The 144,179-nt window shown below is 38.9% G+C and overlaps 1 protein-coding gene and 1 pseudogene across 1 annotated transcript; one reads left to right on the top strand and one right to left on the bottom strand.

Annotated features, from left to right (window-relative positions):
- Positions 1-59,821: 59,821 nt before the first annotated feature.
- On the bottom strand, positions 59,822-117,486 carry LOC149186074 (wall-associated receptor kinase-like 20 pseudogene; annotated as a pseudogene).
- A 15,511-nt stretch (positions 117,487-132,997) lies between these two features.
- On the top strand, positions 132,998-133,611 carry LOC149186073 (uncharacterized). Its single transcript, XM_089412552.1, has 2 exons — positions 132,998-133,226; positions 133,349-133,611. The coding sequence occupies exons 1-2, from the start codon at positions 133,163-133,165 to the stop codon at positions 133,576-133,578; spliced, it is 294 nt and encodes a 97-aa protein (XP_089268678.1). The 5' UTR covers positions 132,998-133,162; the 3' UTR covers positions 133,579-133,611.
- The last annotated feature ends 10,568 nt before the right edge of the window (positions 133,612-144,179 follow it).

The following is a 144,179-nucleotide window of genomic DNA, read 5'->3' as shown; positions in this document are numbered from 1 at the left end:
GACATGATTGATGCGCTGTGTATTGTCAGAGGTAAGAAATCTGCCTACTTATGATGGTCTGAATGAGGCAGATATCGTTTTGGATTCATTTGAAAGGGAGGTACCAGAAAATCAGCGCTCCCAATCGTTGGACTGGGCACTAAGCGCTATGCCCGCAAGATGGTGGGGTATACATAAATGAAGCTTTGATGATTGGCGCGAATGTAGGAGGATGATGAGAACATGATTTTGGAAGCCTAAGATGCGATTGATAGACAAGTATGATGGATAGGATGATCCATGTGCGCATTTAGCCAAATGGACCTAGGCTTATGGAGAAAAGCCCCAACCTGAGTGGGTGCACTTGTTTTGTCATACCCTGGATGTGGTCCCGATGAATTGGTATGTAGAAATAGAGCATCGCCATGGGATAGGAAAATGGGATATCCTGAGTGAATGATTCATGATGACATTCAGTTTTGAGGATGGGTTTGATAGTATTGAAGAAGCACTACAAGAGGTGAAAGCAACGATCTTTAGGATACCACATGATCCTTTAGACCCGATTAAGCCTGAATGGGCTAATTAGCCGAGTCACGCGCTAGAATGTTATAATGTAACTGCTGAAGAAGAGGACGAGAATCCATAGAAGATTAACATTCCGGAAATAGAGGGTCACTACGCGGTTCAAGGACCACAGATTGAGAACCTTGATATAACCGCGCCATTGAAAACAAAAGTAATCATTGGTACTGAGGCAGAACCCAAATTAATGAAGATTGGATATTATTGGGATGACGCGAGAGTGGATAAGGTCACTGAATTGCTCCACGAATACTAGATTTATTCCCTACCAAGTTTACGGAACTGAAAGGTATAATAGGGGACCTAAGTATGATGAAGATTACCTTGAAACCCGACGTGAAGCTGGTTAAGCAAAGGCCTTACTGTCTCAATTTGAAATATAAGGAAAAGGTTCACTTAGAGCTAGATAAGATGCTTGCGGCAGGCATCATTGAGCTTGTGGAAGAATATGATTGGGTAAGTCCAATCGTGTTATAGGAAAAGAAGCAGAAGGATGAAATAAGGATATGCATGGATCTCAGGAAGTTGAATGACGCTTGTGTACATGATCCTTTCCCGACTCGATTCACTGATGAAGTGTTGGAAAATGTAGGTGGCCAGGAAGCATATCCCTTCACTAACCGGTTCTCTGGGTACCACCAAATCAAAATCGTGCTGGAAGATAGGAGCAAGACAACCTTTGTGACTGAGTGGGGTTGTTTTCAGTACACTAAAATTCCATTTGGATTGAAGAATGCGCCTGCGATCTTCTCACACGTTGTTGTTGTTGCGTTCAAGGAATTTATCCATAAGTTCCTAGAGGTATATTTTAATGACTGGACTGTATTTGGGCTAGTTAAATGGCATGTAGCGATCTTGCGTCTGATGCTGAATACCTGTCAGAGATACCATATCACACTCAATCTCAAGAAGTGTCTATTTTGTGTTCCTTTTGAGAACTTGTTGGGGCATGTGGTTTGCAGATAGGGACTGATGGTATACCCCGTGAAGATCGCAATGATACTAAAATTGGAAGCACCGAGGAGTGTGAAGAAGTTGCACGCTACCCTAGGTCATAAGGGATATGACAGAAAGATTATTAAAGGTTATGCCCAAATTACTGCACCTATGGAGAAACTGCTAAGGAAGGATGCCACATTCTGTTGGAATGTTGACTACAAGAAGAGCTTAGATATATTGCAAGAAAAGATGGTCACCGTGCCAATTCTAGTCTTCGTAGACTAGAAAAAGGAGTTTCATGTGCATGTTGACGTGTCATGTATAGCATTGGGAGAAGTAATAACACAGGCTGGCGGAGAAGGCTTGGACCATCCTATCGTGTTCGCAAGTCGAAGATTATCCAAAGCGGAAAATAATTATTCCACCACTGAGCACGAAGGGCTAGCTATGGTGTATGCGCTCCAGAAGTATAGGCACTACTTACTGGGAGGCCATTTCAAGATGTATACGGATCACTCCGTGCTGAAGTACCTGGTCAATAAGCCTGTGTTGGGGGGGAGAATCTACAAGTGGCTCTTATTGTTCCAAGAGTATGATTTTGAAGTGGTTGTGAAGCTTGGACGCTTGAACGTGGGACCAGAACATTTGTCGCACATCGAAACAATGGAGGAACATACTAACTTAGAAGAAGGATTGCCTGACGCACAACTATTTCTAGTGCTTTTCACGGATGGTCATTTTGAGGATATAATACACTTCCTAACAATAGGAACTGCATCGAAAGGATACACTGTCCAACAAAAGAAGGAATTAGTGGTGCATGCGGCAAATTTCTCGGTCATTACTGGGCATCTGTACAAGATTGGGATTGATGAGATATTGCGACAGTATGTACCTAAGTTCAAAAGAAGCAGCATCCTCACAGATGCTCATGGGGGCTCCACAAGAGGCCATTATGCAGGGAGAGCAACTGCATAAAAGATTCTATGCGTCGAGTTGTGGTGGCTGTTATCACTGTAAAAGTTTTTAAAATTTTGGATAGCCCGCATAGTTCCAAAGTTTTTATGTTAAACATGGTCAAGTCATTTTTTATTGTTTTTTTTAGGAAGTCTAAAGCATAGAGTGGAGTCTTGTTCCCATCATCAAATAAGGTCAAAAATCTTGTCTTACCTATCATTGATCCCTCATTATTTCAAAAGTGTCATGTGTTAAGGCTGTTTTAAATTCGACATGCACTACGAAATCACCTAGGAGTTTTCTTAGTGCAAAACTCAGAAATACACTGTGTGTGCTACGAAATCAGGGATTTGTAGTTAAGAAATTTCATAGCGCAAAACCTAGAATTTGCACTGGCTGCACTACGAAGTCAGGGACTCATGACAGATACTTTCTAGTTGTCTAATCCATCAAAATCCATTCATGTTTCATCACCATGTGTCAGTCCCTGAACCTTTCTTATCACATGCAGCCATTCATTCTCATCATTAGATTCGTTAGGGATCTTGTTCGCCAACTTTTCAAATTTAAGAAAGGTTAAGGTAAGGTGAGTTGGTCCTAGTCTTTTCTATGTTCCTTCATGCATAAGCAGACAATTAGTAAGCTCAGGGATGGCATTCACTAGAATTCTTGAAAGCTCAAGCGAGGCAGCTCTTCAACTAAAAAGGGCAGTTTTTCCAAGTCTCCTTTACAGGGATTTCAAAGGAGAAATGCCAGAAGAAAGAAGAAATTGATGTCTGCCAATATTGAGATTGCTCAACTTAAGAAAAGGGCAAGTAAACATCCAGTTGAAAAATCCAATTTCAAAAGATTAAAATCCATTTGGGAAGATGGAAAAGTTCCAAGTTATGAAGTAGTTGGTAGTCATGCACAATATTTCACTTGGACTGTCCCTGTTATTGAAGGGGTAAGATACATCATATGGATTAATAATAGGCTCAGAACTAACATCAGAGTGATGAAAAGGTAGATTGAAGACCTGGAGATTCAGTTGAACAAGTATGGAGGTCAACATCAGCATAAATGAACCAGACAGTAAGTGAAGAAGTGTTGACACAATTTTGATTAGAACATTACTTTTTGAAGATGTTTGTGGATGAAAAATATCAAATATATATATGGCCTATTAATATAAGGTGAATCTATGAAGAAATCACAAGAAAGAAAAATTTTGAAGGAAAAAACTGTTGTAGGTAACATGCAATACACAGCAGTTTCGTAGCGCACTACGAAACTGCTGTAGGTGCAATTTTTCTCTTTTTGATCAATATTCAAAGGAAAGAAGGGGATATTTTTGAAAGAGGATGCTGCTGGAGAATATGAGGAGGGAATTTGAGAAGGTTTAAAGCCCAAGTAAAGGAAAAATTCACAAAATTAAAAATGTTTGCAAGAACAAAGTTTTGCGCTACGAAATCACTGAAGCAGCCTTTTTCAGTAGAAAAACTGTTTTAAGTAGTCAACTTCCAGGAAGTTTTTTGAACAACTGAAAACTCATTTCTGAAAAGTGAAAGCTTTTTTTATTCCTAACATACTGAAATACAAAAACCTCTTTCAGTTTCTTCAAATTCATTATGATCTGGGAGAAGTTGATGACTCAAATTGCACTATGAAACTGTTGTAGGAGCAGTTTTTCAGAAATCACAATTTTCCAGTTTACACCTGATATTCAAAGATAGTTTCTGGGTAGTAGGAAAGGTATTGCAAAAAACCAAAAGATTTTTTTTTTCAGCACAGAGTGTTCTACAAAATCCTCCTTCAGTTTTGAAAAATATATTTTTTATGAGGAGATAAAAGCTCTGTCCCAACACCTATATTTTAGACAGAACAGAGCAAGGGACAGTTTCCTAGTTTTCAAGGCAGATGAAGGAGAAGCTATTGAAGGCCAGCTGGGGGTTATGGACATCACCAAGGTCAAATTTAAGGAGGAGAAGCTGTCAATATCAAATTTATTTCACAGTCAAGGTTGTTTCCAGCATAATGAGGAGCTACACTCCTAGTTGTATTAGATCTCTAGTACTATTAGTTAACAACTAGTTGTAATTAATAGTTTGTTTATGTGTAAATAGGTGTTAGGTTAAGTGAAATTCGAATTACCCTCATGCTGGAGGAAGGAATCCAAATGGTAATGAACTCTATAAATAGGAAGTATTGTAATTCCTCAAGGGTTGGAAATTTTTTGGAAAAAAACACTCATATTGTGTGATTGTAGAAGACTGTGTTTTTTATGTAATATAGATGTTTGGCTTTACTACTTAGGATTCATAAGAGAGTTCAATGCTTGATTGTCTTATGGTTTTCCTCATTTCTTCATTTGTAGTGGTATGAAGGTATGATTACTTATAACTCATTGGCAATGCTCTAACATCCTTCATGCATTTGTAGATTGTGTTTCCTACATGTTCTTAGGTGTTACTAATATATTGAACTTTTGATGCCCTGACTTCCATGTTAAGCTAATATTACTGTGATACTAAAGCATATTCTGACTCCATAAGCCCAATGGATGTTTACTGATTGTGTTCAACCATTTATATCTTTCCACTTGTTTGTATATATAATTAGCCATCTAATCCTTAATTGAAATATTTAACCCAGTGAGAGAGCCCTCTCAGGTTGAGGAGGCTAAGCCTTAGCCAAAAGTTGGTTTGAAACAGTTACTCAAGGTCTTCTTGGTCAACAACCTAGTAGGAAAAGGTTTTTTGATAACATTTTGGTGCGTCTTCTAGGAGTCTGAAGATTATTCATTCCTGAAATCAAGAAGCTGAACTTCTAAAGGTAGCAGGAGCTCAGAAAGTGTTTGAGGCTGCAATCTACCTTGGCAACTCCACACATCAAATAAAAAATTGGAAGGTGACTCCACTGCTAGAAGATCAGTAGCTTGATGAAGTTTCAAGATGAGTTCCATTGCAAGAATGAATGCTAGGTATGCCCCTATGAATTGGTCTCATATCCCTGGTTTTCCAAATCGTATGCCAATGGTCGAATGGTTAGATGATCTTCCAATATTCAAAGATGAAAAGAAAGACAATGCTACTCTTCATTTGGTTAGGTTCCATATGCATGTACGCAGTCTTAAGGTGCAGCTCCCTAAAGATTGTCTCATGAAGATGTTTATGACCACTTTAGAAGGAAAAGCATGGTCTTGGTATAAAAGTTTGGAAAATGGTTCAATATATTTGCTTTCTAATTTCCATGATGTATTCTATGAGATGTATAAAGAATGTCATCCTTCCTTATTGCTATTCAAAGATTGATGTAAACATTCTGTGAGTCTTATTCGGTATTTGGAGGATTGTTATGATGATGATGAATTTATGGATGAAGAAATTTTAGAGGCTCTTCATAACAATACATTTCAACAACTAGAAGAAAGGATAACATCCCATGACATGCAACATAGAAATCAACAAGAGTATACCTATGAAAATCATATTACATCCTCCGAGATTGATGTAGAGATGTAGCAGACTTGCCGGTATTTTGATCATAAAGAGTATGAAAATGATTGCAAACACCAAGAAGAAGTACTGGAAGATAGCTTTTATAACCATCAGGCAGAGGAAAAGGTTGATTTTTTATGTAATACTTTGTAGCAGCTTACATCAATGAATGATCTTAATAATGAGGAAAATTACATTGTTTGTGGGAATCATTCAGAAAAGCAGTTGGATAGCATATCAAAGGAATCATGTGTGGCTGAAAATTAGTTGTCTGGAGATATAGAATGTTATGATGATCATCAAAATAACCATGTCCTCTTTTACCCTATAAATGAATACATGGCAAAGCTTTTCACACTAGTATTTCATTTTCATTTGCATTATGAAGATCAGATACATTATAAGTTGATTTGGTCATCTCACTATCATGGTTATTTTGAGGTCAAATGCAATCAAGAGCCTCAAATATCAGACAAGATAATTGATTGGCTTTATTGGAAATATCATGTTGCCTAACCTAAAGTGGAAATTTTAGTTGATAGGGTAGGTAGGAATGTGCAAATAAGCTCAGGGTAGGTTGAATGAGCATTTTTTAGTAGGTGCAGGTTGAGTCCATCTTGTAGAAATCATTAAAGTTTGGGGAGCGGATTGGGCAGCATTTCCGAATTTTATTCTAAAGGATAGATCGCAGCACTGGAACTGCAGGTTCTTAGTGTACCACAAGGGCACACTATCCCAAGTGGAGCTACTGTTATCACTATAAAAAATTTTAAAATTTTGGACAGCTTGCATGGTTCCAAAGTTTTTATGTTAAACATGGTCAAGTCATTTTTTATTGTTTTGTTTAGAAAGTCTAAAGCATAGAGTGGAGTCTTGTTCCCATCATCAAACAAGGTCAACAATCTTGTCTTACATATCATTGATCCCTCATTATTTCAAAAGTGTCATGTGTTAAGGCTATTTTAAATTCAACATGTGCTACGAAATCACCTAGGAGTTTTCGTAGTGCAAAACTCAGAAAATACATTGTGTGCGCTACAAAATTAGGGATTCATAGTTAGGAGATTTCGTAGCGCAAAACCCAGAATTTGCACTGGCTGCGCTACGAAATCAGGGATTCATGCCATATCTTGTCTAGTTGTCTAATCCATGAAAAATCGTTAATGTTTCATCACCATGTGTCAGTCCATGAACCTTTCTTATCACATGCAGCCATTCATTCTCATCATTATATTCGTTAGGTGTCTTGTTCGCACTCTTTTCAAATTTCAAAAAGGGTAAGGTAAGGTGAGTTGGTCTTCGTCTTTTCCATGTTCCTTCATGCATAAGAAGACAATTAGCAAGCTTAGGGACGAAATTCACTAGAATTATTTGAAAGCTCAAGCGAGGCAACGCTTCATCCAATTCAAGTGAGGTAGCTCTTCAACTACACAAGGCAGTTTTTCCAAGTCTCCTTTACAGGGATTTCAAAGGAGAAATGTCGGAAGAAAGAAGAAATTGATGTCTACCAATCTTGAGATTGCTCAACTTAAGAAAAGGGAAACTAAACATGCAGTTGAAAAAGCCAATTTCAAAAGAGTAAAAGCCATTTGGGAAGATGGAAAAGTTCCAAGATATGAAGTAGTTGGTAGTCATGCACAATATTTCACTTGGACTGTCCCTACTATTAAAGAGGTAAGGTACATCATATGGATTAATAACAAGATCAGAACTAACATCAGAGTGATGAAAAGGCAAATTGAAGACTTGGAGATTCAGTTGAACAAGTTTGGAGGTCAGCCTCAGCATAAATGAACTAGACAGTAAGTGAAGAATTTTTGACACAATTTTGATTAGAACATTACTTTTTGAAGATGTTTGTGGATGAACATTATCAAATATATATATATATATATGGCCTATTAATATAAGGTGAAGATGTGAAGAAAGAACAAGAAAGACAAATTTTGAAGGACAAAACTGTTGTAGGTAACATGCAATACACAACAGTTTCGTAGCATGCTACGAAACTGTTGTAGGTGTAGTTTTTCTCTTTTTGATCAATCTTCAAAGGAAAGAAGGGGATATTTTTGAAAGAGGATGCTGTTGGAGAATATGAGGAGGGAATTTGAGAAGTTTTAAAGCCCAAGTAAAGGAAAAATTCACAAAATGAAAATTGTTTGCAAGAACAAAGTTTTGCTCTACGAAATCACTGAAGCAGCCTTTTTCAGCAGAAAAACTATTTTAAGTAGTCAACTTCCAGGAGGTTTTCTGAGCAATTGAAAATTCATTTCTGAAAAGTGAAAGAATTTTTATTCCTAACATACTGAACTACAAAAACCTCTTTCATTTTCTTCAAATTCATTATGAGCTGGGAGAAGTTGATGACTCAAATTGCGCTACGAAACTGTTGTAGGAGCAGTTTTTTAAAAATCACAATTTTCCAGTTTACACCTGATATTCAAAGACAGTTTCTGGGTGGTAGGAAAGGTATTGAAAAATACCAAGACATGTTTTTGTTCATAACAAAGTGATCCCTCCTTCAGTTTTGCAAAATACATTTTTTATGAGGAGATAAAAGCTCTGTCCCAACACCTATTTTTTAGTCGAAACAGAGCAGGGGACATTTTCCTAGTTTTTAGGGTAGATGAAGGAGAAGCTATTGAAGGCTAGCTAGGGGTTATGGACATCACCAAGGTCGAAGTTAAGGAGGAGCAACTGTCAATATCAAATTTATTTCACAGTCAAGGTTGTTGCCAGCATAATGAGGAGTTACACTCCTAGTTGTATTAGGTATCTAGGACTGTTAGTTAACAACTAGTTGTAATTAATAGTTTGTTTAAGTGTCAATAGGTGTCAAGTTAAGTGAAATTCGAATTCCCCTCATGTTGGAGGAAGGAATCCAAGTGGTAATGAAATATATAAAGAGGAAGTATTGTAATTCTTCAAGGGTTGGAAATTTTTTGGAAAAAACACTCATATTGTGTGATTGTATAAGACTGTGTTTTTTATGTAATATAGATGTTTGTCTTTACTACTCATGATTCATAAGAGAGTTCAATGCTTGATTGTCTTATGGTTTTCCTCATTTATTCATTTGCAGTGGTATGAATGTATGATTACTTAGAACTCATTAGCAATGCTCTAACTTCCTTCATGCATTTGTAGACTATGTTTCCTACAGGTTCTTAGGTGTTACTGATATATTGAACTTTTGATGCCCTGACTTCCATGTTAAGCTAATCTTACTGTGATACTGAAGAATATTCTGATTCCACAAGCCCATTGGATGTTTACTGATTGTGTTCAACCATTTATATATTTCCACTTGTTTTTATATAGAGTTAGCCATCTAATCCTTAATTGAAATCTTTAACCTAGTGAGAGAGCCCTCTCAGGTTGAGGAGGCTAAGCCTCAGCCAAAAGTTGGTTTGAAACAGTTACTCAAGGTCTTCCTAGTCAGCAGCCTATCAGGAAAATGTTTTTTGATAACAGTGGCCAACCCTTCATCGGGACTCAAAAACATATTACAAGGCATGTGATGTGTGTCAAAGTACTAGTAGGCCATCGCGGAGGGATGAGATGCCTTTGAATCCACAAATGATGTTGCAACCCTTTGACAAGTGGGAGATAGATTTTGTGGGACCTATTTAGCCACAAGGAAAGGCAGGAGTAAGGTATATTATCACCGTGATAGATTATTTGACTCGTTGGACAAAGGCACAACTTGTGAAGGATTACACATGCATGACCACTACAAAGTTCCTCTTTGAGCATGTATTGACGTGATTTGGCTATCCAAAGATCTTGATGAGTGATCGCAATACGCACTTCTTGAATGAGATGATCAGCGCGCTGACGGAAGAATTTTAGGTATACCACCAGAAGAGTATGCCTTATCACTCGCAGGCTAATGGGACGGTGGAAGCGTTCAACAAAGTGCTCGAAAATGCACTGAGAAAGGTTTGTAATGCTCAGTGAAGTGATCGGGACCTGTTAGCCCCTGAGGTGCAGTGCTGCTATTTTTAGCAGAAATGTCCCCTGTTTCAGCTCTGATGGCCACATCTCCTCTTGCTCCACTTTGGCCATAAGACAGACTTCAAAATATTACTCTCACATCTCTAATTGCATCGGATCCTGATCCAATAGGTCCAAATATGTTCTCTAAGTCTTCAAAAGCTAGAAAGATCATCCCAAAGATCAAAACCAACGTAGGAGAAGAACCCTTAAAGTAGTCAGAAAGCACTATCGAGAGGAAAAAACACATAAAATCAGTGAAAAACCAAGTATCAAAGGCATAAACAGTGTAAAGCACAACAACCATCCGATCTGGCCAATCAATTCTCCAGATCTGATCGACAATCGCAATCGGCACATGCAGACGGTGGCAATCAACATAGACCATGTGGAACTTGTGATGGCGATCGGCGATTCAATGTGGACCGTCGAACAAGCGCACAGATCGACGGCCCATGTTACATCAGGGTTTTGCTATCGGAGATTACGAAGAGTGCTTATGGACTTGAAGCATGAGCATATGTGATTGCGACTAGTCGCATTAGAGTTTAATAGAGGTGTGATTAACCAGACCCGATGGTTATATAAATAGGATTTCATAGATTTTGAGATCCGCAGAAAGGCCATTTTTAATGTTTTTTTTGCATTTTTTCGTTATTTAATGAAATACAAAGGGAACCTTGGAACAGTGTCGATGCGATAAGACCCAAACCCAAAAGTGTCCATGAATGAAAATATATAAAATTTGAAGTCCACAGATGAGCCATTTTTAATGTATTTCTAGTGTTTTTAACATATTTCAAAATACAAAGGGAAGACTGGGAACAAGCCAGTTTCGACTTGCGATAGCGATAAGGATGGACTCGATAGAGGAATAGATAGTGTTTAAGGACTTTTGGAAGTTCAAAATAAATAGAGCTGGGTAGGATTTTACAGTGTTGCAGTGATTTTCTGTATTAAACAGAAAACAATCATCGTTAGTGTTTGAAAGGGTTTCAAAGGCCCGAAGACCCATTCCATCACAGAACAGAGGTCGGGAGATGGATTGCTGGGAGACAAAGTCCGGAAAGGGAAAAAAGGGGCCACATCATGATGCAGCCTAAACAGAAGCGATCATGGAGCATCAACAACGCAACATAGCCAAAACCAACAGAAGTGATTGAGGGGCATCTCTGGCACGAGAGAGCTCCCTGCCAGCTCAACAAATTACCAGAATGAGGTTACTCTGTTGTTAGAGAAGAAACCTCTAAGCCTATGCATGCCTATTCATGGCATCAAGTCATTAAAGACAAAGAGGATAGATTAAGACACTCCAAGCCTTTGAGAGCTCAGGAGCATTGTAAAAAAGCCTATAAATCGCTGAAAGTTAAATGTATGAAGGGTTCAAATTTTGGGGACTGTGGAGACTCTGCTCCTCTAGCTTCTCATCTTCATTCTAGCAATATAAGCTTCTTTTGTTGTTACATGTTCAATTTCCATTTTCTCCTCTGTTCAAAGCTTGCACTTGAATAGGTTATTCATGTTTTCTTCTGTGTCTAATGCCAGATAACTCTCATCTTATCTCTACGTTGATAAATTAGATTTGCAAGCTTCATTTACTTCTTGTAGCTATCCATTCATATTTGTTTATGTATGCATCTACTGGTATAGTCAGTATTCTCCATTATCCATTGAATCTTTAAACTATTGAGCATTAGTGGTCTAAAGCCTTGTAAAGCTAAGGGTGTTCATGCATGTCTTGAGTGAAAACAAAGTTGAAATGGTTATCTGACTTGATCCAAACCTTCCTCTATTCCAATAGTTCCGAGAACAATATTGAATATTATATGCTACTAGGAATTTCCAAGCTACAACCTAGGAGAGTTTCCTAGAGTGATAACAGGACCTACGCATACCTGCAGTATTGTGGGCTTATCGAACAACATGCAAGAAGTTGACTAGACAAACCCCTTTTCGGCTTGTCTATGGTGTTGAAGTGGTAATGCCTATGGAATTCATTGTACCTAGTCTGTGCATAGCAATGCTCATAGGTATGACGGATCGCAGAGCCCTAGAGGAGAGGCTCGCATAACTGGATGAACTAGAGGAAGAAAGATTTTGGACTGGATTCCACCAGTAGGTCCAAAAGTAGCATGATAAGGCATGGCATGATCGACACATCAACCTACACACATTTAAGGTAAATGAACTAGTTTTTCTATATGATAGTAAGTTTGATAAGTTTCCAGGGAAATTTAGGATGCACTGGCTAGGGCCTTATGTTATTAAGGAGATTACCGACAAAGGATCGGTACAGCTGGTCAAATTGAATGGTGAACCCTTCCTAGGAAAGGTGAATGGAAATCGCTTGAAGCCATAAACTAGTGGTCCAGCCATGTGACTAATTGAAGGTAGCATAGTCTTAATGCTCCAGGCAGCTAAAAGGAGGTGCGGGACTATAAACTACATTTCTTGGGTTTGGGACTTGCGCAATTGAAAGATAGTGCGAAGCAAGGACATATCACTGGGTCCGCGACAATGCGGAGGGAGTTGCGCTACATAGGAAGAAATCGCGCAGGTTGACTGAAAAGTGACCGTTAAAGTCACTGTTCATGAAAAGATGGCAGAAGTGAGGCCAAATGGAGTAGGCGGCAGACATTTAAGACGAAATTTATGGCTTAGAACCTTGAAAATCTTCCACCAATCTGACATTAATGAACTGATTTTGGGGGGAACGGTGGGATTTGAATTCGAAATTCCCTATAAATTACAAGTGGTTGTCTAGTGAAAAACACTTAGCATTTTGAGAATTGGGTTGTTGCACTCTCAGGTGCACATGAACTGTTAATTCTTTCAAGATCTGGTAGCGAGTCTTGCATTTGAACAATAGTTAAAAGAGACATAGGAACTAGTGAATAGCGTCATGTAGACACACGTAGAAGCTATGAACATCAAAGAAGTCGTAGCCGAGGAGAATGTGCAGGAAATCGATATGGAGGCCGAAGTCGTTGCTCTAGAAGTAGCTACTTTGGAAGTGGCCGAAGTATTGGTAGAAGCCCCTAAATCGCCGAGAACACCGAGATTGAAGCCAACCCCAATGAAGGAAACCACGAAGGAAAATAAGTGTAAGTAGCCTGCCATACTGGTGCATGCGTCACCAAGGAGAAACCCACCAAATCCCACTGCATAGGAGAAGGGCAAGGACATAAACCTAGAGGCAGAGGAAGAGGACATTGAAGACATCCCAATGGATGATGAGGATGTTGAAGTTGAAGTAGAGGAGGTTGAAACCTAGGGTGGGGACCCTATTACACGGTTGTCGAAGTATGTCCCTCCATGCAAGCCTAAGTCCAAGGTCCCAAAGGACATTCATGAGAGTAAAACTCCCCTACAAACCCCTCTGCTATTGAATGAAATTATTTTCGACAGTCCACACTTGGCCTGAGTGCTAATACTAAAGCTTCAAGAATAGGACTTAGCGGACCACGAGAAGTTCACACACCTAGCAACCGAGTAGCTGATGCCGCATCATAAACACAAATATGAGAATGATCGCGTTGGAGCTACGAGATGGCTCAAAAGGGTAGAGAAGGCAAGATTATTGACCCTGCTCTGAGTGGCGCACTATAACCGCACCTCAGTGACAATTTTGGTCATCAAGCAGCTTTTGTGCTTGGTGCATGACGGGTATCTGTGGCTGGAGGAGACGATACCCATCATAGATATGTTAATCCACTTAATAACACCCCTGCCATATATAGGCGAAAATCCAGCTGTGATATTTGGTGGCAAGGGTGACGAGTAGGCGCTCGCAAAATCAATGAAGGAGAATTCATGTTGGTAAAGAAGCCATGCAGGTACACTATCTCTAGCATCTGTGACCGCACTATGAAGGTAGTCATGCAGATCCCTGTAGGGAAGGTGATGAGAAAGTGTTGCGCCGACGAGATGTCGGCACCTATTGTCGCACTCACACAACAGTGCATAGAAGGAGTCTAGTTTAACTGGTTCAATTACCTTTGTGGAGAGCTCCTAGAGAACTGTCGCAAAGAACAAGAGCAAAGCAAAACCTTCCACTATGTGTGGCTCTTACTATCGATTGTGGTGGTAGCATGGGAGCTACCAGAGGAAAGCCAGTTCCCTTCGGTCGTGCCAGACCTTCCTTAAGCAGCAAAATACACTTCGCTAGGGGTGACTAAGGATGTAGAGCAAGTTTGGGACAGCAAGATCTTCTAGATCTTGATGGAAATGAATATCAGGATAGCCATCAATTGCAAGCCATGATTTTCACCCACAGTATACGCTAACCTGCAGAGCTATTTCGAGTCCAAAGCTGATTTCCATCGCATATCTATGAGGGCGCGAAAGGACCCTGTGAAGAAGCGGTACGACTTGCCGTACCTGGCCATAGATGATGCAGTCATTGCAGTGCTTGATAAGTGGCCGGTGGAGTGGCGCACCACCATGGACTTGGCGATGGGTGGAAGAAAGTCCATTGCATAAAAGAAGAAGGAGGAGGCCAAGCTGAATATGGCACAGCTGGTAGACAAGAGGAAAAAAGAGGCTGCTGAGAAGGCCCAGGCGGAACAGACAGGAAAGGAGGCAAGAAAATAGACAGGTGGCACGGAGCAAGGATCTGAAAAAGGCACACAGTCACCTTCCCTTGACTCTGAAGAGGAGGACATAGCGCAGCATGGCATGGACCCTCTGGAGACGTCCGCCCGCATTAAGCACCCAAGATAGATGGAGAAGGGAGGGTCCAAAAAGAAATCCAAAGCGACCAAGACACTGCTGGACCCTATCATAATGACGGAGGGCGACTTATATCACATCAGTGAAACATTCCGAGATGTCATTGTGGAGGCCCTGCATCAATTTGAAAAGCAGTAGCAGATCATACTAGGGGCTATCTAGACCGGGTTGTATGAATTGCAAACCCGTGCATCGCAAACTAGTACAGTGTCTACCAGCTTGGCTATTGGCACGTCAGAGGCTGCCAATATGCTATGCACGAAGGCTTCCAGTGCGATAGTGCTACCAGATGGAGCACTAACAAAAAAAAATGAGGCTGACAAGCCCACTGTCAGTGCCTTAAAGGGAGTTGGGTTGAACCTGGCAGTGCTTCCGTGCGAAGCACTCCACCTCTTGTAGAATGGAGTAATTGCAAAGCTGAGGACCTGTGAGCACCACGTCCTCTAGGTGATCACCGAATAGAGGATAAACAGTGAACATATGGCCCTACAGAGAAATGTTTCCATCATCACTAAGGTCAAGGCGACCAACTAGAGCAAGAAGATCATGCAGGTCATGGAGGAGGCATGTAGAATGGTCTGAGAGCTGGCCATTTCAGAGGAGGAGCCAGTCGAGGTCTGCATTCACAAATTGGCTACAGGGGTGCGCAACACTCAGACAAATATGGCGCGGCTTCATTTGGAGCTGAACCTACAAATTACCAAGCTCTAGTTGAGGGCCTAGCCTTTAACACCGCCAAAGGTAAAGGAACAGTGAACGGCCACTATCACAGAAGTAGTCGTGACGGTGGATAGTGCAGTAGCATACTAGTCATAATTATTCGAGCAATCGTTTGAGGTCTTGACGAGCTTGTAGGAGGAGCTAAACATCTAGAGGCTAGAGATGAAAGCATGCAAACTCCAACAGTGTTATGACGAATATAAGGGCACAGCGCGAATCGTCGCGCTGACACAGAGGTTAGCCAAGTTGCAAGAAGCCAAGCAGCTGAAGGAACAGGTGGATGCAACGTTGCACAAGGAAGCAGTGTTGAAGGCACGACTAAAGCCCTGGCTGGAGGAAGCTTACACAGTCACAGGAAACATTGAAGGAAAGCTTGTGACTCTGCAAGCGATGCAACAAAAGCTTCAGGCTGATAGCGCAGGAGCAGTAACCGAGAAGACAGTTGAAGATGCGAAGCAGGCAGCAGCTCAGTGCACGGCCGAAGTTGCGATCATCCGAGTCGAGCTGGACGGGCTTCACACAAAGATCTCCGCACCTACCAAGTGACTCAAGGGTGAGTCACGATGTTTTTTTTGGGGGCCTGTTGGGAGCGGGATCCCCTAAGGGCAGTTTTGGGGCTAAAAGCCCATGTTTAAGTCAATTTTTTTAATATAATTGTAAAGACTCCGCATTTTGTGGTCGTGGAGAACGAAGGTGTTACGTGTCAAAAAGGGTAGTTTTCCCTTAGTTTTGTAAAGTAAAGTCGGCTGTAAGAGACCTACCCATGGTCCGCGGACCATGGGATTATATAAAAATAGCTAAGCTCTAAGTAGTTTAGAAAGAACAGAGAATGGCAGATCATGTTATAAAGTAATAACTCTGAAGAAGAAGTTTAAGTATTAGGTCGTAGCATAGGTAGAGGCTCTGCAGCTGAGTATGTAGAGGCCTAGGGTAGAAGTCCATAGCTGAGTGAGCGGACCCTTGCAACTGTGTGCGAAGGGTGGGCAAAGTCTGTAAAGACTGGGAAGATATCAATAAAGAGAGATATTATGAAATTTCTGTGTCTTTGTTCTATTGATACATCTGGATATTTTATGTATGAATTTCCTTTAATGTGCCTATATGATGTGCAAAAGACCATAATTACATTAATTAATTGGACGCATTTACGAATATCAGGTTATGCGGTGTTAAATATAATTGTTTGATAAGATAAGAAAATCACTTAGATTAATTGGGAAATTTGTACGGCACGTTGCTCTAGCAGCACATAAGTACCTGAGTAATAGATTAGGGTTGCATGAAGGTCGATTGTACCCTTTCACGGAGGTATTGAAGGCTGGAATAGAAGGCTAGTCTTGCAAACCCTAGAGCGAAGCAACCTGCATGAAGGTAGGGATAGAAGGATTCAAACGACATCACAACCATCTCAGGGTGTGGAAACTTGGTTTCATCATCCCCCCATACTGCTTCGAGTGAGACTTTGGTCCGTGTTCCGTGGGCTGATGCCGAAAGGGCCAGTAGTTTAGGGATTTTTTTGGCTAATTAACGTTGAACCTAGGTCAAGCCCCCTCAAGCCAACAATGGCACTGACTCTAAGTATAATCCCACAATTGTTTCCATTTCTACCAAATTAGAGAGAACACCCTTCTATCCGATGAAGTGCCTTGAAGCAATACAATCAATAAGTTATATTCCCAAGGAATTTGGAGGAGAGTTCCAATATAAGATAATGCTTCTTTATATTATTAGAAACAACATTTGATTCTTCATACCTGGGGTTCCTTGCTTTCTTTGAAGGTTCGACTACTTCCTTGATGACCTGCATTACCTGTCATTCCTTCAATCATCGAAGATGTCCTTGGAATGATTGTTATCATCATCAAGTGATGTGTCCCTACCATTTGGACACTCTTCAGCATAATGGTTGAACTTATTACAAACAAGGCATATGCCTTTCCTTCCATCCTTAGATCCGAACTTCCCATTGAAGTTATCTTTAGGTAGGCCATCATAAGCTTCTGCTATTCCATTCTGATAATATTCTCTGCTTCAACTTCACCCTTGGTGAATTTGAAGAGGGATGAGGAATCCACTGATCCTATTGTCCTTTCCCAACTGTCTTAGGTGATTTATCTTTCACTCTTGCTTGGGATTTGTGTTTACCTCATCTCTGATACCATGTTAATTTTAGGTATGTTCTATGCTTAGAGCAATTTATTTCAATTTTCATAGTTAGCTCAATATCTTTTCTAGATTAGCAATCACATCAACATAATAGTAAATTGCAGATAGAACATAAACATAAATCGCAAAAGACAAGCCAAGACAAGAGGACACAAGATGTGGCACTAGCCAAGGACAAACCCCAATGTGGGGAAACCCTTGATCAATTCTTCTTATATGTTTTTCAACAGTTCAGTAGAGAGAGAGAGAGATAGTACATTTACAATAGAAGTCAACACTTTAACTTATCTAAATAAGAGCATATATCATCTCTAATTAGATGATACATGAGGTAGTTGAACTCAGATGAAGACATTCTACTTCAACTGGTTCTCTACGGTGACTCCATCACCATGCTGCACCTATCATTGTGTTGGACCTCATCATCATGTAGCTCCTCACTGTGCTACACCACGCTGCACCCGTCATCACTATGCTACATTTCATCATGCTTCATTAATCATGACTGTACCCATCATTGTACTGTTGTACTATGCTGAGCTATGCTATGCATTGTTGCTCCTACTATGCTGCACTGTACAACATATACTCGTTGCAGCTCCCATTGTTGTACCAATACTACACCATGTACCATTGCTCCATCATGAACCATTGTTGCACCATGTACTTGCTGCACCAAGTATCATTGTTGTCCCAAGTACCATTGTTGCACCTTGCTGCACTTTGTACTTGTTGTCCCATGTGCCATTGCTGCACCATGCTGCCACACTGCTGTCCCATGTGGCATTGATTCTCCTATGTGGCATTGCTGCAATGTCACATACTGGTTAGGGCATATTTTCCTGCTGTAATAACCCTTGATCAACCACCAACACAACCCTCCTTGACTGTGGCTTACCCTAGGAGAAGTGGTGGCTCCCATCACTGTTGTTCTGGGCATAGACAACCCCTAAACATCTCCACGCTATCCCTTGCTGTGGTGGTATGGTCTGCGGCCTACCACACAGCCTTGATGTAGCATACGGCCTCCTCCAAACTGAGTTTCTAGCAGACACATCAAACGCTAAATGGCTTGACACTAACCTCATTTGCCTTGGACCTCTAGGAAGGTACCTCGTCCCTCCTAACAACAACTCAGCCTTCATAATGACCTTGAAACAACCCAGGTTGTTCAATCCCTCTTTGCTAGTTAGGGAATCCTAAAGACTGTAGTTAGGGTCACTCTAGAACTGTGATAAGGTCTCTCCAAGGGCTGCATAGGAGAGCCTCCTTTAGGGCAATGTAGGTGTCTTTCTCTAATGATAATCATCCTTCATGACTGCATCCATAATTCTTGCATCTAGGTCTCTTTAGATAGTGTCTAGGGCTAGGGCATCTCCCTTAGTCTCCTTTCCTCCTACATCTAGGGTTACCTCCTCTTAGACTTCTCTTCCACTAAAATCCAAATAAGTGGAGAGAAATCAAGAGTGAAGTGTGTGTGAAATAACTCTCAGGTCATCTCTTTTTATACTAAAACGTTGATCACATGTGGGGGTTATTTGATTGCTGGCCGACCTTGACGAATTGTTCCATAACACAAATAAGTTCATATATTTATGAATACTTATCGTAATCGGATGATCTTCAGATCAATCCTACACCTCTTGATGAGAGGAATCCAAGAAAAATATCAATTGCCATAAATAATATGACCCACGTGGATTTTGGCCCTAGTTTCCAATTTTAACACATAGAGATGAATTTCCTGCTATTGTTGATAGGAGGCAGAGGGATATAATTGAACTTGTACATATTGATCTATGTGGGCAAATGCAGACAAGGTCGCTAGGAGGGGCCTACTATTTTCTTATTTTTGTTGATGAATGTACAAGGTTCACCTAGCTGTATTTCCTCACGCAAAAAAGCCATGCTTTTGAATACTTCAAGCAATTTAGAAGTATGATTGAGAAGCAAACATGAAAGTTCATCAAATTTATTCACGCAGACCAAGTTGGAGAATTCAAGAAGGGTGACTTCATCAAATACTGCAAAGAACACATAATACTTTAGCAGTTCACAACACCTTAGTAACACTCCTCAGCAAAACGAAGTTGCCGAAAGGAAAAACAGAACCCTCGTGGAGTGTGCCTGCAGTATGTTGAAAGGTAAGAATCTAACCAATGGTTTTTGGGCAGAAGTTGTAAACACTATAGTGTATCTTAAGAATAGGAGTCCTACTAAGTGTTTGGATTATAAAACTCCTTTCGAGGCATTGTTTGGCTTCAATCCTGCAGTAAGTCATCTTAGACTCTTTGGATGTAAGGCTTTTTCTCATATCCCGAAAGAAGATAGGAAGAAGTTAGATTCAAAAGCCATTAAGAGTACTTTTGTTGGATATTGCACTGAATTTAAAGCTTATAAGTTGTTTGATCCTTCTACTCACAAGATGGTTGCAAGAAAAGATGTGGTATTTCATGAACAGGTAGATGATGGGAACCCTATTCATAGTGATGAAGAATGGCATGTGCCTTTACTATTAGAAGAAGGTGATGAAACAGGGTACGGTGAGCAAAAACAGTAGCAAGAGAAAGAAGAAGTGGTTGATCAAATCAAGTTTGAAACTAGTCCGCAGAGGGGAGATCAGAACAGGTTTGAAGCCACTCCACCACTCAGGAGATCAGGTAGGAAAACTCAATTGCCAGCAAGATATAGGGAGAATGATTTTATAACTAGTATGTTAAGTGTTGTTGAACCCTCTAGTTATAAAGAAGCTAGTTAATATAGTGAATGGAGGGCAGTCAGGGAAGCAAAATATGAATCAATACTTAAAAACAAAACCTAGGATCTAGTTTAATTAACTGAAGGAAATCAACCCATAGGTTGTAAATGGTTATACAAGCCTAAATTTAAAGTAGATGGGAGTATAGACAAATATAAAGCTAGGCTAGTTGCAAAGGGGTATTCGCAGAAAGAAGGTATTGACTATGAGGAAAGCTTCACCCCTATAGTTAAATTAAACATAATCAAAATGTTAATTGCTTTAGCTACCAAACATCATTGGGTGATACACCATCTAGATGTGAAATATGCATTCTTAAATGGCGAATTAAAATAAGAATTGTCTTTAGTGCAACCTATGGGGTTTGCTAAACAGGGGGAAGAACATTAAGTCTGTAGATTGAATAAAGTATTGTACGGACTAAATCAGGCACCTAGGTCATGGTATGACAAAATTGATTCATTTTTCCTACATCATAGTTATGAAAGAAGTAAGAATGACCCTAATCTGTACACTGTGTTTGACAAAGAGGGGTGAATTGTTTTGATTTCTTTATATGTAGATGATCTTATCATTACATGAAATGAAAATGAACTCATTAAAGAGATAAAAGAGCAGATGTCACAGGTTTTCAAGATGAAAGACCTTGGAGAGCTACACTATTGTTTAGGTTTGGAAGCCTGGAGGGATTCTGGCCAGACTTTTCTGTCACAAGCTAAGTATGTCAGGAGCTTACTGGAAAAGTTTAGAATGGATCAGTGCAAAGTTGCACTAGTGCCTTTACATCAGAATACCAAACTTTAGAATGATGATGGTTCTAAGGAGGTAGATGCATCATTGTATAGACAACTAGTTGGGAGTCTAATCTACTTGACTATAACTAGGCCAGATTTGGCCTATGTAGTTAGTGTATTGAGCCAATTCATGTCAAAGCCTGTTGAGAGTCATTGGGTAGCAGTGAAAGGTGTCTTAAGGTATCTACAAGGAACCTTAGACTTTGCTATTATTTATACTGATTCATTTGATGTTAGATTCACAGGTTTTTCAGAATTCGATTGGGCTAGAAATGTAGATGACAAACAATCCATAACAGACTATGCATTCAGCATTAGGTCTGGGGTCATTGCATGGAGCAGCAAAAAGTAGGACACAATATCCTTGTCTTCAATAGAAGCTGAGTATCAAGGGATGTCTGCAGAAACTTGCAAAGCAGTTTGGTTGACGAGACTTCTCCATGATGCTAGAGAAGAATAGAAGGTTGCAACAATTATCAAATGTGACAAGCAAAGCTCTATCAAACTTGAAAATAATCCAGTATTTCATAAAAACATAAAGCATATTGATACACAGTTTCATTTTGTCTGGGAAAAGTTCAGTCGAAGGAAATCCATATTGAATATTGTAATACATGTGACAATGTTGTTGATATTTTCACTAAGCTTGTCGGTAGAATCAAGTTTGAATTGTTTAGGGAAATGTTAGGAATACTTGTGAACCCCTTTCTCCATTAACAGGGAGTATTGAAGATAGTGGAGAATATGAAAATCTAGAGAGATTCAGTTCACTAGAGCCTTAGATTAGGAATTAGTTCCTACTTATTAGGTAGTTGTTCTAACTTCCCTACATGTGTGAAAACTATATATTTTTTTATTGTAAGATGAATATGGTAGAGAATTATACTAGAGGCAGTCTCTAGGTAGAACTCAACACCTATGAGCTTCCTAGTTTATCAATAATGTTGATTCTTCAGTTTTTAACAAAACTCCCAAAAAAAAAAAAACAAGATGTCCTTCTCGTCAGATCTTAACTGCAGAGTTGATTTCCCAATGGATTACTTGTTTTTTTTATCTCGTAGTAGGAGATGCGATAGATCATATTATATAGTTTTTGATAAACATACTAGGAGGGCCAGCCGAGACATTAGGAGGAAAAACAAAAATAATTTTGAATTTTTAAAACTAAATAATTCTTCAAATTGGAGCCAAACGTAATTTAATTTTGACTTATAGTTTTTGTCCAAATGCCCTAGCTAAATTAGGGTTTTATGCAATGGATAGCATTGAAGATATTTCCATATCACACATGAACATTTCCATGTCATTAACCTTCAATCCTTCTATGCCACATCAACATACATTATTGCCATATTGACAACCCTTGGGGTTTCAGACCCTTAATTGGGTCTTCAATATTGGTTGAGCATATCTCACAAACCATGAGGACCCATGGAATGTTTCACATACCACTAGAATCAACATGACCAATAGAATGCATTTGAAAAGGTCTCCAAGGAAAACTTGATGGTTTGTTGTGTCAAAACCCTTCAATAAGTCTGGGGTATCGTCATCGAATAAGGAACCAAAACCTAGGACTAGAGTTTCAACCAATAACTAGGGTTTCAACTATATTACCAAGACCTAAACACATTGTTACATCAAACTACATCATCATTTTCACTAAGATATCCAAACCCTAGGGTTAGGGTTTTTTTGTAGCTATTGCAACAACACCTCCAAAAATCTTTGTAAACATAAAAATTTTGGACCCCCTACATCAAGCCTAAGCTTCAGCCCCATTAGGCCCTTCCCAAAGTTTCGTCAATGTCAGTAAATCTGAGGGAATTCCAAATTTTGGCTAAGTTAAGCCAAGTCACAAGTCCATGAGATAAGACCGGGTCGCATAATCGCAATGCGACTATAGCATATACCCGCGACCAAGACAACCCTTGCGACCTTGGCGACCCACCAGTCGCAAAGTTGCAAGGTCGCACTTCCAACCGCCTATATTCCACGTGACCTCGTGACCTTGCAACCCCACAACCTTCCAAGTCGCAAAGTCACAAAGTCGCCTTAGTTACAGCCAAGAACTTTTGCAACCATGCGACCATGCGACTCCGCGACTCGCAAGGTCGCCAGGTCACAAGGTCGCAAGGTAGAAATATCACATTTCCTATCCGCATCTTCCAATGCGACTTTGCAACCCATGTGACTTCGCGACCCCTGAGTCGCAAGTGACCCTTGAGTCGCAAGGTCACAATATACCCCCTCGCGACCCTCGTGACCTCCACACATGCGATGATTTTATAAATAGGAGGGCACCCTAGTCGCATTTGACAAAGCTCTGTTGGTCACACTAGAAGGCATAAATCCCTCCGACCTAACTTCACGCACACGTCTGACTCTGGTAAGTAATGGTCCTCCCTCCTGTAATGATTATTTTCTTCCAAATGGCATAAATTGCATCCCTGACCTCCGGCTTACCTCCTGCCCTAGGTTTTAGCTCTTTACTTAGCTCTCCTTCTCGGTTGTGCCCCATAAATCACCCTGGCCTTCCCCTACTCCTTCACTCAAGTTTTCAGTTCTCCTTACACTTGATCCTCCTTATTAGATCAAGAAACCAAGGTTTTATCCTTCTGAAAGTGACCTGGGTCTCCCTAAGTCATTTAGAGGCCTCCTCTGGGACAATCTGAACCTTAGTCGCATGCCCTGTGGCTGCAATGTCCTTCCATCCATGACTCTGTACCTCTACAACCTCATGACTCCCCTTCTCCATGACTCTGCGACCTCGTGACTCCCCTTTCCCATGACCTCCTACTGTTGCGACCTCGCGACTCCTCTTTCCCCGCAACCTCCTACCATTGCGACCTCGCGACTCCTCCATTCTCTGTGCGACCCACAATCTACCCCTTCGCATCTCGACCTCACGGTCACGCCCGACCTGTGACCTCAGTCACACTATCGCATCAGATACCTTGTGACTCGCTCATTCCCACAACCTCCCTCTCACTAGCTAAGTTTTCTTTTGGTATTTTCAATTTATGGTTATGCCCTCTCTCTCATTATGGGATTGCATTTTTGACATGCTAGGTGACGTTGAGCTTGAGTGCATATCTATTTCCTCTTTTGAAGATGAGATGGGTCACCCGACTACTAAAACAATGCAAGGTGAATCAAGAAGCGAGACATGGGAAATAGATCCAAATGAACCACCTATCTTTGCAGATACGGCGTGCAACATAAGTAAGACCACCAGGCTCTCCTAGTATGAGATCTACAAATAATTTTCTAAGAGGGATATCCCGGAGACACAAGAGGACTTTCACGTATATATCAATGTCAAAAGGTCAAGGTTACATAAAGTGGCAGCTCATCCACCAATATTCCCATGTGCTGAAATCATCGAATGGGTCTTACAGTGTACAAGCACAAAAGATTGGATGATTAGGGGTCATGATGGGGTGCCTATAGCTACCATTGCTTCCACGAATATCAGCGCCTACTATAAATTGCCTAAAAAGCAGCAGATTTTTAACACCAAGTGGCTTGCCAGATTCACTACCCCGACGAAAGACATCTTAAGGGATTGGTGGCAAGAACCTATGAAGTTCTGAGTCAGGACAGATCAGGCATACAAGACCGAAGGGCTATGTAGGGTATATCAGTTAATCATTGCAATGATGTGTCGACTATATGGCAAGGCAGACTGCGATGTGTTTTATGGAACGTGTGTCCCACTCATGTATGTCATTGCCACTCAAGGGATTATTTTCAATTGGGCAAGCATCTTGTCATCGTCTTTGAGAACCAACATATCGCCGCCCAAAGCCCAGCTAACCCCTGGAATTTTATATGTCTTCGTACCTCCTTGACGCTATCTGTTCGAGGTGCCACTTTGAATAGTGGAGCTGCAATTGGGACTCATCAGTAGCCCTGCCTATCCACTACCACTACAAGGTTTTCTGGGGCACGACTTACACATCCACATTGGATATAATATCTAAGACATTTATCATCCCATTATACCAATTTTTGTTCGGGGAAGATCCACCTTGCATGTCCAAAAGAGCCATGAGGACTGTGGTTAAAGTAGCTCACTGGTTCCCTATCGATGAGGGAATAGTAGTTAGGGTTTTTGGTACTCACAAAGCTCTGCATGCTCTACCCAAGTTTTTCATAGATAGGACTCTTCTACGAGAGGTCTGCTACCAGATGACACAGGGTTTCTCGAAATTGTTGCACAAAGGTAGGAATAATCCTTGGCCACCTTTTCGTCTTACTATTGGGGCATATGTAGTAGAAAAATTCAAGCAGATGGAAGCAGAAGCTGAAGAACTCAAGGGGAGCCATTTCGTGACCCTGAATTACAGAACGTACGACCTCGAAAATATTGTAGCTACCCACTATAAGAAGGCAAAATTCAGTTGGTCTTACACCCACACTAGGAAGGACCTCGAGGACAGAATTAGGAACTGGTATAACTCCACAAGGGAGATCAGCCCTAGTGAGCAACAAGCCATAGAAGATGAACTCCTTGATGATTTCCAGGATGATGAAAGCCTCAGAGAAAGAACACCAAAGAGAGTCGAAACATTAGGGAAACGAAAAGGAAAAGAAGCAGAAGATCCTCTAAGTGACAATGAGGAAGAGGAAGTTACACTCATACAAAGAAACACCAAACTAGCAAGAAAGAAGCGAGAACTGAAGAGACAAAGAGAACTGGAAAGCAAACAATCACAGGAACCCGACACTCAAAGCCAGGTCGAGATAGAGAGGAAAAGGCAGGAAGACGAGAAAAGGAGGTAGGAAGAGGAAAAGAGAGCACAAGATGAGGAAGAGAAAAGGAGGGAAGAAGAGGCTGAAAAGCAGAGACAAGCAAAAGAAGCTGCAAGGAAAAAACAAGATGAACAACAAAGGTTAGAACAGGAACTGAAGAACATGGAGGAAGAGCTAGAAAGGCAATGGGCACTAGCAGAAAGGGAAAGGAGGCAACATGAAGAGGAGATTAGGGCAAACAAGGAGAAGGAAACGATAGTGATTGAACAAGGAGAGACATGCAGGGTGGTCAATCCAAGCCCAGGACAGAGTGAGCTTCCTCCTTTGGATGTACCTCCCATTCCTCCCCTCACTGGCGGACACCTACCCCTCTGAAAGCTAGGAATCATAGAAGATCAAGAGGAAGAGGTTCTAGATCTGACTAAAATCACATTTGATGAAGTAAACCTCAAGATTATACAGGAGAGGAAGAGATCTTGCAGCAGAAACCCACTGACCCGTTGTTGGTAACTACGGAAATAGATATCGAGCCAAATGTCACGTAAAACCCGCTAATGATTGCCTCTACCGGTAAAATATTTGTAGCTGCCACAGAACAAAATGTAGCCCAGATGAGTAGACAACTTGTAGGTTTGCAAAACAAGCTATACACATCTCAGCAAAGGGCCAGTGTAGCAAAACAAGGGAAGAGGAGCTTGGAGGAGGAAATCACGACACTCCACTTGCTACATACAGGGTTAGCTGATTTCCAAACAGTAGTTGCATCAGAAACAAAGATCCTGGGAGAGACTATGGCTATAGTTTATGAGGAGATGGCAAAACCACACCACACTATAGCTCCCATAGTGGCTATTCAGACTCACTCAAAAGAAAGGGTTGCCATGCTCAAAGAGGCCATGACCACCCTAGATAAAATACATGAATGGTCTGAAAATTACTCCGAAGCCCCGACAGTAGTCCCCAACAAAGATTGGATTGCTATGAAGAATACCAGAGTCCAACTTCTTTTCAAAATGCAGTACAGAGAAAAATTGGTCAAAGATGCAAAAAGGGTGTTGGCTTCCTATAAGCAATTGTTCAGCAGTCTTGAGTCAGTGATCCAACTGCATGGGTCCCCTTCTATAGGAGAAATTGGATAGGTTAGAAATCAGGAGGAGATCAACAATGAGGTGCAAGCATTCGTAGAAACATATAGATGAGTTTCCCACATAGGAGATATGCCGGTCTCAGCGGAAAATATCAAGCGTTACATTGTGGAACCAGTGAGGCTCTACACCAAGTTGGGTACCCTGAACAATCATATACGTGCCAAGTGAAATACTCTCATCCCGGATGCATTGGAATGCTTACACCGACATGATGAAGGCCAGCCACCAATCTCTCCCATCATGGTAGAATACAACATATGGTGCACTTACCTAAATGAAAAGCTTAGGCTTAGCATTCTAGAACTTGCCTTCTACAGCTTAGTCAACTAGGATGATAGCCATTTACTTTTTCTTTTGTGTGTGTACTATGATAGCACATAATACTCTATGAACATGAAAGGTCACTAGGAAGTCCAAGAGTCAAGAGTAGACCAAAGGTCTCTCTCATCCTATAAATGTAACTTCACGTCTCATTTGACATGAATTTTTGAGCGAGGTACTTTTTCGATGGTAATAGACACAGTGCTTAAGAGAAGTGTGGTTCTTCTAGTCAATACAAGAGTTAATTGTACGTTTTTACTATTGAATGCTTCAAATATCTATGTGTTGGTACCGGGAGTATTTTTCTACACTTGACAGATCGAATGTTCCCAAGAGCTTCTTGATGTGCGGTCGCTCCACATGTTATTTCGTACCCCGAATCTAGTTTTACTACGTATGAATGGTATTTGGTTTATTTCACTCTATATGCATGCCAATGAACTATTTCTTTAGGTGTTAGTATAATCTTTCTTTTGATTGCACGGTTTTGTATGCTTGTAAATGGTTGATTATTGTGAATTGATTTTGCAATCGTTAAGTAGTATCTATTTAATTTGCACAAGTCTTATTTAAAGTCCTGCTAACAGTAACTTTACGTGAGACTGTGTGGCTTATCTCTTGCTATTCATGGTATATATGTATGACACTAGATACTTGTCAATTATTCTCTTGTGTTTCTTAAAACTCACACTTTCTACTAAGTTTATATCACACCTCTATTCGAAGCTAGCTCTGCAAAACTGAGTAGCAGTCGGGCCCACATACCGGAAGGGATCTCTGACACACTCGGTGCATGCTCTAGTTGGGAACCTACACCGGAGAGATCCCCTTGACTATTGGTGATAAATTCCAGCCCATCAACAGATTTGGTGCTAGAAGGAGGGCCATGGCAAGCACTAAAATCCCTCCTCACACAGAGACTTCCCATCAAGGAAGTAATCAATCACTGCCTCCCACACCCCCTGAGGTATGGTATAACCCTCCATTCAGGCCGCCCTTCACAAAACCCCTCCAGGAAGAAACTCCTATTCCCCCCCTTGAAGACACCCTTGGAGGGGAGGAACTTCCCATGTACGAAGTCACTAATGAACAGCTCAAGGCTTTGCACCCTATCACACACCAATTTTCTAGGGGTTTAAGATGTATCCCTGCGACTAACTCCCTATCCAACTCTCGCACCTCCAACCTTCAACATACGCGTCAGGGCATCCTAGTTAACTCCGTATCACAGTTAATTGGCTTAGCCCTAGATGATTATGCAGACGTTGTCGAAATACTATCTATCGAAGGGTTGGAAAGCTAGCTTGAAGATGAAGAGGGGGAGCCTAAGAATACCTTTACTAGCAAGAATAACCAAATGCATAGAAGGGAAGTGCATGGGAACAATCAAAGAATCACTGAGGAAACCCTTGTCAACGATCAACCTCTCACTAAGGGCACTCATGGGATCTTGGGACAAGAGGCCGGGGACTACCTTAGAGACCGAATAAACTTTTACAACAACCAATGTCTCCTTAGGAACCTAAGAGACAACTAGAATGTGAGAAAAATAAGAGATCTAGGACATCTCAGAGTGCCGAGAAGAGAAGCCAGACGCCCCCTCGCACCAGTGGTAGGTCAGGTACGGAAAGTGAATCAGAAGGAAATGATTGCCGCCCCCTTTTCAACCCTAGACCAAAATGCCATCCCCCACCACTAGCTTGGATGGCGCAATCCCCTTTAAACCTTAGAGGCCTCCTACATGATATGCCCCGACATTTTGAGAAACACCTCCCAAAATTTGACCTAGAGAAAGGGACCTCAGCTAATGACCACATTAACAATTTCTATTTAGCTCTACAAATGATGAAGGTCCAGTACGACGATGTAGCATGCCGCCTATTCCCGCATACCCTTGAAAATAAAGTGGCCACTTGGTATCGATCGCTACCCATCTCCTCCATCCAAATGTGGGATGAGTTCTGGAAATCCTTTCTAGACAAGTTTTCAGATGATAAGACACCTTCCATGCTTCTCACCGAGCTCAGCACGCTGAAATGAAATAAGAAGGAGAAGGTAAAGGATTTTAATCAACATGTCACCACTATTTTAAACAAGTTCCCCATGGATGTAGCCCTTGATGATTCCATCACGATTGATTACTACACAAGGGCCCTGCCATGGGACATTGCTATTTTCATTAAGCGCGAAGCAAAGCTCACTCTGGTAGAGAATTTTGCCATGGCACTCGAGGTCGAAAAGGATATTCTTTCAATTGGTGCCCTAGAACACGAGTTGCAAGAGGATCCAAAGTCCTCCAGTAAGAGGAACCAGGCTTCCTCAAGTAAAACAACCGATAAAGACAAAGATCCTTTTGATTTTGAAGGACTAACCAAATCACTAAAACAACTAACCAACTAATTTTCTGAGCTAAAGCAAAGAACCAATGATTCTTCTGGAGGGTCCAACCCACTAGGCCTTTTTTCTGGAAAACCAATAATTTTCCCCTTAAATTTTCGTAAAACCCTAGTCCTACCTTCAAAGTAGAAGAATTAGGCAAAGATAACTTCTGCACTTTCCATCAGGCTTCACACTCGAGAAAACTTGCCCGCAATGGTTACATAATATGACCGTCGTCGTCACCCAATTATTAGAAGACCAGACCGTTGGTGAAGCGGAGGATGAAACAGATGAATTAGGAGAAGATGATTCCCCCCTTGGTGAGGATTCCCCCTCCACTGTGCTAACTCTCGAGATCCTCCGGGGAGGATACTTGTGCACTACACAAGAAACCTGTGTCGGAGAGGCTCCCCAAAAACCACCCAAAAGTTACAATCTCAAGAGTAAAGGTGCAGTAACAAACTCTTCCTTAGAAGAAAAGAAGAAAGCTTTGTTGCGTAGGATCTTGCCCCCGACCGATACCAGTCAAACATCTGTCCCCTCACCCAGAGGAACAGATGATTTATACCTAACCAAATCACCCGCCAGTGTGAAAAGGAACCCCTCCACACCTAAGGATGCATCCAAAGGGTTTACTACTAAGACTATCGTAGCTATGCCATGTGTAACGCCAGAATCTTTGCCCGTCGAGTTAGATTACAATATCATCGAAGATTTAAAGAAGACGTGAGCTAACATCTCATTATTCGAGTTGTGAAAATTGACGACTCAGCAGGAACTCATAGCCAAAGCCCTCACTTTCTCCCTTGACCCTATTAAACCCACCACTTCAAGCAAGGGAAATCTCGTAGGCTGATCCCCAGCCATAGTTGACCTCCAAGCTATAGTTAACACCGCCAACACCAACTCGAGAGGCTCAACCCCCCCATTCCTCTTAACCTTTGAGATGTTTAATTTCAACGTCCACAACTGCCTCGTTGACTCTGGTGCGTCAACCAACGTTATGCCCTGGTCGGTATGCAAGAAACTGAATGTTCAACCAGAGAAAACTGATGCCAAAATTATCCAACTTGACAGATCTCAAGTCCCAGCCATTGGGGAATTAAATAATGTCATCATTCAGTTATCCTCTGATGCTTGAGTGCACCAATGCATTGACATAATTGTTGTAGACATCCCGGAAGCTTATGATCTTCTTCTCAGCAGAGATTGGTCTTGCAAGTTGCAGGGCTACTTTGCCACCAATTGGTCTCACTTATGGCTACCTTACAAAGGAAAAAATAACCAGATCAAGGTAAATAGTGAACCTTGTATGAAACATATTGTTTCCAACCTTGAAAGCTCTAATGAACCAATCAGTTACGCACAACAAGATCTACGAGTATGCCTCCTCGAATCTTCATTCAGGTGCTATCAACCTTAGACCTCAACCATTTCCTTGGATACCCAGATTGAAATCCCTGAGCAAACCCCAAGCTGCGATGACACAATTTTTTCTTTAAACTTGCATACGTCGGGTTTACCCTTTCCCAACATAGACATGTGGATGTTGTACTATGACGGTTCAAAAACACACGATGGAGCAGGGGCCGGATGCGTCCTGCTAAATCCCAAAGGAGAGAGATTTTTGATCTCTTTCAGGTTAGAATTCCAATGTACCAAAAACATTGCTGAATACGAGGCATTGGTGCTCGGACTAAAAAAGGCCATTGACTTAAAAGTAGACTACCTAAAAGTCATTATAGATTCAGAAATCATTGCAAGATAGGTATGCAATAGCATCCATTGTTTGTCTCCACATATAAAGAACTACCAGCAAGAGGTATGGCGTCTCATAAATTCTTTTAAAGCTTTCAATATCATGTATGTTCCTAGGTTTAACAACATTGTTGTTGATACTCTAGCTAATGCCGTAGCTAGGTTCACACCCCTTAGAGATGGTCATTCTATTGAAATTTTGTATAAACCAGCAGTACCAGATAACGTAACTAACTTGCGTGTGTTTAATGATGACCAACAGATTCTGGTATTCATGGAAAATGCGAAATTATTCAAGGACGCGACTATCAATGAAGGGAACATGAAAAAACATTACAAGATGAGGTGGATTCCCGGAAAGGAAATACCTTACCGAAAGGGGTGGTGTCATTGGAAAAACTCTTCGACCTTCAGAATCACTTCAAAGGTCCACCAAATGCCAAGACGCATAGTTCTTACATGAGAAAATCAATCTTGGGACTGAGTATGACCCCAAATATGTTAATCTGGGAACAGAATGCACCCTAGCAGAAAAACAAGCTTTCATCAGTTTGTTTCGAAAGTACCGAGATGTCTTTGCTTGGACTTACAATGACCTGAAAGCGTATGATACTCGGATTATTCAACATGTTATTCCTACCAGGGAGGGGGTCAAACCATTTCAGTGGAAACTGAGGAAGGTGCATCCCGCCTTAGAACCCCTCATACAAAATGAGTTAAAGAAATTGTTGGACGCCCGCATTATTTTTAAGGTCAGACACTCGACATGGGTATCTAATCTGGTACCAGTAAGAAAAAATTTGGAGAAACACGCCTTTGTGTTGATTTTCGAAACCTTAATCGGGCACTAGATAAAGATAACTACCCTATTCCATCCATGGAGCAGATCCTTCAAACTATCTTAGGTTCTGAGCTCTTTTCTCTACTGGATGGGTTCTCCAGTTACAATCAGGTCCTGGTCTCAGAACTTGACAGGATTAAGACAATGTTTCGAACGAGGTGGGAACATTGCTTTTCATCACATGTCGTTCGTTCTAATAAATGTTGGGGCAACTTTCCAAAGGGCTATGGATATCACTTTTTAGGGGTTAATGGGGCAGAGTGTAGTGGTCTACTTGGATGATGTCACTATTTTTTCAAAAAAAGAAGTGATCATCTCCAACATTTGAAACAGATTTTTGAAAGATGTCGGAAATATGGGATCTCTCTCAACCCTAAGAAGAGCATATTTGTAGTTTCGGAAGGAAATTTTCTGGGCCACATCATCACCAAGAAAGGGATCACCGTCGACCCTGACCACATAAAAGCCATAGCACAAATCCCTTAGCCAAGCACCAAGAAAGGTATGCAATCTTTCCTTGGTAAAATTAATTTCTTGTGCAAGTTTATTTCAGATTTTGCACAAATTGCCAAACCTCTACAAAACATGATAAAGAAAGATACAGTTTTCAAATGGGACCAGGAAGAAAAGGAATCCTTTGATCGGATTAAGGTAGCAATCGCGGAGGCACCTTCACTCTCAAGCCCCGATTTCCACAAAGATTTTATCTTATACACTTTCACTTCAGATTCGTCACTGGCCGCGGTCCTCACTCAAAAGGACTGCGATCATGATGAACGTCCTATATCTTTCATGAGTACAAGACTCCAAGGGGCAGAGCTAAATTACCCAGACATTGATAAGCAGGCTTATGCTGTCTACAAAGCAGTGAAACACTTCAAGCCTTACATCCTAAAAAATCAAGCTTGTTACAGATCCATTTGGGCACATCAACCCCAACTTATAGATCGGTACTATTAGGGCCCATCAACCCCTAATGCACTTGTTACATGCCCTAAAATAAGTTAAACATCAGAATGCCTCACTTCCCAAGAATTTCCATCACTAAAAACATCCAAAAATTGCCTCTAAGAAGATCAATGCAGGTAGGCCTTCATTAGGGTGCGCTGCAATACAAACCATACACTGTCAGGGTGATATGCAGTGCACTTGGTCCCTCTTTGGCCTACGTTGGGTGAATTTTAGCAAATTTCCTTGAGGGTTTGAAATATTCCTTATCCATTGGATGCCTCTAGAAGTTTCTCAAAACTACCCACTCCTTTGAGTTCACATTTGGATGATGAAGGGAGTTAAGGAACATCAATCCCCTTATCCCTTCTTCCATGGAACTGATTTCTAAATATAGGAGGGCATTCATTATCACCATTGATGGCATAACTTCCTTCATTCACCTATAAAAAGATCACTCATCTAAGAGATCAGGGGCTGGAAATTATTGAATTGTAGGGAGATGTTGTTGATATGATATTAGTGTTGATTGCAAGTATTGTAATGATGTCAAAGTGTATTGTTTTTTATGAGGAGAGGATGGGATTGAACTAGAGGAATGATGCTAAATCAGGCAATTTGGGTTGTAATTCTTACTTTTACTAATAGAGTGTTCAAAGCTTTTTCCATATGCGTGTATTATCTTTTGATGCTTTCATATGCTTATCATGTACTTGATTCCATGCTATGTTTAATCAATAGATCATTATCATATGCTTTGATGGGTTCTTGTTTCTGTCTGTGTGCAAGTACTTCTCAAGTGGCTTAAGTATAGGAAGGAGCAACAGAATCGGTCAAGGGAGATAAGGAACAAGCAGAAGCTACAAGTAGGTTCTTTGTTCTCTTATTTTATCTATTGTTTATAGAAAAGGTAGAGAATGTTGTGTGTTGTTGTTTCTATATAAGCTACTATTCTAGAGGGATTAGGTGTTTATCCAAGAACACTAAAATTTCCCAAAACGAATTGGCCACTCCACTGGGGATCGAACCCAGAATATCTGGTTTCGCAGATAAATCCGGAGTCAACCGATCAAGGAATCACCCTAGTGGTAAAGATAAGTTTCCCTGTAGGTTATGTGAAGGGAATCACCCAATTCATCTTTGTCCCTATCTGGATGAAGCCAAAAAAGTGTTGGATAACCATCCTGCTTCACTGCAACGACTTCCATCTAGTTACAGGAGACTCTCCCTTTCATCATGCTCAGGGCATGTAAACCAATCTCAAGCATAGTTTTTCATTTTGACCTTGTGTAAAAATGAAACTGAATCCAAGCATAGTTTTTCGTTTCGATCTTGTATAAAAATGAAACTGAATCCAAGCATTTTTTATCATTTCAAGCTTGTGTATACATGAAACTGGACCTAAGCATAGTTCCCTATGGTTCAAGCTTGTGTAAAAATGAACCCATTTCCATTTTTAACCCTTTTTATTGCCATTGTATCAGCCTTTTCGTTAGATGAGCCTTGGTTGTTTTCATCCTGTCGCCACCATCCCTTTGGCCAATCATACACTTTCACTTGGTTGTTTTACCCTTTTTTTGAGGAACAGTTGCAATGAGTGGTCTTATTAGCCAGCCTCTTCACATAAATAAACATGTTTTGAGAAGTTCTAACATCATCGGAACCAGTTACTATCCTAGACACCACTCGTTCCTCAAAGTGGAGTCCTCTTTAAGCTCTTTTCAGACTCTCTAAATATGAAAAGATTGTGGAGAGCTTGTCCTTTCCAGCTCGTTAACGGATTGGAAAAGATATCTTTCTTGTATTATTTTACGCTTTTTCAGACTTGAGAGATTAATTTATGAAAAATAACTTGTGGAGTTTTCTTTTTGTCTCTTTTAAAACTCTTTAAACATGAAAAGGACCGAGTTATCTTTGTCATTAAACTCGTTAAAAACATCAAATAGCGACAAACATGTACATCTAGACAAGATCAAGTTTCACCTTCGCTAGACTTGTTAAAACATCAAATAGTGATGGATTCACCTGAAGGGTGGAATTATACAACAAGCATATGCTATCCTCCTCAAGATTGATAAAAATAAATAGGTACTGGTCAGCGATGACTGGGGAAAATTGGAAAAAGGGGAAAACACTTTATGGTAGCAAGTTGCTCTTGAACATGACACTTTCACCTCATCACTGTGACTATGTGGATTGGGTGATTCAGCTTGATGGTTATCACACCGTTGGTCTATCATACCATCCATTAATTTGTTGTGAGTCAATGCTACCAATTCATCTTAGTGTCGCCGACATGTTCAAGAGAAGTCATTCAGTTCAAAACTTCATCCTTTGCAATACCGTAAACCTTCATTTTCATGACCGCCATTCTTGAACCTTGTGTCGTCAGTCGATTCTCATCTCCAAAATCATTTACCTCATTTCATGTTGTAGATGTGGGATACATCAAGGCCCTCTAGTGACAAGTCACTTCTTGTCGACATCAGCACATCATCCAAGAAGTTGACTTAGAAACACCCCTTCAATACCTTGAAGTTTGCATACATCAATGGTAGGTTTCTTGCTTCCGGCGATAGGTTGACATCAATGGCCTTCGACCGAAAGACTTTGTATGGTGTTCAACATCAAATCAGTTATTCACACCATGCGAAATGTACTATAGTACCTTGAGGGTCATTATCATTATCGGTGATTCCTCTCACATCTGTTAACGACTTACATCATTGGCTGGTAATCAGATGATGTCTTTCCATGTTCGACTTCAAAACATCTATTCACATGGTTAAACTTGTACTTGAGTGAAATATTGAATGAGATTGAAGACCCCGGATCTAGTTTCATCCATCTGGGCTGTGATATTTTCAGGAGTACCAAATCAAATGTATAATGGCCTTACATTGATGGTCATCCATTCATGGGTCTATATGTATAGACAACTATATTTGTACATGTAAAGAAAGTTTATAATCTGAGCATGGGTATGCCTTCCCTCAACTAGTTCATGAGAAAAATCAAATTATCATGATATATGTATTGTAATTGGTGCAAGTCACCTTCCGTTTTGAAACCTCCTCTACTCGTGATAAAGCATTTCACTCAACATATATATTTACGACTTCATGCTTTAGGGGGCAATTGTTATAGATCCACTTGGGTACATCAACCCCAACTTATAGATCAATACTATTAGGTCCCATCAACCCCTAATGCAGTTGTTACATGCCCTAAAAGAAGTTAAACATCATAATGCCTCACTTCCCAAGAAGTTCCATCACTAAAAACAACCAGAAATTGCCTCTAAGACGATCAGCGCAGGTAGGCATTCATTAGGGTGTGTTGCAATGCAAACCATACACTATCAAGGTGCTATGTAGCACACTTGGTCCCTCTTTGGCCTGCGCTAGGTGAATTTGAGTGAATTTCCATGAGGGTTTGAAAGATTCCTTGTCCATTGGATGCCTCTAGAAGTTTCTCAAAACTACCCACTCCTTTGAGTTTGCATTTGGAGGAGGAAGGGAGTTAAGGAACATCAATCCCCTTATCCCTTCTTCCATGGAACTGATTTCTAAATATATTAGGGCATTCATTATTACCATTGATGTCATAAATTCCTTCATTCGCCTATAAAAAGATCACTCATCTAAGAGATCAGGGGCTAGAAATTATTGAATTGTAGGGAGATGCTGTTGATATGAGATTAGTGTTGATTTCAGGTATTGTAATGATGTCAAAGTGTCTTGCTTGTTATGAGGAGAGGATGGGATTGAACTGGAGGAATGACGATGAATCAGGCAAATTGGGTTGTAATTATTCCTTTTACTAATAAAGTGTTCAAAGCTTTTTCCATATACTTGTATTATCTTTTGATGCTTTCATATGCTTATCATGTACTTGATTCCATGCTATGTTTAATCAATATGTCATTATCATATGCTTTGATGGGTTCTTGTTTCTGTCTGTGTGTAGGTACTTCTCAATTGGCTTAAGTACAGGAAGGAGCAACAGAATCGGTCAAGGGAGATAAGGAATAAGCGGAAGCTACAAGTAGGTTCTCTGTTCTCTTATTTTATATATTGTTTATAGAAAAGGTAGAGAATGCTTTGTGATGTTGTTTCTAGATTAAGCTACTAGTCTAAAGGGATTAGGTGTTTATCCAAGAACACTAAAATTTCCCAAAACACCACTATTAGATCCCTCTTCGTACAACAAGAGTTTGGGGAGAGAAGAGCCAATTGGATGACATCCCTCCAGGAATACGACTTAGAATTTAAGCCCTCGCACACTGTAAAAGGGCATGGTCTTTGTAAGCTGGCCACCAAGGCCACAAATCTGCAGGACATGGAATTTGACCGATTGGCCCAAGAAATAGAAGGATGGGAGCATGAAATCAAAATGTACCACAACAAACTCCTCGGCTCACATGACTCCCCATCATGGTATGCTGATTTAAAGCAATACCTAACACAGGGGTCATTGCCTGAAACAATGTCTGCTAAACAGAGAAGAGCCATCAGACTGAAAGCAGCCTCATATCAGATGGTCCAGGGGAACCTCTTTAGGAAGCATCACCTTGGTGTGTTGCTAAGATGTCTAGAATATGATGAAGCACAATGGGTGCTCAAAGATCTACATGACGGATCGACAGGAGGTCATTACGTGGGTGACACCATAGTGCACAAGGTTATGCGGGCAGGTTTCTACTGGCCCACTCTATTCAAAGATGCTCATGACTATGTACGAAAGTGTTCGATCTGCCAAAAGCATGCTGGCAGGTAGGCAAGGTCATCCACCCCCTTACAACCCATAGCAGTCGAGGAACCTTTTCAACAATGGGGTCTGGACATCATAGGCAAGATCATTCCTCACTCGTCAAAGTAGCATAGGTACATACTCACAGCCACCGACTACTTCACTTGATGGGTAGAGGCAATCCCACTTCGAAAGGTTAACGACAATGAGGTAATATCTTTTATTAAGCAGCACATCATCACCAGGTTTGGCATTCCAACCTCCCTTGTTTTTTATAACACTACTTACTTTTCATCTTTGAAATTATATAATTTCGCTCTGGAAAATAACATAGTGTTAAAACATTCCGCTAATTACTACCCTCAAGGGAACGACTTGGCTGAATCAACCAACAAGAACCTCATTCATATCATCAAAAAAACCCTCCTTTCACATCAGAGGAATTTAAATAACACCCTCAGTAACGCTCTTTGGGCTGACTGGGTCACTCCCAAAACCTCAATAAGCACATTGCCATACTTCTTGGTCTACGGGAAAGAAGCCATCTTGCCCCCCAATCTGTATCTCCCTGCCCTTAAGCTAGCCCAAGAGTCACGAGGCACCCCTTGCCCATCTATACAAAGCTGGATCGATACCCAGGTGAAACTAGAGGAAGAAAGGTTCAAAACTAAGGAGAAGTTTTCCATTCACCAAGCCCGAACCAAAAGTTTGTTTGATGGGAAATCCACAGGGTCCCACAAATTTGAGGTAGGGGACCTAGTTCTCAAATGGGACTGAGCTCATGAAGACAAAGGCAAACACGCAAAATTTCAAGCCTTGTGGATAGCCCATTCCAGATTGTAGAAAAAATTGGTCATCACACTTTCAAATTACAAACCCTGGGAGGACGGGTGGAACCCCTTCCAGTGAACAGCCACGACCTTAAACATTACTTCACCTAGCAACCCCAGAGTTGCTAAGTCCCACCTTGTACTATAGTCTACCATTGCTTTCATAGATAGTTGTCATTTACCGCCATTTAGTTTCAATCACTAGTTTAATGGTTGTTTGTTGTTTTTCTGGAATAAAGTAGAGATGGCAGGTCAAAGTTAAAATAACCCTACACTTTAGGTCCCTCAGACGCTCTCCAGATCCGTTAACGGACCAAAGTTTAAGTACGACAAGAGTATAGTACGAAAGATTTGGTAACGACGGGGAACGCGATGGCATGCACAGGTCCTCATTCTCACCCACGTCGGTCTATCCATGCTGCTCGCATGATCTAAATTCTTGAAGCCGTTCTAGCTCACCTACAGTCTTAGGGACAAAAGAGGAGCCGAAGAAACTAGTAATGAGTATACACATATCTTGGGAAAACAATAAGGACTTTGTAAGCCAGAAACAACCTCTTTGCAAGTCAAATAAGTCAGGATCCCTCATCTACCCAGGTTTTAAGCCTCCATTAAAATAAGTGCATTATATGCATAGGCAAAATAAGTGCTCATGAGCACCTACACCTTTCATAATAAGGGCTAAAGGACTAAGAAAGGCTTCCTGTGCAAAGAGGTGAAGCAACGACTCTGTCGGGGTACTGACCAGGCTCGCTGGCAGCGGAGCAACATTCACGATTTCTAGGTAGTGACTCTACCAGGATACTATTCAGGCTCGCTGGCAGCAAAGAAACACCAAAGTACCATGACCACTATACCAGGAATACTCTAAAACTCATGTTGTAACTTTGGTTCTCCCTTTTAGGCCCAAGGTAGCAGAAGGTAGCACCCCCTTTTTTTGCATGTGTAAAGATCATGTTGAGACAAGCAGGACAACTGACCAAGTTCGAAAGGAGAACCTGGAATACCATCAGTGGGACCCGCAGCCCAATCAAGAAATATCTATTTCAAGTCCCCTTAAGTGAGGCCCATAAATGTCAGAGATCCTGGGATCTTCCAGGGAATCGCCAATTGTTGTAGCTGTTGCAAAAACACCTCCAAAAATCCCTATAAACATAAAAAATTTGGACCCCCTACATCAAGCCTAAGCTTCAGCCCCATTAGGCCCTTCCCAAAGTTTTGTTAGTGTCAGTAAATCCGAGGGAATTCAAAATTTTGGCTAAGTTAAGCCAAGTCACAAGTCCATGAGATAAGATTGGGTCGCATAATCGCAACACAACTTTAGCCATATACCCACAACCAAGACAACCCTTGTGACCTCGGCGACCCACCAATCGCAAAGTCACAAGGTCGCACTTCCAACTGCCTATATTCCATGTGACCTCGTGACTCCGCAACACCTCGACCTTCCGAGTTGCAAAGTCACAAAGTCACCTTAGTTACATCTAGGAACGTTTGTGACCATGCGACTCCGTGACTCGCAAGGTCGCCAAGTCGCAAGGTCGCAAGATCGCAATATCACATTTCCTATCCGCATATTCCAGTGCAACTTCACCACCCATGCGAATTTGCAACCCCTGAGTCGCAAGCGACCCTTGAGTCGCAAGGTTGCAATATACCCCCTCACGACCCTCGCGACCTCCACACATGTGATGATTTTATAAATAGGAGGGCACCCTGGTCACATTTGACAAAGCTCTATTGGTCGCACCAGAAGGCATAAATCCCTCCAACCTGACTTCGTGCACGCGTCTGACTCCAGTAAGTAATGGTCCTCCCTCTTGCAATGATTATTTTCTTCCAAATGGCATAAACTACATCCCCTGACCTCCGGCTTACCTCCTACCCTAGGTTTTAGCTCTTTACTTAGCTCTCTTTCCTGGTTGTGCCCCACAAATCACCGTGGATTTCCCCTACTCCTTCACTCAAGTTTTCAGTTCTCCTTACACCTGATCCTCCTTTTTAGATCATCAAACCGAGGTTTTATCCTTCTAAAATTGACCTGGGTCTCCCTAAGTCATTCAGAGGCCTCCTCTGGGACAATTTGAACCTTAGTCGCATGCCCCGCAGCTGTGATATCCTTCCCTCTGTGACTCTGCAACCTCACGACTCCCCTTCTCCGTGACTTAGTGACTCTGCGACTCGTGACTTCCCTTTCCCGCGACCTCCTACCGGTGTGACCTCGTGACTCCTCTTTCCCTGTGTCCTCCTACCATTACGACCTCGTGACTCCTCCATTCTCTGTGCGACCCGCAATCTGCCCCTTCGCATCTTGACCTCATGATCATGCCCAACTTGTGACCTTAGTTTCACTATCGCATCATATAACTTGTGACTCGCTCATTCTAACAACCTCCCTCTTGCTAGCTAGGTTTTATTTTGGTATTTTCAATTTATGGTTATGCCCTCTCTCTCATCGTGGGATTGCATTTTTGACATGCCAGGTGATGTTGAGCTCAAGTGCATATCCATTTCCTCTTTTGAAGATGAGATGGGTCACCCGACTACTAAAACAGCTCAAGGTGCATCAAGAAGTGGGACATGGGAAATAGATCCAGATGAACAGCCACCTATCTTCGTAGATACGGTGTGCAACATAAGTAAGACCACCAGGCTCTCCTGGTATGAGATCTACGAAGAATTTGCTAAGAGGGATATCCCGGAGACACAAGAGGACTTTCACGTATATATCAATGTCAAAAGGTCAAGGTTACATAAAGTGGCGGCTCATCCACCAATATTCCCATGTGCTGAAATCATTGAATGGGTCTTGCAGTGTACAAGCACAGAAGACTGGATGATTAGGGGTCATGATGGGGTGCCTATAGCTACCATTGCTTCCACAAATATCAGTGCCTACTATAAATTTCCTGAAAAGCAACATATTTTTAACACCAAGTGGCTCGCCAGATTCACTACCCTGACAAAAGACATCTTGAGGGATTGGTGGCAAGAACCTGCGAAGTTCCGGGTCAGGACAGATCAGGCATACAAGCCCGAAGGGCTACGTAGGTTATATCAGTTAATCGTTGTAATGATGTGTCGACTATATGGCAAGGCAGATTGTGATGTGTTTTATGGCACGTGGGTCCCACTCATGTATGCGATCACCACTCAGGGGATTATTTTCAATTGGGTAAGCATCTTGTCATCATCTTTGAGGACCAACATATCGCTTCCTAAAGCATAGCTCCCGAACAACCCCCAGAATTTTATATGTCTTCGTACCTAGAGCTACAATTGGGACTCATCAGTACCCCTACCTATCCACTACCACTACAAGGTCTTCTGGGACATGGCTTATAGAGCCACGTTGGATATAATATCTGAAACATTTATCATCCCATTATACCAATTTTTGTTCAGGGAAGATCCACCTTGCATGTCCAAAAGAGCCATGAGGACCGTGGTTAAAGTAGCTCACTAGTTCCCTATCGATGAGGGAATAGTAGTCAGGGTGTTTGGTACTCACAAAGCTCTGCACACTCTACCCAAGTTCATCACAGATAGGACTCTTCTACGAGAGGTCTGCTACCAGATGACACAGGGTTTCTCGAAAGTGTTGCACAAAGGTAAGAAGAAACCTTGGCCGCCTTTTCCTCTTACTATTGGGGCGTACGTAGTAGAAAAATTCAAGCAGGTGGAAGCAGAAGCTGAAGAACTTGAGGGGAGCCATTTTGTGACCCTAAATTACAGAACGTACGACCTTGAAAAGATCGTAGTTGCCCACTGTAAGAAGGAAAAATTCAGTTGGTCTTATGCCCACACTAGGAAGGACCTCAAGGATGGAATTAGGAACTGGTATAACTCCACAAGGGAGATCAGCCCCAGTGAGCAACAAGCCATAGAAGATGAAATCCTTGATGATTTCCAGGATGATGAAAGCCTCAGAGAAAGAACACTGAAGAGAGTCAAAACATCAGGGAAATGAAAAGGAAAAGAAGCGGAAGATCCTCTAAGCGACAACGAGGAAGAGGAAGTTACACTCATACAAAGAAATACCAAACTGGCAAGAAAGAAGTGAGAACTGAAGAGACAAAGAGAACTGGAAAGAAAACAATCGTAGGAACCCGACACCCAAAGCCAGGTCTGTTGGCATTATGACTTAGGTTTGGCGCTATGGCACAGGTGTTGTCCTTGATGGCAACTCACTCAAGTGGAAAATCTCTGTTCAGGCTCTCAAAATAATAGAAAATGTGATACCCATAGGTGAGCCTAACAAAAGCTGCGGACCCACAGGTTCCCTGATCAAGAAGTGTGGGCATACCCGCAGGTTCTCTGAACAAAAGGTGCGGATGTCAAATTCACTCACTTTCATGGAGAGAAGTGCGTGCACGTGGGAATTTTTTTATGATTGGTCCATGGTATCTAGTCTGACGTGTGTGATCCTATGGTTTTGGTCCGTGGTATTACATCTAAAATATTGAACCCCGTTTTTTGGGTCCCTTGTATTGGCTTTCTATGGTTTTGATCCATGGTTTGAGTAAGGGCTTGACTATAAAAAAGGAAAGGAGAGCAATTGGCTAAGTACTTGTGTGTTGAATATCTTAAGAGGAACAAGATCTGAAATAATTGTAATCGACTAGTGAGTTAGAGTTGAACCTCAGCATGAGAAGACAGATCAACTGAGGGGTCGTGATCTCTTTGGCGCATGATCAGATCTGTGGATCTAATAGTCTGTGGCACATTGGAGGACTGACAATTTGGCTCTATTCGGAGGTCCACAGGCAATCCACAGCACAGGTGCGGTTGTACGCAGCTGAGCAACAAGATCAGGTGCGGAGGTACGCAGTCCAGTAGAAGGTGCAAGTGTAGAGGTGTGCAGTCCAGCAGAAGCAGCAGGTGTGGAGGTACGCAGTCCAGTAGAAGGCGCAGGTGCCAAGGTGCATAGTCTAGCAGATGGATCAGGTGCAGAGATCTGCAGTTCAGTAAACGACATAGGTGCGCAAGTACGCAGTTTAGCAGATGGATCAGGTGCAGAGCTGCGCAGGCTGGACACAGCAAAAGTGCGGATATTCGCAGGTTTATATTGGTGAAGTTGCGGACTTTTCTTGAAATATTTGTTGGCTGCCTTCTGTCTATTGCTGCTAAATTCTGGGTTTAGGTTACTGGTATTGCTTGTCTAGTTACTGCATTAAGAGAGGCTCATTAGTTGATTGTAAAAGGAGATTGGTTGATTCACATATACTTGATGATCATTTGATGTTCATGGATCTAGTCTCAAAATTAATGAAACGTGGTCCTTGGAAGAAAAGAAATAGGTCAGCACCTACGTACTAGTAGCTCAGCTAGTACAAGAGCTAAGGGGGTTGTAGCTCCCTTCCAGGAGAGACTGGAAAATGAGAGAGGGTTGGAGCTCTCTGCAGGTTGCAGCCTGCGTACTGGTAAAGGACTGCACCAGTACAGAATCAATGTAAAAGAAGTTTCTAATTGAAAGAAGATAGAGACATATTGCAGCAGGTGGTTTTCACCCACATTGGGTTTCCACCTTATATCTGGTGTTCTTTGGTGTGACTATCTGTTTTTCTTGTTCTTGTTCATTATTATATGGTACTGACATACAAATTAATGATCAACATATGAAGAATAAATTAAAGTATAAATCTGGAAGATATATTGAAAAGAGTTTGATAATACTGATTCACGCCCCCTCTCGGTATTATTTCCAATAATTTGTATCAGAGCCAAGTCCTTTAGAAGAAGCTTGATCACTTGAAGGAAGAGCTATCATCATGAGCAACTACGAGAGAGAAGCATCGATCAGGCCACCGATTTTTGATGGGACAAACTTCGTATATTGGAAGGTAAGAGTCACTGCCTATCTTCAATCTCTTGGTACAAAAGTCTGGGATATCATAGATACAAGGTACACTTTTCCGGCAGCATCACCTATAGGTCCGACTGGTAAGAAGCAATATGAAACAAATGCAAAGGTTGTCAATACTCTATTAGGCTGTCTATCTCAATCAGAATTTGTCAAGGTTATGTAGTATAAATATGCAAAAGAAATATGGGACAATATTTTTTTGAGCTATGAAGGAGATGAACAGGTAAAACGAGCAAAACTTCAAACCCTCAGAATTCAATATGAAAATCTCAGAATGCACAATGATGAAAGTGTGGCTAACTATTTCCTTCGTGTAGATGAGATTGTTAATTGTATGAAAAACTTGGGTGAAGAAGTAAAAGAGGCTATTGTGGTTGAAAAGGTTCTAAGATCCTTGTCCCCTAAATTTGAATCTAAAGTTTCTGCAATAGAAGAAAAGGAGAATCTACGAAACCTCACTACGTCACAGCTGCATGGAATTTTGACCGCTTACGAAATGAGGAAAGGAGGACCATCAGACAGAAGAGAAGCTACATTCAAGGCTTCAGGCAAAGGAGTTTACTATGAGTCAGGACATCTATCAGAAGAAGACGAAGAATCAAATTTTGTCAAGAACCTTCAACGAGATGCTGGAAGATTCAGAGGTAAGTTACCTTTCAAATTCTTTGCTTGTGGAAGAGTCGATCACTATGTTGCAAAGTGTCCTCATAAAGATAAGCTTGATAAGGGAAAGGAACCTGTCAGATGGAACAAGAAACAGAATGTAAATAACAAAAGTTATTACACTCATGAAGACAGTGATGGACTTTCAAATAGTGACGAAGATGAACAAGGTAACAATTATAGACTCTTCATGGCTTTTGAAGATGATGATTTCATGGATGCTATAGATGAAGAAGGGATATATGAAGAGATTTCTAAACTGAAAATTTGTTTAGAAGAGAAAAATATGATTATTGATACTCTGCAATTCCAACTGGCCGAAAAAGAAAAACTTCATGAAAAGTTAGAATGTGAAATTGATGGTCTTAGAAAAGAGATTGAGAAAACAAAAGCTCTTAATCTTAAATTTTTTAAAGGATCTGAAACTCTGGATGAGATTATCAATGTGCAGCGTTCTCCAGTAATCAAGACAGGTCTGGGATATAATAAGGAAGCGTCTCAAGCATCCACCTCCAAAAGCTATCTTGATGCAGCAAGGAGGAGCGAGCAAAGGTCTAATCATCAGGTAAATCAGGGACAATTTACCTCAAGAATGAACAAAGACTATCAGGTAAATCGGGGGCATTCTACTTTAAGGACAAACAGAAGCTACAACCAGCCTCAGGTAAAACCTTCTCAATCTGCCTCAAGAATGGATGTCAATAGAAACTACAGTCATTTGGCTAATAGATTTGATAGTCATAGGAGTTTCTTCAATGGCCAATGTTTCTCTTGTCATAACTTTGGCCACAAAGTAGCTCAATGTGTTGCCTATAAGACAATCATGACTAAAGAAGCTCAAAAACAAAGAAGTATGATTGGGATCACGAAAAGAACCTACAATAACTTTTCTACCTTGAGAATGAAATTGAATGTTCTATTTATAACAGCTTCGATCATGGAGATTCTGAATGCAGGAGTAGGTTTTGGCAAACAAAGGAACAAGCCTCATATGCCAAAACATGGAGAATGAAGGAACCACAACCAGAGAGATGTGGTATAGCTTTGTATGCAGAAGGGCAAGAAAATCAATGGTACATTGACAGTGGCTGTTCGAAACAAATGACATGTGATAAAGAAAAACTCCAGTCATATAGTGCCTCAGAGAAGGAGAAGAAGGTCTCTTTTGGAAATGACACCCCCGTGCCCATAAAAGGTAAAGGTTCTGTTCAGTTGAAAGAAAAGGTCAAAGCTGGAAATGTTATGTATGTTGATGGGTTAAAGCATAATTTGTTGAGTGTCAGTCAGATGTGTGATCAAGGAACGGAGGTAATATTTCGATCAAATGGATGTAGTGTTCGTGATCTTGATACAGGAAAAATAGTGATTAAAGGCATAAGGACTCCAAATAATTTATACATATTCAAAGAAGGACAGCATCAATGCTATCTAAGCAAGAACGATGAACACTAGTTATGGCACAAAAGATTGGGGCATCTTAGCTTCTCACAGATAAGGAAAGCATGTAAATACCAAGCAGTTCGTGGTATTCCAGACATCAGAATTCCAAACAATACAATCTGCAAATCATTTCAATTTGGTAAGCAAACCAGAACTAACTTCCCTGAGAAGGAAGGATCAACTAGCAGACCACTTGAACTTGTCCATACTTATGTATGTGGCCCATCTAGGAAAAGGTCACCTCGAGGAGAAGAATATTTCATATTATTCGTTGACGACTTTTCCAGGATGTGTTGGATAGGACTTATGAAGCATAAAGATGAAGCCTTTGAAAAGTTCAAATCATTCAAATCCTTGGTAGAGAACGAATCAGATCACAAAATCAAATGCCTCAAGTTTGATAGAGGTGGGGAGTTTGCCTCGAATGAATTTTTCGACTTTTGTGAATAACGTAGAATAAGAAGGGAATTCTCTACATCTAGGACTCCTCAGCAAAATGGAGTGGTAGAAAGGATGAATAGAACGGTTCAACAAATGGCTCGTGCTATGCTTGATGAGTCTGGAACTCCCGCAACCTTCTGGGGTGAAGCCGCATTTGTTGGAGTTGTTATTCTCAACAAGACAAATATTCCGTGAACAACACTCAAACTCCTCATGAGCTCTGGTATGGTGAGACTCCTTCGGTAAAACATTTCAAAATTTTTGGAAGCAAATGCTATATTAAAAATAATGATGAAAATCTTGGCAAGTTTGAACCTAGAGCAGATGAAGGCATTCTCCTTGGTTATTCTCCTCACAATAAAGCATACAAATGTTACAATAAAAGGCTTGGAAGAATTGTCGACAGCATTGATTTAGTGGTGGATGAAAAAGAAAGCACTCCCAGGTAGGTAAGATCTGAAGACTTCGAAGATGATGAGGACTATCCATCAACATCAAATCATAGTCATGATGAAGAAGAAACCCATGAGGCACCAGAGGAACAGATAAGGATAGAAGAAAAGACTCCATCTAGGTATGTTCAAAAGAATCATCCAGAATCTCAAATTTTGGGGCAAAAGGAGGCAGGCATACAAGCAAGAACAATTGTAGAAGCTTCAAGCCATTTGGCATTACTCTCCTCCACTAAACCAAAAAATGTAAGAGAGGCATGCAAAGATGAATGCTGGGTCAAGGCAATGGATGAAGAACTTGATCAGATCGAAAAGAAAAACACTTGGGAGTTGGTTCCTAGACCAAAAGATAAGAATGTCATAGGGACAAAATGGATCTTCAAAAACAAGTTGAATGAAAATGGGGAAGTAATTAGAAACAAGGCTAGACTTGTTTATAAAGGGTATGCTCAACAAGAAGGAATAGACTTTGAAGAAACTTTTTCTCCCGTTGCAAGACTTGAGGCCATCAGAATGTTTCTTGCTCTCTCTATCTTTCAAAAGTTCAAAGTATTTCAAATGGATGTGAAATCAGCCTTTCTGAATGGAGATTTAGAAGAAGAAGTGTAAATTGAGCAACCAAATGGTTTCATCCTTGGGAATGATCCAAATATTGTATGCAGACTAAAAAAGCCTATCTATGGTCTCAAACAGGCTCTAAGGGCTTGGTACTATCGGTTGGACAAATACCTTCATCAACAAGGTTTTTCAAAAGGATCAGCAGATAGCAATCTTTATATAAAGATTGAAAATGACAAGTTGCTAATACTTGTTGTGTATGTAGATGATATTATCTTTGGTAGTAATGAAGAAGCTATGAGTCAAAACTTTGCCTTGGTAATGAAGAAAGAATTCGAAAAGTCTTTGCTTGGAGAGCTGACATATTTTCTTGGTCTACAAATCCAACAAAATGAAGGCAATATCTTTTTATCTCAAACCAAGTACCTCAAGCAGATCTTGAAGAAATATGGCATGGAAGATTCGAAACTAGTATGTACCCCTATGGTTACAGGATGCAGCCTCAGTGCAAATGATGAATCAGCAGCAGTGCATCAACCAACCTATAGATCCATGATTGGAAGTCTGCTTTATTTGACAGGTACCCGACCAGACATCATGCATGTAGTGGGAATAGTTGGAAGATTTTAGGCAAATCCAAAGGAAACTCATCTTCAGGCAGTTAAGAGAATCTTCAAGTACCTTCAAGGAACTCAAAATTATGGCTTATGGTATCCTAGAGATACAGATCTCACACTTCATGCTTATATAGATGCAGATTGGGCCGGAAGTGTGGATGACAGAAAAAGCACTAGTGGAGGTGCATTCTTCATGGGTTCTAGATTAGTATCTTGGTTCAACAAGAAATAAAGTTCAATTGCTTTATCTATAGCTGAAGCAGAGTATGTGGCTGCTGCATCTTGTTGCACACAACTTCTTTGGATGATGCAAACTTTTCAGAACTTTCAAATAACTTGTACTCCACCTATCTCCATCCTATGTGATAATACAAGTGCTATCAGCATTTCAAAGAACCCAGTCATGCATTCAAAGACCAAGCATATACCTATCAAATATCATTTTCTTCGGGAACAAGTGCTTGAACAAAAGGTCAAGTTGGAGTATGTTCTTTCTAAGGAACAAGTTGCTGATATACTCACCAAACCACTGCCCAGGGAGACCTTTGAATACCTCAGGCAAAAGCTGGGGGTAGTTGATGCATCATCTTGTTGTTGAATGTTATCTGTTTCAGAGATTGTTGGTTGTATGCGAGTTTCATATGCGGTATACGCGTACATTCGCTGGTTTATGGATTGGTCAAAGACCAACTGGCACAGGTTCAGGGGGACCATATATTCTTCTAATAATGCATTGTTGGCATTATTGTAGAAGATCTTGGAGGAGCATGTACAGAAGGAGTACATGGATGCTGATCTGAATATTGCTGCTAATGGTTTGTATCTATGTCTTATATTTCCTTTGTCAAGGTCATGTAACAGCGTATTTCTGGGATGAATGATGTAATGTACTTGGTTGTCATATGTAAATTTCTGATGTAACCCCACTTGGTTGGGAGGATGATCCCCACTTGGTTGGGTGATGAATGTATGTATAGAATCTTTTGGTGATAGGAAGGTCATTTGGTGTATGGTGGTTTATGGTTCTTCTTGAAGAAAATTTCTTTTGCATATCTGGTCTACAGTCAGGGGGAGCACTATCAACATAGCAGAACATAGTTTTTCAACATGTTCTCAGGGGGAGCATAACCCTTTTCCCTTGATGACAAAGGGGGAGAATGACTTTGAGGATCTTGGGGTTGCCATCAAGTCCAAAGGGGGAGATTGTTGGCATTATGACTCAGGTTTGGTGCTATGGCACAGGTGTTGTCCTTGATGGAAACTCACTCAAGTGGAAAATCTCTGTTCAGGCTCTCAAAATAATAGAAAATGTGATACCCACAGGTGAGCCTAACAAAAGCTGTGGACCTGTAGGTGCCCTGATCAAGAAGTGCAGGCATACCCACAAGTTCTCTGAACAAAAGGTGCAGACATCAAATTCACTCACTTTCATGCAGAGAAGCGCGCGCACGTGGGAATTTTTATGACTGGTCCATGGTATCTAGTCCGACGTGTGTGATCCTATGGTTTTGGTCCGTGGTATTGCATCTAAAATATTGAACCCCGGTTTTTGGGTCCCTTGTATTGCCTTTCTATGGTTTTGATCCATGGTTTGAGTAAGGGGTTGATTATAAAAAAGGAAAGGAGAGCAATTGGCTAAGTACTTGTGTGTTGAATATCTTAAGAGGAACAAGATCTGAAATAATTGTAATCGGTTGGTGAGTTAGAGTTGAACCTGAGCATGAGAAGACAGATCAATTGAGGGGTCGTGATCTCTTTGGGGCATGATCAGATCTGTGGATCTGACAGTCTATGGCACATTGGAGGACTGACAATTTGGCTCTATTTGGAGGTCTGCAGGCAATCCACAGTGCAGGTGTGATGGTACGTAGCTCAGCGACAAGATCAGGTGCAGAGGTACGCAGTCCAGTAGAAGGCGTAGGTGTGGAGGTGTGCAGTCCAGCAGAAGCTGCAGGTGTGGAGGTATGCAGTCCAGTAGAAGGCACAGGTGCAGAGGTGTGCAGTCCAGCAGAAGCCTGAGATGCAGAGGTGCGTAGTCCAGCACACGGATCAGGTGCGAAGATTCATAGTTCAGTAAATGACATAGGTAAGCAGGTACGCAGTTCAGCAAACGGATCAGGTGTGGAGCTGCGCAGGCTGGACACAGCAAAAATGCGGATATTCACAGGTTTATATTGGTGAAGTTACAGACTTTTCTTGAAATATTTGATGGCTGCCTTCTGTCTATTGCTGCTGAATTCTGGGTTTAGATTACTGGTATTGCTTGTTTGGTTACTGCATTCTGAGAGGCTCATTAGTTGATTGTAAAAGGAGATTGTTTGATTCACATGTGCTTGATGATCATTTGATGTTCATGGATCCAGTCTGAAAATTAATGAAACATGGTTCTTGGAAGAAAAGAAGTAGGTCAGCACCCACATACTAGTAGCTCAGCTAGTACAAGAGCTAAGGGGGTTGTAGCTCCCTTCCAGGAGAGACTGGAAAATGAGAGAGGGTTGGAGCTCTCTGCAGGTTGCAGCCTGCGTACTGGTAAAGGACTGCACTAGTACAGAATCATTGTAAAAGAAGTTTCTAATTGAATGAAGATAGAGACATATTGCAGCAGGTGGTTTTCACCCACATTGGGTTTCCACCTTATATCTGGTGTTCTTTGGTGTGACTATCTGTTTTTCTTGTTCTTGTTCATTATTATATGGTACTGACATACAAATTAATGATCAACATATGAAGAATAAATTAAAGTATAAATCTGGAAGATATATTGAAAAGAGTTTGATAATACTGATTCACCCCCCCTCTCAGTATTATTTCCAACAAGGTCGAGATAGAGAGGAAAAGGTAGGAAGACGAGAAAAGGAGGCAGGAAGAGGAAAAGAGAGCACAAGATGAGGAAGAGAAAAGGAGGGAAGAAGAGGCTGAAAAGCAAAGACAAGCAGAAGAAGTTGCGAGGAAAAAACAAGATGAACAACAAAGGTTAGAACAGGAACTGAAGAACATGGAGGAAGAGCTAGAAAGGAAACAGGCACTAGCAGAAAGGGAAAGGAGGCAACAGGAAGAGGAGATTAGGGCAAACAAGGAGAAGGAAATGGTAGTGATTGAACAAGGAGAGACAAGCAGGGTGGTCGATCCAAGCCTAGGATAGAGTGAGCTTCCTCCTTTGGACGTACCTCCCATTCCTCCCCTCACTGGCAGACACCTACCCCTCTGAGAGCTAGGCATCACAGAAGATCAAGAGGAAGAGGTTCTAGATCTGACTAAAATCACATTTGATGAAGTAAACCTCAAGATTATACAGGAGAGGAAGAGATCTTGCAGCAGAAACCCAGCTGACCCATTGTCGGTAACTATGGCAATAGATATCGTGCCAAATATCACGTCAAACCCGCTAATGATTGCCTCTGCTGGTACAACATTTGTAGCTGCCATAGAACACAACGTAGCCCGGATGAGTAGACAAATTGTAGATTTTCAAAACAGGTTATACGCATCTGAGCAAAGGGCCAGTGTAGCAGAACAAGGGAAGAGGAGCTTGGAGGAGGAAATCATGACACTCCGCTTGCTACATACAAGGTCAGCTAATTTCCAAATAGTAGTCGCATCAGAAACAGAGATCCTGGGAGAGACTATGGTTGTAGTTTATGAGGAGATGGCAAAAATGCACCACACTATAGCTCCCATAGTGGCTATTCAGACTCACTCAAAGGAAAGGGTTTCCATGCTCAAAGAGGCCATGACTGCCCTAGATAAAATACATGAATGGTCTGAAAAGTACCTCGAAGCCCCGGCAGTAGTCCCCAGGAAAGATTGGATTGCTATGCAGAATACCAGAGTCCAACTTCGTATCAAAATGCAGTCTAGAGAAAAATTGGTCAAAGATGTAGAAAGGGTGTTGGCTTCCTACAGGCAATTGTTCAGCAGTCTTGAGTCAGTGATCCAACTGCATGGGTCCCCTTCTATAGGAGAAATTGGACAGGTCAGAAAACAGGAGGAGATCAACAATGAGGTGCAGGAATTTGTAGAAACATATAGACAAGTTGCCCGCACAGGAGATATGTCGGTCTTAGCGGAAAATATCAAGTGTTACATCGTGGAACTAGTGAGGCTCTACACCAAGTTGGGTACCCTAAAAAATCATATATGTGCCAAGCAAAATACTCTCATCCCGGATGCATTGGAATGCTTACACCAACATGATGAAGGCCAGCCACCAATCTCTCCCATCATGGAAGAATACAACATATGGCGCACTTACCTGACCGAAAAGCTTGGGCTCAGCATTCCAGAACTCACCATCTATAGCTTAGTCAACTAGGATGATAGCCATTTCCTTTTGCTTTTGTGTGTGTACTATGATAGCACAAAATACTCTATGAACACAAAAGGTCACATAGAATGCTAAGAGTCATGTGGTTTCCAAAAGGTCACTAAGAAGTCCAAGAGTCAAGAGTAGACCAAAGGTCTCTCTCATCCTATAAATGTAACTTCACATCTCATTTGAAATGACTTTTTGAGCGAGGTACTTTTGGATAGTAATAGACACAATGCTTAAGAGAAGTGTGGTTCTTCTAGTCAATACAAGAGTTAATTGTACGTTTTCACTATTGAATGCTTCAAATATCTATGTGTTGGTACCATGAGTATTTTTCTACACTTGACAGATCAAACGTTCTCGAGAGCTTCTTGATGTGTGGTCGCTCCACATGCTATTTCGTACCCCGAATCCGGTTTTGCTACGTATGAATGGTATTTGGTTTATTTCACTCTATACACATGCCAATGAACTATTTATTTAGGTGTTAATATAATCTTTCTTTCGACTGCACAGTTTTGTATGTTGGTAAATGGTTGATTATTGTGAGCTGATTTTGCAATCGTTAAGCAGTATCTATTTAATTTTCATAAGTCTTATTTAAAGTCCTGCTAACAGTAACTTTACATGAGACTGTGTGGCTTATCTCTTGTTATTCATGGTGTATATGTGTGACACAAGATACTTGTCAATTATTCTCTTATGTTTCTTAAAACTCACACTTTCTACTAAGCTTATATCACACCTCTATTTGAAGCTAGCTCTGCAAAACTGAGCGGCAGTCGGGCCCACATACCAGAAGGGATCTCCAACACACTTGGTACAGGCTCTAGTTGGGAACCTACACTGGAGAGATCCCCTTGATTGTTGGTGATAAATTCCAGCCCATCAATAGGTTTCAATCAAGCAATTAGGGTTTCTTTTGCAACTAAGGTGTCACGGTCAAACGACATCATCATGTGAACCCATCACATCAATGACCTCCAGATGCTGACATCAATGATGATATATTCACTCACTTTATGTCCTGCACCAACTTGTACTCATTCCACCCGCTCCTGCTTTGACATCAATGAAAACATGTGCAACACTGCTTAGCTACAAGAATGGAGATAAACATGGTGAAATCATGCTTCCTATATAATTTTCCAGAAAATTATATTTTTCATTAGCCAAATATTTCACTAAGTTTTCCTAGGAAAAGCTCAAAAAAAGGAATGAAGTAACTTGGCTTCATGATGAAGCTTGATGCATACTCCTATGAGGATTGACTTTGGATATTAAAAAAAATGGAAGCTCAAATATCATTGTGGGTGAACTGATGGTTATCAAGAGGAGGTAATTTGGTCTTGTTAAAAGCAGATTTGTAAACTATCCTATTTTATTGGACCTCAATCACAAATGTGCCAAAATGTATTCTCACAAAAATTAGAAAAGAAAATTTTAATTTTCTTTAATTAGGGTACAAATAATCAAATGGGATTCCTTTGGTTAAGTGGTCGAAGATCACTCAACCCAAGAGCTTGGGTATCTAGGTCTCATATATATATATATATATATATATATATATATATATATATAGTGAGGTTCATGTTGCAAAAACCTTTGGATACTAAAAAAATTAGATCGTTTTTTAGTAGATTTATGTCCTTGAAATACCTTGGTACTCACTTAGTGAAGGATTGATTTCGTACTCTGAGGAATTCGATTTAGAATAACTTTATTTTTTGAAATATTTCATGGATTTATCTCCTTTTATTGGCCCAGAATTGTTTGACGTGTCAATAGTGGTAGAAAAGTACACCTAGATGAAGACCCATGGCTTAGAGTAGATGAAAATTATAAATTATCTAATGACTCATCTCAAGCTTACATGTTACGGAGGATTTTCTTCCTTTAGTGCAAAAAATCCCTAGGCCATAATGGTATAGAAAGAGGAAGTTGGCTTTTCATAGGGGAATTGGGCCTTGAATGGCCCTTTTTGAAGAGTGATAGGCTTATGTGGGTATTTTTTATTCTAGTTTCATCAAGTTGGATCAAAGCATTAAATATCCTTTTTGTTGGTCAAGGAATTATGCTATAGGAATTTTTCCTACAAAACTAGGATATATGACTCAACCAGACGAAGAATTCCAAGTAGAGGATTACTAGTGGTGGGATATTTTGTGGAAAATTCATGCTCCCTTTAAGGAAAAATTTCTATTATATCTTACTCTAAAAAATACACTGCTCACCTAGGATAATGGGATAAAAGGGGATGGATTATCTCAAGAAAGTGTACATTAGTAGGGCATAATTAATCTTCCACATTTTCATTCCTTGTCCTTTTATTGTTCATGTTTGGAATTCAGTTGTAAAAAAATGATCCCAAATTAGATTAGAATTCTCCCATTCTTAAAGAAATTTTAAGAATATGGTTGAGTGATGCCTTCATGGTTTTCTTCGGCTCTCTCCCCTTTTTCTTCGCTTACGCTATTTGGTTAGATAGAAATATTATGATCTTTTAGAAAAAATTGGTCTCGGTTAAAGCTATTTCATAATTGATGTCAAAATCAATGAGAGAACTCAAGTGCGTTCCAAAATAGTATAAAGATCGAAATATTCTCATGGTTCCTTTGGATTTCAAGATCCCTTAGAGATATGCTTATGAGTAAAGTGAAGGCCATACTCCTTGATGTGGGGCGCGAGTGATTCTTCACATCATTGATTCTCATTTTTTCCATCTTTGTTATGCTCTAGGTCCAAGTTCTAATAGGAAAGTTTAATTTTTATTTTTATGGGCTTTGACTACAACATGCCAAGTAAATTGGATTTTCAAAACTATATAACTTAAGGGTTTCTAAAGTGGTCATAGAATGGGAAAAAAATAATTTCAAAGACTAAGAATGCAATGTTCCAATCGCTACTTTCTCAAATCTAAGATTACATTCAAAGTCTTGAATGGACATCAATTTCTCATATCTATAAGGAATTGAATATCAAAGTTGATTAGCTCTTGGAAAAAAATATTCTTCTAGGAAGGATCTTTCAATGCTTATGAATTTTTCAAATTTTGTATAATCTAGGCTCTCTCTTCCTTTTTGTATTTTTTTTTAAAATATATGATAAGTCGAAGCATCTTAGCATCTTTGAACAATAGAAAATCTAGGACGTTAAAGTGATCAAAAAGGTTTTTTTTTACTATGTAAGACCAAAATAAGATCAATTTTTTACTCTTTATTTGTAAGATCATAATGGGTCATAATTGTGAAAGGTATAGTAAAATTGCAGAAAGGTCCTCTCACCCTTTTGGATACCACATGTATAATTCTCTATGAAATATCAATAATTTTTTTTAAATATATTCAAGAAATAATTAAAAATAAATGTAGTGAAAAAAATAAATTGATAAGGACAAATTTAATTTAATAATATCATACATAATAAAAAAGACAAAACAATAGTAACATTTTTATTTTTGCAATTTTGTTCATCTTTTTTTGTTTTTTTAAATGAAAAATGGTTGATGGGGAACTAGCAACCTCCTCAAATATATGCAACACCCTCTAGGCCACATATACGAGAAACTCATAGCTCATCCTAGGACTGAAGCGAACTAGAGTCAAGATCTCAAGCTCCAATAGGATGTGTGTCAAGATCCCAAACTCCAAATAGATGCCTATCCTTGCAGCCTTACTATGACGGGTCATGGTGTCAACCCATGGAATTTGAAATAGGGTGGAGAGGATAATCCAACGTCCCATGAAGAAGCAAGAGCCGAGATGTATGGAATATATGCAGTGAAAACTCCCTAGGGCCACCTACTCCTAGCATAATCAATACATGCTATAGTGTGCTTCCAAAGTCTTGAACCCAGGTGGATGGGGTGGCAAGCCACAATCATAACCACTCGAGCTAAGGAATCCACAACTAGGCAGGTCTCATATTTGCATGACATGGGGTAGATACCCACCATAAATCTAGCATGTGGGATACCCATGAGGTTTTGACCAAATGATCATTATGCAAAGAGTGCTTTAACAATATACCCATTCACCAACAATTCTATGCTTAGTGGAAAATGTGTAATTTTTTATCATTTAATTCAATGTAATGTATTAATTTTTTGTATTAAAATTGCTTACACATTAACAATTTTCAGGTAAAAGAGATATATATATATATATATATATATATATATATAAAAATTTTATTTATTTATTTAAAATTTTAATATAATATTATTGAGTCATAAGTCTGTTCGTCCGTTCTCTTTTAAAATAAAAAGAAAAGTGAAAAATTATATTCTAAATAGAAAATTAATGTTGGCTAGAATTAAAAAAGTGAAAATGTTGTAAATTAATTAAAAGTAAAAAAAGGTGTGAAAAAGATGTTTAAATCTTATACTTTGGTTATTGATAAAATATTTTTATACTAATTAATATTGACGTATACTTAAAAATATGTTAATAATAAAAAATCCATTTTAATTTGCATCAGAAAATGTATCAATGTACATGTTATGTAAAATATTTTAATTTCAATTGTATATATTATATATCCTGAAAATTAAGTTTTTAAGGTTAAAAAGTTTATTTGGTCCTATATATACTCTATTTACCATTCAAAAATACAATTTAACAATGAAAAATAACATATTGTATTTTACACTTTAAAGAAATTTGCACGAGAAGTAATTTGATCCCTCTGGGCTTATGCTAGATCTGTACTTAAATGGATCTATGCTAGTGTATGTAATAACTTCTTTATCATATTAACCTCTCCAAAGTTAACTCAATTGCTAGAGTTCTTATCCCTATCCCTAAAACACCTTGCTAATGAGATATACGGCTAATAAGAGGTCATGGAGTCAATTCTCCTAAACACCCTTGGGGTTAGGCTCTGCTAGAGATGCTTAAATATAAGTTATGAAATGTGTTAGTACCCGATAAAATGTCGATCTACCTGGAAATGCTCAGGAAAATGTGTTAATACCCCTACCTGGAAATGCTCGGGAGAATGTGCTAATAAGCTGATAGATCACAAAATGTGCTAATAACGTGATAGGGTGTTGATCTACCTGGAGATGCTTGGATATAAGCTATGAGAATGTGTTAATACCCTGATAGGATGTTGATCTACCTGTGATAGCGTGTTGATCTACCTGGAGATGCTTGGATATAAGGTATGAGAATGTGTTAATACCCTGATAGGATGTTGATCTACGTGGAAATGCTCGGGAGAACGTGTTAATAACCTGATAGATCACAGAATGTGCTAGTAACGTGATAGGGTGTTGATCTACCTGGAGATGCCTGGATATAAGCTAAGAGAATGTGCCCGGAACCTGATAGATCTGTGCTAATAACGTGATAGGGTGTTGATCGACCTGAAGATATCTGGATATAAGTTAAGGGAATGTGCTAATAACCTGATAGATTTATTTAGAGATTCCTGGATATTAAGAATTTCCATTTTAAATAAAACTATAATTGATTTTTTTAATTTTTAACTAACTTCATAAATATGATGAAACAAAAGCGTTGATTCTTATTACGAATCGATACCCATAAACATTTACTAACAATTTAATTTAAATCATTCAAATAATACATATTAAAAAAAAATAAAAAATTATAAAAAACCTCTTCACACTTTTAATACATACCATTGTCACAGGATCAATAAATTACTGTCCGGTCAAACTAATGAATATATTTAACTATTAATACATTATTAGCTGGTTCACTATTTGGTTTTCATCACTAAAGCAAAGATATATAACATCAGGCTAATGATGGTCCATAAGCAAATGAGTGAAGGCTATATATACCTATTATTAAATTTTAAGATTTATTAAATGAGTGAGGGCTATATATACTTATTATTAAATTTTAAGACATACCAAAATCCAACTGTGTCCTATTCATCACTTAATGCGCATTGGCAGTAGCATTGTTTCCGGGACATCAGATACCATGGCAGATACGGGACGGCAAGGGCTAACCAGCTTGTCATAGGGCATTAAATGCCCTGTTACCTGCATACTCTATAACAAAATAACACACGCATGTTGTGGCTAGATAAATAAGGAATATTCGATCCTATTCATGAGATTATCTCCTAAACTTGAAAGTTAGAAACTTTTTCCGAGGTATGTTATTTTGTTATTTTTGTTATAGAGTATACAAATAACCGGACATTTAATGCCCCATGGCAGGCTGGTTAGCCCTTGCCGACCGGGACATCCCATTCAACCAAAAGTGTGACAAATCATGGTGGTATGTAGTTGTACAATGTATATTCATATTTACAGCTAAACACAGCAACCGTTCATGTCAAATGGCAGTTGCCATCCATTTTACTTGCCCGAATTCCCAAGATGAGCTCTGCACTGTTTAAGCCATCAATATAAAAGAATATACCATAAATAAAAGTCTTACAAAATAAAAGCTACTAGACCGTTGTGAAGGACAGCAAACGAGAAACCGAATTCCCAAGATGAGCTCTGCACTGTTTAAGCCATCAATATAAAAGAATATACCATAAATAAAAGTCTTACAAAATAAAAGCTACTAGACCGTTGTGAAGGACAGCAAACGAGAAACCCAGATTGTCTCTTCTATTGGGTGGTGAGGTCAATATCCCCTTGTTAAGCTACAAGACAGAAGCTTCAATGTTGATGATATAATGCAATTCCTCTGCAACTTCCTTCATAGTTGGCCTCTCCTGGCTTTTCTCATGCAAACAACCCAACGCTAAAATAGCCACAGCTTTAATGTTGTCCAAAACATTCTGTGAAGCATTTTCCTTCAAGCGAGGATCGACAACATCCATGATCCTTCCTTTTTCCGACGTACTAACCACATATATTGCCAGATTCACATCGTCATGTTCCCTGGAGAAATCAATGGCCTTCTGCGATGTCACCAGTTCCAGCAAAACTACACCGAAACTATACACATCGCTCTTATCAGTGAATTGATAATTTCTGTAATACTCGGGATCCAAATACCCAATTGTACCCTGAGCGCATGTAGAGACGTGAGACAGGTCTATCTCTGCTAGGCGGGATAGCCCAAAATCCGAAACCTTGGCATTCAATTTATTGTCAAGTAAAATGTTTGTGGACTTCACATCTCTGTGATATATTGGAGTGAATGCAGAGGAATGGAGATAAGCCAGAGCTTCTGCAGTGTGGAGAGCAATATTCAAGCGCGTTCTCCAGTCGAGAAACATATCTCTGTCAGTCCCGTGCAGATGATCGTATAACGTCCCGTTGGGAATATACTCGTTCACCAGAAAGGGTTCCTCTGAGTCAACACAGCAGCCCAGCAATCGAACCAAATTTCTGTGGTTCACCTGACATAGAATCCGAACCTCGTTCAGAACCTGCTCGATTCCTTTGATATTACCCACTTTCGCAGTTTTAACTGCAACGAGGGTCCCGTCAGCGAGTATTCCTTTGTAAACCTCGCCAAATGCCCCGATGCCGAGCACTCTATCCTTTGAAAATCCATTGGTGGCCCTTTTTATCTCTCTTTTGGAGAATAGTTTCGCAGAAATTCCTGCGCCTATTCCGGACAGTATGTGTTCTCTCTCTTCCATTAATCGAGCCCGCGTCTTCTTATAGACCCTTCCTTTTCTGTAAAGGATAATGACAAGCACAGCTACTGCAATGGCTACACATGCTCCTGCTACCAGCCCTGCATGTGCGGTCCACGTTGTCAACTATACACTGAATTAACAAAAAGTTACCCTAAATAGCATTAATGCGTAAAATTAAACCTGCTATGGAAGAAGCATGCACAGAGCTTCAAATATATCTTTGTTCCAGTACATAAATCTATGCTATGTTACGAATCCACCGTATGGTTTGATTAAAACAGAGACAGTTTGTGCAACAAATATAAATAGATTCACTTGGTTTAGGAACTTAGATCTGGTTCACTTGGATTCATTAGTGTTGCATTCCATATTTCCTTGCTCTAAGAATAAGGAAGATTTCCATTTCTAATTTTATGGTTTTTCTTTCGTTAGGTAGTAGTTTTGATTCTAGTAGTATTAGAGTTTTTGTTAGCAAAATATTTAAAGTTGGAGAATGAAAAATATTTAAAGTTTGAGAAATGTACTTATATGTATGAAATTTTCACATATAAGTTTTCATAAATATTAGATTAATAATTGAATATGGCAACTGAAGTTAAAATTTAATGTTGTTAAAATCTTTTGGCTTATTACAGTTTTTGGTTTTATAATTAGGGAGATGCTTAAAAAATGTCTATGGTACGCATTTCATATTCGGTTAAAGAAAGAGAAACATTTAGTTTTAGATGGTATATATTTAAATATTTTTTTTTAGAGAATCCTTGAAATGTATATTTCCATCTAGAGATAAGTGTGTAAAACTATAATCAAAATTCTTACACATGTTCATCTAGTAATCAAGAATAATAGCAAGTTGATCTTGAGGAAACCATCCCAGATGAAACATAAATTTTTGTGAGCTTCTTAAAGGATGACATAATGTACCCTACCCTTTATGTCCATATTAAATCTGCGAAGTGTCTAGACCCAACCTCCAAGGTTAAATTATGGAGATAAGGCTAGAAAAAATTCTTCTCCTACAATCACCTTAAAACCTAATTCTAATATTGTCATTGTATTATGCTTGATAAGGGCTTTCCTACAATATAAATTTCATCTCAAAGTGAGCTCCAAGCACAAAGTTATGCCCAATTGTAGATCTTCATCTTAAGGGCCACACCAACATCCATATAGATCCATGTAGCAAATCCTTTCCACATGTCGCTACCACATGTACCACTTACATAACCATGTCGACCATCCTAGCTCACTGGTAGTCATATCAAGCCCTAGCCCCAAACCAAGACAACACCCTACACATGCCTTCCTCTTGTCCACTCGACCTAACATTGGGTCATTAACTAATGGGACTCATATTTCATCATGTGCTAGATCTTTTTATCAACTTCTAACCCTTGACTGCTAACTTATACCTTAGTGCAGCTACAAATAAGAGACCGAAGAATACCTGACACACCGTTAGACCAATAATAAATACTCCAATTTGTTGATAGACTCATAAGTTGATATCCATATCACTTGCCATCTTCACTACCACCTCAAATTCACTACACATTTTTATCCACACCATTTGGCCATGTCATTGCCACATAAGCATTGCATCCATGTGATGTTAGCACCATATTGACACCATGTTATCACCAACTGACATGGCATCCAACCTACCTACCTTCCTAACACATACTCCAATTTAGCGAGCATCAATAGTATTAGGCGGAAATGCTAGCATCTGGGTGTCGATCACCCAACCTTCGAAACCTTAACTTGCAACACACAGTTCTGTCAACTGATGGCTTTTGAACAATTAGGTTATGGGTAGCATTGTTCTATTTGCTTGAGTGTTTTCACCTAGTAACTCCTCCATGTTATCATGATCATTGAAGGGGGTTTTGAAATTTCGAGAAGAATTCGTATTCTTCTATGTAAATATTATATCGAGTTGATTTATTCTAGGAAATCTAAGCCAATGAGTCATTAGTCTAGAAGTTGTTTGGATAGGTAATATTTTTTTGATATGTTAAAAGAAAATATTACTTGTAAAACATGAGAGATTCTAGGGATAGATTGAGTGATTTTAGGATTGAGAAAAGTCTATGATGTTTCTAAATTCTATCTATAGTAAGCCTATGGGAAATAAAAAAGGGAGTAAGTGTGAGGAAAATAGATTATGGCCAAATGAATGTGAAATTAGGCCATATCGAGGAAGAAGAGGTTATGAGTCGATGTATTTCATGGGGGCTTCACTCAATGAACCTTTAACATATCACATGCGTTCATGGCATACCAAAAAATACCCTTGATTTGAGTATATATTGGAAAATATATCTAAATATCACATTATTTAACCCCCTACCAATACAAACTCAATACAAATTTCCAATTTAAAAAGCCCTTACTTTCACTAGATATTGTAGGTATCCATTTTTTCTTTAACACTTTTTACACCCCTTTATATTTTTTCATTAACTTTGAGCTCCATTTTTTATACATGCTAATATAAAAACCCTTTACCCCTCTATTATATGCTCAATATATTATGCCATTTTTTCCTCAATATATTTCCCCTAATATGAATGTATGTGGTATGGTATTGCTCCCCTATTGAATGCTTGTGATATATGTACAAATTATATTAATGAAATGATGTTTTCATTATATGATTTTCTTTGCATGACTAGGTAATTCCAATTTGAATGTATGAATTTTGAATGAATGGTAGATAGTGGAAATATATCATATGAAGGAAATGATTATTGTTATGGGATTTTATGAAATTGAGTAAGGGAATAATTTGATACATGCATAGATATTTTGTGTGTTTTTTTATCGCAATATTAAAGAACTAGATCAAGGAGTGGTTAAAGGTGTATGTGCACATTGATGTCAGTACTCCATTGACATCCAAAAAGTAGAGTATATGAAGATGTAGGAGAAGTTGCTTTTCCTTCATTAAGTGGTATCAGAGCATGTGTGCTCTTTGGGAAAGGAAATTAGAGCATATATATGCTCTTTGGAGGAGATTTAGAGCTTGCAACATCTCAGGTTTGGAGAATCCGATGAAGTAATATTTTTTTTCTTTACAATTTATATTGTTATAGAGGATTGATGATTGCATGGATTAAGCTCTAGAATGAAGGTTGATAAATAACATTGAATTTATTTGAGGATATGAAAGGAGTTTTCTAATTTGGGAGTGGAGGAAATTTTTTCTTTGTAGTTGAAGGACAATGAAATCTACAACAATAGATTTGCCGAAAGAGAAAACAATTCCAACAAGAGAATTTGGGTCAAACTGTGATGAAGTGAACCAGTGCTGATCAGATGCATTCTAATAATGAAGATATATGTGGTTTATTAAAATTATTAAAAGTTAATTTGCAAACAAAAACAATTGAGAGAAGAATATGAGTAGACGAAGTGAAGAGATGGAACTTGCAAAACTTGCATGAGTTCAAGTTTGGTAAAATTTGATTGGTGAAATTTTTTGTATGATTAATTTGATTTGAACAAGAAATTAATATTTTCAGATTAAGCTCTTAGAGAAAGCACACTGGATTTCTTAGAAAAGAAATCTACTTTGGGGGGAAAGTAGCATCATGTTCTTTGCATGAGGAAGAACAATGAAGGACTATAACAATAGAGCCAACAAAAAGATTAGGAGAATATTGTAGCAACAATACATGTTCAAATGAGGTTTGGATAGGAGGTAATTGGTATTTATGTTTTCAATTAATTTGTGATGTAAATAGTATATTACAAGTATCAAAGATAAAGATTATTATAGCAAGAGGATAGTAACCAATAACATAGGAAGTTCTTAATATTGTGGCAAAGAACTTGTTCCAGCTAAAAGTTAGAAGAGAGAGGACAATAAAGGTTCTCAAAGAGGTGAGCTAGATAAGTGCGGAAGATGGAAGATCAAGGAGCGCTCTATAGAAGGTTATGGAGGAGGTAATCAATAGAAATACCATAGAAAACTAGGCCATGGAAAAACTTAGTAAGGTATTTAGTCACATATTGATGGAGTCGGTTTATTATAAAAGCTTGATAGTAGCTCACAATGAGCAAGAGGAAGTTCGTACAGGAAAGAGGAGTATGGATACTAATGGTCATAAGAAAGGTTTTGAGGTAAGCTATAGGAAATCAAGTCATGAGAAACTTGATAGAGAAATAACTGCTATGAAAGTACAACACGAGGTGATGAGATAACTACTGCAAAAAGGAGAATTGACCATGGATATGGATGGAATCTATAGAGGAGAATGAAATGGAATTCCTTGGAGGTGAAATAGAGGCATAGGACAAATTCTTAGTTGAAGGATGAAAATTCAAAGGAGTTGAGCAAAAGCAGAGGGTAACTATTGAAGGAGACGTTCACTTTTGTGAGCCAAAGTAAGGGCCATTCATTGGAGATGATGATTATAGGAGACCTATTGAGAGTCTCATGAATTATGTGGAAATTTTAAAGCAACATCAGGAAGATTTGATGATAGAGGCATCAAATGAGGCTAGAAATCCTTGTGTTTTTAAAACTAACAATTTGTGTATCATTACAGGTTTAGTAGAAGAAAGACAATCATTTGAAGTTGTCACAGAGATGAAGGAGGATGAGACCACATTGTCTCATAAGGGTAAACAAATGGAGACCCATACATAGTTGTGTAATGCAATTATTGGAGGAAAATTGCAAGAACTTGTTTGTGAAGAGAACGAGACAAAGTTGGCTCATGGAGATAGCCAAAGGGAGAACAGAAATGAGGAGAAGCATTCTGATGAAATGCTCAAGAAGCATAATGAGGAGTTAGAGTTGTTAGAGTTTTTTTTTGAGAGGATATGAGTCTAAATAGGAAATTACAACCATAGAGGAGGAATTTTCATGAATGCCTAGCTATGAGGATGTGTTTACAACAATTGAGGAAGTTGAGGTAAATTTTAATTTATAAATTAATTATGAGGATGCAAGCATAGAAAACGAAGACAAACATGAAACTATAATTAAAGAAAGAGAAGCTATTATATTTCATAGATATGAGATAAAACCTCAAGTAGAACATTCATATTTAATGTTTGAAATTTTTAAAGAGGAAATGGGTTTTTTAGAGAATTGGTTAGAAAGAGATAGAGATGATGAAAACTAAAAAAGGTTTTCAGAGTCAGCTGATTTTGAGGAACAAATTAAAATGTCTTACAACAATGACACAAAGGAGGAGAAGATGTAGTAGTTGATGGATAACATCAACAACACAATTCAACAAGGAAATAACATGTACCATCAAGAGGATAGACTAGTACAAAAAGAAGAAATTGTCTTGAAAACAATAGTGAGAAGAAAGATGAAAAACATGATCAACAAATCATAAAGGAGATATTTAAATTATAATTTATTAAGAGTCTTGTAACTCTTATACCAAAGGAGGATATGCAACAGACAGAAATGGAAAGTACATTTCAACCAAGGACAAAGTTGGACAATGAAATTGACAGGTTATGCATATTGGTGAGGAGGTTGCCTAAGAGAAGGTGTACTGGTGTGAAAATGGTATTCAATAGCAGAAATAAAGTGATTGTAAAAGAGTGCATCAACAAGATAAGTGAAAAATTCTAGCACAAAATTTGGAGGTCTAGAGAATTAAGGACATCTATAGTAGGAGTAGGACAACAATGCAAAGAAATGGATGATCAACTACAACACAAGTTTGGGATCTAGGAGGGTTGTTACATCAAAGGCTTATGACTAGGAGGTCATAAAGTTTTCTACTATGGGAGTTTAATGTATAAGCATTATAACTTCTAAACCATCAAGCCCCTGGAGGAAAAAAGTCGAAAAGGAGGTCTTGACATTTCAAGAAGAATGCACATTCTTCTATGTAAATATTATATTAACTTGATTTATTTGAAGAAATATAAGTGAATGAGTCATGAGTCTAGAAGTTTTTTGGATGGGTAAGATTTTGTCGATATGTTAAAAGAAAATTCTCCTCATAAAGAATGAGGGATTTTAGGGATAGATTGAGTGATTTTAGGATTTAGAAAAATCTAATTTATGGGGTAATTTATGGAGTGATTTTAGGATCTAGAAAAATCTATGATGTTTCTAAATTATATCTATTGTAAACCTACTAGAAATATTAAAGAGAGTAATTGTGAGGAAAAGAGATGATGAGAGGAAGGAGAGTCTCTGAGTAGATGCATGTACAATTTATGTTTTAATGAAATGAAATTTTTGTTATATGCTTTTCTTTGCATGATTGTGTAATTCCAATTTGAATGTATGAATTTAGAATGAATTGTAGATAGTGGAAATATATCATATGAATGAATAAATTCTTTTTATGGGATTGGAGGCAAGTTAGCAAGGGGAGAATTCGATACATGCATAGATATTTTATGTGTTTTTTTATTGCGAGATTAGAGGACTAGATCAAGAAGTGGTTAAAGGTGTATGGGAACCTTGATGTCTATCGTGCATTGAAATACAAGAAGTAGAGAAGTTGAAGTCACAGGAAAAGTGGATTTTACTGCATTAGGTAGTTTGCAACATGACTTGTGTTACCCTTCTTATATTTCATTTTGAAGTGGAGTTATTGCAGGTATGTGGACCATTTTTTTATGGTAGCCATTCTATAACTTTATTTATATTTTCATTCATTGCAAATCCTCATGATTAATGTGAGTGGTTGTCTCCTTCACTTAGAATATAATGCTTCCATTGTTAGCATGCTTGTTGTTGGGTTGTGGAAAAGGTATGTTTTCTCCTCATAATAGCTTGATTAATCATTTTCCTTTACGTGTTTATCTTTGTTTAAGAATAAATATAGAAGAAACAATAGCAGAAGCTGGGTAAAATCAATTATTAACAAATTGGGTAAATCCGGGCATGAAAAACTAACTTTCTCTACCTTTATATGCAGGGATGCGGATTGAACGATTGTTGTTCCAATGATAGAACAACAATGGCCAGGAAAGGAAAAGGACATTGTCTTGATTATGGAGGGCAGCGAAAGACGAGGAGGACCAATTCTATTTTGTGATTAAATCAGATTGAGGGTTCGTAAGGATTCGCTTCTATCCATTTATCTTTCCAAAAGTTATATAAAGCCATCAGGGAAAATTGAACAACTAGTTAGGAATTTTAAGATTGTAACTATTCTTTTTGGACACATAATACTTTTATTACTGTGATGTTGTAACTCTATTATCAATTTTAATGAAGAAGACTGTGTTTCATCTATAATCGTATTCTGAATATCTTTTAGCGGGGACTTCTGGAGACTTTGGGCCCAGTTGATAGGAGATCTACTGCTTTAGTTGTGTTATATTTATTTCTGTTTATTCTTATAATCATTTATTACTATTAGTTTGTGAAGTTAGCACTATTCTGATTGTTGTGTGGATTGATGATTCTGATTTGCATTTGTTGTTCAGACAAGATTCTAGATCTGGCTGTGTGTTACATCTGCGTGATAATATTTACCGAATTGATTATGTTAATTTAAGAATTCGATTGTTGTTCATTTTAAACTAATATTACCATAGATCTCAAGATTATAGTTGATTTATTTCCATGAGATGTTTACATAGTTACTTCTTGTTCATTTGCTGTAGATTTCCTTCATGCTAAATGAATTAGTGTCAATACCAGTTAGCTTGCTAAGAGTGATCCTTTTTACTTTCATTCTGATTTAGTTTCTTGCAGAGTAGATTAAGTAGATTTGAAAGTGCTTTAAAGATTTCTTTTAGAATTGTTTGGATTGAACTTAGAGAAATAGATATTAGTCATTGCAACGATTCCAAATCATTTCATTATGAATTGACCTTTGAATTCACTTGCATATACAATGCTGACACTATTGAAATAAACAGACTTACCCTGGGTTGATAAATAATGTAGGTATTATTATTTCTTTTAATAGACATCTTAGTGCACCAACACTCGCAAAATGAAATACATCTCATTGCCGTAGGTAAGGTATCTCCATAAAATAATAGTGTTTCACTATGATAAGCCATCGAATGTCCTTGATGAGTGGGGAATACACCAACACTATATTCGGAAGAATTTGTCTCAAAATAAAATGGCTATTGTAGGATTGGAAGGGCGAGGACTAGTGTAAATAAAATGTAGTATTTTAGATCCTCAAATTCTTTTTTTTATGACTCAAACCAGGAAAACTTTTTTTTTTCTCACCCTTGGTCATTTGACTTAAGGGCTAAGTAATATGAGAGAGCAACAACATGAACATTTGGTATAAGTTAACAAGAGTCTATGGATATTTTTAGAGTAATTGGGGCTAGCCAATCTTGAATGTCTTGGATCTTCGCTAGGTCCACATGCACCCCTTATTCATCAACAATTTATCCCAAATATTGATTTATCTACGTTTAAAATGAAAAATTCTATAGATTTTCATACAACTTGTGTTGTCGTAGGGTGTGTTGTAGCTTATATTGTGATTTAAGCTATATTTATCAATTTTATCACAATGTGTGGCCTAAAATCATTAAGGGGGTTCAACCTCAATGAAGCCCTTTATATTCTCTACCCCACAAAGTCTAAATATAAAAGTATTTTTCTTGTAGTAATTACATATCGAAAGTATATGAAAACACATTTGAATATATATATATATATATATATATATATATATATATATATATATATATATATATATATATAGATATATATATATATATCGCAAAGCACATTACATATTGGAAACAATAAAGAGAAACAAGTGATAAGGGCAATGCTTGGGTTGCGATGCAATCAAATCGCAATGGCACTGATATTATATTACCCCTGACCGGACCCAAAAACATATATATATCGCGTTTATAATTCCGGCGGGTCCGCTGTATCGCAAATCGTTAAGGTTTGGGTATATGGGTTCCGTCGATTGCGATATGCGATGGCTGAACCCGATATATATATATATATATATATATCTATATATATGGTTCCACCGATTGCGATTACGATAAAGGTATGCCTCGATAGTTGTGCAGAGCCTGTGTTAAAAGTAGAAAAAGCATGTTTTATGGCATATTTCTATTATAAAAGGTATATAATAGAAATAGCGCAAATATGAAGGATTTATGCATAAGTCCAACATTATGTTGATATAACAATGAAAAGCGTTGATTGTGATATGCGATGGGATTCCAGATCCGATGGATTTATGAAGCAGAGTTAATTCTTTTTCAGTTCCGTAGTTACCAAAGGTTTGTGTTAATTTCGCTGGGTAAAGGGAAGAATCAGTGTTAGAGCGAAATCCGAGGAAAAGGTGATTGTTCAGGTTTATTTATGTTTTTTCCAATCAGATCATTCTCAACATATATATATGGATCCCTTTCAAAGCTTTTGGCACAGTTTACATATTTTTTGAGTTTTAATATTGTATATGTAATAAAGTTGAATAATTTCAAAGAGAAAATAGTTTTATAACTGTTATAAAGCAATTTATTAGTTGTTTCAAGAAATCAGTTCCAAAGCTGATCAGATAGAAGAGATAAAAGCCCGAAAAGGGAATTGTAAAGGGAGGGGGTTCGAATTTTGGAGACCCCAAAGACTAGGCCACTGTATTCCTGATATCATTGTTGATTAATGAAAGAATCAAAAGTTTCCATGAGTTTTTGGGTATAATTTTGTGACCTTCTCTGTCATGTGTCATGTTATGTTTTCTTCTTTCAAGTATAGTAATGAAGTTGTAGGTATTTATTTGCTTATGTAGATAAAGTTGAAATTCCTTAAAAGAGCACTCCTATACTTGAAGTTTCCACCTTCGTTTCTAAGTTATAGGTAATAGTTTCTGTGAAAGACCAGCATATTATCTTTACTTCTCCAAGGGTCACAAAAAGTAGTTTATGTGTTAAGCAGCATATTGTCTATGATTCAGTTCTCATTTTCATAATTATTCTAAGTGACAAATAATGGTTTCTGTGAAAGATCGACATATTATCTTTAACTTTTCCTTCAAGCTTTCTTCACTTATCCTTTATATCTAGCAACAAATGGCATTTTGAGATGTTCCGATCATACATGTATTAAGGGTTAAAAGACCAAGTTTGCCAGGTCCTTCATTTGAGAACACAACAAACAATAAGTGATAGTAAATAATATTTATTAATGTCTTAAGCACAATTTCTCTACAACCAGGAAATTGGTTTCTTAAGATACAACATTAATTGGTGCCGTTTGCGAGGAGAGAAGATAGGAATACTTTTCCCTGGGTTTTCAATATTTTCCTTAGGTTGTTCAGTGAGGAGGAAATATTTGGCTGTTTTGAATAAAAGCAATTGAATAAGAGAACTTTTCCTTGAGTTTATTAAGTTTGAAGTTGATTCTTGAGAATGACAAGTTTCAACAGTTGGTTGTACATTCACGCCTGTGATTTTCACTTACGACATTTATTGGCGAGTCCACTGTACTTTGAAGTTTTCTTTTCTAGGTTTTAATGGCTCTCCCTGCATTCTTATTCCATAAATTTGATCCATTTTATTTTACTAGGATCACTAGCTATCCTCATTATATGCCTGCATTTTATGCCTGGAATGAGTATCTTCCAAAATTCAGTAGAAAGGAATATGAAGATCTAGCTTAGCATCTCCAAGAGTTTCATGAATGCATGGAGCAGCAGGGCATCATTCATGAAGATGTGAAGATGAAGTTGTTTTTGTTTTTGTTTGGTTCAGGTCTCTGCCTCATTCAAGATTTTCATCTCTGAAAGATTTCCATTCAGTATTTAATTCTTATTGTAGAACTTATTATCCACACAAGTTTCTTTTTTAAGCTTGTTGTGAATATTATGATTTTAAAGAAACTTTAAAAGCTCAAGATAATCCTGTTGAGGAAACTAATGATCTTGTTGATAATATATCAAGCATTCAAAGAAGTTATAGCCAGATTAACTATGAGCAAGTCTCTGAAAGCGGGGAACTATCATTTACTCAAAATGGTGCAGAGAAGTTTATAAAGCATTTCTCTTCAATAATCTCCCAATTAGAGAATTGGGTGACTATGTTCCAAGCAGATTGAGCATTATTTTCTTAAAATGATGTGCAGAGGTTTATAAAGCATTTCTCTCCAATAATATCCCAAGCAGATAACTGGTTGACTTAGTTCCAAGAAAATCAAGAGAGTATTCAGATGGAGGAAAATTCAAACATGCATTAAGAATTTTTGCTCAGCAGTCGAGAAGAGGAAGAAATGATTAAGTTGCAAATAAATCCCCAGAGTGCCTATTTTGTTAAATTTGATGATCCTCCTATTTATAATGAAAATGGTTTAAATGGGGAACAGGATGAAGCTCTTCAAGTTCATCAGTTGGGTGTTGAAACTATAGGAAGAAACCAGCAAGTGGAATATGTTGGACAACAGTATATCGAGCCATCTATCATAGCAAAAGAGTCTATATTATGTAACAAGAAAGATGATAAAGAGATTGTATATCATTGCGTTGAAGAACATAAGGATGCCCATGGATCAGAGGTAAACAATCTATTTGAAGTTTATCATATGTCGTCTAGTAATGTGACAAAATTTCGTTTTCTTCTTGAGCTTAGAATTACAAATTATTTTCAATCAAAGCTTAGAGATGAAAAGTGGAGATATGAAAGTGACATAGAGCATTTTCTTAAAGATGTTCCTAATTTTTCTGCTAAACATATTATTCCAACAGAAGGTTCAATTGAGTAAGAACCTTCATACATAGAGAATTTCTTTTTTGGAGCTAATCAAGAACAAATTTTTTCTTATACTTTTGAAGATCCTGTGGAAGATTACATGGAAGAATTTATCAGTAGTCTACACATATAATTTTGTGGATATACTCCTAATCTTTGTTGTGAGTTGCTTTTATGCATAATTTTATTTTTTATTCAGGATGAATTGGTTTTTAAAGATTCACTGGCAGAATGGTTCTATATTAAGCACTCAAATGCTAACCTGGTACCATTGGAAGATTGACTTCACTTGATGGAGATCAATCATGTACATATGTATGAACTTGTACATAAATAAGCTCAGGTGTTGAGCATTTGGTTTCCAGTAGCAATTCTTCAGTTTAATCATTAGTTGATGTATAAGGGTGACTTTCCCAGTTGGAAACTAGTTTGCAGAGGCTTTAGACTTCAAGATTGTCAGGTTTCAGTTGTCAAATTTAAGGGTTTTCATAGTTTTGGACTCATGCCCAACTAAGGCTACTGATCTATGATTCTCAATATTTTGCTATCAAAGCGCAAGCATCTTATCACTGCAAATGTTGGTGTGGGTTCGTTGTACAAATTTTCACACAGTTAAAGCTTGGCGAAACAATATATGACTCCATGCCCGAGGAGAAGGCACTGATCTACGGTTCTTAGTTCTTCTGTGGCAAAAGAACTATCCCTAGGTGGAGCTAGATCTTGTAGCTTATATTGTGATTTAAGCTATATTTATCAATTTTATCACAATGTGTGGCCTAAAATCATTAAGGGAGTTCAACCTCAATGAAGCCCTTTATATTCTCTACCCCACAAAGTCTAAAAGGAAAAGTATTTTGCTTGTATATGAAAACACATTTGAATATATATCTATATATATATATATATATATATATATATATATATATATATATATATATATATATATATATATATATATATATATATATATATATATATATATATATATTATATATATATATATATATATATATATATATAGATATCACAAAGCACATTACGTATTGGAAACAATAAAGAGAAACAAGTGATAAGGGCGATGCTTTGGTTGTGATGCGATCAAATCGCAATCACAAATCGCAGCGGCACTTATATGATATTACCCCTGGCCGGACCTGAAAACACACACACACATATAGATATATATATATATATATATATATATATATATATATATATATATATATATATATATATATATTGCGTTTATAATTTCGGTGGGTCCATCGTATCACAAATCATTAAGGTTTGGGTATATTGGTTCCGTCAATTGTGATATGTGATGGCCAGACCCAATATTACATATATTATGTTTAATTCTCCCGTCGGGTTCGTGACCATTGCATAACGTTTATATACATATGGTTCCGCCGATTGCAAGATGCGATGGCTGGACCTGATATTATTTATGCCATGTTTTATACTATTGTCGGGTCCGTCATATCGCAGATTGTTAGGATTGGGTTAATACACCACTAAAAGTGCCAATTGCGATTGCGATAAAGGTATGCCTCGATAGTTGTTCAGAGTCTGTGTTAAAAGCAGAAAAAGCATGTTTTATGGTATATTTCTATTATAAAAGGTATATAACGCAAATAGTGCAAATATGAAGGATTTATGCATAAGTCCAACATTACATTGATATAACAATGAAAAGTGTTGATTGTGATATGCGATGGGATTCTAGATCCGATGGATTTATGAAGCAGATTTAATTCTTTTTCAGTTCCGCAATTACCGAAGGTTTGTGTTAATTTGGCTGGGTAAAGGGAAGAATCAGAGTTAGAGCGGAATCCGAGGAAAAGGTGATTGTTCAAGTTTATTTATGTTTTTGACAATCAGATCATTCCTGACATATATATATATATATATATATATATATATATATATATATATATATATATATATATATATATATATATATATATATATATATATATATATATGGATCCCTTTCAAAGCTTTTGGCATAGTTTACATATTTTCTGAGTTTTAATATTGTATATGTAATAAAGTTGAATAATTTCAAAGAGAAAATAGTTTTATAACTGTTATAAAGCAGTTTATTTGTTGTTTCAAGAAATCAATTCCAAAACTGATTTGATAGAAGAGATAAAAGCCCGAAAAGGGAATTGTAAAGGGAGGGTGGTTCAAATTTTGGAGAACTCGGAGACTAGGCCACTGTATTCTTGATATCACCATTGATTAATGAAAGAATCAGAAGTTTCCATGAGTTTTTGGGTATAATTTTGTAACCTTCTCTGTCATGTGTCATGTTATGTTTTCTTCTTTCAAGTATAGTAATGAAGCTATAGGACTTTATTTTCTTATGTAGATAAAGTTAAAATTCCTTAAAAGAGAGCTCCTATACTTGAAGTTTCCACCTTCCTTTCTAAGTTATAGATAATAGTTTCTGTGAAAGACCAACATATTATCTTTAACTTTTCCAAGGGTCACAGATAGTAGTTTCTGTGTTAAGCAGCATATTGTCTATGATTCAGTTCGCAGTTTCATAATTCTTCTAAGTGACGGATAATAGTGTTTGTGAAAGATCAACATATTATCTTTAACTTTTCCTTCAATCTTTCTTCATTTATCATATATATCTAGCAACAAATGGCATTCTGAGATGTTCTGGTCATACATGTATTAAGGGTTAAAAGACCAAGTTTGTCAGGTCCTTCACTTAAGAACACAACAAACAATAAGTGACAGTATATAATATTTATTAATGTCTTAAGCACAGTCTCTCTACAGCCAGGAAATTGGTTTCTTAAGGTACGATATTAATTGGCGTCATTGCCAAGGAGAGAAGGCAAGAACACTTTTCCCTGGGTTTTCAATATTTTCCTCTGGTTTGTTAAATTATGGTATGTTCTATGCTTATAACAGTTTACTTCTTTTTCTTATTATATTCCACCGATTAGCAATCACATGTACATAAAGTAAAGTGCAGATAGAACATTAAACGATCGACAGAAAACAATCCAAGACAAGAGACACACGATGTGGCGGCTAGCCAGGGACAAACCCCACAATGTGTGGGGAAACCCTTTGATTAAATCTTCTTTTATCTTCAATAATTCAGCAGAGAGAAATAGTACAATAAATCTGATTCATATCAGCAGTAGCAAACCCTATATCAGTAGCATCAGCATTAGCGGCTTCATTATCAAACTAGGGCAGACCATATCTCACAAACCGACAGTCGGATTGACTTCATTCCACCACCAAAAGTTTCGGCTTCCAGAGGAGGTTCAGATGAACCTACAGCGCAGTTCAGATGAACCTACAGCGCAGTTCAGATGAGGAGATATTCTAGGCCACGCAAGTCAATCTTTACTTCTGCAGTTGCAGCTTCAATTTCAGCAGTTTCCGGCTTCAAACTAGGGCAGTCGATATCTTACAAACCGTTCGTCGGATTGACTTCATTCCACCACCAAAAGTTTCAGCTTCCAGAGGAGGTTCAGATGAACCTACAACACAATTCACATGAGGAGATCTTCTAGGCCACGCAAGTCAATCTTTACTTCTGCAGTTGCAGCTTCAGTTTCAGCAGTTTCCGGCTTCAAACTAGGGCAGTCGATATCTTGCAAACCGTTCGTCAGATTGACTTCATTCCACCACCAAAAGTTTCGGCTTCCAGAGGAGGTTCAGATGAGCCTACAGCGCGGTTCAGATGAGGAGACCTTCTAGGCCACGCAAGTCAATCTTTACTTCTGCAGTTGCAGCTTCAGTTTCAGCAGTTTCCGACTTCAAACTAGGGCAGTTGATATCTTGCAAACCGTTCGTCGGATTGACTTCATTCCACCACCAAAAGTTGAGGCTTTCAAAGGAGGTTCAGATGAACCTACAACGCAGTTCCAAAGAGGATATCTTCTAGGCCACGCAAGTCAATCTTTACTTCTGCAGTTGCAGCTTCAAATTCAACAGCTTCCGGCTTCACATGTGTGAGAGAGAGAGACCCATTTCAGCGCAGTAGAGAAGAGACTCATATCTGTGCAATAGAGAGAGAGAGATGTGATGAGATGAGTGAGTCCAAATGAGGAAAAGTCCTCTTATATTTATACACAACGTTGGTGGGTGAATAGATGCGACTGTTGGGCTTCTGAGCCTACATGAGTTGTTGGTCGGCTTGATAATAATTCCATAATCAAAATAAATTCATATCTCCATGAATACTTATCGGAATTGGATGATCTTTATATCAATCCTACATCTCTCGACGAGAGGAATCTAATAAAAATATTATTAGCCATCAATAAGATGACCCACATGAAGTTTTGCCCTGGTTGCCAATTTTAACACTCCCTCTCAACCATGGAGAACTTCATTTGCAATCTGTCTATCGGTCGTTACTATTCATCCATCAAATGCACTGACTTGTACAACTTGACCCTTGCCCTGCTCTGCTCTATTTTGCCTGTTCTGCTTTGTCTTGTTCTGCCCTGCACTGATCTGTACTATTTTGTTCTGTTCTGCTCTGCTCTTGCATTGTTCTGTTCTACTCTGCTTTTGTCCGAATTATGAAGAAGAAGAAATGATCGAGGATGTATCATACTGATTCAAAGTCAGTCTCAGAGTATGTACCACTGGTCCCAGACCAGTCTCAACCAACCCAAAGTCAGCGTTATAGTGAGTACAACTCCAATGGTCCCAGACCAATATCATCCTCCACTGACTCAAAGTCAGTCTCAGAGCATATACCACTGATCCCAGACCAGTCTCAACCGACCCGAAGTCAGTGTCATAGTATGGTACAACTCCTACCACTGGTCCCAAACCAGTATCATTGATCCCAGATCAATGGAGGTCATCCTAGCATAGGGAGTATGGTAGTTACAACGATGCGTCCATCGGTACTACTATGGTCCCTAACTTCATTTCCCTGCTCATTGATCAGATGAGAGGTACTTCCCATGAGTCCCAGACTGCATGGGTAGGATGCCTCGACAGGAGAACTAATCAATCCTGTCCTCACAGGAAAACACGTCAATCCTGCTACAATTGCCATGGAGAACACATCAATCCAGGCCTCACAGGAGAACACATCAATCCTGCTACAATTGCCATGGAGAACACATCAATCCAGGGTACCATGGAGAACACATCAATCCAGGCCTCACAGGAGAACACATCAATCCAGGCCTCACAGGAGAACACATCAATCCTGCTACAATGTCGCCACGAGGTGTACATGTATACTACCAGGGGATAGTGAATAATCCTGTGGTCATATGTTGCTCCAAGAAGCACCCCGCACCCCCCTGGAGCTCTCAGAGCTCAATGCATCATACATGACCCTCATTGGAGGGTCTTTGAACAACTTCAAGTTGTTCACGGAAAGTCAAAAACTTTACTTTCCCAAGGGGTTTTGTCAGAATGTCGGCGACCTGTTCATCTGTACCGATATGATGGAGCCTTATAGCTCCCCGTTGCACCATATCTCGAATATAATGGTATCTGATATCAATATGCTTGGAGCGATCATGGAATACAGGATTCTCTGACAAACGAATCCCACTTTGGTTGTCACAAACGATCACAGTGGTATCCAATGTGAATCCAAACAACTCACTGAAGAGCTTTCGCAACCAAACTGCCTCACAAGAAGCCATGCTAGCAACAATATACTTTGCTTCGGCGGTGCTCAAAGCCACCGACTTTTGTTTCCAGCTCATCCAGGATATCGAAGCAGATCCCAAGGAGAAACAACACACGAAAGTGCTCTTACGGTCCTCAACATTGCCTTCCCAGTCAGCATCTGTGTATCCAAATAGTCTCACATCTCTGGCAATGTATCTTAACCCATAAGTGATAGTGCCACAAAGATATCTCAGAAGATTCTTGGCACCAATCCAGTGTATGTGGTGGGGTTCAACCATATGCTGGCTCAACGTGTTGACTGCAAAGCATATATCTAGATGGGAGTTCACTAAGAACATTAATGCTCCGACAAGTTGCCGATACTCGGTAGCATTTCGTAAAACAGGTCCAGCAACACTACCGCTTAACTTCTTGAAGTCAAGCTCCATCGGAGTAGTTATAGGCTTGCAGTCCACCATTCCGAATCTTTCGAATATCTTCACCACATATTTTCCTTGAGATAGGAAAATTTCTCCTGGCTTTTGCCACACTTCAAGTCCTAGGAAGTAGTGCATCATTCCTAGGTCTTTCATTTCATATTCAGAGGCCAGCTCCCTCTTACATTTGTGAATGAGAGGGTCTACACCTGTTAGAAAGAGGTCATCCACATACAACTCCAGTATGAGAGGCTTGTCATCTTCAACCTTAAAGTAAAGGTTAGGATCGGCTTCACTCCTAGTGAATCCCAGCTTCATCAAGTAGCTATCGATCCTCTCATACCATGCTCGGGGTGCTTGCTTCAGCCCATAGAGAGCTTTCTTCAACCTGCATACATGAGATTTTCAATCATAAATCTCAAATCCTTCGGGTTGCTCCACGTAGACCTCTTCTTTGATCGAGCCATGCAAGAACGCAGTCTTGACATCCATCTGATGTAGGTTCCATCCTTGTGAAGCGGCAAGGGCTATGATCGAGCGGATGGTCGTATATCTGGCAACAGGTGCAAATATCTCATCATAGTCTATACCTTCCTTTTGGGAGAAACCTCGAGCAACAAAACGAGCCTTATACTTTTCCGTGCTTCCATCTGCTGCATGCTTTATCTTGTAAAGCCATTTGGAAGTAACAATAGTCTTGTCCTGGGGTCTGGGAACTACTTCCCAAACATCATTCTTTATGATAGACTCATATTCTTCGCTCATAGCATCCTTCCATACTTGATGCTTGATGACATCTGAGAATGACGAAGGCTCATTTTGTATGATCGTGCTCATGATGGTCAGGTATCCTTGATACAGGTTTCTTACTTTCACGAAAGGTTCCTTGGGGTGCAGCATGTCCTTCAGCATCATAAAGTAACCCCTTAAGCCATGAAGGCCTCTTCCTAGAAGAGGAAGGCTCATATGGAGGAGGATCAATCGGATCCATGGGTTCTTCTACATCAGGCATTGATTCATCATCCTTTTCTTTCGGTTTCCTGGTGTCGGCTTCTTGAGAGCTCCTCAAAGTCGGAAGATTGATCACCTTACTGAGAGCCATATCTTCGTCAAAGGTGACATCATGACTGATTATGACTTCCCTTTGACCGGCTACATAGATTCTATAGCCTTTAGTATTTTCACCATAGCCCACGAAAATTCCCTTCTTTCCAGATGCTCCCAATTTATTTCTTTTCTCTTTCGGCACATGAAAGTATACAGGGCTTCCAAAAATTTTAAAATGAGAAACATCAGGTTTCTTACCGGTGAATTTTTCTTCAGGAGTCTTGGAACCCAATGCTTGATGAGGGCATCAATTTTGTACATATACGGCAGTGTTTGCAGCTTCAACCCATAGAAACTTAGGAAGATTTTGATCATGTAGCATGGCCCGGACAGCTTCCATAATTGTGCGGTTCTTCCTTTCTGCCACACCATTTTGTTTAGGAGTATATGGTGTAGTAGTCTCCCTCTTGATGCCAACCTCTTTACAAAAATCATGGAACTCATTAGATTCATATTCAGTCCCATTGTTAGTTCTTAAGATCTTGATCTTCTTTTCGGTTTGATTCTCAATTAGGGCTTTGAAGTGTCGGAACCAAGGGAACACTTCATCCTTCTTTTTCAAGAAGTATATCCAGGTCTTTCGAGAATGGTCATCTGTAAAAGTAAGATAATATGAGTATCCTCCCAAGGAGTTCACAGGCATCATACTTGATATGTCTGAGTGAACTAGTTGTAATATATCGGAGGTCTTGCTTTGACTTGAAGGGAATGGTCCCCTTTTGAGCTTTCCTTCGGCACATCCCGGACATACACCTTCTTTCTCTACTTGGAATTCAGGCATCCCTGTTACCATCTGTCTTACATCGGGTAGAGCTTTGTAATGAAGGTGGGCAAACCTCCGATGCCAAAGTTCGGACTGAAGCGTTGTGTCACAAGACATGACACCTAGCGGACTTCCACCGACTTGATATAAAGAATCAACTCGAAACCCAAGAGTGAAAGCATCTTTAACATTATTTTTCCATATGCGTACCTTACCATCGCTGAAGGTTACCTTATAGCCTTTGTCTTCCATTGCCGAGATGGATACCAGGTTCTTTTTGAGATCAAGTACATATAATACATCTTATAAGTGAATTGTATTACCTTGATTCAGTTTAAGAGAAACATTGCCTACACCTTTCACTGGGTATTTCATGTCATCTCCAAGGACAATTTCTAGGTTAGTTTCTTTCTCTACCAGATTATAGAGTACTTCTTTGTAACCAGTGAAGTGTCTTGAGGCACCACTATCAATGAGCCAAATTCCCATTGAGTCCGAAGGAGCGGAGGTAGATAGAGCAGCTGGTAGATAATATTCAACAGTGTTAGATTCATACCTGGAATTTCTAGCCTTCTTGGATGGTTGCCCTCTTCCTTGATTTCCCGCATTCCTTTTTCCTTTGTTGTTGAATTTTCCATTCCTTCGATTACCATGAGAGGGATTTTGATCATCATCATGGTGAGAGTCCTTTCTATCAGGGCATTCCCTTGCATAGTGACCTGCTTTATTGCAAATGAAACATCGTCACGGTGAGAGTCCTTTCTATCAGGGCATTCCCTTGCATAGTGACCTGCTTTATTGCAAATGAAACATCGTCCTTTTCTTCCACCCTTAAATCAAACCTTTATTTTTGATTTAGACCCAGAATTATTTCTTTTCTTAGCATGAGAAGAAAAAGCAGCAGGAGGACCTTTAGGCAAGGGCATTTCCTGCTCTTCTACCCTTGTTTGTTCTTGAATGCATCTAGCCATTAATTCCTCGAAACTAGGAATTACATTATTGTTAAGAAGAGTAGTCCTAAACACATACCATTCAAATGGTAATCCTCCGAGAGTTGTGAGTGCCATTTCTCTGTCAGTAATGGTTTCCCCAATAGATAGGAGATCGTTCTTGATCTCGGTGATTCTTAAGAAGTATGCTTGCATACTTTCATCTTTACCCTTCTTGATTTCCCTCAACTTATTTCTAAGAAACAAAACTTGATTTGCATCATTAACTTTAAGTAAACTCACCAGTCTGTCATAGATTTTCTTGGAGGTGTCTAGATTAGAGATGTAGGCCACCAAGCGCTTGTCGATAGAGTCCCGGATGATCTTCTTTGTTTTGACTTCTCCATTTTTCCATTTGTTCCAGGCAGCAGCAGATGCATTTGATGAAGGCTCAACAATATTGCCTCTTACATGGTCCAGCACTCCTTGATCTTCAAGGGTTAGATCGATAGACATCTTCCATCCGTGACAGTCAGCTTTCTCACGGAGCTTGTCTTTGGCAGGAAAGAGTGTTGAGGACCCCATAGTTCTTTTAGGATAGCCTTGCCAATATTCTCTTCAATGATTGCTCTTGCTCTTGCTGGGGCTTTGTCTTCACCTCAGCTCTAATACCATGTTAAATTATGGTATGTTCTATGCTTATAACAGTTTACATATTTTTCTTATTATATTCCACCGATTAGCAATCACATGTACATAAAGTAAAGTGCAGATCGAACATTAAACGATCGACAGAAAACAAGCCAAGACAAGAGACACAAGATGTGGCGGCTAGCGAGGGAAAAACCCCACAATGTGTGGGGAAACCCTTTGATCAAATCTTCTTTTATCTTCAATAATTCAGCAGAGAGAAATAGTACAATAAATCTGATTCATATCAGCAGTAGCAAACCCTAGATCAGTAGCATCGGCATTAGCGGCTTCATTATCAAACTAGGGCAGATCATATCTCACAAACCGACAGTCGAATTGACTTCATTCCACCACCAAAAGTTTTCGCTTCTAGAGGAGGTTCAGATGAACCTACAACGTAGTTCAGATGAGGAGATCTTCTAGGCCACGCAATATAAATCTTTACTTCTGCAGTTGCAGCTTCAGTTTCAGCAGTTTCCGGCTTCAAACTAGGGCAGTCGATATCTTGCAAACCGTTCGTCGGATTGACTTCATTCCACCACCAAAAGTTTCGGCTTCCAGAGGAGGTTCAGATGAACCTACAGCGCATTTCAGATGAGGAGATCTTCTAGGCCACGCAAGTCAATCTTTACTTCTGCAGTTGCAGCTTCAGTTTCAGTAGTTTCCGGCTTCAAACTAGGGCAGTCGATATCTTGCAAACCATTCGTCGGATTGACTTCATTCCACCACCAAAAGTTTCAGCTTCCAGAGGAGGTTCAGATGAACCTATAGCGTAGTTCATATGAGGAGATATTCTAGGCCATGCAATTCAATCTTTACTTCTGCAGTTGCAGCTTCAGTTTCAGTAGTTTCCGGCTTCAAACTAGGGTAGTCGATATCTTGCAAACCGTTCGTCGGATTGACTTCATTCCACCACCAAAAGTTGCGGCTTTCAAAGGAGGTTCAGATGAAACTACAGCGAGTTCCAAAGAGGAGATCTTCTAGGCCACGCAAGTCAATATTTACTTCTGCAGTTGCAGCTTCAAATTCAACAACTTCCGGCTTCACATGTGTGTGAGAGAGAGACCCATTTCAGCGCAGTAGAGAAGAGACTCATATCTGCACAGTAGAGAGAGAGATGTGATGAGGTGAGTGAGTCCAAATGAGGAAAAGTCCTCTTATATCTATACACAACGTTGGTGGGTGAATAGATGCGACTGTTGGGCTTCTGAGCCTACATGAGTTGTAGGTCGACTTGATAATAATTCCATAATAAAAATAAATTCATATCTCCATGAATACTTATCGTAATTGGATGATATTTATATCAATCCTACACCTCTCGACGAGAGGAATCTAATAAAAATATTATTAGCCATGAATAAGATGACCCACATGAAGTTTTGCCCTGGTTGCCAATTTTAACAGGATGAAATATTTGGCTGTTTTGAATAAAAGCAATTGAATAAGAGCACTTTTCCTTGAGTTTATTAAGTTTGAAGTTGATTCTTGAGAATTACAAGTTTCAGCAGTTGGTTGTACATTCACACCTGTGATTTTAACTTACAACATTGATTTGCGACTCGACTATACATTGAAGTTTTCTTTTATGGGTTTTAATGGCTCTCCTTGCATTATTAGTCCATAAATTTGATCCATTTGATTTCACTGGGATCACCGACTATCCTCAACATATGCCTGCATTTTATGCTTGGAATGAGTATCTTCCAAAATTCAGTAGAAAGGAATATGAAGATCCGGCTCAAAATCTCCAAGAGTATCATGAATGCATGGAGCAGCAGGGCATCATTCATGAAGATGTGAAGATGAAGTTGTTTTTGTTTTCTTTGGACCAAGAACCTTGGGTTTGGTTCGGGTCTCTGCCTCATTCAAGCATTTCATCTCTGAAATATTTCCCTTCAGTATTCAATTCTTATTGTAGAACTTATTATCCACACAAGTTTCTTTTTGAAGGTTGTTGTGAATATTATGATTTTAAAGAAACTTTAAAAGCTCAACATAATCATGTTGAGGAAACTAATGATCTTGTTGATAATATATCAAGCATTCAGAGAATTTATCGCCAGATTAACTATGAGCAACTCTCTAAAAGCGAGGAACTATCATTTTCTCAAAATGGTGCGAAGAGGTTTATAAAGCAATGCTCTTCAATAATCTCCGAAGCAGAGAATTGGGTGATTGTGTTCCAAGCAGTTCGAGCATTATTTTCTCAAAATGATGTGGAGAGGTTTATAAAGCATTTCTCTCCAATAATATCCCAAGCAGATAATTGGTTGACTTGGTTCCAAGAAAATCAAGCGAGTATTCAGATGGAGGAAAATTCAAACATGCATCCTAGGGTCTCTACATCACATTCATGATATATCCTTCCTAGGTAGATTTATTAGCTCACCTATATTGCATGCATATATTTCTTGCTAGTTTAACGAAAAAACAATCAATTTATTAAACACCTAATCATGTGGGATTGGGTGAGAAAAATGTAAATATGTAAATAAAGGAAAATGAAAAGGTATAATATGAAGTGACCTTGTAATATGAATCTGAAACATCACACATCCTGTTGGGATGGGGTCCCCTGGGTCAGTTTTGGGATTAAAATAACCCAGATTTTGATGTAACTTTTGTAAATGATGTAGAGTCTCCACGATTTGTGGATGAAGAGCACGTAGATGGTTAGTAGTCAAAGGGGTTTTAGCCACTTTTTTATGTAAATTTTGAGTCGGATTTGAGACCCACCCATGGTCCACGGACCATGGGATTGTATGTGAAAGGCTATAAGTAGGTGTGTCATAGAGAGTCTAAGAAATAATCTTGGATGTAATGGGTAAATAGAAGAGACGTCTTAGCGCAGAGAAGTGGGTCAAATAGGAGAGAAAGGCTCTGTAGATGAGTGCACAGAAGCCTAGGTAGAGTCCACAACTGAGTGCATGGACCCCTGCACCTGAGTGCGCAGGGTAGTTTTGAGTCTGTAATACCATATTGAAGATCAATAAAGAAGATTACTGAAGAAATACTGTGTATATCTACTTATTCTCGTTTACCTTTTGCTTACGATATATGCTATGGATGAATAATGTGTTTATGAAATATTGATCTAATGATGCGTGATTCACTTGAATAAGCCTTAATAGATGTACGCAATGCATGTTAAGTACTTTCATGAGGACTGTGATGAATTCTATTATGTTTTCTAATTAACCTAAGTAGATCTGCGTGAACGCTAATCTAGAATTGTTCTCTGATGTGCGTAAGTGGATAAATCAACTGATAAAGGTCCGTAAAAGCCAATCGTAGACCTTCGCGAAGGTCTGGAGGTTGTTTCAATAGGGTTGCAGTACCGAGCCCTAAGGGCTTATCGATCTGCACGAAGGAAGATATGAGGCATTAAAATACATCACACTCATCTCTGGATGCAAAAACTTGGTTCTTGCATCCCCCCATACTTCTTCAGGTGAGACTGCAGCCTGCGCTAGGTGATTTGTTGCCGAAAGGGCTAGTAGTGTAGGGATTTGTTGGTTGGTGCAACTAACTCTGAACCTGGGTCAGGACCCCCTAAGCCAACAAATGGTTCTATTGCTAGGACCGAGATCTTCTTGAAGGAGATGTGTGATGTCGCATCACTGGAACCCGATGAAGAAAGAAATTGAAAAGTGGCTGGATAGAAAAATTCACGAATTCGTGGCGTAGGAAAACAGGAATCTACGCCTGTCAAAGGAGTAGTGTTTGGATAGGTATTTGTATATGGAGATACATGAAATTTTCTTCTGCACCTTCCCGATCAAATTATATGAGTGGTTAGCCAAATTGGCAGATGGTCAAGGGAGGTGGAAGCTTGACGGTCCAATAGTGTGGACTCCAGAATTGGTACGACAATTAGAAGCCTCTGAAGACAAAATCATGTGGGATGTCGATCACTGACTTGATCAAATTATAGGAGGATTTGTTACAAAATTCGCGGTTGATACCTCAATCAGCTACAACAAAGCAAGGTGGCAATTTTTCAAAGGACCGCGAGGTAAGTATTTAATATCTTTGAATACCTAGATTAAGATGTTGTTATTTGAAAAATGGGTTATGCCATTACCTTGATGTTCGGAGCTACGTGAAGTGGAAAACTCTTTAGATATCGAGAAAGATTAGGTCTTGAATATAGCCCATTGATTGGACCTCCTTCGAGGGATGATGAGGGAGAGGTACAGGCTTCACCATGGAGAGTTGTTTAGCTGATAAGACAGGGTTTTTGGCGGACACATCATCCATTGACTCCACCTCCACCTCCACCTCCACTGCATGCACCTTTGCCCACACCTCCACCATCGCCACCACCATTGAACATGTTGAACACAATGAAGTTGCCAATTTTCGAGGGCATAGGAAGTGAAGACACATAGCAGTTCTGGTTTGTTGCAAATGCTGTGTGGACAACACAATAGATTACTGATGATAATATAAAGAAGGCACAATTGGTTACCACTCTGCAGGATCACACGTTGACTTGGTATATTAATCATTGCTCTAATAATCCTCTGTAAACGCTAGCAGAGACTAAGGCTGCTTTGAACAAAGAGTTTAGTAAACCTAAGTCTAACTCGTTGTCAGTAGTTGGATTTAAGGAGATCACAATGAGGGTTGATGAGACGCCTTGGGAGTTACATCAAAGGCTAAAATGCATAATTCGAGAAGCTAATATGCATCTCACAGATGGCTGCACCGCGAGTGGTTTACAGCTTCACTTCTGCCCCACCTAAGGATTACTCTGTCACAAAAAAAGATAGGAACTCAAGAAGAAGCCCTGGAAATCGTGATGAGGTTGCATGTGATGCCTATTCAGGATGCGACCTTGGGGGTACAACAAATTCACTCTTAGTTACAGAGCTTATGCTTAGAATTGTAGAGCTTGAGGAAAGACAAGGAGGCTAAGCCAGAGGTACGCGTGGAACTCTGGTGTCTGAAGTGTAAGTGTTAGGGGCACGATAAATACCATTGTCCCATATTTGCAAACTATATCATAGGAGGGGGACCCATTCCCTTGAGGCCAGAAGCTCCAGTAGGACCGAGCGTCGGGGTTGCGCTATGGTGTGCTATTTGCTAGGTTGTTGGACAACATGCGATGGATAAATGTCATCTGCTTCAAAATTTCATCCAGACACCGCAGTAGTTATTTTGTAACTTCTGAAAATCAGTGAGCCACAATGCACACCACTGTTGCAACTATGGGTTCATGATGGAAAGAACACCTACCTATCAAATGCAAGCAGAAACACGACCTCTAGAGTAGGGCGCCATTGGAGTGCGTGGAGGATATCAAGGATGAGGACGAGGCCGAGGAGGAGGAGGGCCTGGTAGAGGCCGAGGATAGGTTATTTGTTACGACTGTGGAACACCAAGGCACTATGTGTAGGAGTGTCAAAATCAGACACGCCCATCATGTCAATACTGCAGCCAATCTAACCACACTATATAAGAATGCCCGGTGCTGATAGCTAAGATGCAGGAGAAAAAGGTGCAGCCTCAGCAACCTACATAGAACTTACAAATTATGAGAGTTGAGCCTCATGAGGAAGATCACAACGTGAATATATTGTTGAGAAGTGGAATAAGAACTGGCGATGAAAAAGGAAAACAACCCGAAGAGGACAGATGGGTACGCAAGGCCCTAGAAAAAGAAGTTGGTTTTGATTTAGAGTGCATGAAGGAAACATTTATGGAAGCCAAGAAGAGCTTCATTGAAGCCTCCACCTTAGGAAGCCAAAACAAATTAGAAGAGCCTAACAATCCTACAGAGGTTGATCCCTTTGTGCTTACCACGTTCTTGGAGACCTACATGAAACTGCTACGTGAAAGTAAAGCTGTGAAGGGCCTGCAAGAGTTAATAAACAAATGCACTAGCAAAGAGAACATCCTTGGTGGACACTGTGTAGTTAGAAGAATTGGCAAACACAAGGACGAGATGAGGCTCACCGTGCAGATAGGAGGTTATTAGATGGACTAGGTCATCCTAGATCTAGGGTCTGATGCGAATGTTTTTCCAAAACAAAGATGAGAAATAATGGGGAGACCTATGTTGCAATGGTCTCTGATTCAGCTCAGAATGGAAAACCAGCAGAAGATCATTCCAATGGGATGACTATATGGAGCAATAGTTGATATAGAAGGTGCGAGAGCGATGGTTGACTTTGAAGTGATAGAGATCGTTGATGACAACAATCCATACCCCGTGCTACTCAGAATTGACTGGTCCATTGAAATGAATGGAGTCACCAACTTGAAGAAGAGGACAATGTCATTTGAAAATAAATATCTTCGAGTTGTAGTGTCGTTGCACCCTGCAGAAGGGGCGCTATACACTGAACCGGTCCGTGATTATGAAGAAAGTAAAGGTAAGCTGGATCAGATTTACAAAATAACAATGTGAGACTAGGACTAGATCAATACAACGAAAAATAGCAGGATCACATGGGATCGTGAGAGTTCTTGCACCTCTCATTCAGATGAAGAGTTAGAGCATTGGCATAATCAATTACATGATGCATTCACGATGCGATGCAATATGATGACTAAATCATTGCATTTTGTTTCGTTGTAGGTAGGGAACTTACCTTACTATGATGGTTTAACTGACGTGGATAAGTTTTTGGATGCATTTGAACATGAAGTCCGTGAGCATCACCACTTCCAAGCGTTAGATTTGGCACTGCGTGCTATGCCCGCATAATGGTGGGGTACGAACAAGGATAGCTTTGATGGATGGTGGGAGTACAGAAGGATGATGAGGTTGTGGCCTGTCTATCCTAACACTCAATTGAGTGAGAAATATGATGGGAGAGATGATCCATGTGATCATCTAGTGAAGTGGACTAAAGCTTATGGAATGGAGCCGCAACTAGAATGGGTACACTTATTTTGCCATACTTTGGATACAATCCCCATGAACTAGTATTTGGAAATAGAGCTCCGCCATGGCATTGCAGAGTGGGATATATTGAGGGAAGGATTCTTATTGACCTTCAGTTTTGAAGATGGCTTCGTGAGCATCGATGAAGCCTTACAGGAGATTAAGGCAGTGATCTTCATAACACTGCAAGAACCTTTGGAATGGGTCCAGCTAGATTGGAGCACCCAGCTGCGCCATGTGCTAGAATGTTATAATGTGATAGTTGAAGGGGAGGATGAAGATCCAAGAAATATTAACATTCCAGAGGTAGAAGGGCATCGCGAAGTTGAGGGCCCACAAATTGATAACCTAGACATCACCGCGTCATTGAAAACCAAGCAAGTGAATAATGGGACTAAAGCAAAACCGAAGTTTGTAAATATTGAGATTACTAGGATGATGCTATCGTGGATAAAGTTGTTGAGTTAATTCGCGAATACTAGGACCTATTTCATACCAAATTTTCGAATTTGAAGGGCATAGTAGGAGACTTAGGTGTTATGAAAATCACTCTGAATCCTGACGTGGAGCCTATTAAATAGAGGCCATATTGCCTTAGTCCTAAATACAAGGAAAAGGTTCACTTAGAGTTGAATAAGATGCTAGAAGCGGGCATCTTAGAACCAATCGAAGAATCTGATTGGGTAAGCCCAATGGTGGTTCAGGAGAAGAAACAAAATGGTAAAATAAAATAAGGATTTGTGTGGATCTACGAAAGCTTAATGATGTGTGTGTCCATGATCCATTTCCAACACTATTTACTGATGAGGTATTAGACAATGTTGGAGGGTAGGAGGCCTACTCGTTCACTGATGGGTTTTCAGGATATCACTAGATTAAGATCGCGCTTGAGGATAGGAGAAAAATGACCTTCACGAGGGAATGGGGATGTTTTCAATACACTGTGATGATGTTTGGACTCAAAAATGCGCCTGCAATATTTTCTTACTTAGTCATCATGATGTTCAAGGAGTTTATTCATAAGTTCTTGGAAATGTACTTTGATGACTGGACAATGTTCGGATTAGCAAAGCACCATGTAGAAAGTTTGCGCTTGATGTTCGTGCTAAATTTGAAGAAATGCATCTTCTGTGTTCCCTTTGGAATCTTGCTGGGTCATGTGGTGTGCAAGCAAGGGTTTATGGTGGACCCTGCAAAGATCGTAGTGATAGTGAATCTACAGGCCCCGAGGAACGTAAAGAAACTATGCACAACATTGGGACATACGATATATTACAGAAAATTTATCAAGGCATATGCTCAGAGTACTGCACCTATGGAGAAACTACTGAAGAAGGACGCGACATTCTGTTGGGACAAAGAATGTCAGAGTAGCTTAGATGTTTTGAAAGAAAATATGGTCACTGTGTTGATCTTGGTATTCCTGGATTGGAAGAAGGAATTTCATCTACACGTTGATGCCTCTTGCATTACATTAGGTGCAGTGTCAACAGAAGCTGGTGAAGGAGAGATGGACCATCCTATAGCCTTCGCGAGTAGGAAATTATTGAAGGCCGAGAAGAATTAATAAATGACTGAGAACGAAGGATTGCCCATGGTTTACGCGCCACAGAAGTTCAGACACTATTTTTTAGGGAGGAATTTCAAGATGTACATGGATCATTCTGCCTTGAAATACCTAGTCAATAAGCCTACGTTGGGGGGGAAGATGTGTTGATGTTTGCTGTTATTCTAGGAGTATGACTTTGAGGTCATTGTGAAGCCAAGGAGGTTGAACGCAAGTCCTGATCATCTATCGTAGATCGAAACTAGAGAGGAACCTAATAATTTGGAGGAAGGGATTCTAGATGCGCAACTCTTCACAGTGCACGTAGTGGACAATCATTTTGCAGATATTATTCACTTTTTGACTATGAGGATGGCACTGGAAGGGAATAAAAGTCAACAAAAGAAGGAGCTAGTAGTGCACGTGGCATAATTTTCAATAATTGTGGGACATCTGTATAAGAAGGGTGTAGATGAGTTATGTGCCATATTTGAGAGAAATAGCATTCTCGCTGAAGCTCATGGAGGGGATGCGGGAGGACATTATGTAGGAAAGACGACTGCGCAAAAGATTTTGCGCGCAGGTCTATGGTGGCTAACGCTACACAAGGATTATAAAGTGTATCGTAAGGCATGCGATGCATGTCAGAGAATGGGCAAACCATCACAAAGGGATGAATTGCCATTACAACCTCAAGTATCGTTGCAGTCATTTGAAAAATGGGCGATTGATTTTGTTGGGCCAATTCAGCCCCTAGGAAATAAGACAGGTGCGCACTACATTATCATCACGACAAAGTATCTAACCAGATGGGAAGAGGCACAACCGATTAAGGATTATACAGGGGCTACAGTAGCAAAAATTTTGTTTGAGTATGTCTTAACCAGATTTGGCTACCCGAAATTATTGATGAGAAATCGAGGTACGCACTTTCTGAATGAAACAATTATCTCATTAACAGAGGAATTCCAAGTCTACCACCAAAAGAGTACACTGTATCACCCGCGGGCTAATGGAATTTTTGAGGCCTTCAACAAGATTTTGGAGAACACGCTGACGAAGATTTGCAATGCGCAACGAAATGATTGGGATGCACACGTACCTATAGTACTATGGGCGTATAGGACTACTTGCAAGAAACTGACAGGACAAACACCATTCAAGAATGGTCTATAACGTAGAAGCTATGATTCCTATGGAATATATTGTGCCTAGTCTGTGTATAGAATCTCTCACAGGTATGGCAGATCGCGAAGCCCTGGAGAAACGTCTCATACAGCTAATGGAGCTTGAAGAGGAATGATTCTTAGTTGGATTCCATCAGCAAGTACAAAAGGAATGTGAAAAAGTGTGGCAGGATCGACACATCAAGCTTCGCACGTTCAAGGTAAATGATTTGGTATTGTTATATGATAGTAAGTTCTCTAAATTTCTGAGTAAATTTCAGATGCATTAGCCAGGGTCATATATTATCAAAGAAATTACAAATGGAGGCATAGTTTACCTTGCGAAGCTAAATGGAGAACCTTTTCCAGGAAGAGTGAACAGAAGCCGATTGAATCTATATTCAGGGGATCTTGTGTAATGACCATATGGTGGTAGGATAGTCTTAATGCTCTAGGCTGTTGCAAGGGACCGTGGGACTATAAAATACATTTTCGGGGCCGAAGGACTGTGTGGAAGATGATAAAGAGGGTGGTGCTACACAGCATAGCAGAAAAGTGACTGTTGGAGTCACTGTTCATGATTTGACAGCCAGAAGACGGTTAAGAGGAGCGGGTTGGTGGCATTTCAGGAAAAAATATTTGAATATTTGCTTCCAAATCAGCATTAATTATTAGAATTTAGGGGGAATGGTTGGATTCAAATTCAAAGCCCCCTATAAATTACACATGTTGGTCCAACAGAAAACACTTTGCACCCTTAGAGATTTTGTTGAGTTGTGTTGTGTGTCGTCTATGAACCAATCGTATTGGGAGGATTTAGTCACGAGCCCTGCATTTTCTAAGTTGTCAGAGTTGAATCAGAAGTTCATTCTTGAGAAAATTCTTGGAACAAGCCCTATAAAGACTGTGAGTACTAGTGGTGATGTTTCTTCTGAAGGAGCTGCCCTAGAAGTGGTGAGTATGGAAGCTCCGACTCCTGTGCCTACGACGCCAAGGTCGCCTAGGCCGAAGCCTACCCCTGCTAAATAAACACAGAAGTTGAAGAAGGATAAACAAAAAAAGCCACTACCGGTGCGCAAATCACCGAGAAAGCATTCTGCAATACAAAAACAAAAGAAAGACAAGCATCTCGAGAAGGTTGTTGATTAGGAGGTGGAGGAAGGACAGGGCACAAAAGACATAGATGCTGAGGGAGTGGAGGCCATCACAAAGATGCTCGACTATATCCCTCCACACAAGGGGAAGACAAAGATCACAAAAGATCCAGAATCAGACAGATTTTCCATTTCTACGCCCTTGTTGCCTGAGCAGGTTCCCTTTGAAGGTCCACGGCTTACGCGGATCCCACTGTTGAAGATGGAAGATTGGGAGCTTGCAAATCATGCTAGGTTTCCACACTTAGCCACAGATAATTATATGAAGTGCGTCTACTACACGGAGTCGTGTTGAAAAATGGCAACAAGAAATGCTAAAAATAGAAGTGCTAAAAATAGCAGTTTGGGTACCAGTGCTAGATTGGGAAACAAGGAATGAAAAATGGAAGTGCTAAAAAAAGCGTTATATTTTTAGCAGTTTAGGATGGATTCCTATTTTAGTCAGTCCCTGGACAAAAAATAGGAAGTAAAATTCTAATTTGATATTAATAGCAATTTGAAAATTAATTAATTAATTCATGTTGAGTTAATTAGTTAAGGAAAATCAAACTTGAAGCCTATGTGAGGACATGCAACAGTTTTTCTATTAATTGAGGAATTTATCCATCAGTTAAAGAGATAAGGATGAGTTTTAATATTGAATTTTAATTAGTTGGCTCAGTTAACTGAGTCAAGTCTAGTTAGATTAATTTAACAGTTTGTTAAATTAATGAGAGTTCGGTTAGTTAATGCTTGCATGCATGTAACTATTGTATTTCAGATAACGGAGTATTCACTCATGGATAACTCATTCATGTCAATTTAGACAGAGACCTAGTTGAGATCAGAGAAGGGACAATGTACTATCAGTTGGATGAATATTTTTCCTATAAAGGAAGCTCATCCATGATGAGGGTTTATCTCCTTCAAGACTGCGCAGATGGATCAGAGGTTGGTGAGTGTGTGAAGAGGCCAATTCACACAAGTGTTTGCATTGGACCCCAATTAGAATTGCACAAAGAAATAGGAGGCTTGGAGGGCAAACCAAAGGTTAGATAGAGGCCTTTGCCTGTCTATGAGCAGCAGAGGTATTGCAGAGAGAGCAAGATAGCTTCTGAGCTAATTTGTTTTGTAATACTGGCTATATTTCCACTTGTATGATAATACATAGTTGGGGTTTTAGGCTGAGGCTTTCCTGGGGTAAATTCTTTTGTGTTATGTGTGATTGATTTCTCCATATCAGTTATATGTGTTCTTATTGATGTTGCTCATGTTCGATTAAGCTTCCGCTAAATTATTTGTTGAAGTAGATCAAGTATTTTACTTTAGTCTATTGCATTACCAGGTGATCTACAGTGGGAATTTCTACATGGTATCAGAGCTAGCTCATTTGTAGAAAAAATCTACATGGTATCAGAGCTAGCTCATTTCTAGAAAAAATATACATGGTATCAAAGCACAGTTGATCAAGGAAGAACAGTATAGAAGAAGGGAGAAGTTGAAGTTTGTGATTCCTAAATATGGAAATTGAGTTCTTATCACATCTCTATTTCACCTATGGCGTTCTATGGTTTGAGACTCGAATATGCCCTTGATGGCAGTTTGAATTATATAGCCTGGAAGGATTGCATGGAAGTAGTACTAGAGAATAACGGTCTAAAGGACTTCATTGATCGAGAAGTCCACAAGTCAAATGGTGCTGCTAGGTTAGCTAAATGGAAGAAATGTGTGGCTAGAGCAAGGAGAATCCTTTTGGAGGGAGTTTGAGATCACATAGTCTCGAGTCTCCATGGGAAGGAGTCACCATTGTCAATGTGGAAAACATTGAAAGATCTATATTAGAATAGCAGTGATCAGAGGAAGATGGCGCTGAAGGACAAACTTCGAAAGATCAACTGTGAAAAGGGCGACACGATCTCTATGTATCTGAACAAGCTCACCACATGCAGGGATGAGCTTGGAAGTGTAGGGATCGTGACAGCTGATGATGACATGGTGAGTCTTGCACTCCTCGGTCTTCCTAAGAGCTAGCATAGCTACCACGAATTGGTTAATGGAAGAGAGAAATTGCCAGATTAGGAACGACTTTGGTCAGATTTGATGCAGGAGGAGATAAGAAGAAGCACCAGAGATGGTTCTTCATCCATGGAGGATGAAAAAAATTGTGCCTTAGTGAGTAAGGCGAAGAAGGGGAAGGAGAAGGTTTCTCTTTCTAAATCCAGTTCTTCTCATGGTGGGAAGAAGGTTGACAAATCGAAAGTGCAATGCTTTCGTTGTCATGAGGTGGGCCATTTTGCTACAAATTTTCCACTGAGGAAATCCAAGAAGGGATCCAGGGAAGGATCTAAAGGTGAGACACTTGCTTCACAGTTTGAGTTGGATTTCACACTCTTCGCATGCATGGTTTAATCCATGGTGGGAAGTGGTTGGTTTCTTCATAGTGGAGCTTCTTTCCACATGATTGGCGACAAGAGTTTGTTCAATACTTTGGAGGAGAAAGATCTCCAGATACTCATAGCGATGGGTAATGATGAAAAGTATAGTGTCTCAGGTGTAGGCATGGTTATTTTTTAGAGGGAGCATGGAGCTTGCCTTACCTTGACTGATGTAAAATATGTACTAGGATTGAAGAGAAACTTGGTGTCGATCGTGATGCTAGAATATAGAGGCTACGATGTAGTCTTCAGTAAGGGAAAGGTTTTCCTTAGACACATCATCACTAGATAGGTGAAGCAAATTGGTTCATGCGTCAAGAACCTATATTCTCTTGAGGTTCAAGATGCATTCAAAGCCTTGAGCAGCAAGGCAACTAATGGAGACTTGGTGGTTGAGAGGGAGAGTATATTAGCTCTCAAAATGTAGCACCAGAAGAAGTCTCAGATGATTGTGAAGGAGCCACGATTAGTGCAGCAGCTTCAAGAGGTTGTGGAGCAGCCACAATAGGGGAAGATGAGAGGAGATTAAGTAGAGACATCTACTCATGTAGAGGCCTCTAGTAGGGGGAAACTTCAAGCCAAGTGGGCAGAGGGATAACATGCAACCATACCTTTAGGTAGGAGGTGGGGCGATGTGGAGTGATCGTCCCAAGGAGGAGGGGCAGGATCCTTGAGGTACCCAAACTCTTTGATTCGACTTTGCTACAAGAGCCTTGACGAGGAGTAGCAGGACTGACTCACTGGGTAGAGATAGATGTGGATGGAGTGGCAAAGAGAGCCACAATGCAGGAATCCCAAGAAAGTGCAGAGCTAGCAGGCTGCAGCAATGCGAGAGGCACAACTGTGTTGCACCAGTGCAGGATGGCACAGAGAGGTGTGCCGCAGTGCGAGATGCATGGAGATGTTGCAGTAATGCAGAGGTCAGACCTATCACTTGTTAGCAACAGGTAAAGCTTCAGCATCAGAGTATGTTTCTAGCCCAACAAAGAGGTCAGTTGGGAGTTTTTTTTGTTCTGAGAGTTGTTGGAGCAACCACACTTGGTGGAAGTGTTGAATGCAGAACATTTCGAAGGTACAGGATTGGGATTGAGATGAAGCCTTTCTTGTTGAGAGGGAGTGTTAAAAAATGGCAACAAGAAATGCTAAAAATAGAAGTGCTAAAAATAGCACTACTAAAAATAGCAATTTGGGTACTAGTGTTGGATTGGGCAACAGGGAATGAAAAATGGAAGTGCTAAAAATAGCATTATATTTTTAGCAGTTCAGGATGGATTCCTATTTTAGTCAGTCCCTAGACTAAAAATAGGAAGTAAAATTCGAATTTGATATTAACAACAGTTTGAAAATTAATTAATTAATTCATCTTGAGTTAATTATTTAAGGAAAATCAAACTTGAAGTCTATGTGAGGACATGAAATAGTTTATCTATTAATTGAGGAATTTATCCATCAGTTAAAGAGATAAGGATGAGTTGTAATTAGTTGGCTCAGTTAACCGAGTCAAGTTCAATTAGATTAATTTAACAGTTTGTTAAATTAATGAGAGTTCAATTAGTTAATTTTTGCATGCATGTAACTACTGTATTTCAGATAACTGAGTATTCACTCATGGATAACTCATGCATGTTAGTTTAGACAGAGACCCAGTTGAGATCAGAGAAGGGGCAGTGTACTATCAGTTGTATGAATATTTTTCCTATAAGGGAAGCTCATCCATGATGAGGATTCATCTCCTTCAGCATTGCGTAGTTGGATCAGAGGTTGGTGAGTGTGTGAAGAGGCCAATTCACACAAGTGGTTGCACTGGACCCCAATCAGAATTGTGCAAAGAAATAAGAGGCTTGGAGGGTAGACCAAAGGTTAGATAGAGGCCTTTGACTGTCTATGAGTAGTAGAGGTATTGCAGAGAGAGTATGATAGCTTTTGAGCTAATTCTTTTTGTAATACTGGCCATATTTCCACTTGTATGATAATATAGAGTTGGGGTTTTAGGATGAGGCTTTCCCTGGGTAAATTCTTCTGTGTTATGTGTGATTGATTTCTCCATATCAGTTATATGTGTTCTTATTGATGTTGCTCATGTTCGATTAAGCTTTCGTTGAATTGGTTGTAGAAGTAGATCAAGTATTTTGCTTTAGTCTATTGCATTACCAGGTGATCTACAGTGGGAATTTTTACAAGTCGGGTGTTATAGCGCTAGAGATGGTGGAATGGATCCATAGTGTGGAGGATTCAGGACTACTGAATCTGTTGTGGGTGCCCCATTATCATCGCATCCCTATCAACACAACTTGTGTGCACCAACTTCTCGCTCTGGTGCACAATGGGTGCTTATGGATAAGAGGGCCCATCCCCATCACTGACATGCTTATCCATATAATCATGCACTTGCCATACAAGGGATTGAATCCATCCAAGGATTTTGGTGGAAAGACAGGAGAAAAGGATTTGGCAGAATGAATGAAGAAGGAATTTGACCTAGTGAAGAAGGTGCAAGGATATTCAATCTCCTCCATAAATGACCCCGTAGTGAAAATTGCCACACAGATCCTAGTAGGGAAAGTAATGAGCAAGTGTCGTGCGAACGATGTTTCAGCGCCCATGGTCTCCCTAGCTACAAAGTGCATGAAGGGCGTGTAGTTCAACTGGTCCAAGTACCTGTGCCAGGAATTCCTCACGAATTTCCTTGAGGCCTAAGATGAGACCAAGTCGTTCCATTATGCTTGGTTGCTACTCTCTATTATTTTGGTTGTGTGGGACTTTATGGAGGATAGCCAGTTTCCTCCGCTGGAAGAAGGATTACCAGAGGTAGCGTAGTTCGCCTCCTTGTGAGCTACAAAGGACCCGACATAGATCATAGAAACAAAAATCTTCTGAGTCCTGATGGAATCAAGCCTCCACATGGCCATTAACCAACGCCCAAGATTGTCCTCGACCTTGTACATGCAAATGTCAACCTATGCCACATCCAAGGCTGACTTCCACCTGTTAGCTCTGTTATCAACTTCACTACTTAAAGGGAAAATTCAGGTGCTGGAAGCGGTCTTTTCTTCCTTATTCCTCCATTTTTCCTTTTCCCCTTATAACTCCCACACCCTTGTTTCCTCACTCTCCTTTAAAACCCCTTACTCCCTGTATTTGTCTCAAAACCCCATCTAACCCCTTTTACACCAACTCTCGGGCATATTTTGTGTTTTAACACTAACTAAACCCCGCCAACCCTTTATTTACCCCATTACCCTTTATTAACAGCCTGAAAATCTTTTTAACCCCGAATAAACCTCTATTTGTTTATTCCCCGGGCGCTCAAGTCTTAGCACTTATAACTACGCATATATAAAATTATAACCCTCCCCTCGCCTGTCACATCAACCCTGAAGCACATGTTTGTTACCTCGACCATCCGGTCGTGCTTGCTCGATGATCCAACGATAGACGCTTCCCCCTGCTCCGCGAACCTGCGCATGCGATAACTCCTGGGGAAAGCGGTTTCGCGCTTGTCAAATCAGACATGCGGCACTCACTGACTCGTATCGCACCCTTCCTGTACGTTTACCACCCTTGTACATAAGTAGTGCGGGGAAACCCTTTTCCGCCTCCGTACCTGGCCCCCCGCTCGATAACGCGTGTTCGACTCCACCGCCCGTCAGCTGTCAGATCTCCCCGATCATGATCCGACGGTCCTCGATCCTCTATTCGCATTTCTTCCCGATGGCTTGCATAATTCAATCTCTGCCGTCGATCTCTTTGATCCGACGGTCAGCATTCATCCGTTCCTCTCTGCTTCCGATAGCCCTCATCTTGTGATCTCCGCCATTGGTTTGTATAATCCGATGGCTGAGATTCATTCCTCCGATTCAAGTCTGCTTCCACCATCCTGTTCTCACCCACAGCCTGTTCTGTGTTTTCAAAAGAAGAAGGCGGCCATTGTTTCAGCTACCCTGTACCTGCACAGTAATATCTCAGCGACTACATTTAAGGAGCAACATGGCCGAGGACAAACAGGACGACCACGAGCAGTGAAGAGCATTTATCAGGCATGAAATTTAATCCATAATTCACTTCAGCTGCTAGAGAAGGAAATCAGACTATTTAAAAAGGTTGATTTTGTTCATAAAAGCTCTTAGAATTGTAGCAGAAGGGCCATTTCAGATTGTAAATTTGGTTGGTGGTCCATTATGACCCCTCCACGCTTAGTAGCAGAGCAATTTTGTAAACAAATTCTATATATACCTAGAAACACAATGTAATAAGGTGATGAGTGTTGGATGAGTGTTATTTTACTGTAAGTTTCAACTTCTAAAGATTGTAACTGCTGTGATACCTGCAGCGTCTGGTCTTGATTTTCAGCTAATGCAAGCTTCTTTTGTTGTTAATTGCTCACTGTCCACTTCTTCTTCTTGTTCCAGGTTGTGCCTGTTTTGCATTTATTCATGTGCTGTTAATGTTTAGCATTAGAGGGGCTGTCATCCCACCTCTGTTTTAGGATTTAGCATGCATCATTGAATTTGTTTGCAGGTTTCTGTTGTTTTAATGCTAGAGAGCTATCATCCTATCTGTGCATTAGAAAACAGATTTACAGACCTTTTAACTGGTTGCAACTGGCCATCACAAGGTCCTGTGCATCTGCTGGTGTGGTCAGTCTTCTCCATCATCACATTTTCTTTAAAATGTGAGTAATTTGTGGTCTAAAGCCTTGTAGTTTGGGGGTGTTCACCCATGTCTAGGGTCAAGCACAATAGAAGTGGTTATCTGACTTGAATATGCAGCATTTCTTTCATTCATCCACCATTTTATCCAACTTTTTGTTGAGTTTGTAATGTTCCCAAGCATCTCTAATATACAACCTAGGAGAGTTTCTTGGGGCGATAACATTAATTGGCGCTATTGCCGAGGAGAGGAGAATTGAAGCTCTGCTTCCTTGGGAGAACGACATGGTTCCAGACTTTGATGATAGACAAGGTCTGGACACATATTTTGGTTGTAATCATCTGTCTGGCGAGTCCACTGGTGGAAGACCATCCTTTGGCGACTCCATATTGCAGTTCTGGTGCAGTTGGTGAGGCATGTTCAGAGATATCTTCAGAAACCATCAGCTGAACCAGTGCCTGATCCTAAGAAGATCATTTAGTAGAAGAAAATATCGCAGTAAGGAGCATCAGGACCAGGTAAGCCTTAAAAATTCCATGTATCTCTATTAATGAATATCACCTTCAAAGATTCATTCAGCTCCTTATCATTCATTTCCCCTTTTAGACCTCAGTTGAAAAAAGCATCCATGCTATCCATCGTATTCCTCTGTTTCTATCTTTATTTTCATTGATTCATTCCACTCAGTCCACCAGTATCCTTTTACCTTACCTCAGTCATGGCAGGCTAGCAAGTTCTCACAAAGAGAGAACAAATAGTTGCTGCTAGGTATGGACCCTTAGTCTTGCCTACTCCTTTGAATGCCATGCCTGCAGGCGATTATCAAGAGTTTATGCCCAAGTTTACTGGTGCAGAAGGAACATCAACTGAAGAGCATTTAGAGGCCTTTTATAGCTATGTTGATAATATGGATATCAATGAAGAGAATGTCTGGATGATGGTTTTTGTGCAAAGCCTAGATGGGGAGGCTAGAAAATGGTTTAGAAATTTACCCCCTAGGTCTATAGTAGACATTGAGGCCCTAGAAGATGTATTTTTAAAACACTGGGGAGATAATAAAGATCTTCTCTTTTATCATGATGAATTTGGGAACTTGCAGAGAGAAGATGGTAAGTTGCTGTCTGAATTTAACATTAGATTTGAGCATATGTATAGCAAAATGCCAGCTGAAGTAAGACCTACCCCTGCTTCTTCTCTGCTCACACATGCTAATGCCTTCGATTCTCAATTCTTCCTGCTGCTAAGAGAAAGGAGATGTGCTTCTCTAGCTGATATGCAAGATGCAGCTTTTGAAGTTGAATCGAACATTCTGGCTACAGAAAGAATTGAAGGAGATGCTGAAAGCAGAAGACAGGGAGGTGAATCCTCATCATTCTCAGAGCATGATAGCTAGGATGATTGAGCTTTTGGCCTCTGAGGTTTCTAAGTTAAACGCTGAGCAGTATTGTGAGGCAGCAACTCATTGTTCCATTTCTTTCTCAACTTCAAATTCATACAGAGGAGCAAATGAGCATGTGCAGATTTTGCAGAGAAACAGAGATACAAATGAAGGGGTGAGGCCCCTTTTACAGAATAGATTCATGGAAGAAGTGCAGCATAAGGAGGAGGTCCATGTTTTGTAAGGTGCTCCTTTCCTAACAAAGGTTGCTTATGAGAAAGCAATATCCGCAGGCACTGCTCAGCAATTTGTTGTAGCTGCAAAACAACAAGTTAACCAGCAGTGGCAGCCAGCAACAGATGCCTTCCTCCAATAATTCGAGCCTAAAGCCAGCACATCTTCACATGGCTATGCAGATCTGCCAATTTTCCAGCCTGCTTTTGTCCCCAACCCAGTGATCAAAGAGGGAGAAGAAAGCTCCCCATCATCTTTTGTTTCCCTATCTGCTCAAGTAAAATTGCCTCAAAGTTGCCCCTTGAACACTGAGGCAGAACAAAATCCAATGCTCAAGACTAAAACTGATCATCTCAGTCTTAACTTTTTGATCCCTGCCTAGGAGGCCTCCACATAGATTGAAATGGCAGCTTGAAAGGTGACAAAAGAAGAGGATGCACAGCGTTGGAATCCCTCCTTGGATGAGGACTGTTCTAACAAAGATTCAGTAGTTGAAAATGTCTTTGTATCCCTTGCACAAGAAGTTGATGGTTTATCATTCATATTAGTTGCGAAGACTGCAAAAGACACAGATAGGTACACAACAAACATGACTATGCAGCAGGTTTACAAAGGCTCCTGTAAAGAACATCCAAGGAGGAAAATACACAGAACGAAAATGAAATTTGATCCATATCTGCCTGTCAAGCTCAAATCTCCTAAACTGTTTGAGGTGGAGGATCAAATAAATCCTGTCTTGCTGATCTATGATGAACCAGATGACAGGCAGCAATTTTGGTGGCCCAACAAATGGGCAATTTTTGAAGTTTAAGTTTTTCAGGTTTTAATGATTGTAAGTAGTTTCTTGTTCAATTTTTAGTATATGCTTAGTTTGAATCCATGCCCAATGGATACTAGGAAATGTTTTCAAAGCTGAGTTTTGTATGAAGGCATTGGTCTGCAGGTTCTTGAGACCTCACAGGGAGGATCTCATCCCCAGAAGGAGCCAATGTTAGCTTTGTTATTAACTTCACTGCTTAAAGGGCAAATTCAGGTGCTGGCAGCGGTCTTTTCTTCCTTATTCCTCCATTTTTCCTTTTCCCCTTATAACTCCCACACCTCCATTTCCTCATTCTCCTTTAAAACCCCTTACTCCCTGTGTTTGTCTCAAAACCCCGTCTAACCCTTTTTACACCAATTCCTGGGCATATTTTGTGTTTTAACACTAACTAAACCCTGCCAACCCTTTATTTACCCCGTTACCCTTTATTAACAGCCCGAAAATCTTTTTAACCCCGCATAAACCTCTATCTGTTTATTCCCTGGGCGCTCAAGTCTTAGCACTTATAACCACGCATATATAAAATTATAACCCACCCCTCGCCTGTCACATCAACCCCGAAGCACATGTTTGTTACCTCGATTGTCCGATCGCGCCTGCTCGATGATCCAATGATAGACGCTTCCTCTCGCTCCGCAAACCTGCGCATGCGATAACTCCCAGGGAAAGCGGTTTCGCGCCTGTCAACTCGCTGACTCGTATCGCACCCTTCTTGTACGTTTACCACCCTTGCACATAAGTGGTGTGGGGAAACTGCTTTCCGCCTCCATACCCAGCCCCCCGCCCAATAACTCGTGTTCAACTTCACCGCTCGTCAGCCGTCGGATCTCCCCGATCATGATCCGATAGTCCTCGATCCTCTATTCGCATTTCTTCCTGATGGCTTTCATAATTCAATCTCTGCCGTCAATCTCTCCGATCCGATGATTAGCATTCATCTATTCCTCTCTGCTTCCGATAGCCCCCATCTCGTGATTTCCATCATTGGTTTGTATAATCCAATGGCTGAGATTCATTCCTCCGATTCAAGTCTGCTTCCACCATCCTATTCTCACCCGAAACCTATTCTGTGTTTTCAAAAGAAGAAGGTGGCCATTGTTTCAGCTACCCTGTACCTGCATAGTAATATCTCAGCGACTACATTTAAGGAGAAACATGGCCGAAGGACAATCAAGACGACCTCAAGCAGTGAAGAGCATTTATCAGGCATGAAATTTAATCCATAATTCACTTTAGTTGCCAAAGAAGAACATCAGACTATCTAAAAAGGCCGATTTTGTTCATAAAAGCTCTCATAATTGTAGCAGAAGGCCCATTTCAGATTGTAAATGTGGTTAGTGGTCCATTATGACCCTCCACGCTTAGTAGCAGAGCAATTTTGTAAACAGATTCTATATATACCTAGAAACACAATGTAATAAGGTGATGAGTGTTGGATGAGCGTTATTTTGCTGTAACGTTCAAATTCTGGAGATTGTAACTACTGTGATATCTGCAGCGTCTGGTCTTCATTTTCAGCTAATGCAAGCTTCTTTTGCTGTTAATTTCTCACTGTCCACTTCTTCTTCTTATTCCAGGTTGTGCTTGTTTTGCATTTATTCATGTGCTATTAATGTTTAGCATTAGAGGGGCTATCATCCCACCTCTGTGTTAGGATTTAGCATGCATCATTGAATTTGTTTGCAAGTTTCTTTTGTTTTAATGCCAAAGAGTTGTCATCTTGTCTGTGCATTAGAAAACAGATTTACAGACCTTTTAACTGGTTGCAGCCGGCCATCACAGGGTCCTGTGCATCTGCTGGTGTGGTCAGTCTTCTCCATCATCATATTTTCTTTAAACTGTGAGTAATTGGTGGTCTAAAGCCTTGTAGTTTGGGGTGTTCACCCATGTCTGGGGTCAAGCACAGTAGAAGTGGTTATCTGGCTTGAATATACAACATTTCTTTCATTCATCCACCATTTTATCCAACTTTTTGTTGAGTTTGTAATGTTCCCAAGCATCTTTGATATACAACGTAGGAGAGTTTCTTGGGGCGATAACACCACCAAGTATACATTCAGGCACAAAAGGATCCACAATAGAAATGGCATGACTTTTCATATTTGGTAATGGAGATAGATGTGTAGGAGGTGATCGCGTGATGGCTAGAAGAGTGGCATGCCCCCTCAGACTTAGATGCGGGAACCAGTAAGGGCGCACGAAGTTTGGCAACATAGAAAAGAAAGGAAGCAGTCAAGTAGGTTGTTCAAAGCCTGGACATGCAAAGGAAGAAAGAAGCCACAAAGAAGGCTCGGATGGAGAAAGAGCGCACTGCTGGAGCAGGCTGAACAGGAGCAGCGTGAACTAGAAAGAAGTGGCAAATCCCCTTTGCCAAAGACCAAGGAGGAAGAACAATCTGAAAAAGGTGACGAAGGAGATGAGGGGCAGAGCACCCTGTTTCATCTGAAGAAGTGCAGACAGGAGAAGCGAGAAGGTCCCCAGAAAAAGAAAAAAATTAGGCAATTCACAGGGTGATCCCATGGTATTGACATAGGGTGATCTCGATGAGATCGAAGATAAAATACGGGACACTACGACTAAAGTGTTGCAGCAGTTCGAGAAATAGTATATGCAGATGCTGGGGAATGTCCAAAAGAATCTACACAAGCTGCAGATCCAAAACAACAGGATACTGGTGGGTGCTGGTCAAGTGAGCACAACAAAGGTAAGCCTGGCCCCGGGGATGAGTCAAGCAGTGAAATTGGTAAGCACCCTACATCTTCTAACTATTGCATTAATAGAAGGATCCATACACGTGGAGTTAGCCAATGATCTCATCATCTTAAGCACACTTAAGAACATTGGGTTGAACATCATAGTGCTCCACAATGAGATTCTTCACGCTTTGCATGCAGGGGTGACAAAGGAATTGGGAGCTCTGAAGCAGCGCACTCTTAATATTATCAGCGAATATAGGGTGAACAATGAGCATATGTTCACTGAGAAGACACAGCTCTTGAAAGAAAAGGAGACACTGCAGGCATAGAGTTTCCAACTGGAGTTCATAGTTGCAGAGACATGCAGAACAGTTCCTGAGCTTCATATTCCCGAGGCCGCACAACCAGAAGTAAAGATCAGGAAGTTAGTTGTCTGTGTGCGTGAGGCAAAGGCAGAGGTTGGACGAGTTCAATTCGAACTCAATATGAAAATAACTGAGCTGCAGTTAAAATTGTAGCCCACAACTCCACCTGAGGTCAGGGAGCAATGCAGAGCCACCATAAGAGAAGGGATGGCCACCTTGGATGCCGCAATCGCTGACTGTTTGACATTATTTGAGTAGGAAATGGAGTTGGTTACAACTCTGTAGGAATACCTCAACCTACAGACACTGAATACAGAGGTCAGGGAGTTGCAGAAGCAGTATGACGAAATCAGGAAAACGACGCGCGCCATTGCACCAGCACAATACCTAGCCAAGTTGCGGGAGGGGAAGCAGCTCCTCGCGTAGGTAGAGGCGACGCAGAAGAAGGAGGCCTGGCTTAAGGCCAATTTGGAACCTTGGCTAGAATATTCTTACCAGGTTATGACCAACATTCAGGAGAAGCTAACGGGCTTGCAGTAGATGCAACAGACAATGAAGCTAGCCGCAAAAGGACCAGCTACAGAGAAGCTATTTGAGGAGGTCAAGGAGGCAGCCACTCAGAGTGTTGTCGAAGTTGTTGTAGTTCAAGTGTAGCTGGGAGATCTTTGCAGCAATATTACGGTGCCAGCCGAGTGACTCAAGGGCAAGTCGTGATATTTTTGTTGGGGGCCTGTTGGGATGGGGTCCCCTGGGTCAGTTTTGGGGTTAAAATAACCCAAGTTTTGATATGATTTTTGTAAATGATGTAGAGTCTCCGTGATTTGTGGATGCAGAGTGCGTAGATGGTTAGGATTCAAATGGATTCTAGCCCCTTGTTTATGTAAAGTTTGAGTCATCTTTGAGACCCACCAATGGTCCGCGGACCATGGGATTGTATGTGAAATGGTATAAGTAGGTGTGTCTTAGAGATTCTAAGGCATAATCTTATGGGTCAGAAGAAGAGAAGTCTTAGTGTAGAGAAGTGGGTCAGATAGGAGAGAAAGGCTCTGTAGCTGAGAACACAGAGGCCTAGGTAGATTTCGTTGTTGAGTGCGTGGATCCCTGCAGTTGAGTGCGCAGGGTAGTTTTGAGTCTATAATACCATATTGAATATAAATAAAGAAGGTTACCAAAGAAATAGTGTGTATATTTTCTTATTCTTATTTACCTTTTGCTTACGATATATGATGTGGATAAATAACGTGTTTATGAAATATTGATCTAATGATGTGCGATTCACTTGAATAAGCCTTAATAGATGTACGCAATGCATGTTAAGTACTTTTGCAAGGACTATGATGAATTCTGTTATGTTTTCTAATTAACCTAAGTAGATCTGTGCGAACACTAATCTAGAATTGTTCTCTTATGCACATAAGTGGATAAATAAACTGATAAAGGTTCGGAAAAGCTAATTGTAGACCTTCGCGAAGGTTTGGAGGTTGTCTCAATAGGGTTGCAGTATCGACCCTAAGGGCTTGTCGATATGCATGAAGGTAGATCTGAGGCATTAAAAGATATCACACTCGTCTCTGGATGCAGAAACTTGGTTCTTGTATCCCCCCCATACTCCTTCGGGTGAAACTGCAGGCTATGCTACATGGGTTGTTGCCGAAAGGGCCAATAGTGTAGGGATTTATTGGTTGGAGCAACTAACTCTTAACCTGGGTTAGGACCCCCTAAGCCAACACATCGTCATGTTATATAATGTTGTTTACATGAATGGAAAATTCGATTCGGGAGTTATCATCTTGTCCTGGCATGCTATTAAAACCTAGTGGTATGTCCCATTATAACACCTCTTCCATCTACTCATTGCTTAACTTGAAACTACTTTGTTTCTCTTCTATAATTTATACCTCAACCTGATGCCTCTCTTCTTCTCTTCCACAATGTATACCTCAGCCTGATGCTTCTCTACTGTAACATATGCCTTAGTCTGATGCTTCTCTATTTCTCTATTGTAATGTATACCTATCTTGACCATGCTAGAATAAGCATGCTTGAATAACTTATGGTGATAAAGACTCACCAAAGCCAACCTTGACCTTGAATACGAGTGGTATCCAAAGGAAAAAAAAATCGTGGTTCTACCTTGATCAACCATTTCCTTTTCTATCACGCAGTCTCCATTTTTTTGTAGATTTACCTGCAACCCTTACCTGAGGTGGCCCTCCCTACGTTTGCACTTATCTAAAAACCCTAGTTTGAGTGTACATGTATTCAATCTCATTGAGGCACAACTCTATAGTGTTATAACCCTATTTTCTAGTCAATTCTAGTAAGAGAAACCCAAGATCAACTTACCTCAATTTCTGGATAGAATGCATCCCATTTCACCTTTTCTTTTACTTATGTGAGATTTATCCCATGATAAAAGTGTGGAATTACATGATTGAGTTATTCATCATAATTAATTTTCCAAAATATTATAATTATGAGATAATAATTATTTCATAATTGTGAAAAAGGTTTCTAGAGTTTTCCATTCCCAAGGAGGTCAAATTGACCCACTTGTGTATGAGTTGTCTAGGGGTCCATTATTGTATAAGTTTCCTAACTCCTCAAGCCCCTAGGTTTCTATATACATTCTCCCAAAGGATAGAATGAATCTATATAATCTCACCAAGAAGAAAGGGGGTTAGATCTGGTATCCACACTATAGCATGATAGCTTTGCTATATTGGGAGAGCAGACCATGCTACAAGCTTGAGGAGAGGATCTTATTTCTTGAAGGTAAAACTGTACTATTTTATTCATGATTAATGGAATTACATGTTCCTTCCTGTAAATCTATGCTTAAGGTTGATTATACATGTTAGTGTTTATTTGAACTAATGGTCTTCTGTAGAAGGCTATTTGTGGTCTTTGTTTGGCGATGCATGTAGCCTCTTTGTTTTCTACTGGTGTGAGCTCAAACCCTTAGTGTAGGGGCTACATGCATAACCGAATAAAGACAAAAAATAACCTTCTGTAGAATATTGTTAGCTCAAATAAACACTAACATGTATAATCAACCATAAGCATAGATTTATAAGAAGGAACATGTAATTTCATTAATCATGAATAAAAGGTACAATTGTACCTTCAAAATATAATATCTTCTCCTCAAGCTTGTAGCATGGTTTCTTCTCCCAATACAACATAACTCTCGTGCTATAGTGTGGATACTAGATATACCACCCTTTCCTCTTGGTGAGATTATATAGGTTCATTCTATCCCTTGTGAGAATGTATCTAGACACCTAGGGACTTGATAACTTAGGAAACTTCTATAGTAATGGACCCCTATCCTACTCATACACAAGTGGGTCAAGTTGATCTCCATGGAAATGGAAAAATCTAGAAACCTTTATTACAATTATGAGTTTTTTCTCAATTATCTCAATTATGAAATAAGTATTATCTCATAATTATAATATTGTGGAAAATGAATTATAAGAGATAACTCAATCATGTAATTCCACCCTTTTATCATTAGATAAATCTCACTTAAGTAAAAGAAAAGTTGAAATGGGATGCATTATAGCCAGAAACTGAGGTAACTTGATCTTGGGTCTCTCTTACTATAATGGAGTGGAAAATAGGGTTATACCATATAGGTTCAATCCCATCAACTTATATTTACTAGATTAAGCCCAATCAATTTGTCATTACCATCAATAAGCATGGTGACAAATTGATCTCAGTTAGATTAAGCAAGAAGGGGAAATAAATTATTCCAACAGTAAAAATATTCAAAGTACTAGTACACCATCTTGATGTGAAGAAGAGAGGAATGCTCCATGAATCTTGATTTTTATATGTGATGGTTGTGCACTTAAATCAAAGAAATCAACCCATAGAGTGGCACTGTCCGTATGAACAATGTAGCCATCAAGAACATAATCACTAATTCCTTGAGCAACACCATTTCTCTTCATCTCTTGCAATGAGTTCTACCAGATGTCAGGTCATTCCTTTGAACTCTTTTTTTAATCTATTTTTGGTCATGGAGATAGATATGTGGTGGTAGATATCATGACAGTCCATGCATCGTAATAATTCTTTGATATATTTATGGACTAGCTTTTGAATTGAAGGCTACCATTTTTTGTTAGTTTTTTTTTTAATAAGTGTTTTCTTTAAGGTTTACACATCCACAGAAGTCGAAAATTTCGATTGCACTCAGAGATCTCAAGGAAGGTAGAGGTATCATGATGTGCCACTATCGATTAAGAATCATTACCTCATCTCCATTGTCATCCTAGTGCTATCTAGCAAGGAAAACTACTAAGAATGGTCCAAAAAGGTAGGACACACCCTCATCTACAATGACTTATGGAAAGGAATTTGTGAAGGAGAAGGCGACAATGCACTTATCAAGCCCACATTAGAGAAGTATTTGGTCATTTGGGAGAAAAGGGACAACAAGGCCTATGCCTTAATTTCTACCTCTATAAATGAAGAGGTGATTTGTCATATTATTCCAATTACAAATGATTATGATGCATTAAAGAAGTTGAAAGAGCTATGACTCACACTCATAACTGAAAGTAGCTCATTTGATGATTAAGCTCTTCAATCAAGTGTTGAAGGACGATTACCCCTTAGCCTTAGTCTTAGAGATTAGAGCCATCGTGCATGATGTAGAATCCATTGGAGTTAAAAGGGACATTCATCTTACATCCTTTTTCAAGGCCCTTTATCCCACATACTCTCACTATCTTGAATCCTGACAATCTAGTGCCCAAATCAAGGACATTAGTTTTGACATTCTTGTGTAGAATTTGTAGGATTGGAGAAATATTTTGGGAATATGAAGATAGCTTATCAGTCCCCTGAAGAAGCAGTGTGACTTGCAGAAAAAGATAAGAATTGGTCATGAGATTCTCCTAAAAGAAGAGGAAAAGGAGAGGACATGGGAGGATGAATCTTAGGGGAAGGGTGGATAAAATCCATCAAGGAGGAAGGTCCAATATCCAATGTCTTCATTATGATAAAGATGGAAATAATGCATACACATGAAGGATATCTTGGGAAAGAATCAAGCAAGAATGCAAAGAAGACAAAGGTAAAAACCAGATCTATTAAAAGATAAAGCACTTGAATATGTTCATTACATTAATTCCCATTACAATATTGGAATAAATAAATTTATATTCCATACCTCATTTTCCTCCTAAAAATATGCATGGATGCTTGATACAGGTGCAACTACTATATGACTTCTGAAAAGACTACTTTAAAGACCCCATTGACAATGCATATGGATTATTGTACATTGCAAACAAGCCAAGTCTCAAACCATTCAGACTCGTAGCATTAGGCTTAATCTTCTTAGATGTCCTGACTTTCTTCTAAACGATGTATTGTACCTTCTAGAAATACAAGATATGAGTAGCATGAAATTTGGTAGATTGGCTTTAAAGGACAACTTCCAAGAAAAGCTAAATGGTACATTGAAGAGAGGGTGGAGGAAAAAATTCCTCACCTCATTCAGTAGAAACTTCTAGGAAAAAAGAGCCTCCCAAAATGGGGAGGTGTGATACAGATTATGTCGTTATATTTTTTTTCATCCACATTAACGCTTTTAGAGTGGAAAAAGTGGAGGAATCATCTTATAGGACCATTTTCAGTCACGAGACCCAGTTTGGTAAATTGTGGTATGAAACCTTCTAGGAGTAGTTTAAGGCATCAAATGGAATATTTTGGGGGTAAAAATTTGTTGCTTTAGTGACACACTTTTTTTCTTGTTTGACACATAGATACCTTTCCAATGACATAAAAATTTAATCAATTGGAGTCTTTATGCAAGAGTTATGTCACTCGAAATTTGACCTTCATGTTTTGACCACCATAATTCTAGAGGATGCCATGTGAGACCCGTTTCTCATAGAAAAGGGGCTAGACACGTGATCATGATGAAGAAGACTCTAAAAGAGTAAATATGTAACTCAATTTAGGAGTTTAAGGAGTCAAAATTAACCACTAGTAGGCTATCAGGCTATGTTATAACCGTCCCACTAGGATAAAAAGGGGTTCCATTCTTTTCAAGTGTATTTTGTTCCATAGACAAGAAAGTAGCCGACAGGGATAGGGAGAGAGCACACAAAGAGTATTTTGGCATTGTAGTAGCTCACAGGCTACACACCATACTTCTTTGTACTTGCATCCATTTTCTATATAGAGAAAGAGAGCAAAGCAAACTCACCTTCTAGCTGAGTTTTCTCTTGAAAGGGTTTCCAAAGATATATACTATGTCAGTTGTGGTTTGTGAGTTTTGTATTTCTTTTTTCTCTATTTTATACATAATTATAATTTGTATGTATAAAAAACAGTAATTAATAGATCGAAAAATCTAAGGATAAATAAACCTTCATAGTGTAGATTTCATATTTTCTATTATATTTTAGTAGATCTATTGAGATGAATTTTCTAGTGGATAATCCAAAACAATTTGTGAATGATATCAACATGTTTTACTAATTATTCAATTTCCTTTTCACATGAAGAGGGGTATGAGAAGCCACTTTTTCAGCAAGGACCTCTTAACAAACTTATAGATCTCTGACTCTCGGTCATCTAGAGAGAGGTTTCCTAAAATAGTTGGTACACCTTTGGCCATGTGTATGTGGTATATTTCTCAATGAAGCATGGAATATACCTAAAATCAACACCAAGAAAGTTAACAAGTGACTCTTTAGTTGACGTCTCAACCATGTGGGCTTTGTAGACCCTTCTTTTTGACACATATATTTTACCTTCACAATCCACTAAAACAAAAATACTGATTATATAAATACTCTCACAATATTAAACACAAGGAACTCAAAGCTCTGGGCTTAAGGCTAGTTTTGCATGTGTATTGGTTTATTCTTCTACATTGAAGTTAAGTTACGGACTTTGGGTCATAGTGTTGAAGGAAAAAAGTGCTAGTAAAGTGTGGCCTCGACATTGTATTTCATGATATCACAATATTAACCATGTTGGATCCATTCATGCCATATAGATGCTTATTTATTCAAGAAAGGATGAGGTTGTAGTTTCTGGGAGAGAAATACATGTGATCATGTCCTAGAGGGAAATGGCTAGTGTGATGGTGAGTGAGATTGGGGCAATGTTTTAATAATGAAGCTAGGTAAGGGGTCATAGAGAGTGTGCTAGAAAGATGAAACTTCGGTGACTTGGTGAGGTTGAGCCTATAAAGTGAAGAGAGGAAGACCTTAGTATTACTAGTCATGAAGAAGGATAAATCCAAGGGTTTCACTCTAATATAAAATTATTATTAAGAGAAAAAAATCTACTAAGGAATGATTTTGGGACTAAATCGAACTAGTAATGAATGATATTAGCTAGATGGAGGCATCCATCTACTATAAACTCACTAAGGGTGTTTTCGGGGGTTGAATTGAGGTATTTATTATGTTTTTTTTTAATGCATGGGGAGTAAGCAAAGCTAGGGTTTGATGGGAAACATGACAATACAACCTTTGGGCTTGGTAAAGTGTCTTTCATCATCTGTTTGATGTGAAAAGGAGATATATAATCAACATAGAAAAAGAGAGAGAGAAGGAAAGGTAGGGCAATGATTAATATGGGTGATTTTATTCAAACAATGAACAAACTTAACAGAATCAACAGCTAAGTCAGATATATTTGACCATACTTGAACTGAGCTAACTAGCACATAACATTGCTCAAGACTAATGAATTTCTCTCTCCAATCTTACTCTCAATCTCATAATGGGAAGATAACACTAAGGAATGTGAGGAAAGAGGGTGATATGGTGTCTTTTTCAAGAGTTTACTTGAGGTTGGATGTATTAATGCAAGCCTTTATAAATTCCTTTTACACTTCAATTCCACTAAATACTAAGCCAATGGTACAATAGATAAAGATAAGGCTTAGTATGCTATGGAAGAAAAGGCAAATAGTCTAGTTGATCGCTAGACCAAGAATCAATGTGGTGATATGTCACTGAGATAATGCTTAATGGAATGACATAGAATTTCCTTGCTCACAAATAGTAGTGATACACTGGGATAAAGATGTTATCAAGTGAGTTTAAAGTCAAATTTTAAGGATGTGTTGTTGGACTAACCAATATTGGAGCATTATAACATTGACATGACCCTTAATGTACTGATATGGTGTTGTAATAAGTTGTTTCCAGTGATTACTAAGAGATATTCAAATACTTTGCAGAGTTGCATCAGGGGCTAAGCTATCAGTGGGATGCTTTATCGTTGGAAAAGACACTAATGGGGTGATACAAGGCTTGAAAAAGCAAGTTTTAGGGAGAAAAGGCTAAATTTTCTCATCTCTTGTCTGTTGTATTGCTAGGATGTTGATGATCACAATTTTTTACCATTTCCTAAGTCATCATCAAGGTGATAAAAGGCTTGAAAAAGGAAATTTGAAAGTCCAAGGTTGAGTTAAAATATTTTAATTAAGTATCATTTCATAGAGAAAAATCAACTATTGGAAAAATGTATCACTAGGATAACCAATTTCCCAACACTATATTGCTCAACTAAGTAATCTCTCAAAATCATCCTTAAAATCCATTTCAAGAGGTACAAGGGCAAATTAAAATGTAATTTCAGTTGAGCATAAGTCAATCAAGTTCAAAAATTGCATGATGAGTGTCTTTAGAAGAAGGGGCCCTTCATTTTCCTTTAGGTAGTATGGTGCTAAGAGAAAATGGGGGGGGGTCGTTATCACTACTACAACACCTTGGTAGAGTGAGGGCACAACATGTACTTTGATACTTCATTCAAAATGCCATTTATGGAACTTTATAGATATCATCATCCATTCATCACATGGTTCTTCAATGGGATTGTAAAGGCTCAAGTAGTAGAGGACCACAAAGGGCACCAACAATAGGTTCTCAAAATGCAAAAGGATGAAACAAAATAGCACAAAATCATGGTTATAACACAAAATAGGATGAAACAATAAGTAGGTCAACATCATAGATAAAGGGAATATGAAGTGAGGATTGGGTATTTGTAAGACTACAACCATATAAATGAATGCCCCTCAAGAAACAAAAGAATGAAAAGGAAAATAGTCTAGTTGTATCGCTAGACTAAGCATCAATGTGGTTATATGTCATCGAGATAATTCTCACTGGAATGGTATATAATTGGCTTTCTCATCATTAGTAGTAATACACTGGGATAAAGGTGTTATAGAGTGAATTTACGGTCAAATTTTAAGGGTGTGTTTCTAGACTAACAAATATTGGAGCACTATATCATTGGCATAACCCTTAATGTACTAATAAGGTGTTGGAACAAACAGTTTCTAGTGGTTACTGAGACATACTCAAATGTTTTGTAGAGTTTCATCAGTGGCTAAGCTATCATTGGGACACTCTATCATTGGAAAATGCACTAATAGGATGATAAAAGGCTTGAAAAAGCAAGTTTAAAGGAGAAAACGCTAAATTTTCTCATATCTTGTGTGTTGTATTGCTAGGATGTTGAGGATCACAATTTTGTATCATTTCCTAGGTAATCATCTAGGTGATAAAAGGCTTGAAAAAGAAAATTTGCAAATCCAAGACTAAGTTAAAATATTTTCATTAGATATCATTTCGTAGGGAAAAATCAACTGTTGAAGGAATGTATCGCTAGGATAGCTAATTTCCCAACACTATATTGCTCGACTAAGTAATTTCTCAAAATCATGCTTAAAATCAATTTGAAGAGGGGAAAAGGGCTAATTAATACGTGATTTCGGTTGAGCATAGGTCAATCAAGTTCAAAAATTGTATGATGAGTGTCTTTAGAAGAAGGGGCCTTCATTTTCCTCCAGGTAGTAGTGGTTCTTAGAGGAAATAAGGGGGGTCGTTATCCTTGCTACAACACCTTGGTAGAGTGAGGGTACAACACATACTTTGATACTTCATTAAAAATACCATTTATGGCACTTTATGGATATCTTCATCCATTCATCACATGACCCTAGAATGGGATTGTAAAGGCTCAAGTAGTAGAGGACCACAAAGGGCACCAACAATAGGTTCTCAAAATACTGAAGGATGAAACAAAATAGCACAAAAACTTGGTTATAGCAAAAAAATAGGATGAAACAACAAGCAAGTCAACATCATTGAGAAAGGGAATATGAAGTCAGGATTGGGTATTTGTAAGACTACAACCATATAAATGAATGCCCCTCAAGCAACAAAAGAATGACAATAAATTAGAAGCAAGGTATTATGGTCTTATAAGGTGTTGCAGAGGATTGGAAGTATGGCATACAAATTGGAATTACTCCCATCTACACATGTACATGTATTCTTCCATGTTTCTCGCTTAAAGAAGGTAATTTGTGACAAGATCCTTGTCCAAACTATTTTAGTAAAGATTAATAAAGAAAGGAAAATCATATTAGAGATAGAAACAATCATGGAAACAAGGATGAAGAAATTGAGAAATTGAGAAATAATGGGTACCTCATCAAATGGAAGAACTTACTAGTGGAAGAGGCAACATGGCAAGATGAATTGTTTATGCAAAAAGAATGGATAGTCAACACTTGTTTGAAAGGGAGATATGTGTTAAGCCCTATATAATCCCTATTTTAATCCCAAAACACATTATTAATACTTAAATATTGAATTATTACATTTGTGTTGTGATATTATTTTGTTGACTCGTTGTACCAATATAATTGTATCCTTTGTTTCACATATGTACACACATACTAAAAAAACCTAATCTTAATATCATCAAATATTATTTTATACATTTTATTCATTATAAAAGGACGTTTACCCTTCTAAACAGATTATAGTTATTACCTCGTTATCATTTTCAAAGTACATGGTTTATAACAAGAAAAAGAAATTTACATAAAAGATCATTATGCGTGTGTCTATATGCTTTGTGGACATGTTAAAATTTATTTATGCCAAACAAACAATTAATCTTAAATATGGGAGAATGATTGGATCGATGCCAGTTTTCTTAGAAAATGTATTTTTCTAAGCAAGGCTATTATAAATGCTCAAGTTCAAATTTTATGAGAAAAGATTGACAATAGAAAAACTAATTCCAAACCCACACAGAATTGTGTAACAATTCCCCTTGGACTCGTAAATGGAATTACAAAACTAAATTCTAAAATTAAGATACATTACACTCATATTCTCACACTGTATATGAAGATCTCGAATTTGTAATACTTACCTCCAATCATAGCTTTTCGATTATGCTTTTCACAACCCCTTGGATCAATACAAACCCCTGAAGAGCAAATGTTTTACCGGATTAGCCAAATTGGGTAGAAACGTAGAAACGATTATATTTATTTGAAAAACAATAGCTGCAGTTTGATCCACTTACCTTTTCTACAATTTCCTTGTACAGCATCCCAAATATAGTCTCCAGTGCAGAAACACCGGGATCTGCTGGATTCTATTGGATCAGGCGAGCAAGCAGAGTTCTGATCACAATCTGCCTGAGTTTTACAGGAAGGCTCTAACGGTGCAATCCACTGTATTTCTACTCCATAGTTCCACTGCCTCGCAGGCAAGGCCGGGTTGAAATTGAGGACACTCATGTAAGCCCTGCATCCAGTGGAGTGTACCCTTATGCCGTGAGAAGACGTAGAGCTACCTGCTGTAAATGTGCAACAGATACTATCATGACTGCACGCCATCGCTGCTCCGGTTTCATTAATATATGCATGACACGAACTGGTTGAGCTACAGTTCAAGGGCGATGTCAGTATTATAGGATCGCAATTCAAGAGCATAATCGTGTTGGTACTTGTAATATTGAAAGGCAGGCTCTCATTCAACTGCAGTCCCTGGTTACTCATATCTTGAGTCTGGCAAGAATTGTTAATCAGAGGCGAAGGTTGAATAACCAGTCTCATGGTGGGTGGATCGATACTAACGATTTTATAAGAACTCCCATTGACCGATTTGAGTTCGAGGTCGTTTGCTGCATTACAGTAGATTCTGTAATCAGGGATACCGCAACCATCTTGGGTACTAAAAGGGTATGGAACGGAAGTGTTGCCACAGTTGGGACAGCGAGGTATAGCCCCTTCAACGCTCGGGATGATGGCGGGATTCATCCAGATTATCAAAAAATACCCCAAAAATACCCATTGTTTAATATTCTTTCCTTCGTTACTCCCAATACTACCCATTTTCAACATGGCCTGAGCCGAGCAAATCGAAACAAGGTGCAAAACTAGGAAATTCTTTTGGGAGGGAAGGAAGGGTTACTCTATACAGATCACGTTAGCCAATGTTTATTTATTGATGACAAGTCAACCTCCCTCAAACTGTATTTAATCCCATCGCCGAATGTTACTCTCCTCCATCAATGAAAGAAAAATAATATAGAGGTGGGTACATGTAGTTGACCTGCACATTCCTAAGGAAAGACACGTGTGCCACAGAGCAAAATAGAGAGGGACACACATTCAAGTAAATGCAGCGGAGAGACGGCCATATTTTCGGCAATCCAGAAAAGTTTTGCACCCAGGACTTGGTCGTCCGGATCCACTGGGTTTGGGGACGACCATTTCTGAGCCATCCCGTTGTTACTATCCAGCTGTAAGCTACCGCATCTTCCTTCAACAATCGCCGTTGCTATTTTAATACACCCTTATATATCGACTATCGCGCTGCCACAGTGTTCTCTAAACACCGCTTTTCCATCATAAATTTGAGGGTTAATCCTATCCGTTGGAACAAATTTGTAATGACCAGTTTTTTTTCATAAATTTGAGGGTTAATCCTGTCGGTTGGAACAAATTTGTAATGACAAGTTTTTTTCCATAAATTTGAGGGATAATCTGATCAGTGAATTTTTTTTAATGAACAGTGTTTTTAAGTGTATTTTTTTTGAGTTATTTTTAGTGTGAGTGTGAAGAATAAGTGAGGTGAAATTTTGATTTGTGTTATTTAAAGGGGTTTTCTTTATTGTATGTATGGATTCGAAAAACTCCCAGGCATTTCAATTGTGCAGGGGTTACCTATCAAACTTGTGATTTCAATAAAATTTTGCCGGATTTTAAAGAAATTAGATTGGAAAAACCCACTAGGAAAACTTTCAAAAGTCTTACTAAAGACAAATAGTTTTTTATATTCATTTTGTCTCTCATATGTTTTACTTAAATATTATATTTTATTAATGTTTATTTACATTATATGATTTTTATATTTAACTTGCACAACCACATTAGTAAATGTGGTTGATATAAGTCCATAAGCATTAATAGATATGGATTTAATATTGATATTAATAAATATATAAATATAATAATAATAATATGATAATAATAATTATATTATAAAATATTATTATCATTATATTATAAATATGAAAATAATTATAAACCCAATGGAGTAATAAACCAAAGGGGTTAATATTAAAAATCCAAGGGATTAATATTATAAACCCAAGGGATTTATATAAAACCCTAGGAATAATATTATAAACCATGTTAATAATATAGCTTGAGTGGGTCTAATGGTTAAGAGCATGTGTTTCCTCGTAAGAGATCACAGGTTCAAAACCAGAGGGGTAGAGTATGTATGCCTTCGTAGACTTAGCAATGAAATTACTGTGCGGAGGTGAGTCCCTTGTCCCACAAACAAGGGGGTCTCATACACCAATTTGGTGTCTGGCTTGGCTGTGACCTTAAAAATGGATATTATTATTATTATTACAACCTTAGATTAACAATAATATAAAAATTCTTGATATTATTAACCAAAGGGATTATTAATATTATAAACTCGAGACATTATAAATTCCAGGAAATAATATTAAACACAAATTATTAATATTATAACCCCAAGGAATTATTATTATAAACCCAAGCGATTAATTTTAAAAGCCAAAGAGATTAATATTATAAATGTAAGCGAATATTAATATTATAATCCCAAGCGATTAATAAACCCAAGGAATTTATTATAAACCCAACAAATTTATATTATAAACCCAAAGGATTTATATTAAACCTTAAGATTAATATTATAAACTCTATCATTATTATTATACCCTAGGAATATGAATCCTTAGATTAATAAACCCAAGGGATTGATATTATAAACCCAAGGCACTCGTAAACCCAAGGGATTAATACTAAAAACCCAATGGCATCATACAAAACCCAATGGATTAATATTGTAAACCCAAGGTATATGAACCCTAAGATAAGTATTATAAACCCTAAAACAAGCATGCTTGACCATGCTTTACCATGGTTGATTTTCATATTGAGTCAATCTTTGTCACAATGCGACGTTGGAACACCATTGACCATGGTTGACAAAGATTGATTTTCATAGTGAAAGAATCTTTATCACAATGCGACGTTCGACCATGGTGAGACAATCTTTGTCACAATGCAATGTTGGACCATGATTGACCATGATTGACCATCGTAAACCATGATTGACCATGGTGATACAGTCTTTGTCACAATGTGACATTGGATCATCGTTGACCATGGTTGTCATAATGTGACATTGGACCATGAGACAATCTTTGTCACAATGCAACGTTGGAACATGGTTGACCATGGTAGGTGATGGTTGACCATAGTTGATTTTCATATTGAGATAATCTTTGTCACAATGAGACATTGAACCATAGTTGACCATGCTTAACCATGATTGACCATCATTGATTTTCATATTGACCATGTTTGACCATGGTTGACCATGATTGATTTTCATATTGAGACAATCTTTGTCACAATGTGACGTTGCACCATGATTCAGGAAGGTTAAACATGGTTTATTTTCATATTGAGATCATCTTTGTCAAAATGTGACATTGGACCATCATTGACCATGGTTGACCATGATTATAAACCCAATGGAATTATATATAACCCTAAGATTAATATTATAAGCCCTTTGAATAATATTATACCCTAGGAATATGAACCCTTAGATCAATAAGCCCAAAGGATTAATATTATAAACCCAAGGTATATAAACCCTAAGATAAACATTATAAACCCTAAAATAAGCATGGTTGACCATGATAGACCATCGTTGATTTTCATATTGACCACGATTGACCATGATTGATTTTCATATTGAGACAATCTTTGTCACAATGTGATGTTGCACCATGGTTAACCATGATTGACCATAGTGAACGATGGTTAGCGATGGTTGAACATGGTTTATTTTCGTATTGAGACAATCTTAGTCATAATGTGACGTTAGACCATGACAGACCATGGTTGACCATGATTATAAACCCAAGGGATTTATATAATGTAGGATAAATATTATAAACCCTATTAACAATAATATACCCTAGGAATATGAACCCTTAGATTAATAAACCCAAGGAATTGATATTATAAACACAAGTTACTAATAAACCCAAGGGATTAATACTAAAAGCTCAAGGCATTATAGACCCAAGGGAATAATATTAAACCAAGGGATTAATATTATAAACCCAAGGTATATAAACCCTAAAATAAATATTATAAACCAAAAAATAAGCATGATTGACCATGCTTGACCATTGTTGACTATGGTTGGTGATGGTTGACCATGGTAGATGATGGTTGACCATGGTTAATATTCATATTGAGACAATATTTGTCACAATGTGACGTTGGACCATGGTTTATCATGGTTGACCATTATGGACCATCATTGATCATCATATTGACTATGATTGACCATAGTTGACCAAGATTGATTTTCATACTGAGACAATATTTGTCACAATGCGATGTTAGACCATGGTTAACCATGGTTGACCATGGTTGATTTTCATATTGAGACAATCTTTGTCACAATGTGATGTTGCACCATGGTTGACCATGATTGACCATGGTTGAACATGGTTGACCATGGTTGATTTTCATATTGAGACAATCTTTGTCACAATGTGACATTGCACCATGGTTGACGATGGTTGAATATTGTTTATTTTCATATTGAGACAATTTTTGTCACAATAAGACATTAGACCATAATCAACCATGGTTGACCATGATTATAAACCATATGAATAATATTATACCCTGGGAATATCAACCCTTAGATTAATAAACCCAAGGGATTGATATTATAAACCCAATGTATAAACCCTAAAATAAGCATGGTTGACCATGATTGATTTTCATATTGACACAATCTTTATCACAATGCGACCTTGGACCATGGTTGACCATGATTTATTTTCATATTGTGACAATATTTGTCACAATGCAATGTTGGACTATGGTCGATCATGGTCGATTTTCATACTGAGACAATCTTTGTTACAATTCGTTGTTTGACTATAGTCAACCATGGCTGACTATGGATGACCATGGTTGTCACAATATGTGATCTGAAATTGATCCAAGACAATTAATAAGGTATTACAGACTCATGTGCATGGATGTGCCCATGTTATTTTATGCACCAGATCGATAATATTGCGAAATAGACAGGAAATGAAGCAGTTAAAGAAAACATAATAGGCAACACATATAAACACAAAAAATTTAATAAGGAGTTCACCCAATACTCCTACGCTACGTCTCCTAGTCCAGCTTTCAGTGGTGGCATCTCTATTATGTTTTCAAGCAGAGTTTTTACTACAGTGAGCTCAATTTGAGTCTCACAAAACAAATATAAATCAGTAGGACTATACTTGGATCCCCCAAGTCTCTGGAGTACACAGACAAGCCTTACTAACTCTCGACCTCTATTGGTCATAGTAGTATGAACCCAATCTGAGACTCATACATGATAGGAATTACAGAGGAGTGTGCTTGAATCTCTCAAGCCTTCTCTCGAGCACACAGACTCTCTGACTCTCTCTGTCTCTGTCTTGACTTTGGCTCGATGCTACCTCTACTTCTGCAGGTCAGCTTGGCTTCTCGTCTTTGCTTCTAACTTGCTTGTTGCCTCTGCTTCTGTTAGTTTGTGGCTTTAAAGCCAATCTACTTCTTGACTATTCGTTTCTGCTTCCCAGCTTTCCGATTCCCCTGCCTCTGTCTGTTCGAATCCCTTTGTCTTGCGTAATTTGTCACTGTATAATGCCTCACAGGGAGGTGGCCACCTATTTCATAATGGATCAGTGTCATTTCTCTTGGATATATTCGAAACGATCGTTTTTTCCATTAACTCCAAGAATACCCGTGAAACACGACCTTCCGCCAATGCATTGTCCATATCAGACTTCAAATCCTATACAACTTTGCCTGTTGACCCCGTCAAATCTGGTCATCCATCGAAACGCGTCTCCGCCGTTGATCTGGGGGCCCCAGATCCTATGGTCATCGTTCATATCGGGCGGTTAAGTAGCATGATGTTTACCCATCTAATGTGAGCAGTTTTCTCTCTCTTCTGCTCGACACGTGGCAACCATTGTATGGCATCGGGCGGGACTCGGTTGAAATTGCTTACCACTCAAAGCCCTTCCGATATCTTGTTGGTTTTTGTGGGACCCTACTTCTAACGGAATCGGAACGATATCCATTGCATTTTATGATATTTAGGGTCCAGGTGCTTGTGGCCTTTCCTTCTTTGAGGGGTTTTCCCTATGATATGTGATTAACGACTTGTCGCTTGTTGTTAATCGCATATTGTAAACGGCCCCTGTTTCTTGAAATGACCTCTGGTTTTGCTAATTTGCAATAGCGTGCATTACCGTGGGCCGACGATCTGTGCACTTGACCGATGGTCCTTGTTGCTCCATGCTGATCACAAATTGCAACTGTTACAAGGATATCTCCGATAAGCTTGATATTTATAAGACTTGTAGCCTTTGGCATAATTTTTAAAGAGTTCGTGAAAACTTAGAGAGCATGGTTAAGGAGAAGGAACTTGGTGTTTTTCGGGTTTGGGAACCGATCTAGAGTGTGTACGGAATAAAGACAAGATAGAAGCTAAGGATCGGCTAAAAGATAAGTATTAGTATTTTATTTCAGTTTAATTATGCATGTTATTTATGATTCTGGTCTATAATGATTACAAGTGATCTATGATTTGTTTATGACGGTTACATGTGAGTTATGATTTTGATCTATGATGGTTGTGTTTTGATCCAACCTGATGTGACATATTTATACGTGATGATTTGGTCAAAGATGCTAGTTTGACTTGTTGTGACAGGAAGTAAACATGATTGCGAGTGTACCTTATTGACAAGATACTGATGAGGTATGATTTGAATTTATTTGAGTATATTTTGAATCTAATGGGAGTTATATGCTTGGTACAGGAAGCATGAAAATTCCTGGTTGGATGGTTGAAACTGACTGCAAGTATTAGCAACAACAACAAAATAAATTGGAACATGCAACAATATGATGGTAAAGCACTTCAGGAGCAGGGCCATTGTGGGACACTAGTACCCAAGAGTGACCATTGATTTACATGAGCATGCTATGACTGATATGATGATTTTAAGGCAGGGATATGCCTTGGTTTTTATATCTTCTGATGCGAGGAAGCCTTGCCAAGGGATGGACTACTGGAGATGGTGGTGCCAACAGAACTTGGAAGGTGTGCGACTGAACGAAAGGGGATGAACGGATTTCGTGAGGGATTGTGTAGAAGAGAAGGGAAGATTGGGCATATATTTGTTTTTCTCATTAGCATTGCCAGATGGAATCAGATGCACATTGGGAGTGCAACTTGGAACAATGAGCTGGTAATTGTTCACTGAGAGGACAGGTGGCACAGGATTATAGCGCTAGACATTGGATGCAGATTTGATTTTGAAGTGGATCATGGAATTCCTATAAGGGAGGTGAATCCTGGTATTACTTCAAGGGTGGAGGTGTGCACCTCTCGATTCCCTTGTTCCAGATGCGGGAATCATATCCTTTTTATTTTATAGTTGAGAAAATGTGCATATGTGTATATTACTGTAAATATTGTATCGATTTGGATTTATAAAGCTCCATAGACGGTATCATTATTTGTTGGTTGAAGCAAATGTGTATGTGTATATGTGGTTATTGTAAATATCGTAATGAGATGTGTTATAAAGCTCTAGTAAATGGTATGTTTGTCATGTTTCAGCAGTGGTCATTAAAAATACAGCAACGAGCTATGTTATAAAGCTCCATGGGCAGTATGTTTTGTTTTAAATAGTCTTGTTGGTTATAGGTGTCATTGAAGACCGAGGATGGTGTTCCCCCAAGGAGTAGGGTTCTGTAACAGCTCTGGTGAAATTTCCATGTAAAAAATATATAAGGCCATAGTCGATGGGACACATATTCCAAGTTGAATGGTGGGGAAAACATCCTAGTGGGTGTTGTCTCTATTTATTATGGCTAAGGAAATTGGCAAAGGCAATGGCTAAGGCTTTGGAAATGCATGAGGAACTAATTGGCATTTTATTTATGAAAATAAATGAAATTAGGAGAAAATATAGGTGAAAGGTCACAAGTTTCATGTGAGGAAAATGAAATAAAATAATGGAAAATTAAGAAAATAGAGGCCTCATTAATAAAAAGGCTTATGAGGATTAGTTGGCAAGCTCTTTGCACAAGTTTTGACATGTTTTGGTGCAACTCTCTTCTATTCTCTCTCTCTGATACTCTTGGATACTTAGAGTTTTCTTGGAGGGTGTGGCATACTTGGATTTTTGGAGCAAGAAGACAAAGGAAGAGTAAGAAAGTGCAAGAGGGCATCGGGATTAGTAGCTACAACAATTTTTCTTGCAGGTACTTGCATGTGGTTTCTTGGTTATTGTCTTTCATTAACATGGAGGATTTCCTGGATTGACAGTGGATTTTCCTAGCCTTGCCATTTCTTGGATAGCCATAGAGTTTGTGGGTTTGTTTCGTTGTTGAGTTTTTTGTTGTTTCTCATGTTTCCTTAGCTTGGGTTGAGTTACTAGTTCCTGGAGCCCTGGTTGGACAAACACTATGGAGCCCTATAACAACTTGGGTTAAGTTACTAGTCCCATAGCGTTGGTTGGACAAATGCTCTTGAGCCCACGGTGGGTTGAGTTACTAGTCCTGGAGCCTTTGTTGGACAAACGATATGGAGCCCGACGACAGTTGTGGGTTGAGTTACTAGTCTTGGAGACTTGGTTGGAACAAACGCTCTAGAGCCTTGGATGGCTGAGACAGAGACCGATCTGATGATGGTTTTCTGATGTCCGACCATGAGGCGGAATAACTGTTTGATGGGTTGAGGTGGATAGCCTCTGGAAGCCATGGATGAGTTTTGATTGTTGTGTTCTATGAGATCCCACATTCATGCTTGGAATATGGCACAAGGGTGAATAACTAAAGAGAGATTTGGCTCAGCCATTCTACAGGGTGGATCGTGGAAGTCCCATCCCGGGTTTGATTTTTCATTATCAATAAGAGGTTATTTCTCCTTGTAATTCTATGAGTATTATACTAGATTATATGAGGTTTATATGTTGGTGAGTGCATTTGTATTTTTGTCCCTATTATGCTAGTTATGTATATGTTTTATGACAAGAACTATGTATGGCTCTCATCATATTTTTTCTTGTATATGAATGAACAATGTACCTATGGTTTAATGGATGGAATGACAGTTAATGTGTTGAGGCATCAATGCTTCATTGTGAATCTCAGATAAGTATGAGACCCTTATGCTTAGATTTGTTATTTACACTTGTAGGTTGCATATTTACCAAGTGTTTGACAAAATGTCTGTTATGGTTAGGCTTGGTTAGGTCAAGCCCTTGATCAATTTTTGTGTTAGAGGCTTTGCCTTGGTGTCATTTATTGTCTTGGAAAGCCTCATCAAGTTCTAGGCATTGGTTTAGAGACTAGCCTTGAAAAAGTGGCTTAAATCTCGCAGTCTTTGGCACAAAATTGGTTGAAAAGACCATAGTCTCTCCCTTGCAGACATTTTGGGAGTGACTATAGGGCTCAAGTCACATGAATTCCTTGTAATTGGAGTGAATTTGGGTTTAGTTCATTGAAATTCTAGGTTAACTCAGGGGTTGGGCACCTGGAGTGGTGTATTAGCTCCTGGGGGTTCAGAAGCACCTGACGGAGGTCTATAAGGTCTTGTTTTGTCAAATCCATTTCCTTAAGGTCACCTAGGAGGTTGAGTCTTCTCATAGTGGCCTCTCGTCACATGTTTACCTCGGCTGGCCAGTTGCTTAGGTAGATGTGGGAGGAGGGTGTTACACTTATGTATCCACAAAAACATTTAATGTCAAGGAAGAGGTTGAAACTATGTGGAGTCGATATTCCATAATGAGAATCAGGAGTGCATGGGAGCAATCGAGGATGCATTGGATGCGGTTGACTACAACAAAATGGTGGTCAGGGTTTCCACGTAAATTGAACATGGGGCAATGTTGTCAAAAGAAGAGTGTACTACTAGAGAGAGAGGCAATGTTGAGGTTCGAGAATGAGCAATAGGAAGAGTTTTATTGGGAGGCTAAATGCAAAAGCAAGGAAATATGTTGTATGTGGTTGGAATGGTAGAATAGTGTGGTAAAAAAGTTTTGGAGGTCATGGAGGAGTTGCAGAGAAGATGTTATGTATGTGCAGCTAAAGGTTATGGGGGGGCTAGTAAAGGACAATGAAGTCCATTAAATGGACATGAGATGAGCTAATGATAGATTGCAGATAACATTATAAGGATAGGTCAATATATGGATCAACAAAACTAGAGAAATATAAAGGGAGAGAGAAGTGGAAGAGAAAATATAAATAATAAAGGTGGAGTTAATGGTGTTTGAGGATAATAAAGGTGTGTGATGAGAGTCACAATGATGTAAATCCTTATGACTTCGATTAGGCACACATGTAGTGTAGTGGCACATGGAGTCACTAATGGACCATTCGAATAGGTACTAGGGTGTTAGGTGTATCAGTATGGTAGCTTTAGGGGGATAATATGAGATTTCATATGAGATGGTTGATGAACCATCTATAAGAAATTATCTTAAATAATTGGTAGATACAATCTAGTTGCCCATGCATTCTGGTAGTTGGTAACATTTTTATATGAAATTCAACAAAAATTAGTTACCCATGCATTGTGGTAGATGGTAACTTTTTTATATGGAATTCAACAAAAAATAGTTACCCATGCATTCTGGTAGATGGTAATTTTTTTATATGGAATTCAACAAAAAGTGAGTAGGACCAAGTTAATCTCCCTGAGTCAAGTTTAAGAGGGTAGATGGTAGCTTTTTTATATGTAATTCAACAAAAAGTGAGTAGGACCAAGTTAATCTCCTAGTCAAGTTTAAGAGGGGATTGTTAGGGTGATTTTCAGGCTATTTATAAGAACCCATATTTTTTCCCATGATCTTAATCTCTAATATAACCTATTGAAAGATGAAAATACTTCATGTAAATTTAGTAGGTCTAATCATCCTAAAATTAATGAACAAAATCCTAATTGTTCTCTTAACAATGCAAGAAAGATTTTATCCTTGCAATGTTTTAGGTTCCTTTTCATAAGTGCCTAATTCTCACTAAGTATTTACACACATGAACATAATATAGAATCATTGAAACATTGCAAAATTGGGTTTGCAACATCTTTTTACAAATTATAAAAAATAAAGTTGTGGAGAAAAAAATGTGTAATATAAGAAAGAAATAAAAATTTCGTTAATTTGTAGTCATGTTAAAATTCATGCTAAGAGAGAAATATGTTTTATAATAAGGAACAAAATATTTTTATTACGTAAAAGAAATTTGAAATTCCCACACTACATTGGTGTAGCTTCATTAAAAACTTAAATATTGACGATATTTTTGGTTCAAAATCTTCTTGTCATTAATTTTCACTTTCTGATCTTGATTTTTTAATAAATCTCAAAATCCCTTTTCAAATTTTTATTTTGATTAAATTTAGCTGAAACTTATCCTATTAATGATTTTGAAAATTATACCATATTGTAATCATAAATAAAAAATATAAGATAATAATATAAATATCATATAACCATTTCATAAACATGTCAATTTCAGTTAAACTTATTTATTATATTATTAAATATAAAAAAAAGAATTATAAATACATAATTATTTTAATGGAGGGTGGGTAAGTTTAACGATGAGAGGGCTAGGCCTATAAAAGTCATTATGCCTAGCTTGCATGATAAATATTTCATTTTAAGTAAGAATCATCTCTTGAGGGGTTCTTGCTTTTTCCTAGAAGAAGATTTAACTGTAAGACAACAGGGGGAAAGGAGGGAGGAAATGTTAAATGTTAGGGCAGCAAGAGATGAAGGCAAGAGAGCATGGATTTATAAAGGCAAAGTTGTGATAGTGTAATTTGGACCTCCTTCCAAAATAGAGCACCATTATGGTAATAAGAAAGAGGCAACAAAATCTTAAATAGGAAATCAGGAAGCAAGGTCAGCATGGGAAAGCATGGAAAAAGACTCAAATGTGAGTCTTGCATGTCAAAATAAATAACAATCATGTCATACCCAGGTTTTCTTAAGATTAGTTTATTGTTGATTAGTTTGTTGGAACTGCAGAGGTTACCCATGGAGACGAGGATTTGGGTTAGGTCCTATTGTATAAGATAGAGACATAATTTTCCTCATAGAAACACATGACCATGAAGGGTGCAAGACACCTCTGTTTGAAGGATACTGGAAGATGGCAGTATGGAACAAGGCAACAAGAAATTTCAAAGGGCACGGGGGTATCATGGATTTTGTGAGGGAGAAAGGTCATCTCATTCGGTTAGAAAAATAAGACTCAAATAAGCAATTCATTTGGTTTAAAATATCAGAAAATGGAAACTGCATCAGAATTGTAGCATTCCATTTTGTGCTGCAAGTTTCAAAAATCTATAAAGGTAGAGGGCTTGACCACAAAGATCCATTTGCAACCTTAAAAGCGGATATTGCAATATATTCTCAGCTAGATGAAGTCCTTACAATGGGTGATTTCAATGCTAGGACCGCAAGTGAGGAAGCTAGCATTCTTTGTTGTAAAGAAGATTATGACCCTATTTGGCTTAAAGATGAGAGTAATCATGAGCGGGAAAGAATTTCAGAGGACAAGGGCTACAATCTATTTGGTGAACAACTGCTTACTCTATGTGGGGCCTTTGATTTAGTCATGTGTAATGGGTTGACTAGATGGGTAAAGTCTGGTAATTTCACTTGCAATACTTACAATGGAGCCAATGTAGTAGATTATGTAATTTTCTCGCATGGTTTATGTGAAAAAATGAAGGAATTTTTTATTGGAGATTGTGGGACTTAAAATCAAATCACAAGCCAAATTATTTAAGTTTCTCTTGGACTCAAAAGAAACAATTAGAGTAAAAAGTTCAGCATGTCCAACAAAATCTCCCACAGGCCATAATTCTTTTGACTCCAGGAAATTGTAATACCTTCAAAATGATGCTAAAGAGGCTCTTCGAGGAGAAAATCACAATTCACGGCCTTCATATTCATGAATTAACACATTTAATTCAATGCGCACTTGCATAGTGCAAAAGAGAAAAAATTAAGAAGTCTGAAACAAATTGCTTTCGAGTTAATGCTTGGTTTGACAAGGAATGCAAAAAGGAAAGGAGAATGTGGATAGAGTCAATCAAGGATAACATAAAGCTCAAAGCTTACAAGCAGTTATTAAGCAATAAAAAGGTCAATTTCATGGTTTCAAGGAGGGAAGAACTAATCTTCCTTGGGAAAAATAATCCCAAATTATTTTGGAAGGAGCTCCAACTGAGAAAGATACAAACTAGAAATAGTATTACAGCTTCTAAATTGTTTGACTATGCAAGACAGCTTTATGAGCATCCCCAAGGTTGACCCTCCCCCGTTGGTCAACACTGATATTGACCTCTTCACGATGCAAGTAGAGATGGGTATCAAGAAGTTGGGTGTCGTAAAAACAAAAGACTTAGCTGAACTCCAAGCACAATATCTAAAGTGGTGCTCAAAGATCCTTGCACCTCACATTAAAAAAAATTCAACAACATCATACAACAGAGGCTCCCCACAGATTGGACAACTAGTATGGCAATACCTTTTTTCAAGAGCAGCGATGTCAATAATACCTCCAATTATAGGATCATCATGATAAACCATTTGTTTGCAAAGCTATTTGGAAGCATTCTAGAAAATAAAATTAGCAAGTGGGTAGAAGAAAGAGATAAGCGTGCTAAATGGCAAGAAAGTTTTGGACCTAAACATTCCGCAGTTGATCATTTTATAACTTTAAGGCACATCATTGAAAAAGTTTGGGAGAAAAATGAAGAAGTCTTTTGTTGCTTTGTTGATTTCAGAAAAGCGTTTAGCACGGTTCCTAGGGATAAGCTTTGGCACAGAATGGAGGAACTTGGGGTTGCTAAACATTTGAGAGTAGTTGTGCATAGGCTGTATGAAGACGTGAAAGTCAAAATTAGAATTTCAGCAGGCATTTCTGAAAGTTTTAGAAGCGATATTGGGGTCATGCAAGGTTGCCCACTATCTCCTACCCTTTTTGGTTTATATATCGACAAGCTTAAGGAGTGGTTAAATTCACAAGGGGGTGATGGTATCTATGTGTATAAGTTTGTTATAAGGCTTCTTTTGTATGCAGATGACCTTATTCTAATTGCTGAATCGACTCTTGGTTTGCAAGAGCACTTACTATCCCTTGAGCATTTTTGTAGAAGTGTGGGGATGCAAGTCAATATCAGCAAAACGGAAGTAGTGGTTTTCTCTAAAAAAAAAACATAACTAGCATAAGTTCTACTTTGAAGGCAACATTCTGGAAGAAGTTGCGGATTACAAATACCTCAAAATTGACTTCAACAAAAATCTAAGTTGGGATGGTTGTAGAAAGAAAAGATCTTTGGGGGGTTGGAACGCATTTTATGCTTTTCGAAATAGGTGTAGAGAGGCAGAGTTATGGGACTGGAAAACCACTCAAACTCTTTTTGGGCTTCTATTGATTCTGGTGATTCTCTATGGTTGTGAATTATGGGCTAGCAGTACATCCGACATGCAGTGGTGACAAATTGAGAAAATTCATAAGCGTTTGATTACAAACAAATTCAAGATTAAAAGTGCAGTTCCTTATGTTATCTTGTTAAGTGAAACAGGGGCTGCTCTTATTAAAGCAATTGCTATGGTGCGAGTCATAAGGTATTTAAAAAAAATGAGCAAATGGAAAATAGTAGATGGCCTAAGGTTGTCTTTAATGACAGATTGTGCAACAGAAAAAAAACTTGGATGCAGCAAAATAACAAATGGTTTAGTAAATGGGGTGTTTGCTTGAACACGTGTCCCATAAACAACAAATATATAAAAACTTTTGTTATGGATAAGTTCCACAAGCGTACTTGAGATAAGGAGTTAGGAAGAAAGAAAAAATACTATATTGAAGTGTTTAATCCCACTCATAGTCAACAACCAAAAGCATACTTAGAGGTCAATATCTCTTGGAGAGCCAAAATTCTTATTGCTCAATTAAGGACTAATTCTCATCAGCTCCGTTGTGAAACAAGGCGTTGGAAAAGGCCAAAAGAAGTAAAAGCGGAAACAAAAAACATTTCATTTTAGAATGTGAGGCGTTCAAAGACAACAGAGAAAGCTATGCAGACATGCTAGCAGCTAGCTCTTGGGATAATCTATTTAGCGAGGGGTTTGTAGAGAAGTTGGGAGCATTTATTGTGAAGCTTCACAGAAAAAGGGTCGGAAAAATGATCAAATACATCATGCAGATGAAGAAACAATCTGTGCCATAGGCTATCTTTAGCGCCCCATAAGCTATCTTTAGCCTCATGAATATTAAAATAATTTATTTCTTCCTTTCTTAAATTATAAAACTGAGATTATATGTACACAATAGTTTTATCTAACATATACAAAAACTTAGAAATTCAGTTAAAAAATAAGATGAATCACATAGTCTTTATATATTCCCTGTGTCAAAATTATGTTTTGAAATGTTAATTTGATGTTATTCTTTATATATTAATTTTAATTTGATATCTTAATTAGAATTTAAAAGTAGATAATAATAATAATATATTTACGCCGTAAGGCGTTCCCCTCTGAAATGAACTGCCCCAAATAGTTTTCTGTCTTAATGGTAGCTGTTAGATCTTTCGTTAGACGATTGAACAAACCTCAGCCGTCTAATTTAATAAGAAAAACGTTTTAAAACATTAAAAACCTTTAAAAAAACGTAGGGCGCTTTAGGTCCATTACTTCGGCGCTTGGAATCCCGGAGCTCGTTGGGTAAAGAAAAGGCTGCGGCGGCATCGCAGGAGCTCCTTGTTTAGGCTCTGTTCTGCAAGTGAAAGACTCCATCGGATTTGAAATCGGGAGATAAGTTTTACGAGTTGATTTTTTCCAAGTTCTAGGTTAAGTGGTAATATGCAATTGAATTTGTTGGTGACTCCCATAGCTCACTACCATACCAGCTCTGTGTTGTGTTCTGTTAAACGTGTATAAAATTCTAACTTATTTGGTGGTTCTGTGTTGTGTTCTGTTAAGTAAACAGATTTCGTATCCATGACCAGATATTCTTATGAAGGATGCGCCTCCAGAAAACATGCCCAACATGCGTTAAGTTCCCACAATAGCTGCAATATTAGGGTTTGTTAATCTGTTTTCTGGACCCTGCCTTTATTTGGTAGAGTCATGTACAAAATGAACCAGTTAAGGTGCCCCGTTTTTAAGGAATCCTGGATATCCTGGAATCCTGGAAACTTCACAAGATAGAATTAATGGCAAAATTTCTATGTGCAATGTGCAAGCAAGAACACATACTAAACAATTTGTAGACTTGGATTGCAGGTCATTGGAGATATTCATTGGTTGTTAACCAAAAAAGAAAAGTCTCATTTTTGTGTTCTGAACTGAAGCCCTAGAGTATGTGGATAACTGCGGAATTTCTTTGTAAGAATATCCTGAAAAAGTTCTATCCAAGAAAAGCTGGTACAATGAAATTAAAGCCTTGTGGTTCTTGAAAATGTCAAATTAGATTTCCCAGTTGTGGAGTTAATATCTTCCAAAATTTAGGAACCTGACTACATTCATATTGCATGTCTGTATTGCAGAATGGCTCGTTCAGCAGAACCAGCCGACAAAGGTGTATTTCAAACCCAGTTCAAAATATCATGTGAAAGAACCGCATGTGAACGGAAAGGAAGCCAGTATATCTGAGAAGCAAAGCTCAGGGCAGCTGGCTGCGGCCTTTAGTAAGCCGCCTATGCCTCCCCTGTTTGGTCCCTTATTTGTCTTCTCTATTCTGGAGACGCTACTTCATACAGAGAAGAAAAACGAATGATTTTCTTCCCTTCTATTTGACTGCAATGGTACGATGAGGTCTATATGAATCTGTATGTTCTTGAGGGGAGGATCTTGCTTGCTAATGAATATTCTAGTCACAGAAACAAACATTGCAATGGGGTTTGTCTTTCTAAGTCTTGAGTTTAGAGCGAGACGTAAATGTAACTGTACCTTGCATACATTAGTTTCAATAAATAAAAAAACAATGATAACTACAGGATTGTAAAGAAGAATAATGTGAAGAGCGTTAAAATTTTAACGCAGAAGTGCTAGGGTAGCTAGGATAGACAGAGTCGTCCGGTTACAAACATGCCCATGCATTTGGTGTGGCTCTCTAGTTTTGCAATTGAAGTTCTGTAAAGCTATCACAGGTGATAGCCATTACCATCAAAAGAGAAAGGTCACTTTGGGAGGAAGAGCTTTAGGATCCTAATGCTGGACCTAGTCTCCCAAAGAGTTCACATACACGTAAAAATGTACAAATCTTCCACATCGTGGCAGAAAGTATCTTGAACAACTGGTTGACACTTTATCTTGAGAAGAGGTTGAGTTGAATGAGCCTCTTTGACAACTATGTTTATTAGGATTTTTTTGTTGATTGTGGAAATCATGTATCTTCATATGATATAGGTATTTCCTCTGTTCACCATGGCTGAGTTTGGCAATGTGAAAAATGAGGCAAAGATGCGAGGCCAAATTTCCATAGTGTGTTTATTTTCTGTACATTGGTGCCAAGTTCCATCCTGTGACGCTGTCCTGTATGCATAAATATGCATTTGTTCCTCTACAACTCCAAAATTAATAGATGAAACTAACAAATGATTCCCGAGTTGAACAGTTGTGCTGTATTCTACGTAAAGCCTAACCCTCTTGGTGAGGAGGGGGGACTAATTAGTGCTTTCAACCTATTGTATTTTTCTTTAACAATTTCATATTGCCACTTAGCAAGAGTTGTTAGATTGAGTTACGCTGGGGAGACATTTATAAATTGTACTTCCAATTTTTATATGCAAAGGCATCGGTCTTAGTAGTAAACCTGGAATTGATCAGGGCAGCGGTATTATTTTCTGTACATTGGTGCCAAGTTCCATCCTGTGACGCTGTCCTGTATGCATAAATATGAATTTGTTCCTCTACAACTCCAAAATTAATAGATGAAACTAATAAAGGATTCCCGAGTTGAACAGTTGTGCTGTATTCTACGTAAAGCCTAACCCTCTTTGTGAGGAGGGGGGACTAATTAGTGCTTTCAACCTATTGTATTTTTCTTTAACAATTTCATATTGCCACTTAGCAAGAGTTGTTAGATTGAGTTACGCTGGGGAGACATTTATAAATTGTACTTCCAATTTTTATATGCAAAGGCATCGGTCTTAGTAGTAAACCTGGAATTGATCAGGGCAGCGGTATTGATAGTGGTGCTGGAATTTTTATGGTTGTTGTTGGTAATAGGTGAATTCACAAGTATATTTAAAATCAATTACAAGTTTACAAGATTTAAAGTCAATATTTATCAAGGCATTATATCTCATCATCATCTCACAAATGAGAATTTGGACAAAAAATAATCCATGACACCCCAGTTGACTGATAGTAAAACTAGAATTAACCTCAGTGTTCTAAGCATCTAGATTTTATCTTGAAATCACGATTTTTTGGCCTAGCTGATGTTTTCCGATTTTTACAGATATTTTGATGGTATCTTGATTTTACCGATGTTTGTCCATTTTTACCTGATATTTTTCCGATTTTTAAGATTTTTTTGGTGTTCCCAACCCTTACTAATTTTATCCCCATGTCTATGTTAGCAACCATAATTAACCTTAATAGAGTGAAAATATATATCCTTATTTACCTACTATAGCTTAATTACCTACCATATTCTGTTAGACTTATTGTTACCATGGAATTATATTATAGAAGGCATCCTTGCATCTTTATGAGTATTTCAAAGCCTTAAACTAAACAATGGCATTTTTCTGTTGTCGTTAAAGATTATAAAGTTTGGAAATGAATTGAAGATAGGGTGTAGCTAAATCTTTGTTGTTAATTGGGTTTAGCTAGGGTTGGAATTATATTATAGATGCTTTTTTTTTATGGGGATTTCAAAGATTTAAATTTAGCAATGGGATTTTTCTATTTCATTTAAAGATTATAAAGATTGGAAATTAATTCAATAAAGGGTGTAATTAAATTTTTGTTGTGCAATGTGCAAGCAAGAACACATACTAAACACAAGATAGAATTAATGGCAAAATTTCTATGTGCAATGTGCAAGCAAGAACACATACTAAACACAAGATAGAATTAATGGCAAAATTTCTATGTGCAATGTGCAAGCAAGAACACATACTAAATCACGATTTTTTGGCCTAGCTGATGTTTTCCGATTTTTACAGATATTTTGATGGTATCTTGATTTTACCGATGTTTGTCCATTTTTACCTGATATTTTCCCGATTTTTAAGATTTTTTGGTGTTCCCAACCCTTACTAATTTTATCCCCATGTCTATGTTAGGAACCATAATTAACCTTAATAGAGTGAAAATATATATCCTTATTTACCTACTATAGCTTAATTACCTACCATATTCTGTTAGACTTATTGTTACCATGGAATTATATTATAGAAGGCATCCTTGCATCTTTATGAGTATTTCAAAGCCTTAAACTAAACAATGGCATTTTTCTGTTGTCGTTAAAGATTATAAAGTTTGGAAATGAATTGAAGATAGGGTGTAGCTAAATCTTTGTTGTTAATTGGGTTTAGCTAGGGTTGGAATTATATTATAGATGCTTTTTTTTTATGAGGATTTCAAAGATTTAAATTTAGTAATGGGATTTTTCTGTTTCATTTAAAGATTATAAAGATTGGAAATTAATTCAATAAAGGGTGTAATTAAATTTTTGTTGTGAATTGGGTTTTAGTTAAGATAAATTGACGAAATGTTGTTGTTTTTTCTATTTCAGTTTTATCTCTTTATGTGTCATGTTGAGTTCATATTTGTTACGATGGAATTATACTAGTAATTGCATCACATGTCGCAAAGGAAACATTGTAAGGCAGTAGCATAGGAAAGAGTAGCATAGAAAAATGAACTTAAATTTTTATGTAATTTTGTTTCTTTATTGGTGTTTCAAAAAAACTTTGAAATTTAAACTTTTCATATTTGAGCTACAAAAGTTAGGAAGGATAGGTGTTTGAAGAATCCCATCAATATCTGCTTTTTTAGAAGTATGTTCATTGATAATGTGTGCTTCTTTGAATGTCTCTAATATGTATTTGTCGACTGCAGAAACCAATACAACTATGTGATCTCTTGTGGTACAGGGGATCTCGGGTTAGTCATGTCTCTTGCCTATTGATTTCTCTAAATGTCATCAGTTGATGTCGCCTAATTGTGAAATTCTCCACATGAATGTTGAATTTTTTTTAGAGTCGAAAACCAATCTCATTAGCTTAATTGTGAAGAATGGGTGATGCAAAATCTAATGAATGGGTGAAATAGGAACAAACATAGAGTCCACGAGGTAGGTAAAAGAAGACTATGGGCTCGCCGCTCCCATCATATGTGCACTACAAGATTGAAATGTCTTCAAGAGAAAGGAGTAGAAATCAAGATATTGCCATAATATATTCCATCATTGATGCACAATCAATTAAGTGAGGTATAAAATAGGTAGCTTATTGTTATGCTAATAATTGATGGTGGGAAACCCGGATGCGGGTGTTATTACTCGCCATTAATCTTGGCACCCACTTCGACACCTGTGATGAGGTCGAGAGGACAGCACCTGTACGCGGAGGCCTGCAGTGGTGGTTATAAGTTAATGCACAAGGCAGTCGGATGCAAGTTGGATCAGAACCGAAGGGATGGCGCATTCAAGTCGAGCGTGGTAGCTCTGGACTTGATGCGCAATAGGATCATGGACCCTCGCCCTCCTCATGCGGTGATAACAGCAGCTACTCTTTATAATGGGATCGCCAAGCCAATTCACGACCAGAACCGGCCCATTGATGCTGGTAATGGGAAAGGGGATATTCTGGCTTTACGAATTAGTGTGGTTGAACAGAGTTTGAGAGCTCTTGCATTAGAAGCCATGCCGCGCAGCAGAGGGGTGCCAAGACGGGGAGGGAGGTCCGGACTCCGTGTTGAACCTGAATTTGAAGAGCCGCATCCTATCTCGCCCATGGCAGCTGTTCCCCCCTCGTCCCCTAGCTCTGAGCAGGAGTGCCTGCTTCCGCAAGGCACATACCAGACCTTCCGTCTCAGATTTCCTAGCAGGCTCATTCGGCCAGAGGTGGTAGTAAATTTAACGGTTTACATTTCGGAGGAAGCGCCTGGAGATCCCTCATCGACCTCCCCTGCCTCTGCAAGCGTCCAGGATAGCGACATTCTCCTGGGGGACATGAACGGTCTGGTGTATCGAGCTCCCCGCCTCCAGGATGCCATGGATCAGGATATCCTGTTTCAGCAAGGCTCGGCTCAGGAGATCTCGGCTCAAGCTGCGTTGGTGCAAGAGGCCCTGCCGCCACCCAATTGTGCTATGGAAAGGGAAGAGAGCAACGACCACGTTCAGCCTGGCATGGGAGAGCAGTTTCAGGATAGGGATGGGCTCGTCATCTGGCTTGACTCGCCCAGTCCGGAGAAGGGAAAGCAACCAGCGTCGCCCAGCCATACAGCCTAAGCCTCAACGGGTGCTTCTGTCTAGTTTTTTGCAAATTTGTCAATGACTATGTTGTTTTTTCCTTCTGTCTTTTTCAGTCCAAGGTCTCAGCTTTTCTATGGCTGTAAGTCACAGGTTAATACAGTCAGCTTTTTATGTGTTAGAGTCTATGGCGTAAACAGGTTCAGTCCTGCTAGCATCAATGGTAATTTTGTCAGTCCAAGTCCTAATTGTCTGAAGTCCAAGGAAGATCAATATGGACAATGTTTTGTAAATCTGTTTCAGCGGATAGATAGTCTGGTCCAGTTGCTATTGTTAGAGGACTGGCCTCGGCCTCCTCGGAAGATGTAACCCATGTACATATTTTTCTTTCTTTAATATAGAATTAGCCTTTACTTAGAAAAAAAAAAAAAATGATGGTGGGAAAATGGTGGCATGATAAAACGAAGTCTTTCTTCTTGTGTTTGCGTCTACATTTTGATAGACTCTCAGTTGAGCAAAGTTACTCAAAGAGAAGCAGAACAATTCCTAGGGGAAATGGGGTGCACACAAGGGAAAAGGAAAGGAGCACATCTGCCATTAGTTTGTGTTAGGACTTTAAATTAATTCCACTTGATGTGTCAGGGGTTTACTGGAGAAGCTTCCCAACTAGATGAATTAGAGGACATTCAGATGAAGAAAACAATGAGGATAAGGAAGTCGATGGTGAAGATGACAACGCGGATGAAGAATATTTAAAGCCAAGAAAGTCAAATCAACTTGCATCTAAGAAAGGAAGCATTGTACAAAGAATTGGACCTGTTGGAGAGCATCTTGTTAGCTGCAAGCAACAATAAAGAATCAAATACATCCTATATTATAGGCTAATGTGTGTGGTCATATATTTGTGATAAGTTAAAAATCATTACTAAATAGTCTTTATCAATTAGATATTTATGGACAGTTATTTTTTTAGTTTCCTCAGAAAACAAAAAATCTTTGCCTCAGTGCACCCGTAGACAGGAAAAAGAGCAGAGTTATCTACTTAGTGGCTTGGATATTGTTTACTTTAATGCAAAATGTAAAAAATTGGAAGAAAGCAACTTATTATTTGTGCGTTCCATGTACAATGTGTTTTTTGTGATGTGGTTTTGCTCCAAGTGGTATCCAAGCTCATGTCTTGCGTTTGAGAGAATTTTATATTGCTTTAGAGAACATATATTGGAATTTATGTAAGGATTTTCTAGCAAGATACCACCAAAGACAATGAAAGAAGCAACAAAAAAAGTATGTGCATTAAGGACTAAGGTTGCTTGCACACATGGAAAATCCTACAAACATAAAGATGGTTTTGTACTGGTTTACTAAGCCCTAAGAGTTAATGACAGTATACTTGTTGATTTTAAATGTCCACCTAACAATGCATTTCATAACAAAATGGAGCTGTATTTCATATTGAAAAACTCTTCTTAAAGTAGCTTATATGTAATGCCTTGCTCTATCACCTCTAAAACATCTACCAAACAGTGATTTGCTCTATCAGCTCTAAAACATATACCAAACAGTGCCTTGCTCTATCAGCTCTAAAACATATACCAAACAATGCCTTACTCTATCACCTATAAAACATCTAGCAAATATTGAGCCACTTTTGGCAATGTTGTGATACACATTTCCAATTCAACATTGCTTATCATCATCAAAGGCCAGGTAGAAAGAATAGATGAATAAGGATGTAGTCTAATGCGAATATTTTTTTGGTCCTTTTCACCGGAATCTAGTAATACAATTCTTGGTGAGATCACAATATTCTGTCATTTAAATTGTAATTTTAAATGCAAAAATGGATTTAGCACCGTAGAAAGTCTTTAGAAAACATATGTTGTGTAGACTCAACAACATAAAACTACATTTTTTGAGATTTCTGACAGGGTTTTAAGAAAAATCTACTAGAATATCTACACGAAAAAAAGACTAAAAAGTCACCTTGTTAGCCTATGACCTGTATAACAATTTCTAATCAAACATCAACCAAAGAAATGGGACTCGATGCTTCCTCATGCCTCTATTCACCAAAGTTTCAAGGGAAAAAATGCAGGGGATGACTGGGGGCAATTATAAGCCACTCCTTTAAATGTTATGACTTTTGCTTCTATGCTTTAAGGGATTTGGGAGAGTGAGGTATTTTAATGGGAAAAGGTGGCTTCAAGTAAAATATAAGATAAAATAATAAGCATTTTAATGATGGCTTCCTTCCACCAGAGTTTAAGCTTCTCCAATAACATATCCATATTGATATGTGTGCTTATGCTTACAAAAAATAGTAAGACCTGCAAATCATTCAAAACTCTGGCCGAATAAATACACCACTAATAACCTCACAATCAAGAAAATCTTGCTCATGTTAACCAGTGGTTGATTAAAAAACATTTTTTTAACAGAATCCCATTATAGCCATTGGCAAGGACAAACCCCTGACATTTGGGACGTCCCATAGACAGTCTTCCATCATAGGAGGCATATCCAAGGAATCCATTGACAACAAACGACACTAAAAATGACCCTACCCTGTTTCCTTGTCTGTAGTGCACAAGAAAAGCATCCCCATGGCACCCTACAGACTCGAGTAGGGTTCCGTCAGCTCTAAACTGGACTCCAGTTAATGGGCTTGATTGTTTTCATGGGGCAGATAGAGAGAAAGCGACAGAAAACAATTTGATCAGAAAATCCTTGATCATTGAGAACTTTGTAACCATCTTTGTTTGACTGAAATTATGTGTTTTGTTTTACCATAAAATTCTTAGGGTGCCAGTGTGTTATTGAAGAACACGTTAAATCTGTTGTGGATGCAGCAAGCCATGGCAGTTTTATCTGCTACACACGCGGACCTCAAGTCCCTTATTACAGATCTCCAATTTCCTACAGCAGAATGGGATGAGAAATGGATGGACGAATACCTGGATGACACTGTAAAGCTTTTAGACATTTGCCTTACATTAGATGTCGAAATTTCAAAGCTGGGATGAGAAATGGATGGACGAATACCTGGATGACACTGTAAAGCTTTTAGACATTTGCCTTGCATTAGATGTCGAAATTTCAAAGCTGGGATGAGAAATGGATGGACGAATACCTGGATGACACTGTAAAGCTTTTAGACATTTGCCTTGCATTAAATGTCGAAATTTCAAAGCTTGAATATTTCCAGCTTCTTGTTCATTATGCTTTGCATTTGCTGGACTTTCAGATGGCGTTTGGTCTAACGACAAGCTCTTCCGTGGCAAGACTGAATCTCAAAGTATTTGTGAATCTCGAAGTATGTGTGGAGCTATGACTGGAAGAAGGTGACTGTTACTCAGCCAGGTATGCTGCATTGGGAAAATGGTGGCATGATAAAACGAAGTCTTTCTTCTTGTGTTTACGTCTACATTTTGATAGACTCTCAGTTGAGCAAAGTTACTCAAAGAGAAGCAGAACAATTCCTGGGGGAAAATGGGGTGCACACAAGGGAAAAGGAAAGGAGCACATCTGCCATTAGTTTATGTTAGGACTTTAAATTAATTCCACTTGATGTGTCATGGTTTACTAGAGAAGCTTCCCAGCTAGATGAATTAGAGGACATTTATGAAGAAAACAATGAGGACAAGGAAGACGATGGTGAAGATGACAACGCGGATGAAGAATATTTAAAGCCAAGAAAGTCAAATCAACTTGCATCTAAGAAAGGAAGCATTGTACAAAGAATTGGACCTGTTGGAGAGCATCTTGTTGGCTGCAAGCAACAATAAAGAATCAAATACATCCTATATTATAGGCTAATGTGTGTGGTCATATATTTGTGATAAGTTAAAAATCATTACTAAATAGTCTTTATCAATTAGATATTTATGGACAGTTATTTTTTTAGTTTCCTCAGAAAACAAAAATCTTTGCCTCAGTGCACCCGTAGACAGGAAAAAGAGCAGAGTTATCTACTTAGTGGCTTGGATATTGTTTACTTTAATGCAAAATGTAAAAAATTGGAAGAAAGAAACTTATTATTTGTGCGTTCAATGTACAATGTGTTTTTTGTGATGTGGTTTTGCTCCAAGTGGTATCCAAGCTCATGTCTTGCGTTTGAGAGAATTTTATATTGCTTTAGAGAACATATATTGGAATTTTTGTAAGGATTTTCTAGCAAGATACCACCAAAGACAATGAAAGAAGAAGCAAAAAAAGTATGTGCATTAAGGACTAAGGTTGCTTCCACACATGGAAAATCCTACTAACATAAAGATGGTTTTGTACTGGTTTACTAAGCCCTAAGAGTTAATGACAGTATACTTGTTGATTTTAAATGTCCACCTAACAATGCATTTCATAACAAAATGGAGCTGTATTTCATATTGAAAAACTCTTCTTAAAGTAGCTTATATGTAATGCCTTGCTCTATCACCTCTAAAACATCTACCAAACAGTGATTTGCTCTATCAGCTCTAAAACATATACCAAACAGTGCCTTGCTCTATCAGCTCTAAAACATATACCAAACAATCCCTTACTCTATCACCTATAAAACATCTAGCAAATATTGAGCCACTTTTGGCAATGTTGTGATACACATTTCCAATTCAACATTGCTTATCATCATCAAAGGCCAGGTAGAAAGAATAGATGAATAAGGATGTAGTCTAATGCGAATATTTTTTTGGTCCTTTTCATTGGAATCTAGTAATACAATTCTTGGTGAGATCACAATATTCTGTCATTTAAATTGTAATTTTAAATGCAAAAAAGGATTTAGCACCATAGAAAGTCTTTAGAAAACATATGTTGTGTAGACTCAACAACATAAAACTACATTTTTTGAGATTTCTGACAGGGTTTTAAGAAAAATCTACTAGAATATCTACACGAAAAAAAGACTAAAAAGTCACCTTGTTAGCCTACGACCTGTACAACAATTTCTAATCAAACATCAACCAAAGAAATGGGAATCGATGCTTCCTCATGCCTCTATTCACCAAAGTTTCAAGGGAAAAAATGCAGGGGATGACTGGGGGCAATTATAAGCCACTCCATTAAATGTTATGACTTTTGTTTCTATGCTTTAAGGGATTTGGGAGAGTGAGGTCTTTTAATGGGAAAAGGTGGCTTCAAGTAAAATATAAGATAAAATAATAAGCATTTTAATGATGGCTTCCTTCCACCAGAGTTTAAGCTTCTCCAATAACATATCCATATTGATATGTGTGCTTATGCTTACAAAAAATAGTAAGACCTGCAAATCCTTCAAAACTCTGGCCGAATAAATACACCACTAATAACCTCACAATCAAGAAAATCTTGCTCATGTTAACCAGTGGTTGATTAAAAAACATTTTTTTAACAGAATCCCATTATAGCCATTGGCAAGGACAAACCCCTGACACTTGGGACGTCCCATAGACAGTCTTCCATCATAGGAGGCATATCCAAGGAATCCATTGACAACAAACGACACTAAAAATGACCCTACCCTGTTTCCTTGTCTGTAGTGCACAAGAAAAGCATCCCCATGGCACCCTACAGACTCGAGTAGGGTTCCGTCAGCTCTAAACTGGACTCCAGTTAATGGGCTTGATTGTTTTCATGGGGCAGATAGAGAGAAAGCGACAGAAAACAATTTGATCAGAAAATCCTTGATCATTGAGAACTTTGTAACCATCTTTGTTTGACTGAAATTATGTGTTTTGTTTTACCATAAAATGCTTAGGGTGCCAGTGTGTTATTGAAGAACACGATAAATCTGTTGTGGATGCAGCAAGCCATGGCAGTTTTATCTGCTACACACGCGGACCTCAAGTCCCTTATTACAGATCTCCAATTTCCTACAGCAGAATGGGATGAGAAATGGATGGACGAATACCTGGATGACACTGTAAAGCTTTTAGACATTTGCCTTACATTAGATGTCGAAATTTCAAAGCTTG

Source organism: Pinus tabuliformis, chromosome 3_1 (assembly GCF_031772625.1).
Source record: "Pinus tabuliformis cultivar Carrire ecotype Pingquan chromosome 3_1, CPIR1, whole genome shotgun sequence".
Taxonomy (NCBI): domain Eukaryota; kingdom Viridiplantae; phylum Streptophyta; class Pinopsida; order Pinales; family Pinaceae; genus Pinus; species Pinus tabuliformis.
Note: the sequence above shows the minus strand (reverse complement) of the source record. Positions and strands in the feature narration are given on the sequence as shown.

Coding starts and splice junctions, on each gene's coding strand:
- LOC149186073 (XM_089412552.1), top strand. CDS start 133,163: ATGTGGATAACTGCGGAATTTCTTTGTAAGAATATCCTGAAAAAGTTC. Junction 133,227..133,348: donor GTTCTATCCAAGAAAAGCTG/GTACAATGAAAT, acceptor TCTGTATTGCAG/AATGGCTCGTTCAGCAGAAC.